Below are 121,896 nucleotides of genomic sequence, written 5' to 3' on the forward strand. Positions count from 1 at the left end.
AACATGGAATTAATTGAGGTAGAGCCAGAGGTCCAGGTGTTCCCATTTCCCCTAACAGTACAGCTTGAAAAACTTGTACCCTCTCTGGCCACCTAGTAACCTGCTGTGTTTTGGGGGATGGATAACAGAAGTAGGCTGAAGGGAATTCCCTGGTGACCTAGTGGTTAAATCTTGGCACTCACTGCCGTGGGCCCAGGTTTAATCTCTGGTCAGGGGACTGAGACCCCATAAGCCCCGTGTGTGACCAGAAAATAAAAATTCTCTTTAACAAGTAGGCTGAAGTTGAAGCATAAGGTAAAACTGGCTTAATCTTTAAATTTTACTCATCTGTAGTCATATAAATAGCAAGATGGTAGGCTTAAACCCACCTTCTTGTTCAGTCGCTAACTCTTGTCTGACTCTCTGACCCCATGGATGGTAGCCCGCCAGGATCCTCTGTCCATGGAATTATCCAGGCAAGAATACTGGAATGGGTTGCCATTCCCTCTCCAGGGGATCTTCCCCACGCAAGGATTGAACCCAGGGATCGAACCCAGGTCTCCTGAATTGGAGGCATATTCTTTACCATCTGAGCTACCTGAGAAGCCTAGCATGCACGTTAGCAATTAAAACAGACTGAACACTCTAAAAGATAAAGATTGTCAGATTGGATTGAAAAACAAGGCTCAACTATACGCTAGTTGCAATTACAGAAATGTCTATACTTACCTCACTGGATTTGCCCTCCCCTCACGTCAAATTCAGGTTCACTAGGTGTTAGAATTCACAGACCTCCTTTACTCAAATGTTAATCTTTCTGATTCAAGTAGCTGAGTGGTGAACTGAATAGTGAAAAGGGAATGACAAGATCACTGACCATTAATGTCCATTTTTTAATTACAAAAGTATAATTTTTTAAGGTTTGAATAGTACTGATATATATAAAATAGAAAATGTTTCTTTATCTTTACCCCAAGTCTCATTCTCTTGAGGTAGTGCTTAGTGCATTTTCTCCCAGACATTTTTTCAATGCACTTAAAATTATTTTTCTAACCTACAGTCAGAGATTTTTCTAGCAAAGAAACACCTGTGAACACATTTATTCCCTTTAAGATAAACCCTGACAGTGGGGCTTATTTCCTGAGAGAATCCACTCATGGTCCTCTTTGTGTAAGCTAAATTTTGTGAATTTTGGTCTTACCCTTTAGTATGCTACTTCTGGTACCCAGTTATCTGTAAGAACAGGCTATGTCTGGCCTGAATACAAAAATTCCTTGGAATTTTACTTGTACAATCAGATTCTTGTCACCTAAGACTCACAGATGTAAAAAGCAGAGAAAAAAGAGTGCTATATCGGGCCCTCCCAGGATGGATTGCTGCCTCAGCAGTGGCAGACACATGGTGTAGCTGAATCATTAGAGCCCAGACTTTGAACTTACACTGTTGGACTCAAGTCCCAGCTGCAAAGCTCTCTAGCTATGTGACTTAATCTGTGCGTTGGTTTCTTCTTTAAGTGAGTGTTACAGTGGCACTTAGCTGATAGGATTGCCGTGAGGATAATAGAGTATACAGGGCACTTGGGACAGAGTCCAGCACTTGATATGTGTCAGGTGAGTGTCTGCTGTCCTTAATGCTGATACAGGTTTTCACTGAGCCATGCAGTAAAAGGCAGCATCGTCTTGAGTTCCTTGTTTAGAATCCTGAATGGAAGAAAATTCCCTCAAAGAACAGTAAAGGTGCTTAGTTTTGTACTTTTACTCCACCCAAAACTGCCCCCCAAAACTAATTTTCATAGCTTATCTTTAATAGACTTATTAATAGTCACTTCTTAGTGGTGCCCTGCATTCTCCAAATTACATATATGAAATTGCTTATAACTAATTGCACACTTCAGTTGCAGTATTTATGAAATAAACTCTTTCCACTCTTGAGAACCTGAAGAGAACGTTTCTATATTCTTCCCTGGGATGTAAAATATAGATTAAAGGACAACTGTAACTTAAACTATAAATTAGAATCCAAAATTTGTTTGAAATGAATATTTCATTTCATGTCTTGTGTTTTATATTTAGGGAAGAAAGCTTTCCTTTTTTTTATTAGTGGGAATGGGAAAAGAAGCACATCTTATTATGTTTTAACTACTTGCTAAGATTCTTTCTTAAAGACAGAAGTTGAAATCTATGTAGAAAACAAACTTATGGTTACCAGGGGGTAAGCAGGGGGAGGGATTAATGGATGGTTGGGGTTGACATATACACACTACTATATATAAGATAGATAACTAATAACTAATAAGGACCTACTGTATAGCACAGGAAACTCTGCTCAATACTCCATAATGGCCTATATGGGAAAAGAATCTAAAAGAGTGGGTATATGTATAACTGATTCACGTTGCTATACACCTGAAACTAACACATTGTAAATCAACTATATTTCACTAAAAAAATATTTCGAAAAAGGAGGTCGGGGGCTTCCTTGATGGCTCAGTGGTAAAGAACTGGCCTGCCAATGCAGGAGACACGGGTTCAATCCCTGACGGGAAAGATCCTATATGCCACAGAACAACTAAGCGCCACGTGTCACAACTACTGGGCCAGCACTCTAGAGCCTGCGCTCCGCAACAAGAGAAGCCACCTCAAGGAGAAGCCCTCAAATCGCAACTAGAGAGTAGCCTCTGCCCTCCACAGCTAGACCGAGCACAGCCAAAACTAATAAGTAAATAGTTATTTTTTTTAAAAGAAGTTTGAATCAAAGAAAAAGATATGCTGAGTTAGCAAGAGAGCAACCCTGAAGCTTGATGAAGTACGTGAATGGGTTTCTCTTCAAAACAAGGTCACTAACAGGCTTCGGTGAACACATCCCCAGACCCAAAAGTGGTGACTTTGTTGTCTGGATGGTAGCATATCACAAGCATTGCTTAGGCAAGAAGGAATTTCCTGAAAAACCTGACGGCGATCCATTTTCTGGGTTACATGAATAGGTTGTTAACAATCTAGTAAATGAGTAAGTGCTTAAGCTCTAAAGCTGAGCTGCCTGTGTTCAAATCCCAGGCCACTGCTTACTAGCTAGGCCATTCAGTTCAATTCAGTTGCTCAGTCGTGTCCGACCCTTTGCGACCCCATGGACTGCAGCACACCAGGCTTCCCTGTCCATCACCAACTCCCAGAGCTTGCTCAGACTCATGTCCATTGAGTCGGTGATGCCATCCAACCATCTCATCCTCTGTTGTCCCCTTCTCCTCCTGCCTTCAATCTTTCCTAGCATCAGGATCTTTTCCAGTGAGTCAGCTCTTTGCATCAGGTGGCCAAAGTATTGGAGTTTCAGCTTCAGCGTCAGTCCTTCCAATGAATATTCAGGATGGATTTCCTTTAGGAAATCTCCTGGTTTGATCTCCTTGAAGTCCAAGGGACTCTCAAGTGTCTTCTCCAACACCACAGTTCAAAAGCATCAATTTTTCAGCACTCAGCCTTCACTGCTTATACCTCAGCATCCTCATTTGTAAAGTGGGCATAGTAAGAGTACTTACGGAGTGAAAGTTGAATAAGCTAATATAAGTTTGCAAGGCACAGATTAAGGACTCAATAATAGGTTCTTTGTACCGTTTATTATTACCTCTATCAGGCTGCAGTCCATGGGGTCGCTAAGAGTCAGACACGACTGAGCGACTTTACTTTCACTTTTCACTTTTCACTTTCATGCATTGGAGAAGGCAATGGCAACCCACTCCAGTGTTCTTGCCTAGAGAATCCCAGGGACGGGGGAGCCTGGTGGGCTGCCGTCTATGGGGTCACACAGAGTCGGACATGACTGAAGCGACTCAACAGCAACAGCAACCTTTATCAGACTTCAGCTCAAAGCTGATTGATATCAACATTGATAGGGAACTGAGGCAGAGAGTAAGAGGGAAAAAAATTAATGTTTATTTGATCTATTTACCAAACATTTGCCATGCTATATGTACATTCTTAATTAATCCTTAGGATTCACTCAGTTATTTTTTTTTACAGTTTTTTAATTAGAGGATTATTACTTGACAGTATTCTGATGATTTTTGCCACACATCAACACGAATCAGCATTAGGTGTACATATGTCCCGTCCCTCTTGAACCCCCACTTCCACCTCCCTCCCCAACCTGCCCCTCTAGGTTGTCACAGAGCACTGACTTTGGGTTCTCTGAGTCATATATCGAAATCATCAGCTATCAGTTTTACATATGGTAATAAATACATTTCAATGTATTCTCTCATATCTTACCACCCTCTTCTTCCACCACTGTGTCCAAAATGTCTGTGTCTCCTTCGCCACCCTGCAAGTAGGATCGTCAGTACTGTCTTTCTAGATTCCATGCATTAATATACGATAAGTCTTTCTCTTTCTGACTTATCTCACTCTGTATAATAGACTCTAGGTTCATCCACCTCATTAGTACTGACTCAAATGTGTTCCTCTTTATAGTTAAGGATTCACTCAATTATTTATCAAGCTCCTACTATGCATCAGCCTACAGCCCCCACTATATAAAGTCTCTGGTCGAGAAAAGATGATGGTTATAATAGACTGTGCCCTCATGGAACTTAATAAACAGGATTGATTGGAGAGGTGAAATAACTTGCCTAAAGACCCTGACTCCCACTTGAGAGTGGAGAGCTAAGATTCAGGCTCTGCTCCTCAAAGCAAATCTATGCATCTGCGAACTATTGACCTCTCTCCCTAATCGCCTTATTGTCTCCCCACCCTGCTGTCAGGCCACACACACTGTCAAGCACAGATGGCTTCATTTTCCTGAAGTGCAGTGACAGACTCAGATTCTTGGACCTGAAGCCCTAAGAGAGACCACTTAGGGTTCAACTCTGCTGTTGGTACCTAAGCATCCATTATGCACTAGGTCCTCAGAAGAATTCAAAGAGTTTTCACTGTCCTGTTTTCTCCTGAAATTTTACTTTAAAAAAATTAAATTTTTTGCAAATTTATACATGCTCATAATTTAAAAAATCAAAAGCACTAAAAGGTATATACCAAAACATCATGTCCATCAACTTCCCTCTTCACAGATTTCATCACTTTCAACTCCTTTAGCTTATATTATACCATTCTCAGTTTATCAATTTTGTTATTCACTACTATTATGGCAGTTAAGGATTTGGTGTTCTTACACCGTTGTTCCCATTTCTCCTTCTCCAGCTTCCCAATATAGTTATTTCACAGGTTTCTCTGGTAATCAACAGTCAGTTTTCACATTTTGATAATGTAAATATTGTTTGGTGCTTCATGTCAGGGTCCTGGTAGGAAATAAATGGCACCCTCAAACTGGGTAATTTGAAGAGATTAATAAAGGAATGGTTTCCCAATGTGCAGGCAGAGTACAGAGAAACCGTAAGTTATAGTGTGGTATCCTAGTTACCAGTCCTAGGCCTAGATGCGATCACCCCTAGGCCTAGGGGAGATAGAAAGAAGTAGTTACCAGGAAAGAGAGGAGTTCAGGGACACAGACAACTCAGTTCCACATGGAGGGTCCCATCTCACTCGCCCTCTCCCCTAGTCTCCAGGGAGGCAGAGGGATGGGGGCACCATTACTGTGTGTTTCCTTCAGGTCAGCCCCTCAGAGCCCAAAGCAGGATGGAGAAGAGGACAGTGAACCTGCAGACCAAATAGATGTCAAAAAAAAAAAAAAGATGCTCTGCACCACAGCCAAGCAGGGTACCTTAACTTCCTTCCAACTGTTTGTCCTTCACCACAGTTTTCAGTGGGCTTTCCAGGTGGCACTAGTGGTTAAAAAGAAAAAAAACCTGCCTGCCAATGAAGGCGGAGAAGGCAATGGCACCCCACTCCAGTACTCTTGCCTGGAAAATCCCATGGACGGAGGAGCCTGATAGGCTACAGTCCATAGGGTCGCTAAGAGTGAGACACGACTGAGCGACTTCACTTTCACTTTTCCCTTTCATGCGCTGGAGAAGGAAATGGCAACCCACTCCAGTATTCTTGCCTGGAGAATCCTAGGGATGGCGGAGCCTGGTGGGCTGCTGTCTATGGGATCGCACAGAGTCGGACACGACTGAAGCGACTTAGCAGCAGCAGCAGCAGCAGCCAATGAAGGAGACATAAGAGAAGCAGGTTTGATCCCTGGGTCAGGAAGATCCCCTGGAGGAGGGCATGGCAACCCACTCCAGTTCCAGTATTCTTGCCTGGAGAATCCCCATGGACAGCAGAGCCTGGCGGGCTACCGTCCATGGCATCACTGCGTCAGATACGACTGAAGTGATATAGCAAGCATGCAGTTTTCAGTTGGCTCCATCTTCTAACATTCCTATGGCTATTTTACTCCAAACTCTGGACGGACTGTAAAACCCCTCAGCTGGCACTTATATCTGAGCAAGTTGCTTTAAAGTGGGTTAGAAGCTCAATGTGCACAGGCAGGTCTGTCAAAGGGCTATAAAGGGCTTCCATGAGGGTAAAAAAGGGAGGCGGCTTTGCCACCCGAGTTTCTCAAAAGTCAGTATTTGGGGAACTTTTCTTTGAGGCCATTCATCTCTCCAGAGAAGGAGCTCCACGTCTCTACTGGGAGTATAAGCCTGATGCTAACTCTCTGGGAACTGCCTCAAGAAGGGGCTTCTCTGTTTGTATGCAGACATGCTCTTGTGCCCCTGTTCTTTAGCCAGTACCTCTCGCCACTGTACTTCATCCTGATTGCATTTCCCCAGAAAATAGACCCCCTATTTTCAGTGAGGGTGGAGGCAGGAGGCAGTCACTTTGTCGCACGTATAGGGATAGGAATCTGGGTGTCTAAGAGTTTCATATCCATTGTTTCAGCCCCACACTGCACTCCTTCCATTTCCCAAGCCCATCTAGTGTTTTGCAGGGCAGATCAGCTTCCATCTCTTCACCATGCCCCTCCACAGGCACTTGAATTTCATCTGGTGCTGGTCACACTAATTTCGACCTTCTAAAAGATTGTCAGCAGACGTCATCTGCAGTTGTCTCCTCTTCCAGTCTCTGGGTCTTTGTATGATTATACTTTTGTATGTTCTTTTCCCATTACTTTAGTGGGATCTAGGGAAGTAGCTAAGATAAACATGTGAGTTCAACCCAGCATGTTTAACCAGAGAGTCATTATTGAATTTTGGTGGTTTGGTTTTAGAATCAAGATGAATGCTCACATTTCATGACTAGAGGCCCCATAAAATGATTGCTTTAAACTGGAGGAAAAAAAAAAAGCACAACCAAAAAGCTTGAGAATTATGTTTTATTCAGCAGAGATACCGAGGACTTAAGCCCAAGAGATAGACTCTCAGCTCTGAAGGACTGTCCTGAAGAGGTCAGGGAGGAGGCAGGATATATAGGAGTGTTGCAAAAAACAAACCAGCTAGTTGAACACGAAAAGATTTCTGCTAATTAAAGAAAAAACAAATATCTGAAGTTAATGAATTTAGCACTTTGTATGGAAAGCTTCACTTTGTCCGGGCTTAATGAAATTATTCCTTTGACATGCACCTAGCTGTCTGGTGTCAGCACCCTATTCTTTTTCATCTGCTCAGGGTGCACCACTGGGAGTGGCTACAGTGGCTGATGACTTGACAGCCACAACATCCTTTGTTTACCAATTTGGCCAGTGGAATTCTTTGTCCACAACCCAAACCCCTAGTAGCTATCTTCAGGTCCTTGTGATAGAGCAGCAAAGTTCTAAGCTCGTGCTTTCACCCCTGATGTGTGTGTGAGCTTGTCACGCGATCCCAATGCTAGGTTGTTCACTAGCCCAGTGTTTTGTACACTGTGGTTAGCACCCCTCCAGGGGGTTGAGTAAGGATCAGATAACTGAGCGTTTCAAAATTCTGATGGTATAGTGATATACTTTTTTGTAAATTAAACGAAACTGGTTTATCAGGCACATATTTGTTAAGGATGAAACTGTGTAAAATACAGTGGGTTTAGAGAAGCACATTGAATAGAGTAGTATAAGTGCTATTTGCAAATGGCAAACATTGTGACAATGACTGATATTTGCTGAACACCAGCGCTGCTCAGTTGCAGTTGGCTAGTGCTACATGATTCAGAAAGAAGACTTAAGAAACACATTTCTTTCCCAAAAAAGCCTTAGGGCCTGTGCTCTTCCTTCAGCTGGAATGGAAACTAAGGATTGTCCAGTGTGGACATCTCACTGTTTTTTATTGTGGAATGGGTGCAGAAATCCTTCCAGCCTGACTGGAGTTAGCCAGTTGTGCATTGCGAGAGGGTGTCTGCAGAGTGTGGGAACTAGAAGAGCAAAGCAGGCCTGTGGAGACGGCCTTCCTCTTAGAGCTGGGTTTCTGTCCCCAGAGACCTCCCCTCCTCGGCACCTTTGCTCCCGTAGCTCTGAGATGCAGCCTTAGCACATGGAGGGGCTGGTACCTGACAGTTAGCTGGAGTGTCTGGTTCTCAGCCTCAGGGAGGCTGCTCACTTGTCTCAGAACGGCCCTGGCCCAGCTCCCGCTCAGAGGAGCCAGCGCAGGTGGGGAGGCAGGTGGTATCAGTGGTCTCCCCCAGTTCCTGGCGACCTTCCTGTTCTTAGCTCGTGGCTCTCGAGAGCTTCCTAGTGCTAGTCCCTCAGTGGTGTCTGACTCTTTGCCACCCCATGGACTGTAGCCCACCAGGCTCCTTTGTTCCTGGGATTTCCCAGGCAAGAAACCTGGAGTGAGTTGCCTTTTCCTTTCTCTGGGGGATCTTCCCAACCCAGGGATCAAACCTGGGTCTCCTGCATTGCAGGCAGATTCATTACCATCTGAGCCACCAGGGAAGCCCCTAGGAAGTGTCTTCAGTTCAACATTCCTGATTGCCCCACAGGAATTGAAAAGGGAGCTAATATTTATTTGGGGACCTACTGGATGCTGGGAGCTTTACATTTAAACCTCACAACCTATGAAAACAATATTATCCCCATTTTACAGAGGCTCCATGAGAGGAAGTAATTTGCTCAAGTTCTCACAGTGAGTGGCAGAGCCAGGAATCAAACCCAGGGCAATGTGAGGCCAAAGCAAAGAGCCTCCCTGAAGGAGAGACACCAACAGGACTGTCCCCTGGAGACAAGGGCCTTACCATGCTGCTCTCTCTGGACATTGCATGGCTGCGTGCCTTTCCAAACTGTGAGAAAAACACAAGTGAGGGAGGCCAGGGTCTCATGGGCAGGGGCTGCCTTTCTGGATCCATGCAAAGTGCAGAGACCAGCCAGTGTGTGGCAATGACCAGGCAGTATGGCCAGTGTAGAGTGGCCAGAAACAGCCATGTGCTTTACACCATAAGCTAAGGATTATGCATAGAAGAATTAGGAAAACTGTAGCCCCTCCCTGACCAGCCCAGACTTGTATATACAACCAACTGTAGTACTAAGTAATAAAGTATATTTAAAAAAAAAAAAAAGGTTGGATAAGGCAGGTGTGCACAGGTTCTGGAAGAGCTTCACCTAGGGAAAGGGTCGGGCTGTACCTGGGTGCAGGGCCAAGAAGAATGCTCAGAACCAATTAAGAGTCCAAAGTAGATAAAACACACTGTCAGACCAGTGACCACAAACTCCATTCTCTCTTCGGCTCATTTCCTGAGATAGGAATACGGCCTATTGAGCAATTTTCTTGTGCCAAGTCATTTTGTTTGTCTTAAACCTATTAGGTGGGTACTACTGTTTTTCCTATTTCACCAAGGTATGAGGTTTAGAAAGTGACTTGTCCAGTGGAGTCACCTCAGGGTGGTTTGAACCCACTGACTCCCAAACCTGAGGTTCCCACAGACACCCTCTTCCTGAGGGACAGTAAGTCTGGCAGCACAGAGGAAGACAGTACGGACAGAGGCTCTGCCATCTGCCCCTCCTTGTCCCGCAGGAGGTGTGACGAGCATCTCTCCAAGTGCTGGGAACTTGCAGGGGGATGTCTGCATTCTGAAAGGCCTGGACAGAAAGGTAGACAGGGCCCTTCTCAGAGGGGTTAATCTGGGCTGTGTGTTTCCCCACACGTCAGTCCCAGGACTCACAAGATGGCAGGAAAACAAACAGGCTGACAGGAGCTGTCCCAGATGATCACATTAGCTCCCAGCACATTCCTGACACTCAGAGCAGAGGAGGGGCAGCCTCCACGGAGCCATGCCTCATGTCAGCTTGTATTTTCTGCTTTGTTGGGTCAGTGAGAGGCGGCGGCTTCCACAGAGAGCCCTCTTCAGCGCGGCCTAGAAATTTCCTGAGAGGAGCTCCCCATCGTCCTTGCTGCACCTGGCCTCCCTGCAGAAACTTGCCTGGACACCACCCGGATTTCATGCCTTCGAGGCCAGGTGACAGCACATCTGGCTGTGTGACTTCAGGCAAGTGTCTTTACCTCCTGTGACTCAGTTCTGTTTCTGGAAAATAGGAATAATGATGTTCCCTTCTCCACAGGGCAGTTGGGAAGATTAAATCAAACAGTGCCTTCAAAAGTTTTAGTAGGAGTGCTGGGGGGCTTCCCTAAGTGGTTCAGATGGTAAATAATCCACCTGCCGATGCAGGAGACACAGGTTCGATCTCTGGGTCCGGAAGATCCCCTGGAGGAGGGCATGGCAACCCACTCCAGTATTCTTGCCTGGAGAATCCCATGGACAGAAGAGCCTGGAGGGCTACTGTCCATGGGGTCACAGAAGAGTCAGACACAAATGAGCGGCTGACCAACAACAACAAAAAGGACTTCTGGGTACATACATATTTAGTGTTCCATAAACATGAGAGTGATTATTATTACAATTCTCACAAAGTCTGGATCCACGAGGTTTGGTGTCCTAGCACTGACTAGGAAGCACCATTTAGCCATCGCAAGTAATTTCCAAATAGCTTAAACCTGAGACTTGCCCTTTGGCAAAGTGAGAGGGGAGATGATGGTGATGTCCATGGCAGCACTGACCATGAATTCTCTGTCCTGTCAAATCTCCTCTCATCAGTCAGCACAAGTTAGGGCAACTCTCTTCCAATCTCCCACCTCCACTGCCTCCAAAATTTCCTTGTAATATTTTCTATTTCTCTTTACTATATAGACTATATCCTGTAGACCCAAATCCTTCTTTCCATTGCCAGTCCAACCACAGAATGAATTCTCTGTCCTGTCAAATCTCCTCTCATCAGTCAGCACAAGTTAGGGCAACTCTCTTCCAATCTCCCACATCCACTGCCTCCAAAATTTCCTTGAGATATTTTCTATTTCTCTTTACTATATAGACTAATATCCTGTAGACCCAAATCCTTCTTTCCCTTGCCAGTTCAACCACAGAATCTTCCCCAACTGGGTATTGATTCTGCATTATAAAAGCCCAACGAACAAGATGAGCAAAAACCAAACTCCCCTCCCCCAAGAGTGGGAAAAGAAGTTGATGAGGAGAAGGAATCCCCCAGGGAGCAGAGAAAGCTGTGAACCGTGCCTGTACAGTATCCGCACAATTGAATTTCAGGTTCCCTCCCGGAGATTCACAGAGGGCAGAGAGGAGAAGCAGGTCGAACTAGGCACAGTTCCACTTTGCATTCTGATTTGGTTTTCTCCTGGAGATAGAATCTCTAGGAAGAGGCCTCCCCAGTTCTTGACATTGTGGTGGTGAGCTTCAGCTACATCTACGCTCCCGGGGTGCCCACCCCACCATCCCTTTCACTCTGGAGTCTTTGACTCCACATGGATAAACACCCACCTGGTTAAGATACCGCCAGGTCCTCAAATGCCTCAAAGGTCATTTATTGGGTGGGGGTAGCAAGGATCTGGGATTATTGGCTAATCCATTGCAAACTGTGTCCTGCTCCCCCACCACCACCCTGTCTGCCAGGGAGAGCAAAGTCTAAACCCAACCAGCACACTGTGAAATTGTCAACTTTCACCCATTACCCTAAAGAAGGTTTACAACCAGAAGCCCCACAGTCTGCCCTGAGCAATCAATTCCATGTGGGAGGGAGAGGGTGGACTCCAGTGAAGAGCCTCCCCAGCCTGCCCCGTTCCAGGACTTTTCTCAGAAAACTCCCAATGGGTCTGCAGTCTTCCAGGGAAACGCAGCTGGGCTTCCTCCCTAGGCTGTTCCTAAGTTCCAGGAATGTCAGCAGGGTGTGATGGGCCCGCAGCAACAGTCAGCCCCACTGGGGTCTCCCTTGCAGACCCCACCCTTGGAGGGTGTTGGCTTTGGATCATTGCCCAAGGCAGAAAATAGTGGCCTCTGGTTGCCATGGAGATCTTGGCACAGCCTGTACCCATCTGTAGCTGACAGGCAGCCTCCCTTAGGAAATGAGGAGGAGAAATTTGGTTGCTTGAGAACTAGCTCAGCTGAGGGGAAGGGTCTGTGACATCATGAGCCTGCAGCTGAGGGAGCTGTGGAGGAGGCTGAGGCTGGGAGCTCTGCGAGAACTGTGCTCCACTCAGATGGCCTCCTGCCAAACCTCAGACTTTAATGGCTGGGGTGTGGCCTCCTGCAGAGCGAGGTCTCTCTGCCAAGCTGCCAATCGCAAGCCAGGGCTATTGCAAGAGGCTCTGGTACAGTGGAAAAACCCCAGAAGTCGAGCTGGGAGTGGAGCCACACCCATTGCGCTAGGAAAGAGCCCAGGCTGGTGGAGAAGGCCGTGGTGTCTGGTGCAGAGGAGAGAGCGCTAGTTGGGAGTTTCCTGTTTCTTAGTCAACACCCTGAAACACTAGTGTCAAGAGCAAGTCACTGCCCTCCCCTTCTCCCAGCCCTACTTCCCCAACAGTAATGATGGCTTCCCTGTAGGCCGATCCTATTGAGAGTGTAAGCAAAGAGTGTGTGTGTGTGAGGGGCTGGTCTCCCTCTGATTCGGGGGTAAAGGAGGGCCGAGGCTGCGAGGGCCTCTCCTAAGCTTTCATCGCTTCTGTGGCTAAAACTGGTAGATGAGCTCAGTTAACATGTCCTTTAAGATGCCTGACGCTGCAAGTGTGTTTGTGCAAAGGGCACAGCTTAACCCTGCACACACGTGGGCTTTTCAAGGCTAATGGAGCCCCGGGAAGAGGGAGGCTTTATTAGAAAGGCCCTGAAGCAGTCCTGGGGGCAGGTGAGCTGTCTGGACCTTCCGGCAGCCCTGGATGGGGTGCCTTGCAAAGGATTTATCACAGTCACTCTTTGATATTCAGGGAGCAAAGGGTTAACTGCTCTCCAGTCCGTGAGCCACCCCAGGAAAGACTGAGGCGCAGAGTAGTGGAGGAGAAGGAAGACTAGGGCAGGATCCTAGAGATCCACCTGCCTATCTTCCATCTATGAGGCCTGAAGTGGTTACACTTTTGAGGTTGGGCAGTATCACCAGTGAAATAGAGGTAAAAATTCTTGTTCTGCTTTCCTCTCTTGGTTGAGCTGAAAACCTTGAGAGAATGGATACGAAAGCCTGCCCCCTTCCCACAAGCTACACATAAAAGAAGGACCCAACAAGCTTTATCCTCCTGCAGGGAGGCCTTCTCCACATCCGGACCCATTGTGGCCTCTGGTCCCTCCTGGATTTCAAAGGAGCGCTCTTCTGTTCTTCTTAACACAAGTATATGTGTTAGTCACTCAATCATGTCCGACTCTTTGCGACCCCATGGACGGTAGCCCGCCAGGCTCCTCTGTCCATGGGATTCTCCAGGCAAGAACACTGGGGTGGGTAGCCATTTCCTTCTTCAGGGGAATCTTCCTGACCCAGGGATCAAACCTGGGTCTCCTGCATTGCAGGTGGATTCTTTACCATCTGAGCCACCAGGGAAGCCTTCAACACAATCCCAGGCTCCCTTCTTGTACCCTAGAAAAATGAGGTGGGTCTACCTTTTAAGCTCAGGGTCCTCTGAGCAGGCTCAAACGACAGGGCAGAGACTCAGCTTTGTGAGGTGTAGCTAGATGAGTGCCTGTGTACCCCAGTTTAAACAAAATCCTAGGACCCAAATTTCAGTGAAGGTGCCCTGCAGTCAGCAGCTGCACAAACAAGAAGACCTCCATTCATTTCCCACACCTTGCCCCAGGAAATTACCAATAAACTTCCCTGGCTGTATTCCTATTTACAATTGGCTTGATCCTCTTGGAATTTTAGAGGAAATTGTTCTTCTTTTTTGAGATAGGCTTTGGAATGTAATTCTCCATTTGGTAAGATTTAAAGGTTTGAAACATCTACCCGGGAATCAAAGAAAGATGGGCTCCTGTTATCAGTGATTCACTTTCAAAGCCCTGTGAGACTGTTTTTATTAACAAATCCAATACCCACCAGAGCCTTAGGAATGTTGGATCCCATTTTGGAACTACTATGGGGACAAGAGAGTGCCAGGCATGGATTTCCTGTTGCCACAAGTGGAGCCAGGAGCCTTGAATGTCTGCCTCTAGTCCCAAAGCAGCCCCAATCACTTTCCAAAATAGGGGGTGGCCTTGTCGTTGAGTCTTGAGCAAAACTGTAAAAATGAAGGTGTGTGTGGAGCTCAACTCCCTAGCTCTGAGCCTCCCTGGATGCTTGAACTGAAACAGACAGACCCTGTTCTGTTTACAGTCAGGGATGCTGGGACTACAGAGGGAATCTGATTGCCACGATATCTTCATGAAAAGCTGGAGTGAGAATCCCAGGTCAGTGTTGCCTTTCTATCAGCACTCATCTTTGCTAAGCCATGATTGTCACTGTCCTTGCCACCCAACCTGTCAGAGGGAAAGGCTATCAAATGTTCCCACAATCTTCCCCTGCTGTGATTAGATAAGGGACACGTTCCATTACAATGAGAATTGTCTGGCTTGGAGAGGTCCTGGGGCTCCCTCTGCAGCACCGATTTCTGAAGGTCTCAGTTTGGAAGCCACTTACATTCTGGTGGCAGTCTTGACCTTGGAACCCATCAGTGGGATGGAAAGCTTGAGGCCTAACTCGCTGCCTCTTCATACTGTCCATGGGGTTCACCAGGCAAGAGGATGCAATGGTTAAATAGAACTATTGACTCAACTGGCAATGAATTGAGCATATTCTGGGAGATAGTGGAGGACAGAGGAACCTGGTGTGCTGCAGTCCGTGGGGTTGTACAACAACAACAACTCCCTGCCAGGGAAGTATGAAGATAAAAGGACACAGGTCTAATCTCTTTCCTGGGGTAGAAAGTGGCTAGAAGGGTAATGCTTTAGTCTGTTCAGGCTGCTATAACAAAAGACCATAGACTGAATGGCTTATAAACAACAAACGTTTCTCACAGTTCTGGAGGCTTGGAAGTTCAAGAGCAAGGTACTGGCAAGTTTCTAGTGAGGGTCTGCTTTCAAGTTCATAGATGGCAATCTTTTCGCTGTGTCTTCACGTGGCAGAAGGGATAAGGAATCTCTTTAGGGTCTCCTTTATAAGGGCACTAACTCCATTCATGACGTCTCTACTTTCATGACCTAATCACCTCCTAACAGCCCCACTTCTAAATACTAGCATCTTGGGAATTAGCTTTCAACATATGGCTTTTGGGGAAACACAGATGTTTGGTATACAGCAAAGGGAATCAGGAGTTTCTGAGAGGATTCTGTTAGGGGGTCAAGTGAGGAATGAACTCTGGAGGGAATGACAGTCTAATTCAAAAAGGGAAACAGAGGCAGCATCCAGCGCCTGAGGGTGAGCCCAGCCTGAAGGAGAGGAGAAGGAGTCAGGGGTAGGGAGCCATCAGGGTTCCAGAAGAGATGGTACCTAGGGAACTTGAGGAGTCAGGGCAGAGTCTTCAGCTTCCACTCCCATCGTGAGAGAAGTAGACAGGGTCGGGAGGATGACATGCAGGGGTCTCCCACATCATGAGCAGGGAGGCACCTGCTCTCTTCCCAGAGAGAGGAGCTTCCACTTTGGCACATACACAGCAGGCCCTGGCCTGTCAGAGAAGGAGACCAATAAGGCAGACTGCATCTTGGACCCTGCAGCTCTGGAAAGTCATCAGCTTTGTAGCCATGGAAAAGGTGAAAAAAAAAAAAAAAAAAAGTCAGGCTGTCAGTGAGTCTTCAGAGGGGCTGTGGGGGCATGCACAGTGTGTCAGAGAAGTCAATGTTTCGTCCAGAGTTGGTCGGAGGTGTGTATGTCCTAAACTTTCTGTTGTGTATATGCAACAATGTCCTTATTCAGGACCCTCAACCATCCCCTCTCAACCATCTTGCTTTCACCCCATCTCTCCCATTCCCCCAAAACTTCGGTGACCTCCAGTGACCACCAAAAACCAAAAGAGCAAACTGCCAAATCTCTTAGCCTGACATTTAAAGCTAAAGATTCACCAGATATACCTTGAATTTCCTGTCTCCAGGCATTTGTTTTCCACTTTCTCAGCACTTGATCTTCATCGGTTCAAGTCTCTCTCTCTTTCTCTCTCTTTTTTTAAGGCTGAGTTCAGATCCTACCTCTTCCAGGAAGCCCTCACAGGTATCCCTGGCCAAAGGACCTCTCTCATTTGAATGCTAGAGCAATATTTTCTACCTCTTTTGTGTCAGTGCTACATTTTATCTTGCATTTTATCTACTGAGTGGGATGTTGTTGGTTTTCTCCGTTAAACTTGTGGAGAAGCCTTATAAATTTGTCTTATTCATTTTTGTGTTCCCAGCACCTATACTGATACTCTTTACATAGCAGGCATGTAATTTGAAATATATTTATTAAACTAAATGTTGGTGATATGGAGATAGATAAATGAGAAAGTTTCTGCCCATTAGGAGCTTACAATCTAATGAGAGAAAGAGATGCACAGCAGTAAGAACTAATTTAATATAAAGCCAAAGGAACAGCACTTGACCTACGGAGGTATAGGGTTTGGGTGGGCAGGGATGGTGGCAAGGGGGATCATGCAGGTTGAAGGAACTGCCTAGGTGGAAGTGAATGGCATATTTGGGGAATGTGGTTAAGTACCCTTGGGAATGGCATGCGAGAAAATAGGAGATAAGGCCAGAGAGGGGACGTGGGCTTTGAATCATAGAAAGTCTACTGAGCCTTTTCAAGGAATTTGGATTTTATTCTGGAGGCCATTGACTGAGGGGCCACTGAATGCTCTTAAGGAGGAAGATAATATATACTTACTGGATGAAGGAATGACGTGTGTTTTGGGTAGACACCATTCTCTGACCAGGGTCACTTTAGGAAAATCTTAGGTTGGATGTGGAACAGCACCCATTCTCTGCTGAACAGCCAGCCTGTCCCCTGATGAAATCACCTCTTTGTGAGATTTTCCCTTTTAAAGAAACTGCCCCCGCCCCCCCAAAAAAAACCATTTCATCAGGGTGAAAAGTCTGTTCTGTCTTCTGAAACAGTTTCCTGCTCCACCCTCAGCTTTGACTTTAGTACAGAAATTCTTATGTTTGGATTGCATTAGTCAGGATTCTGTATTAGTCAGGGTTCTCCAGAGAAAGCGAATATTTATATATAAAATGAGATGTATTATAAAGAATTGGCTCATGCGATTATGGAGGCTGAGAAGTCCCACGATCTGCTGTCTGCAAGCTGGAGATCCAGGAAAGCAGGTGGTATGCATTCCAGTCGCAGCCAAAGGCCTGAGAAGCAGAAGTGTCGGCGGTGTAAGTCCCATGAGGATCAGAGACCCATGTCTGGGCTCAAGCAGATGGGCGTAGACATCCATTGACACCCACTGCCTCTCATTGGAAACTGAATTTTCTGAACCTGGGACTGGCTTGGGCCCCCTATATAATTTCTTGGCCTTTGTGGAATTGGTGGGGGGTAAGGGATAGGAGGGGGACAACATCCTATAGAGGAAAAACTCACAGTTTGGAGTCCTCAGCCTGGATTAAAGTACTAGCTGAAATCAATTATTAGCTGTAGAACTTTGGCAAAACCAGTAATCTCTTTGTGCCTCCGTTTTCTCATCTGAAAAATGGGGAAAATTATTCCTACTCCAAAGAATTAAAGTGAAGATGAGGATGGGGACTGTCTAGCTTGCTGCCTGACACACAGGAGGTGCTGAGTAAACAGTATTTGTTTGATTCATATTTGTAGAGTTAAATAGAAGCTCCAGTTCTACATAAACAGAAGGAAGCTGTGCTTGGAATGAGCTGTTGTTAGGTGCCTTAATTTAGAGGAATGCAAACTCTCTACCTAGATTATCTTCAGAGGTGGTCCCAAAGCCCAGCTGTTGAAGATTCCTAACTGTCTCCTCAGCCTAACCTCTGCTCTCAGGGCTCTGCCCTTCTCCTCCTGACAGCTGTGGTTGCATTCATAGGAAGGCAGGGGCCCAGCCCTGGCTGAATGAGGCCCTTGTTGCAAAGGTTGAGGAACCACAGACACTGTTGCAATTCACCCTGCCCTGAGGAACCCTGGAGAATCTGTGGCTGGCCCTCAGTCCCTCCAGCTGTGTGTTTGGGGAGACAGCCTAGATTTCTGAGCCTCCTGGAGTGATGGGAAAACTGTTTTTGTTGTTTAATTGTTAAGTCACCTCTGACTGTTACAACCCCATGGATTGTAGCTGGCCAGGCTCCTCTGTCCATGGGATTTCCCAGGCAAGACTACTGGAGTGGGTTGCCATTCCCTTCTCCAGGGAATCTTCCTGACCCAGGGATCAAACTTGCATCTCCTGCACTGGCAGGTGGATTCTTTACCACCAAGCCACCTAGGAAGCCCGGGAAAACTGTTAGGATGTTCTAAAAAGCTGCCCTGTTTTTTGGAGCTGAGGTTAGAGTTTTCCCTTCAAAACCAAGGAACTCACCAGTAGGGATATTTTTCACAGCTGGCGGCTATTAATCGGTGCCCCAGGTGCATGGAGGAAGTGGATTCACCTGTACCCTTAAAACATTCACAGGCAGGTAGGACAGCTGAGTCACACACACACTTCTACTGCAAAGCGGTCGGCAGGATGTACAGACTGGTGTGGTGCAAGCAGACAGGAGGGGGATACAAACTCTGTGGGTGTGTGGGGTTGGGGGGAGGGCGGAGGGCGAGAAGATGGGTATCGTTGAAAGAGACAGCAGAGGAAGGCCGGCCAGGAACCAGCATGAGCCAAGGCCTGGAGGTAAAATATCATGTTAAAAACATAAAACCTAGGCAGTTCTAGGGCGTGGCTGGGACACAGGTGCTTGACCGGTAGGGCAGCAGGGAGTGCAATCAAGAGGCTGAGGTTTTACTTTGAGTTGTGAGACTTGCAAGTTTTAGCCGTAGGGGGACAGGCAGGGTCACGTTTTGGAAATCACTCGACTTGGGTTAAGTAGACTGACGCTGTGCTGAGAATTTTCTTTTTTTTCAACAAATATTCTGTCGAGTGTTGGCTACGTGCTAGAAGTTGGGCGGTGGGCAACAATGGCAAAAATTCAGGTTGAGCCTTCCTTGAAAGTAACTTCCACATTTTATGGAAGAGGAAATGGAGGGTCGGCTTGATCCCGGCTTACGGCTCTGTGTTTTGTGCCAGAGGTAGCTTGTCTCTGCGCAGTCCTTCTGAAGTCTCGGCACACGTGGGGCGGCCCGCCTGCGGGTCCTCCGCCTGCGCGCGCCGCCGGGGCATCTTCACCGCCCCGCCCGGCTGGGAGCCCGCCCCCAGCCCAGCGCACACGTGGGTTCTCGCACGTCCGCCCGGCTCCCCCTTGACGTCAGCCTCGCCGTTCCATTTAAGGCCCCTCCCGCGCCCCACTCCGAGTACCGGAGCCGCTGCCCCCAAGTCCGGATCCCACGCCGCGCGCCTCCGACGCCCGCCCGCTCGACGGTCACTCCCGGTACGGTCCGGCCCGGCGCGCTCTGCGCCCGAGGGCAAGGGCGATCGCTTTAGGCTTCACTGGCCCAGGCGCTGCCCATGGCCGCGAGGGAGGGGGGGTTCCCCGCTCTTGGGAGCTGTAGGCGCTGCTTCCCAAGGGCAGAGTCCTGAGACCTGGGCGATGGCCCCACACGACCAAATGGTCTCGAGGGCCGCCCGAACCCTGTTGCTGCTCTAAGTGGGCACAGTGGCCTCTGGCCGGGCTGGGAAACCAAGGAGGTGGTCGCACCTAACCTGGGGTCGAAGGTCCGGGTGGATGCAGACGGAATAGGAGACGACTGGTTGGGGGTCGGGGGAGGAGTACACCTCCCGGCTTGAAATGAGCAAGCCGCACGGAGCTCGAAGTCAGGTTGCTGGAGTCCACGGAACTGAAAAAGCCTCAGCAGTCTTCCGGATTCCGGGAAGCCGGAAAGCTGCTGGGTGCGCTCGGATCGCATTTTAATCCTGGCACTCTCGGGAGGTGGGCTCCTTGGGGCAGCCGCTGCCTGCAGATGAGAGGAAGCTCTTGGCGCAAGTTACTTTTGTTAAGCAGCTGCCGCTGTATCGGTCGCTGAACTAGACGTGGTGCATTCAAATACGAAGGAGAAAGGGTACCAGCCCTCCCGCCTCTCAATAGAATCAGAGGAGGATCATCTGGTACCTTCATCTTCTTTTAACAAACGGGGAACCTAAGGCCGATTAGGGCATCTCTAAGGTCACAGTAAGTGCCTGGCAGAGTTGGGCGGAGGTAGACAGACCCTGTTTCTTCAGGGCTCCACTCCCATCCGTATCCCCACACTGAAGGGAGCGCTGGAGCCCAGAGCTTCGGTTTTGGTGAAACCAGGATATGTCTGCAGAAAGCACTCCCTTCCCCCTGCCAGGCTGCAGAAACCTTTCAGGGCTGTCTAGAAATAGCAGTGATTTGTCAGGAGAGACTCGATTCCAGCTTGGTGACTCTGGGCTGCCTGCCTGTAAGTCCTCTCAGATATTTTTGCCCTTTGGAGCAGCGTCAAGATTAGACGTAGTGCTTTCGGGATGCAATCTATGAAAATCTCTCCAGTGAACGCAGAACCACCCCTACCCCACCCCACCCCGACCCCCTACCCTCCACCCCCCACCTCCCTGGCTTTGGAAATCGAGGCTTCCACCAAGAGGAACTTTATTGATGAATTTTAGGGGTCCAGGCTTCAGGTCTCTGCAGCTACTGCTTCATTCCCTGTAGTAACAGATTTTCCTTACGAGGCCTCACGCCTTTGCAACAAGGATCACGGCAGAAGCCACGCGAGGTGCCTCCCTGTGGGTTGGCTAACAGTCCCAGGTGCTTGGTATCAAGATTTAAACTCTGGTTCTGGCACCACGCCAGGCCGGGGAGGCAGCCAGCCGCGCTTCACGAACAAGTGTGCTTCAGAGCACGAGTTCAGTCTGAAAAAGTCCGAGCTCATTCAGATCCACAGAGCAGTAGACTTCCTCATCAGGTCCGCTTACGGGCGGGGCTCTGCAAGCCAGCGCTGGGCTGTCGAGGCTAGTGCTCACCTCTCGGCAGCCAGCGGCGCCTAGGCACACGGCTCTTGCCTCCGCCTAGCGCTGTGAAGTGCGCTTGCGCACAAGATGAGCGGCGCCGGGCGGGGGCGGGGGCGGGGGCGGGGGCGGGGCGGCCGCTAATCTTCCGGGTCTGGGCGGGGCGTAGACTCCGCGGGCTCCTGCACACTGGCCACTGGATGGCCACTGCTGCTTCGGGGGCGGGGGTTGGGGACAGGGAGGTGAAAACTAGAGCTGCGCATGAGCAGAGCTCCCATGGGTTCTGGCTAGTGCTGTGTGGCCGTTAGAGGCGCTTTACGCACGTACCTGCGGTCCTTGCGGGGCTTGGCAAGAGTCCTGGGGATTGGAGTAGAGCTGTACCTGTGGTCCTTAAGGGCTTGGCAGGAGTCCTGGTGACTGCAGAAGTGTTGGGCCGGCGGCTCATAGTAATCTTGTTTGAAGAAAGGCTAGCTCCTCTTGGAGTTAGTAAGTCAAGATGAGTGAGCCTTCAGGAGGCTATACTTATACCCAAACTTCAGTATTATTTTTCCATGCCAAGGTGAGGATCTTTACACCAAGACCCTAGTGAGACCAGAGCCCGGCATTAGGCCTTTCAGTTCTTTGTCTGTCTGTAGGTTTCTAACCCCCTCCCCGCTTTTAGTCATTTCTTGTGATTTTTAGGGGCAGGTATCCCAAAAGCAAGCAAAAGAAGCTTTTTCAGAACAGTTTTCAGAAGGATGCAAGTGACAGGCATGTTTTTTCGCTTATAGATTCCTTTAGGTTCTAAGTCCAAGATGGCAACTCTCAAGGATCAACTGATTCATAATCTTCTTAAGGAAGAACATGTCCCCCAGAATAAGATTACAGTTGTTGGGGTTGGTGCTGTTGGCATGGCCTGTGCCATCAGTATCTTAATGAAGGTAAGTGAGAGCCTTTCACTTTGCAGGTGCCTTAAGGATACCTTGACTCCATCCATCTACCATTTGCTCTCCAAGAATTGCATTATCACATTGTATATACAAATATATAAGCTCATGCACTCACTGAAAGAACTTTATGTGAAACAAACTTTTAAAACCTGATGCTATACCAAAAGGGTATCTAAACTACAAAAATTAAAGGTTTCTAGGTTGGAGACACAGTTCCTTAAATTCGCTGTGCTTTATTAACCTCATTAGTTGCCTACAAATGAAAAAGTAGAGTCTATGCCTTTAAGCAAGCTAAAATTATTTAAAAGTAATTTTTGAATTGAAATTGACACATATACATAGTAAAATTAAACTGAATGTGGGAAGTCTTTTGCCCATGGTAATCCCCTCTGCCCCGCTCCTTAGATAGCAGTTTTGGTATCAATTATGGAACTAACATTTAATTAGAAAAAAGCATTCAAGCCTGGTTTATATTAAAAAGAAATTGAGAGAGCTTACAATATTAAAATATTATTAAGTTCAGATTTGGAGTTACTATAAGAGAGTGAAGTAATGAATTCTGGATTCTGAACAGAAAAGGACTGAAATGAGAAGGGACTGAAGGCGGAAATGAGCTCTGCAAAAGTCTTGTAACCACACAGGTTGCTCTGTGTGTTCTTAAAAGAGACCACATGTTATTCAAAGTCTTTATTCCTTTCCCACTGCATCAGACATTGATGCCATTTATTTGTCCCAAACCAGTGAACCACCTGTGGTCGTTTTCTGTGATGCTCCCTAACTCAGATGTGGCTAAGAGTAACTGGCAGACCACTTATTACACCGTAGATGATTAGGGGCAGATCTGCACCTCAGCTCTTATAATCTCTTTGGTTATGATAATCCACATTCCATTTGTATTAAAGCTATTATTGGTGCTCCTTGTCTGAGATGCACCTATGAACTTCTATAGGTTTACCTGAAAGGATATTTTTCACCAATATTTTGTAATGCACAAATCTGTCTATAAGTAAAACTTTATGTTGGTTAACATATGGAAAACATGTAACCAGAGAATGAGCTAGAATACCACTTTTTAGGCCTTAATACTAGTCAATATCATCTATTTAATGACTAACAACCTAAAATCAATGTGTAAAACTGAATTTGAGAGGCTAAATAGAGCAGTTTTACATAACTGGGTGGTACTCATTGCAAATTCAGTGTTCTGCTTCTGTGCAGTGGTGGTGGAGCTCCTGCCAGGGGTGCTCCAATGAGGAGAGAGGGGGTCAGTTCTTTTTCCTATGTATATGTCATCTATGAGTCAGCTCTTAAGTGGGGCCTGCCTCTACTTTGAGGTACTTACTAATAATAAAGTAGCAGAATTCTCTTATATGAGAAATATGGATATTTTGCATGCTTGTCTAAAAATTTGGAAGTGGCTCTTTTCCATTGAACTGAAATTTTATGTCTTTCAGGACTTGGCAGATGAAATTGCTCTTGTTGATGTCATGGAAGACAAACTGAAGGGAGAGATGATGGATCTCCAACATGGCAGCCTTTTCCTTAGAACACCAAAAATTGTCTCTGGCAAAGGTTGATTTCAGCAAACTTATATTACATGCTATGTTTGGCTTAATTCTTTATCAGGCTTGAAAATCCTATCAGTTCTTCAAAGATTATTTCTTTTTACAGGATAAGAGAGCCTTTTGAACAATTTTGCCTTGATATCTATAGATATCAATGTTTGAATTTCCAAAAGTGTTTTTAAATGAAAATCCAGTTTGTCCATGATGTGGAAAACATCTGAATTATAATATAACTAGCAAAGCTTCTTTAGGTTCATAGTTTACCACATTGCTTCAAGTATTTAAATACACTTACTTCCATTACTTCCTTTCATACACTAACACAAGGTTGAGACTAGGGTAAATGAGCCTGTTCAGCAGATATTCTTGGCTTGACCCTGTCACACTTTACAAACACCAGCCAGGAAACAGACATGGGCCGAAATAAGTCTGTTTTGACACTTGAAAAACCCATTTATCTGATAGATTACTCTTTTCATTGTCTTCAACCCAGGATTAACCATCCTGTGCCATAGAATATATAGAAGCAAGACATGCTTGATAAGTGTGAAGTTGCCTCTGCTAAAAAAAAAAAAATCTCTGAGCTGATATGACCACAATTAAGTAGAAACAGGAGTGTGGAAAAGTGTGAACATTAAGCTCAAGTGGCAAAAAATTGGGGTCTGTGTCTCATTTGTTATGAGTATGAAATAAATTTGATTCCTTTCAGCTCCCCCCAGTCATTCTATAAAGCCACAACATAATTACATAATACAAGGAAGGTGTTGATGTAGTCTTCCTCCATGTAAGTGGCCACAGTGATAAAACTCCAAAAAAGTAGAGGAGGAGTCTGGGCATACATATGCCACATACACAAAACACTGATAAAACTGTGTATTTAAAAAGTTAATGGAACAAATTTTTGCCAGAGTTTTCTTAAAAGCCTTAATCTAGTTATTGTTTCTCTTTTGTCTAGACTATAATGTGACAGCAAACTCCAAGCTGGTTATTATCACAGCTGGGGCACGTCAGCAAGAGGGAGAGAGCCGTCTTAATTTGGTCCAGCGCAATGTGAACATCTTTAAATTCATCATTCCTAATATTGTAAAATACAGCCCAAATTGCAAGTTGCTTGTTGTTTCCAATCCAGGTGAGACTTTTAATGGCATAAAAATAAATGAGCTAGAGTAAAACTGATAGTATGTATCATAATCTATATATATTTCTCATATTTTTCATTTTCCTCCTGAGAGTGAATTTGTGTTTTTGTAAAATAATTAAATTTAAAACATCAAGGGGCTACAATGGCTTTAACGTAGTTGGCACTTTAAAATGTGTAACTTGCCTAGGAAGATCTTGGATAAGGAATAATTATGAATAATGTGTTATTGATGTACAACTTATTTTCATTAAACTATACTTCTTGAATAATGTATTTGTTATACACAATATAGAGGCTTAAAAATATTAACAGAAATATTGATTGGTCATGATAAATACCAAGATCTATACAGAGCCATGAATCTTGAGTAGTCAGTCATTAGCTCATAATTCACATAGTGAAAATGTTAGTCGTTCAGTCTTGTCCAACTCTTTCTGCCCCATGGACTGGGGCCTACCAGGTTCCTCTGTCCATGGAATTCTGCAGGCAAAAATACTGGAGCGGGTAGCCATTCCATTTTCCAGGGGATCTTCCCGACCCAGGGATCGAACCTGGGTTTCCTGCATTGCGGGCAGATTTTTTACCTTCTGAGCCACCAGGGAAGCCCAATTCACATAATACTTCTGCCTAAATATTTTCTCCACAGTCGATATTTTGACCTATGTGGCTTGGAAGATAAGCGGCTTTCCCAAAAACCGTGTTATTGGAAGTGGTTGCAATCTGGATTCAGCTCGGTTCCGTTATCTCATGGCAGAGAGGCTGGGAGTTCACCCATTAAGCTGCCATGGGTGGATCCTTGGGGAGCATGGCGACTCTAGTGGTAAGTATTTCTTTTATTGTTTGCAAAAAGATTCTGTAAAAAAATTGACAGGAATATCATTACTGAATCAGAGTCTAAATCAGATATCCATTTATTAGAGTAGATGGTTTCCAGAAATCTTATCTCTTGGTATAATTATATGCTAGAATTGTTAAGATTTTAGCCATTTTGTGTGACATATTTTGGTATAAGGGATGAGGAATGAAATTTATTACAATGAACATATTAAATAAGATGATAGTTCTTAATATCACAGCTGTTTATAGGCAAACTGCTTGTCCCTGAAAAGGTCAGCTGATCCAAATGGAGTGTATGAGAAAAAATCTATTATCACAGTTGAAAGATGTTATAATTTGTGCCGAGTTCTCAGTTCCTTATGGCAAGAAAATTCCTCTTATGATCTCATAATATCCCGTCTCAATATTTCCATTAGGAAAAAGCAGATTAGCATACAGTGAAAATTTTTAGCTTTACATAATCTAATCAGTGAAAATCTAAGAGTATTGGTAGTCTTGACCACCTACCAAGAGGAGATAATCTTCCCCAGATAAGAAAACACAATTTTTGGAGAATGGGTCAGAATTACTAGTCACCTAGGTAGTGCTTGGGAGTAAATATATTCTGTACTGTCTTGTTCAGTGCCTGTATGGAGTGGAGTGAATGTTGCTGGTGTCTCCCTGAAGAATTTACACCCTGAATTAGGCACTGATGCAGATAAGGAACAGTGGAAAGCGGTTCACAAACAGGTGGTTGACAGGTAATAGATCTCATAGTTTGTAACACAGAAGGTTAAAATTTATTATTTTCATATAAGAAATTAAAAACGTTTTGGAAATTCCCTGGTTGTCCAGTGGTTAGGACTTGAGCTTTCACTGCCGAGCTTGTGAGTTCATCCCTGGTTGAGGAACTGAGATCTGGCAAGCCCCGCACGTGGCCAGAAAGAAAAAAGATTAGAAGTTTAATAACCTTTGCATTTGGTAACTCTGTCAGAAACTAAAGCTTGTTAAAACTCATACTATAAAACAGGTAAAGGTATTAGATATTGCAGGCATTTATTAATGTTACAGTCTACTTTTATTTGCCATAATTCTCAATTTATAGTATGATAACTCTTCCTGTATTTGTAAACTAAGATATAAAACAAGTTAGATTAAGTCGACCTGATTTGAGATTCGGTCTTTACTTCAAAAGCATGTATCATTGATTTAGTTAGGAATAAGAATTTTTTAATCTAAATTCTTATAATAATCTATGAATAGAAACACAACTAGCTGCTTGTTTACTCAGATGATTATAAAGTTTTAAGCAAGATACAGATTCATCATGGTACAAAAAATAATTAACTGTTAGAAATTATTCAAATAGGGAAACTTGCAACTTACTGGCATTATTTACTTCAAATAAGGTAGCCATGTGTAGACCTCAGGTCTATGGAATTGAAGAATGAATCATGATTGGTCTAAGCAAGGCCCTCTGATTTGTATTTGTTAAAACCTGTGAACCCATCATCCAACCCAGGAAATGTTGACAGTTGCTGTCAACTAACTGTAGTGTTTGTTGAGTTGGAATTATTAGTCTGCTGGTGCTTGGAAATGAGTGGATTCTGTGCTCTTCCCGCTTACCCCTCTACCCCTAACCCCTCACCCCCACATAAACACTCGTGAGATAATCCCAAGTCAAGCATGAAATATGCAGTCTCCTCAGATCTGCTTTTTTAAATTTAGTATTGCATTTATAAGAATCATCTATTTTGTTGCCTGAGCCATAGTTATTTGTTTTGACAGCTATGTATAATTTATCCATCCTCCTGTTGAAGAGCACTGGGGTTGTTGCCAGGTTCTTGCTGTTACCAACAGTACTATTGTGAACATCCCCATACATAATATCCTGGCATACATGTGCAAGGGTTACACTTAGGTATATAATGCAACTTTATTATTTATATAGTATTACTTATTATATCAGTGATTTCTTATAAAGCATGTGTTCAGTGAAAGCTTTTTCTTTGTTTCTCCTACCCTACTTTTTCCTGTCCTTCTCTATCCTACAGTGCTTATGAGGTGATCAAACTGAAAGGCTACACATCCTGGGCCATTGGACTGTCAGTGGCCGATTTGGCAGAAAGTATAATGAAGAATCTTAGGCGGGTGCATCCGATTTCCACCATGATTAAGGTAGGTCTGTGTAGTAAAATGTACTTGAATGCCATTATTTCCTGTTTTGTTTTGTTTTTTAAACTCATTTCAGAAAGCAATTCGATTAAGGTAAGTCCTCAATCATTGATTTAAGTGAAATAAATTAGTGCGCCTGCAGCTTTCTTTTTTGAAAGACATGGTTGAGCTTTAGGATTAATGTCTACTAGTCCTGTGGTTATTAGCACATAGATACTTGAAAATAACCTGTTGACTGAAAAACTTGATTCAATTTTGTTGAGATGAGTGGAAGACTATAAAAGATACAAATTTTTCTCCCTTGGGGAAAAAATAGAAATCACACTCAAAGTTACCAAAGTGTCAGACAATAAAAATTGGAAAGTATGAGGGATAAAAGCAATAATGTAGATTTTCTTTTAGAATGGAAGTCTTGCTGCTATTTTAATGACTTTCTTTTACACTGTTCATTACATCCTAACTGAAAATCTGGGAAGGAATTCTAATTGCCAAGTTGTATTAAGTAAGCTTCATGATTGTAGAGAATAGAAAGTCTTGGGAGATCCCAGAATGCATAGAAAAAACATAACATATTTTTCATTTCATCCTCAGGGTCTCTATGGAATAAAAGAAGATGTCTTCCTTAGTGTTCCTTGCATCTTGGGACAGAATGGAATCTCAGATGTTGTGAAAGTGACTCTGACTCATGAGGAAGAGGCCTGTTTGAAGAAGAGTGCAGATACACTTTGGGGGATCCAGAAAGAACTGCAGTTTTAAAGTCTCCTAATGTATCACTTCACTGTCTAGGCTACACAGGATTTTAGTTGGAGGTTGTAACTCATATTGTCCTTTATATCTGATCTGTGATTAAAGCTGTAATGTTAAGACAGCCTAGGAAAAAATCAGTTTCCTAATGTTACAAATAGGAATGGTTCATAAAACTCTGCTGGATGGCAAGGAATGGTTCTGTATCCTGATGCTGGATGGCACTTACCTTGTGTGGTCCTAAATTGGTTTGTCAAATAATTCTACTTCCTCAAGAGATACCACTGCCCATGTTGCAGATGCTGCAGTTGCCCTTCAAACCAGATGTGTATTTACTGTGTTATATAACCTGTGGTTCCTTTAGCCAAGGTGCCTAGTCCAACTTTTTTCCCTCCAGTTAATCACATCCTGGGATCCAATGTATAAATCCAGTATTGCATGCCATGTGCATAACTGTTCTAAAGAATCTTATGTACTGTATGTATCAGAATAGTGTACATTGCCATGTAATGTAAAAAGGAAAAATTACATAAATAATGCAGCCAACTAAGTGTTACACCAACTAAAACAATAAATAAAGCTTGAACAGTGACTACTCTGGTAATTAAGATACAAAGTCATAAAGCTGTTATTTGTTCATTATATAAATGGAAGCCATTGGGTTATTGGGCTACATTACAATGATTTTTTTAAGGAGTACTGTTTACTAATGACCAGACTTTATTAAGAATTAACATATTAAGGGTGTGATTAGATTGGCTAGACTGTTTTGTTACCATTTCCATTGTAATCATTTTAATATACTAAGCCCTCAAATATGAGATAATTTGATTAGTGCTAATCATAACTGGTGCTTTACAGTTCACATAGGTAACACCCTATACGTAGATGTAAAAAACATTATTTGCCAACTGAGCACAAACAGTGGTTCTGTGCCACTACAGAGAGATTTTTAAGAACCTTCACTCTCTGGAGGCCAGTAACATAATTGTTTTTCAGTCGCTAAGTTGTGTCTGACTGTGACGCCATGGTCTACAGCATACCAGGCTTCCCTGTCCTTCACTATCTCTTGGGAGTTTGCTCAAACTCATGTCCACTGAGTCAGTGATGCCATCCAACCATCTCGTGGTACTTAGTTTTAAACCAAATAGTCCTGGTGATTATCTATTCAAAAATTTTCTTTAGATCTCCCGCAAAATATTTCTATAACTATGACCTTCCAGAGGTTAACTAGAACAACTTTATGGTCATCAATTCCAGGATTTTTCCCCAAACTTTCCTACTTGAGAGACAGTTAAAGAACTACGTTTTTTAATGGGTCTCAAGCGTAGAAGGATAAAACAAGCCTACATAGGCCTGACAATTAGCTGTTAAAATAGGATTTGCTTTCCTATAGACTTTAATAGCCTTAAGATAGGTTGCTGCTGCTGCTGCTAAGTCGTGTCAGTCGTGTCCGACTCCGACCTCATAGACGGCAGCCCACCAGGCTCCTCCGTCCCTGGGATTCTCCAGGCAAGAATACTGGAGTCGGTTGCCATTGCCTTCTCCATAAGATATGTTACACAGCACAAAATTCACCCTTTTAAAGTGTGTAGTTCTATAGATTCACAGTTATGCAACTATCACCACTAAGAACTGTTAATTATGCCCCCAGAGAAATATGAGTTATTCCTATACCCTTTTGTAGACTCTGATGCAATCTTTTAAAAAACATATTCCGTGTTGACACAATAAATTAAGCTGATATCAACGTGACAAAATGCTTAACAGATTTAATTATTTCATGAATATTCAGGTTTAATCTCGTAAAGCTTCCTTTCTGGCACATATGTTCCATGTTCACCATGTATCTTCCTGCCCTAGGCAAGGGTAGGCCAACTCTGCAAGGAGCTCTGATTGTTTTTAATGGACTATGATCTCATTTTTAATAACCTTGGGAAGTGGACAAAGCAGGCCTTAGCCCCATCTTAAAACAAGTTGCCGGTTAGTGGGAGAAGCAAAAGGGATGTTGAGAATATGTGCCTTGGGCAGATATGAAGAGCCTCTTTCTTCACCTACAGGAGGAGTTTGATCACTATGAAAATGACCCTTCTTTTGGCATGCAGGTGTAGAGCTTGGATCTGGAGGTCATCCAAGTCAGCACTATCTCACAGTCTCTAGTAAATGAGGTACAAGGGCCAGAAGATGTTGTGGAAGGAAGTACACAAGCCAAGTGGTAGTATAGATTCAATAGCCACTGTCACACCTGAGAAGCCCTTGCCTGGGGCCAGTAATAGGTTGTGAAAAGTGCCATAAGAAAAACAGGAGAGATGCTGGGAGGGGATAGTAGTTGATACATTTCTCAAGGAAAGTTAGAGGAAGTGCCATTTTTGTTCAAAACTGAAAATGAGGAATCAACTTTTGACAAGGGCTGGGGACGAACTTAGCAGACCTATGGAACAGCAAAAAGTCCTGAAATGGGAAAAAGCTGTCCAAAAGCTGGAAGGAAGTGTGGTGTCTTGGGAAGAAGTTGGAGGGATGAAAGGAGGCCACGTATTGACCATTTCTTAGATTGTAGTAAAAATTAGTTAAGTGCATCGGAAAGCCATTGAAGGATTTTAAGCAGACTTATTGCATGATCTAAACTACATTAGAAAAGGCAGAGGAACCAGAGATCAAATTGCCAACATCCGCTGGATCATCGAAAAAGCAAGAGAGTTCCAGAAAAACATCTATTTCTGCTTTATTGACTCTGGCAAAGCCTTTGACTGTGTGGATCACAATAAACTGTGGAAAATTCTGAAAGAGATGGGAATACCAGACCATCTGACCTGTCTCTTGAGAAACCTGTATGCAAGTCAGGAAGCAACAGTTAGAACTGGACATGGAACAACAGACTGGTTCCAAATAGGAAACGGAGTACGTCAAGGCTGTATATTGTCACCCTGCTTATTTAACTTATATGCAGAGTACATCATGAGAAACACTGGGCTGGAAGAAACACAAGCTGGAATCAAGATTGCTGGGGGAAATATCAATAACCTCAGATATGCAGATCACACCACCCTTATGGCAGAAAGTGAAGAAGAACTAAAGAGCCACTTGATGAAAGTGAAAGACGAGAGTGAAAAAGTTGGCGTAAAGCTCAACATTCAGAAAACTAAGATCATGGCATCTGGTCCCATCACTTCATGGGAAATAGATGGGGAAACAGTGGAAACAGTGTCAGACTTTATTTTTTGGGGCTCCAAAATCACTGCTGATGGTGATTGCAGCCATGAAATTAAAAGACGCTTACTCCTTGGAAGGAAGGTTATGACCAACCTAGATAGCATATTAAAAAGCAGAGACATTACTTTGCCAACAAAGGTCCGTCTCGTCAAGGCTATGGTTTTTCCAGTGGTCATGTATGGATGTGAGAGTTGGACGGTGAAGAAAGCTGGGTGCCAAAGAATTGATGCTTTTGAACTGTGGTGTTGGAGAAGACTCTTGAGAGTCCCTTGGACTGCAAGGAGATCCAACCAGTCCATCCTAAAGGAGATCAGTCCTGGGTGTTCATTGGAAGGACTGATGTTGAAGCTGAAACTCCAATACTTTGGCTACCTCATGTGAAGAGTTGACTCATTGGAAAAGACCCTAATGCTGGGAAGGATTGGGGGCAGGAGGAGAAGGGGACGACAGAGGATGAGATGGTTGGATGGCATCACCGACTCGATGGATGTGGGTTTGGGTAAACTCCGGGAGTTGGTGATGGACAGGGAGGCCTGGCGTGCTGCGATTCATGGGGTCGCAAAGAGTCGGACATGACTGAGCGACTGAACTGAACGGAAACTACATTAAAAAACAACAACAAACTACTAGCTTTTATACAGAAAATGGATTATCCTTTATATTTTGAAAAGGATTCAGATGCAAGTGATGACAAAAGATGACAGGTGAGGTTGTGTCCCAACCTGTGAGTTATAAATTCCTGGGGTAAATTAAAAAATCACCTTAGAAAACTAACCATGCCCTTTCCTTTTCATTACTACCTTGTTCTCTCAGTTCAGCATTTCGAAGCATCGTCCTCAGGATGCTGGTTTTAGCTGGCCCACTGGTGAACAGGAGGTGCTCGCAGGAGAGTTCTTTCCCATGAAGGCTTCGAGCTTGCCCCCTTGCCCACCAGGTGGGTCTGGTCTCCAAAGAGTTTCGGCTTTTAAATCAGTCTGAGGCCTAGACCAGCCGAAAGAAATGAAACGACACACCAATATCCCTCTCTTGCACGCTCTTCGAGACCAACTAGAATTCCTTACACGGACATTACAAGAACACGACAGCAGATACCCACGAACCCACTCTCACCAGAGGACAAGCCCCTCCCAATGCGCCTGCGCCCGAGGCCACCGTGGGGGCGGAGCTTGCGTGCTGACGGAGGAGAGGTGTGCGTGCGTAGGAGCGTGCTTGACTAACGGTTCCGACAGTAACGGTCGCCTCTACTGACGTCGCTGTGTGTTTTTTGGTGGTGTAGCTTAAAGAGCGACTTAAAGGTCGTGCGTTGTGCATTCCTGCCGTCTGTACTGACTTGGGCCACACGATAAGTGTTTGTGAGTGACTGGGACTGGAGCGAAAGTGGTGGCTTGGGGCAGGGAGAAGTTTTAAAAACCCCTTGGTGCCCCAGTCCCTAACACTGATACACTCGTCGGTTTTCTCCCCCTCCACATCTCGCGAACAGGTATTTTTTCCTTTGGCTTCCCTCTTCTGACATTCTGCAAATTCAAGAGGTACTTCCATAGGTATGAGAGTGATTAGTTCAGGGAGATTGCTTCCTCTGAAATTACATTATCTCTGTCAGGTTCTCAAAATGTCATCTGTCAAGGAGCAGCTTATTGAGAATCTAACTGAGGAAGATCAAGTCTCCCAGAGTAAGATCACCATTGTTGGAACTGGTGCTGTAGGCATGGCGTGTGCGATTTGTATCTTGCTGAAGGTAAGTAATAAGCCTATACTGTGACTGAAAATAAGTGAGCACTGATAGGTCTTGTAGATGTTGAGCGCAGGGTTGCAGGGTTAACCCCTTGACAGCAAAGAAGTATCAGCTGATTTTTTTTACTTAATTTAAGAAACATTTATTTAGAGTTTACCATGTGTGAAACATTGCCAGGCTGTTTAAATTTATTCATAGGAGACACATTGATTACATTATTTTGTTAAGATTAAAATGTAACCTTAGCAAAATAACTTTGCTAATATTATGGGCTTCCCCGATGGCTCAGCTGGTAAAGAATCCACTTGTAATGCAGGAGACACAGGAGACTGGGGTTCAATGCATGGATCGAAAAGATCCCCTGGAGGAGGAAATGGCAACCCACTCCCCTATTCTTGCCTGAAAAAATCCATGAACAGAGGATCCTGGCAGGCTGCAGCCCAAAGGGTGGCAAAGAATTGGACATAACTGAGTGACTAAGCACACACACGTGTTTAGTCAGACTATTTAAATTTATTCATAGAAACATTGATTATATTATTTTGTTAACATTATATAACATTTTCTGTTAAAGTGATTCATCACTTTGCCTTTTTTGAAGAGTAATGTGTGAAAATCATATTTCCCAGTGGCTTATATTTAATTTTTTTTAATTATATAAGCATTACATGCTCATTATAAAACAAAAGCACCAAATTTGATAAAATAACAATGGAACTCCTTTAATTTTCCTTACTATTTCCAGAATATCTTTCCATGTGCCTGTTGGCTATTTGTATAGCTTTGAAGAAGTGTCTGTTTCAAATCTTTTGCCCATTTTTAAATTGAGTTTGTTGTTGAGTTGTAGGAATACTTTTTATATTCTAAATATTAACTGCTTATTAGGTAAATGGTTTTCAAATATTGGGTTTCCCTTGTGGCTCAGCTGGTAAAGAATCCACCTGCAATGCTGGTGACCTGGGTTTGATCCCTCGGTTGGGAAGATCCCCTGGAGAAGGCAAAGGCTCCCCACTCCAGTATTCTGGCCTAGAGAATTCCATGGACTGTATAGTCCATGGGATTGCAAAGAGTCAGACATGACTGAGTGATTTTCACTTCACTTTCAAAAGTTTTCACCCATTCCTTGGGTTTCCTTTTTGTTCTGTTGGTTGTGTTGTTTGATACACGTAAGTTTTAAATTAAAAAATTTATTGGAATATAGTTGCTTTACAATGTGTTGCTGAGTGAATCAGCTATATGTATACATTTTTGTTGTTCAGTTGCTCAGTTGTGTCTGACCCTTTGCCACCCCTGGATTGCAGTACACCAGGCTTCCCTGTCCTTCACCATCTCCCAGAGCTTGCTCAGGCTCATGTCCATTGAATCAGTGATGCCATCCAACCATCTCATCATATGTCATCCCCTTCTCCTCCTGCCTTCAATCTTTCACAGCATCAGGGTCTCTTCTAATGAGTCAGCTCTTCACATCAGGTGGCCGAAGTATTAGAGCTTCAGCTTCCAATGAATAGTCAGCGCTGATTTCCTTTAGGCTTGACTGGTTTGATCTCTTTGCAGTCAAAGGGACTCTCAAGAGTCTTCTCCAGCATCACAATTCTAAAGCATCAGTTCTTTGGTGATCAGCTCTTTTGGTCCAACTCTCACATCCATACATGACTGGATGTAAGAAAAACTATCCAGACCTTTGACTACTTTGTGGGCAAAGTAATGTCTTTTGTTTTTTAATATGCTGTCTGGGTTCGTCATACCTTTTCTTCCAAGGAGCAAGTGTCTTTTAATTTCATGCCTGCAGTCACCATCTGCAGTGATTTTGGAGCCCAAGAAAATAGTCTGTCGCTGTCTCCATTGTTTCCCCAACTATTTGCCATGAAGTGATGGGACCGGATGCCATGATCTTAGTTTTCTGAATATTGAGGTTTAAGCCAGCTTTTTCACTCTCTTCTTTCACCTTCATCAAGAGGCTCTTTAGTTCCTCTTTGCTTTCCACCATAAGGATGGTGTTATGTGCATATATGGGTTATTGATATTTCTCCTGGCAGTCTTAATTCCAGCTTGAGCTTCATCTAGCCCAGCATTTCCTGTGATGTATTCTGCATATAAGTTAAGCAAGGTGACAACACACAGCCTTGACGTACTCCTTTCCCAATTTTGAATCAGTTCATATTGTTCCATGTCCCATTCCAACTCTTGCTTCTTGACCTGCATACAGATTTCTCAGGAGGCAGGTAAGGTGGTCTGATATTCCCATCTCTTTAAGAATTTTCCACAGTTTGTTGTGATTCACACAAAGGCTTTAGCATAGTCAATGAAGCAGGTGTTTTTCTGGAATTCTCTTGCTCTTTTCTATGATCCAATGGATGTTGGCAATTTGGTCTCTGATTCCTCTGCCTTTTCTAAATCCAGCTTGAACATCTGGAAGTTCTCAGTTCACTGTACTGTTGAAGCCTAGCCTGGAGAATTTTGAGCATTACTTTGCTAGCTTGTGAAATGAGTGCAATTGTGTGGTGGTTTGAACAGTCTTTGGCATTGCCTTTCTTTGGGATTGGAATGAAAGGTGACCTTTTCCAGTCCTGTGGCCACTGCTGAGTTTTCCAAATTTGCTGGCATATTGAATGCAGCACTTTTAACAGCGTCATCTTTTAGGATTTAAAATAGCTCAACTGGAATTCCATCACCTCCACTAGCTTTGTTTGCAGTGCTTCTTCCTAAGGCCAACTTGACTTCTTAGGCAGAACCCATTTGAAGAAAGGCAGATTCCAAAGCAAATACATAGTTTCACTAACAGCTTAAGAAAAACATTTCCATAAGAAAAACGCATTGGTTTGCAGAGCCATTAGCAGCTCAAAGTTAAATTCAGGTGTAACCAAGTGTCCTGACAACACAGGATTAGAAGAGAGAGAAAAAGACATCTGCCACTTGCGATTGATTTCCTCCTGCCCCTTAGGGCGGAGAAGGCAATGGCAACCCACTCCAGTACTCTTGCCTGGAAAATCCCATGGACAGAGGAGCCTGATAGGCTGCCGTTCATGGGGTCACGAAGAGTCGGACACGACTGAGCGACTTCACTTTCACTTTTCCCTTTCATGCACTGGAGAAGGAAATGGCAACCCACTCCAGTGTTCTTGCCTGGAGAACCCCAGGGACGGCAGAGCCTGGTGGGCTGCCTTCTATGGGGTTGCACAGAGTCGGACACGACTGAAGCGACTTCGCAGCAGCAGCCCCTTAGGGATCTCTAGCCTTCCTACATGACTGTCATTCCTAGCCCCTCTTTTTTGGACTTCCTTCCATTTAGGTCACCACAGAGCACTGAGTATAGAGTTCCCTGTGCTATACAGTAGGTTCTCATCAGTTATCTATTTTATGCATAGTATCAATAGTGTATATATATCAATCTCAGTTTCCCAATTCATGCCACCTCCTTCTCCCCCTTGGTGTCCATATGTTCTTTACATCTGTGTCTCTTATTTCTGCTTTGCAAATAAGAGTTCATATGTACCATATATACCATTTTTCTAGATTCCATATATATGCATTAACATGCAATATTTGTTTTTCTTTTCTGACTTACTTTGTAGTTCAATTTATCTTTTTACTTTTGTTATTGTGCTTTTGGTGTTATATCCAAAAATCACTGCCAAACCCAATGTCATGAAGTTTCCCCTCTATCTTTTCTTCTAAGGGTTTTATAGTTTTGGGTCTTACATTTAGCTCTTTGATCCATTTTTGGTTAATTTTATCTATGGTATAATATAAACAGTCCAACCTTATTCTTTTGCATGTAAATGTCCAGTAATCCCAATACCATTTGTTGAAAATGCTGTCCTTTCCCTATTGAATGATCCTGGCACTCTTGTCAAAAAATACCTGACCACATATGTGGGAGTTTTCCCCCCTTGACTCTCTTCTGTTCCATTGGTCTATATGTCTCTTTGTGTCAGTACCACACTGTTTTGATTACTGTAGCTTTGTCATAAATATTGAAATCAGGAAGCTTGAGATCACCACCTTTATTCCTTTTGAAGATTGTTTTGATTATACAGAGTCTCTTAAGAGTCCATAAGAATTTTAGAATGGAATTTTCTAATTCTTGAAACAAAAGCCATTGGGATTTTAGTAGTGGTTGCATTAAATCTGAAGATTGCTTGGAGTAGTATTGACATCTTACTAATACTTTATCTTCCAGTCCATGAACATAGGATGTCAGTTTATTTGTTTCTTCTTTAATTTGTTTCAGCAGTTTGTAGTTTTCATTGCTAAGTTTTTCACCTCTCTAAATGTTTTAAAGGTATTTTTTAACCTTTATAACAACCTTAAGAGGCAGGTACTGTTATCTCTATTTATAGATGAAAATACTGAAGCATATGTGTTAAAGAGCTTGCTCATGGTCAGATGCCTAGAAGGTGAAAGGGCCAGAATTCACTTCCATTTTCTAAGCTCACAGACACTGTGCTCATTTGTTATGCCTGAGCCATAAGCCCATTTGTGAAGTACCTTCTGAATCCAGGAGGAAGGATGAAACAATTGGTTGGGTCTGAGTATATGCTTTCTTACCTACCCCTAAGTTGGAGGGCCAGAGTTAATTGTTATATACCAAGCCACATGATGTCGTTTCCCAGAGGTGCCTACCTTTCATTTTTGGCCATAAGGATTCATACTAAAAACAGCTTCAACCAATTCAGAAATTAGGCATAAGGGTTAAATATAATAAAATCATTTGAAAGGATTTCATAGGTTTTCATTTGTTTTAAAGCTATCATCTGAAGTGGAAAAAAAAAAACAGTTCTAAAAAACTTAACAATTACATGAAGGCAAAACAATTAATACTTTTTGCTGCATTCTGTGGTTTACCTTAACTTCTGGTGTTTTTAGGTACATTCAGTTCAGTTCAGTTGCTCAAGTCGACCCCATGGACTGCAGCACGCCAGGCCTCCTTGTCCATCACCAACTCCTGGAGTTTACTCAAACTCATGTCCATTGATCGGTGGTGCCATCCAACTGTCTCATCCTTTGTCGTCCCCTTCTCCTCCCACCTTCAATCTTTCCCAGCATCAGGGTCTTTTCAAATGAGTCAGCTCTTCGCATCAGGTGGCCAAAGTATAGACACATTAAAAAACTTTTTTTCTTTTTGGCCAAGCCTTGCAGCTTGCAGGATCTCAGTTCTGACCAGGGATTGAGAGATTGAACCCAAGCCATGGCAGTGAAAGTCCAAAATCCTAACCACTAGGCCAGCAAAGAACTCCTGTAAAGAATTATTATTTTTATACCACTTTTTCTACTAAAAATGTAGCACTTCTTTGCAGATTCTTTACCACCTGAGCTATAGGGAAGTCCGATTATAAAATAATCACATAAAATTTTTTCTTTTTCTCTCAAAATTGAAATGGGAACATTTTATTCAGATCTTTCATGTATTTTAGGATTTGGCTGATGAGCTTGCCCTTGTTGATGTTGTAGCAGACAAACTGAAGGGGGAAACAATGGATCTTCAGCATGGCAGTCTTTTCTTTAATACTTCAAAGATTGTCTCTGGAAAAGGTTAGTTTTATAAAATTATTTTCAAAACTTAAAAAAAAAATAGTGAAGTCTATCAAACTTGTCAATAAGTATAAAATTTTAAATGGCCCCTTTGTAATTAGGACATATAATTTAGAAGGTTGATATTTTTAAAAAGGAACATTCCATTCTGATTGGAGAATATTTGATAAATACAAAAACAGTTTTAAATTTTTTGAATCTCTCTTGTTAATGGTTTTGTGTATTTCTTTACTTTTTTCTATTCATTTGTTTTTTATACAACTGACACTATATTATATAAATGCTTTTTAAACTTGTCATTCAGTTGTATATATTTTCCCAAAGATATGCAGTCTCGAATAGTTTTTGTAATATTATTGATACATTTATCTATATTCTTGTTTTTTTTTGATGTGTGTATCTATATTTTTTAACCTGTTTTTTAGACAACCAGGTTTCAGGATATAGTTTGAAGCTACAGAAGAGGAAATGGAGAGCTTGGCCCCATTAGCATTAGCATTATGTTTTGGCCAACTAAGAATGCTTAGAGAATTAGGAAAAATAATTATTTTATCATAAAGTGTTATATATAGTGTGCTTTTTGGTAATGTGATTCAACAGATGTACTTTCTACTAGAAGCCCTCTTGTCTAACATGATTGGAACTGAAAGTGATTACTTACTTTTAAAGTGCCTGTTAGAACCATCATAAAATTTTATATTGACCTGAAACATGTAAATGTACAAGAACTTCATTTTGCTGATTTTCTGATTGGAGGGTAAGACCTTTGAGCATGGCTCAGCTGATTGGAGTTTTTGCAGTATTTTTTTTTAAATAGCATACCAGTAATAATCATTTCTATTTCTTTAAAGTACTATAATTAGTTTAAAGATACTCATGAAGCAGTCTAATCACAAAACACTAATAAATTTTTATGGTTTTTCTTCATTTTTATTTCTCTTATAACTAAAAGGAAGATTTTTAAACAGCTTTATTTTAACATGTCTTTCTAAAGCATTTAACTTAATTTTCATAGTAACAGTCATTAAAAAATTAACTATGAAATACTTGAGATGTAAAAAAGAGCTAGAGCTTAAGTATAACAAACATCAATGCAGCCAGCACGTACCAAAAGAAGTAAAACATTACCAATTCACTTGACACATTCTGTGTGTTCAATCTATTCACATCTCAATCCTGAATGTGTTTACTCTGTATTTCTTTCACCCTCATATTTTAGTGATTTATGTCATATTATGTAATTAATATATCTGGCATAAATATGTTTGGGTAGAAACATGACAAATTCTTGATATGCAGCAACTCACAAGCACAGAAGTATACAGACATATTAGAAGTCTGCTATTAATAGTTGAGAGTGTTCAGTGTACCTTGGGTATCAGTATGTTTTATATCAGTTAATCTATTGAATTTGTTGAGCAGAGTCAAGTTAAAAAGCTACTCCTATATTAAAATACTTTTAAAAATCATTCAGCTTTTAATTTCTAATAATGTGCCAGGATAAGTACCTGAATCAATCCTTTTGCTATGAATAACAAAACTTCTGCAAAAAATATGAAAGAATAAAAATCAGTACTTAAAAAAAATTGATATGCTCTTAACAAAGTTAAGACATTTTCAGAAAAGGCACTGAATGAAGGCAGGAAATTATAGAGTGAAACAACAGTTGCTAGTTTTCACTAGCTAGTGTTAGCCAAACCTAGTGAACTTGAATTTTGATTTTCCCTGCCTCACAGAACTTAGCAGACTGGAGACAGCCTAATTTGAGGAGGTGCATAGGAAATGACCCCATAAAGCAAGATCCCAATGGACTACACCAGGGATCAGTAAACTTTTTTCTGTAAAGGGCCACATAGTAAGTATTTCAGGCTTTGTGAGCAACATGCTGCTGCTGCTAAGTCTCTTCAGTCGTGTCCAACTCTGTGCGACCCCACAGACGGCAGCCCACCAGGCTCCGCCGTCCCTGGGATTCTCCAGGCAAGAATACTGGAGTGGGTTGCCATTTCCTTCTCCAGTGCATGAAAGGGAAAAGTGAAAGTGAAGTTGCTCAGTCGTGTCCAACTCTTAACGACCCCATGGACTGTAGCCCACCAGGCTCCTCCATCCATGGGATTCTCCAGGCAAGAGCGCCGGAGTGGGTGCCATTGCCTTCTCCTGTGAGCAACATAGTCTCTAGTCTCTGTCAAAACTTGCAGCCCTCCTGTTGTATTAAAGCATCCATTGACAATACATAAGCATGTGGGTGTGGCTATGTTCCAATGAGACTTTATTTACAAAAACAGGTAGTAGAACAGATTTGGCTTGCTGGCCTTAATTTGCCAATTTCTTAATGTGAGAATAACCTGGAAATAATTCCCTTCTCCCTATCTCTGGGAACTGCAAGTAAAATTGACTCTCAGAAATGCTTTAGTAAAAGAGGGAAATGGCTGCTAAGGATTTGGAGCTACAAGTTGGCCCTTAATTAAACTCCAGTAAAAGCTTAGCAATCTTAAGATAGTCTCTGGAAGAAATACATTTTATTTAAGGCCTCAAAGAACTTCCCCAAATAAAGTTTCATGGAAGGTAAACATCTCACAGTATGAATAATTAAATCTACAAGAAAAAATGAGCAAGAACCAACAGAGGCCACAGTAGATTTCTGATAAATTATAAAACAAATTATAATTTAACTGTGATTATTTAAAGAATAAAGTCAAGCTTGAAAATGTCAGTATAAGATAGGAAACTATAAGAAAAGGAACAGATTTTTAGAAATAACCAAATATTAATAAACTTCTGAATATGAAATGGAATGAAATAAAAAATTAATAGATTTAATAATAGAGCAGACATATTTGAAGAAACAAGTGGTGAATCTAAGGCAGTTACCCAGAAGATGGCAAGAAGTAGAAAATATGACAGGTTAAGAATCATGGAGGATAGAGTGAGACAGTGTAAAATACTTCTACTTAGAAGGCAGTGTAAAATAATGCCTTAGAATGAGGCAAAGGAAATACTTGAAAAGATTTTGATTCAGCAATTTGGAGAACTGATGAAAAACAACCCATGGATTCAAGCCAAATAATCTCAAGATGGATAAATAAAAATCCCCATCTAGACACAGTCTTGTGAAATTAGAGAATGTTAAAAACAAAGAGAATTTTAAAATAATCAGAAAACAAATTACCTACAAAAAAGGGAGGAGGAGGCAGACTGACTTGTAAATAGTAGCAGTGAAAGCTGAAAACAGTGGAATGATACCTTTAATATGTGCCTGAACTTAGTTGCCCCAGGCATATGGGATTTTAGTTCCCACACCAGGGATGGAACCTGACTCTTCTGCATTGGACCTCGGATTCTTTTTTTGTTTAAACCCTTATGTGGAGGTCTGATTTTCAGTAGATCGCAGTGAGGGAGCTGCTCTGCTACCTATGAAACCCAGACCCAGAAGCAAGTCCTCTAGGATCGGTTTAGCATCAGGTTCCCAGGAAACATGCTGTGCGTGTCAGGGGAGGGGGCAACCTCCTTTCTGGGCTGTACGCTGCATTCTGGGATGAAGCACTCTCTGCACCGGACTCCAGTCCCTATGTTGTAGGTGCACAGCCCCAGGGGACGTGGGTAGCCCAAGGAATGCAGATGCTTAACCACTGGACCACCAAGGAAGCCCTATAATACTTTTTTTAAAAGTCCAGTATGGGATACTGAACATCATGTTGTTGGGTTTAATAAGTGAAATATTTTACAATCGGTCACCAAATTTAGAAGGTTAATTTTCTTATGTGAATGAAGAACTTTTTTTATGATCTTAAGCATAGCCCTCATAATAATTGTAATACATTCTCACTCTTCAATCCTCAAACACACATAAATTCTCAGAATTTTAAGCTTCTGATTCATATGGTATTTCTAAGAATCCAGAGAGTTGACTTGCATTGCCTCGGGCTTTAATAAGAAATGGGAATGTGGGCTAAAAGGGATGGTAGGTTCTATTATTTTACTTTTTTAAATTGATGTGAACATTGGTAAATCATAGTGACAAGATTTCCTTCAGGTTATACTAGATAACACTGTTATTCAGTCGCTCAGTTGTGTCCCACTCTTTGCAACCTCATGGACACCATGAGCAGGCTCAAGCACGCCAGGCTTCCCTGTTCTTCACCATTTCCCTGAGTTTTCTCAAACCCATGTCCATTGAGTCAGTGATGCCATCCAACCGTCTCATCCTCTGTCACCCTCTTCTCCTTCTGCCCTCAATTTTTCTGAGTGTCAGGGCCTTTTCCAGTGAGTCAGCTCTTACTATCAGGTGACCAGTGTATTGGAGCTTCAGCTTCAGCATCAGTCCTTCCAATGAATATTCAGGGTTGATTTCCTTTAAGATTGACTGGTTTGATTTCCTTGCTTTCAAAAGGGCTCTCAAGAATCTTCTTCAACACCATAGTTCTAAAGCATCAATTCGTCAGTGCTCAGCCTTCATGGTCCAACTCTCACATCAGAACATGACTACTGAAAAAACCCTATCTTTGACTATACAGACCTTTGTCGGCAAAGTGATGTGTGTGCTTTTTAATACACTGTCTAGGTTTGTCATAACTATTCTTCCAAGGAGCAAATATCTTTTAATTTCATGGCTTCCCTGGTGGCTCAGACAGTAAAGAATCTGCCTACAATTCAAGATATCAGATTTGATCCCTGGGTCAGAAAGATCTCCTGGAGAAGGGAATGGCTACCATCTCTAGTATTCTTGCCTGGAGGATTCCATGAACAAAGGAACCTGGCAGGCTATAGTCCATAGGGTCCCAAAGAGTCAGACATGACTAAGATAACATTACTATGTGGAAAATCTCTTCATTTGCAAGTGTGAGCCATGACAGTAGTGGAGTACTTTAATACCATCACCATACAACAGACTTTTAAAGAATTAAGGCACAGAGGTCATAGCAATCTTGACCCAAATATTTTCTTTTGTTTCCTTCTTTAGATTACAGTGTATCTGCAAATTCCAGATTAGTTATTATTACAGCAGGTGCACGGCAGCAAGAGGGAGAAAGTCGCCTTAACCTGGTCCAACGTAATGTGGATATCATGAAGTCAATCATTCCTGCCATAGTCCAAAATAGTCCTGACTGTAAGATGCTTATTGTTTCAAATCCTGGTGAGTCTTTTCTATTCCCTTTAACTGTATAAGGATGATATTTCCATTCAGTTCAGTTCAGTCACTCAGTCATGTCTGACTCTTTGCGACCCCACGGACTGTAGCACGCCAGGCCTCCCTGTTCGTCACCAACTCCCAGAGCTTACTCAAACTCATGTCCATCACGTCAGTGATGGTATCCAACCATCTCATCTTCTGTCGTCCCCTTCTCCTCCTGCCTTCAATCTTTCCCAGCATCAAGGGTCTTTTCCAGTGAGTCGGTTCTTCGCATCAGGTGGCCAAAGTATTGGAGGTTCAGCTTCAGCATCAGTCCTTCCAGTGAATATTCAGGACTGATTTCCTTTAGGATGGACTGGTTGGATCTCCTTGCAGACTAAGGGAATCTCAAGAATCTTCTCCAACACCACAGTTCAAAAGCATCAATTCTTTAGTGCTCAACTTTCTTTATAGTCCAACTCTCACATCCATACATGACTACTGGAAAAACCATAGCTTTGACTAGACAGACCTTTGTTGGCAAAGTAATGTCTCTGCTTTTTAATATGCTGTCTAGGTTGGTCATAACTTTTCTTCTAAGGAGCAAGCGTCTTTTAATTTCATGGCTGCAGTCACCATCTGCAGTGATTCTGGAGCTCCAAAAAATAAGGTCTCTTGCTGTTTCCATTGTTTCCCCATCTATTTGCCATGAAGTGATGGGACCAGATGCCATGATCTTAGTTTTCTGAAAGTTGAGTTGTAAGCCAACTTTTTCACTCTCCTCTTTCATTTTCATCAAGAAGCTCTTTAGTTCTTCTTCACTTTCTGCCATAAGGGTGGTGTCATCTGTATACCTGAGGTTATTGATATTTCTCCCAGCAATCTTGATTCCAGCTTGTGCTTCATCTAACCTGGCATTTCGCATGATATACTCTGCATGTAAGTTAAATAAGCAGGGTGACAATATACAGCCTTGACGTACTCCTTTCCCGATTTGGAACCTGTCTGTTGTTCCATGTCCAGTTCTAACTGTTGCTTCTTGACCTGCATACAGATTTCTCAGGAGGCAGGTCAGGTGGTCTGATATTCTCATCTCTATAAGAATTTTCCACAGTTTGTTGTGATCCACACAGCCAAAGGCTTTGGCATAGTCAATAAATCAAAAGTAGGTGTTTTTCTGGAACTCTCTATTTTTCAGTGATCCAGCAGATGTTGGCAATTTGATCCCTGGTTCCTGTGCCTTTTCTAAATCCAACTTGAACATCTGGAAGTTCACGGTTCATGTACTGTTGAAGCCTGGCTTGGAGAATTTTGAGTATTATTTTGCTAGCGTGTGAAATGAATGCAGTTGTGCGGTAGTTTGAACATTCTTTGGCATTGCCTTTCTTTGAGATTGGAACGAAAACTGACCTTTCTGTATCATTTCTTTTTTTTTCTTTTTAAAACAATGTCATTTAGGCAAATTTATGATGATAAACCACACCCATCCAAAGTACATGATACTTTTTTTTCCCAGCATTATTGATATGTAAGTTTTATGCATTGTTGTTTAGTCACTAAGTTGTGTCCAACGCTTGTGTGACCTCTTGACTATAGCCTGCCAGGTTTCTCTGTCCATGGTATTTCCCAGGTAAGAATAAAGGAGTGGGTTGCTATTTCCTTCTCTAGGGGATCTTCCCAACCTAGAGATCAAACCCGTGTCTCCTGCATTGGCAGCTGGATTCTTTACCACTGAGCCACCATCATATGCTATTTATCATATTTATGTGTGAAATCTAAAAAAAAGAAGGTACAGATGAACTTATTTACAAAACAAGTAGAGTCACGGATGTAGAAAATAAACTTATGGTTTACCAGGGTAAGGGGAGGGAGGGATAAATTGGGAGATTGGAATTTACGTATACACACTACTACACATAAAATAGACAACTAATAAGCACTAATGTATAACATAGGGAGCTCTAATCAATACTCCATAATGGCCTATGTAGGAAAAGAATCTAAAAAAGAGTGGATATATGTACGTATATATATTGTTTTGTGACTTTTTTGAGTCAATTTTGTCAAGTCTGTATTCTTTATTATACATGGATGCGGAAGTCTTTGTTTCATCTGTTTAGTGATCCACCAAGAGTGGATATATGTATAACTGATTCACTTTGCCATATACCTGAAACTGACACAACATTGTAAATCAGCTATACTCCAAAAAGGGGCTTCCCAGATGGTGGAGTGGTAAAGAATCTGCCTGCCAATGTAGGAGACACAAGAGACACCAATTCAGTCCCTGGGTCAGGAAGATCCCCTAGAGAAGGAAATCACAACCCACTCCAGTGTTATTGCCTAGAAAATTCTGTGGACAGAAGGAGCCTGGTGTAGGCTACAGTCCATGGGGTTGCAAAGAGTTGGACAGGATTAAGCACACACACAGAATACTCTAATAAAAATTGAAAAAAAATATTTTAATTTAAAGGAGAATAAAAAGACACAGTAAAGTGAAAATAAAAGGATAGAAAAAGATATTGCATTCAAACAGGAGCTAAAAGAGATCTGGAGTTACTATACTGATATCACAGAAGTTAGACTTTAACACAAAAATTATTGTTGCAGACAAGAATATTATATAATGATAAAAGGTAATAGATGCAGATAAGGCAGTAAACAAAATTCCACACTGAATTATAATTTTAAAAAATAATTTACTAACCCATAAATGAAAGGAATTTTCTTCAACCTCATAAAAAAATATTTATGAAAAAACCCCAGCTAGCCTTATACGTGATGGTACTAGACTGAATGATTTTACTTCTAAGACCAGGAATGAGGCAGTGAGACTTTCTTTTGCCACTTCTGTTTAGCAGCATGCTAGAAATTCTAGCCAGAGTAACTGAATAGAGATTTATCAAATATTTTAAATGAACTATTTTAACTATGTTTAAAGAACTAAAACACAGCATGTCTAAAGAACTAAAGGAAATAATGAGGCTGATCTCTCACCAAATGGTGAATATTACTAAATAGATAAATATTATTTTTTAAAAAAGAATAGAAATTCTGAAGTTAAAAAGTTAAATGAACATTAACTGCTGCTAAGTCGCTTCAGTCGTGTCTGACTCTGTGCGACCCCATAGATGGCAGCCCACCAGGCTCCGCTGTCCCTAGGATTCTCCAGGCAAGAATACTGGAGTGGGTTGCCATTTCCTTCTCCAGTGCATGAGAACATTAACTAGAGGGACTCAATAGCAGAGTGAGAAGGCAGAAGGAAGAATCAGTGGACTTGAAGACAGGGTAGTTGTTTAATGCCTGGACTTTCTCAGGGACAGTTTCTGTTGGTGTTTTTTTCTCTTTGTATGATCTGTATTTCCTTATATTGTTTCGTGTCTCATAGTTTGTTGAAACTTGAACATTAAAAAAGTACGATAGGAAAACTCTGTAAATGAAATTCTTTCTTCTCAGCGTTTGCTCTGCATCAGCTTGTTGTAGTTTGTTTTGTAACTTTTATGAGTTAGTTCTGTCAAGTCTGTATTTTTTATTAAATGTGGACACAGAAGTCTATGTTTCATCTGTTTAGTGATCCGCCATTGATTGGACAAAACTTTCCTTAAATGCTTGGAACCAAAAGATACTTCCCAGTCTTTGCTGCAGGGCCGTGTGTACAAGTTGGGGCATGCCTTCAACACTTAGCCAGGCAGTTTGTAACTGTGCCTTAGCCTTTACTTCCTGCTTTCATAGAACCTCATGGTTAGACAGAGCTAAAGTTTACAATCTTCTCATGTTTGTCCTGAGCATGCACACAGCTGCATACAGTTCTAAGCATGCATGTGGCTTTATTCTAGGTAGGAGACTCTGGTAGTTTACATGAGGCCGTGGTGATGGAGAGGAAAAATATAGGTAATCTTAAAGAGGTATAATTCACTGATCATTAAATATACAGATAGGCACATATGTTATTTCAAAAAAGAATCTTTCATTTTAAAATTCTGATGGTGAATCATTTAATCTTTTAAAACCCATCTGAGAGATTATCTTTTTTTCTTTGTTGACTTGCTTCATTTTGAACTCTAATGAATCTATATTTGACTCTAAGACAATTGATCTGTCTGTTCAGAAAATCAAATTGTAAGAAGTTACTATGAATCTTTCTCTAACAAGAAATTTTTCTTCCTAGTGGATATTTTGACATATGTTGTCTGGAAGTTAAGTGGCTTACCTGCAACTCGTGTAATTGGAAGTGGTTGTAATCTAGACTCTGCCCGTTTCCGTTACCTAATTGGACAGAAGTTGGGTGTACATCCCTCAAGCTGCCATGGTTGGATTATTGGTGAACATGGTGATTCTAGTGGTAAGTGTAAACTCATTACCATTATATAATCGCACTTCTTATCTTTAATAATGCTATTTTCCTTAAAGTGTTGGCATTGTACTGTTTGTTTTCCTTAACTTTCAGTCTTTTGTGTCATTGATTTAGCTACCTCACACAAAATAGTGCATAGAACATATAGCTATTTTAAAAGTCAATGAGTGTGGGTTTTTTTTTTGTTTGGGGCACTTTCATTGTGGTTTTAAGGACAGAATTATTAAGATATAATACACATCCCATAAATTTTACCCATTTAAAGTGTGTAATTCACTGGATTTTTATTCACAAAGTTGTGCAGCCATCACCAAGGTCTAATAGTAGGAAATTTGCATTACCCCCAAGAACTCCCATTCCTACACTCGCCCCCTGCCCTAGCCACAGGAAACCATTAATCTACTTTGTGACTCTTGAGATTTGTTTTTCCCTGACTTTTCACAGAAATAAAATTTTTTAATATGTGATTTAAACTACTACTTAGGTCATAGGTCTTGGCTCTTTTCCTAACTTAAACATTTAATCTCTGCTACACAATTAGAACTTCATGCTTATAATGCTCTCTAATTCTGTGATGTGTATCAATCTTCTTTCCATAATGCCCATAGATCCATTGAGAATAGGCATCATTTATTCCTTTATTCAATCATCCATTTGTTCAAAACATTTAATAAGTACTACTCTTTTCTTCATACTTCAGTGGTCATAGTATAATAAGTATTTTTTATTTGATTTAAACAAAAATTTTTTTGACCAGTGCCTTAATTTGACCCTGTTGGTTTATGTTACTGTCTTAGCTTAAAAGATAATAATCATTAAAAATAGTTTTCCCAGATACATTTTAATTTCTCCCATTTAATATTCCATGATTTTATTTTTTAAAAAACTCTGTATGGTTTAATAGTATGATATTAATTTATTGCTCTTTGCCCTCTTATAATATTTTTGTTATTTCTTATAGATTATTTTCTTTGTGGATTCTATATTTGTATCTTGCTTTAACATGCCTCCTTACCACAAATTACAAATAAATTCTACTGAATATTTTATGATACTTTATAATTTTATTTTTTACATTTCTCTCTTTTGTCTATTTGAAACTTATTTTTATATATGGTGTAAGGTAGTAACCTAACTTTATTCTTAAAAAACCCCACTGAACTTACTATATATGTATAAATTAATAAAATACGATAAAGCCAACACCTGGGTAAAAAAAATCCACTGCACTTAAACAACTGAAGTACTGGGAAGAAGAGTTCATTCTGAGATTTATTTCTTTTAGTGCCTTTATGGAGTGGAGTAAATGTTGCTGGTGTTGCTCTGAAGAGTCTAGACCCTAAGTTAGGAACTGATTCAGACAAGGACCACTGGAAAAATATCCATAAGGAGGTTGTTGGAAGGTAACATTAGTTATTCACTTTCTTAGTACCTTAATAATCAGTTGTAACAGCATATTTTACAGACAAAAGTATAAAAGTTGATTTTTGCTTTTTGTGAGGTAAATAACATTCTGAAAATTCCCAAAGTTGGACTCACATAATGCATAGCTTTCTTTTGGGAGACATTTTTCAAACAGAAAAGAAGACAGTAAGTACTTTCTGTTTCTATGATTTTGACTAAGTATATCATATAGGTAGAATCATTCAGTATTTGTCTCTTTATGACTAGTGTATTTTGCTTAGCATAATGTCCTTAAGGTTCATCCATATTATAGTATTTGTCAGAGTTTCCTTACATTTTAAGACTGAATAATATTCTGTTGTATGTAAGTATACCACATATTGCTTATTCATTCATCTCTTGATGGATTCTTGGGTTGGGTTGCTCCCATGCTTTAGCTATTGTGAATAATGCTTCTATGAATATGCATGTACAGATCTCTTTGAGACTCTGTTTTCAGTTCTTTTGGGTATATACCCATAAATGAAATTGCTGCTGCTGTTGTTCAGTCGCCCAGTCATATCCGACTCTTTGCAACCCCATGGACTGCAGCACACCAGGCCTCCCTGTCCCTCACCATCTCCTGGAGTTTGCCAAAGTTCGTGTCCATTGCATCGGTGATACCATCCAGCCATCTCATCCTCTGATGCCCTCTTCTCCCTCTGCCCCTTGTTTTGAGGAACCACCATACTGTTTTCCACAGGGGCTATCCCATTTTACATTCCTACCAATACTGTAGAGAAATTCCAGTCTCTCCACATCCTCACCAACACTTGTTATTTTCTCTTTGACAGTGGCCATCCTAATGGATGTGAGGTGGTATCTCATTGTAGTTTTGATTTGCATTTCCTTGATTAGTGATGCTGAGCATTTTGTCCTGTGCTAATAGGCCATCTGTATATCTTATTTAGAGAAATGTCTATTCAAGTCTTTTGCCCAGAGTTGAATTGGATTTTTTGTTGGTTGTTGAGTTTCAAGAGTCCTTACTATATTCTGGGTATTAATCTCTCATCAGATAATTTACAAATATTTTCTTCCATGCCATAGGTTCTTTTTTTAAACCCTTTTCATAGTGTCTTTTGATGTACAAAACTTAGAAATTTTCATAAAGTCCATTTGTCTGTTTTTTCTTTTCTTGCCTTTTGTGTTCTATTGCAAGAAATTATTGCCAGGTGCAATGTTATGAAATTTTGCCCTGTGTTTTCATGTAAGAGTATCATAGTTTTAGGTCTTATATTCAGATCTTTGATTCATTTTGAATTCGTTTTTGTAAATGGTTTTAGGAAAGGGTCCAATTTTAATCTTTTGCATGTAGATATCCAGTTTCCCCAGAATCGTTTGTTGAAATGACTGCCCTTTTCCCATTCAGTGATGTTGGCACAATTTTTGAAAATCAGTTGAACAGATTTTCAGATACGGAGGTTTACTTCTGAGCTTTCTATTCAATCGCACTGGTCTATATGTTTATCTTGATGCCAGTACAACAAAATTTTGATTACTGTAGCTTTATAGTTAGTAAGTTTTGAGGTCAGAAAGTGTGAGTCCTTCAGCTTTCAAGATTGTTTTAGCTATTCCAAATCTCTTGAGATTCTATATGAATTTTAGGGTGAGTTTTTCAACTTCTGCAAAATCTACCCTTGGGAATTTTATGGGAATTTCACTAAATCTGTAGATGGTTTAGGGTAATATTAGCAACTTAATAATATTAAGTCTCCAATTCATAAACATAGGTTGTGTTTCCTTTATGTCTTCTTTAATTTCTCTTATCAGTGTCTTGTGGTTTTCATTGTACAAGTCTTTCACCTCCTTGGTTAATTCCGAAGTACTTTTTTTTTTGGTACTATTGTAAATGGGATTGTTTTACTAATTTCCTTTTCAGATTGTTCATTGTCATTAAATAGGAATGCAGTATTTTAATGTTGACTTTCTACCTGCTACTTTGCTGAATTCATTTATTAAACGTTTTTTGTTGTTGTTATGTGTATGGAATCTTCATGGTTTTCTGCATGTAAGATCATGTCATCTATAAGCAGAGATACTTTTATTGCTTCTCTTCCAATTTGAATGCCTTTTATTTGTCTTTCTTATCTAATTGCTCTGGTTAGAACTTTCAATGTTGTGATGAATGGAACTGGCAAAAGTGAGCATCTTTGCCTTATTCTTGATCTTAAAGGAAAAGCTTTTAGTTTTTCACCATTGGGTATGACCTTCACTATGGGCTTTTCCTATATGGCTTTTATTATGTTGAGGTAACTTCTTTATATTCCTAGTTTCTAAGGTGTTTTTATCATGAAAAAGTGTTCAGTTTTATCAAATAATTTCTCTGTGTTAATTGTAATGAAAATGTGATTTTCCTCTTTTATTCTCTTGCTGTGATATATTACATTGGTGGATTTTGGCATGTTGAACCATCTTTGCTTCCTAGGACTGAATCATGGTGTATAACCCATTAAATACTGTTGAATTCAGTTTGCTAATATTTTGTTCAGGATTTTTGCCTCAGTGTTTGTTAGGGATAATGGTCTGTAGTTTTTTCTTTTCTCTCTTCCTTTTCCCCCGCCTTTTTAAATTATTTTAATTTAAAAAAAATAGTGACTTTGTCTTTCTTTGATATCTGCGTAATGCTTAGAATCGATAATAATGTCTTCACTTTAATTTCTGATTTTAGTAATTTGGGTCTTCTCTCTTTCTTGTTAATTCATCTAGCTAACAGTTGTCAATTTTGGTGATCTTTTCAAAAAACTGTTGATTTTTTTTCTATTGTTTTTCCATTGTCTATTTTGTTATTTCCACTCTAATCTGTATTATCTACTTCCATCTGCTAGATTTGGGTTTAATTTGTTCTTCCTTTCCTAGTTCCTTAAGTTGTAATGTTAGATTGTTGATTTGACATCTTTCTTGCTTTTTAATGTAAGCATATATGGCTGGCTATAAGTTTCTCTTTAACACTGCTTTCTCTGTCTAATAAGTTTTATTTTATTTATCTTATGTTTTCATTTCTATTCATCTCTTAAGTATTTCCTAATTTCCATTGTGATTTCTTTTTGATCCATTGGGTTGTTATAGAATGTGCTTTTTAATTTCTGCAAATTTGTGAATTTTTCAGTTTTCCTTGTATTATTGATTTCTAAATTCCCCTTATTGTGTCAGAGAATATAGTATGATGCCTGTCTTATTAAATCTGTTGAGACTAGGGATTTCCCTAGTAGTCCAGTGTCTAAGACTCCATGCTCCCAATGCAGGGCACTCAGGTTTGATCCCTGGTCAGGGAACTAGATCCCACATGCTGCAACTGAGAGTTCACATGCTGTAACTAAAGGGTCCTGCATGCCACAGTGAAGATTGAAGATCCACGTGCCACAACTAAGACCCGGTGCAGCCAAATAAATATTCTTTAAAAATGAAAAAAACTAAATCTATTGAGACTTAATTTGTGGCATAACATTTGGTCTACTCTAGAAAATATCCCATGTATACTTGAGGAGAACATAGATGCTGTTGTTGAGTAAAGTGTTCTGCTAGATCTAGTTGGTCTATTGTGTTGAATTCTCAGTTTCTTTCCTTACTTTCTGATTGAGAGTGGGCTATTGAAGTCTTAATTTATTATTGTAGAACTGTCTGTTTTTTCCTTCAATATTTTCAGTATTTGCTTCATATATTTTGATGGTCTGCTATTAGATGCATACATGTTTATATAATTATTGTTTTATTTTCTTGAACCTCTGGTTAGTATATAATGTCATTTGTCTATTGTAAGCTCTTTGATTTAAAGCCTGTTTTGTCTGACATTAGTGTAGCCACCCCTGCTCTCTTTTGGTTACTATTTGTATAAAATATCTTTTAATCTATTTGCGTCTTTGGCATTACTTACTTTTTAAGTAAGTTTCATGTGGTAGGTTGTACTTGGTTCACGTTGTTTTTATCCATTCTGTCAATCTCTTTTGCTTGGAGAGTTTAATTCATTTACATTTAAAGTAGTTACTGATAAGGAGTGGCTTCTGTCATTGTGCTCTTTGTTTTCTATATGCCATAGAGCTTTTTGGTCCTCATTTCCTATATTACTGTTTTTTGTTTATTTTTCATAGTGGAATATTTAAATTTCTTTCTCATTTTCTTTTGTATATATCCTACAGCTATTTATGATAGCTGTTTTTATTCTGATTGCCATGGGGGGTTACCTTTAGCACCCTAAAGTTATAATGCTTTTAATTGAATTTCTACCAGCTTAACTTCAGTAATGTACAAAACCTCTGCTTCTTCATAGTTCCATCCTCACCCCTTTTGATCATTAATGTCATAAAATTGCATCTTTATATACTGTTTGCCCAAAAATATAAATTAATAATTCTTTTAAGTGCACATATTTCTTAAATTTGAAAATGAGAGTTACATACCAAAGTCACAGTGATACTACCTTTTTGACCAATTATTCTTTTAAATGTATTAGTCTCTAAAATTATGCAGAAAACAAAAAGTGAAAGTAGAAACTATTGTTACCCTATTACTAGCTTTTATAAATATCCATGCACTTACCTTTATTGAGATCTTTATTTTTTCACATGACTTAAAATTACTGTTTATTTCACCCTGCAGGACTGCCTTGAGTAATTCTTGCAGGGCAGGTTTAGTGGCGATGAACTCCCTTAGCTTTCGTTTCTTTCGCAATGTCTTAATTTTTCCCTCACTTTTAAAAAATAGTTTTGCCAGATATAAGATTCTCAGTTGACATTTGTTTTCTTGTTTATCAGTTTAAATATATCTGCCCACTACTTTCTGGCTTCCAAAGTTTCTGATGAGAAGTCAGCTGATGATCTTATTTTTCACTTTTCTTCAATCTTTTTTCTTTCTGTTTCTCAGGCTCAGTTATTTTCACTGTCCTATCTTTAAGTTTGCTGATTCTGTCTTCTGCCTGCTCAAATCTGTTTTTTCATCCATCTAGTGATTTTTTTTTTTTTCATTTCACTTATTGTACTTTTCAGCTCTAGCATTTGGGGCATGGGGTTTATTTTTAGGTTTTATGTTTCTTTATTGGTATTTCCGTGTTGTTTACTCATCATTTTCTTGACTTTCACTATAGCTTCCTTTAGTTTCTTGAGCATCTTTAAGACAGTTGTTTTAAAGTCTTTGTCCAGTATATCTGCCATCAGTTCCGCTCCCCCCCGCCCCCCCAGGACAGTTTCTGTTGATTCATTTTTTTCCTTTGAATGGGCTGTACTTTCAAGTATCTTTGTATACCTTGTGATTTTTTGTTGTTGTTGAAAACCAGATGTTTGAATCTAATAATGTGGCAACTTTAGAAATCAGAATCTATCCAGTCCCCAGGGTTTGCTGAGTTTTTGTTCTTGTTGTTATTGCTTTTGTTTTTTGATTGTTGAAAGCTGTTTCTGTGCCAAGGACAAGCCTGAGTTGTAATCTTATGGTCTTTGATGTTGTTTCTAAGCCTGTGCACATAGGTGGTTACTTTCTAATTTCCTCCAAATATGCAATTGCTTTTGTATATTCTGGTTTTCAGTGTCTGGCTCCCAAGAGGAAAAAAGAAATATTAAGGGAAGAGGAATATTAATACTTAATATTAATATTAAGTATTACTTACTTGCCCTTTACATTCCCTAGAGGCCACCTTAGTCAAAAGGGGAGAAGCTTGCAACAGTTGTGGGGAGATGAAACAATAATAGTTTTGCCCTCTTTGTCTCCACCTCTGTTATCAGAAGCAGTAATCATTCATTAGAAAACAGATCTCTGATATTTGAAGAAAAGAGTCCTTTTCACAGGCTATGCACAAGCTACTTTGGGTACATGTGAATAGCTGCTACTGTGCTAAGAGCTGAAATTAACTACAATTTAATATACAAGCCTTCCCTTGGAAGTTTAGAGCTTTCAGAAGACTCCAGAGTTTCCCCAAAAGTTATATCAGACAGAGTCTGGCATTGCATTTATTGTCTAGGTGGAGAGAGAGATTCCTGGTGCTTCCTACTCTCTATCTTCCTAGAGCCCTCCAGTACTTGAAGGTGAAAGTTGCTCAGTCGTGTCCATCTCTTTGTGACCCCATGGACTGTAGCCCTCCAGGCTCCTCTGTGCATGGAATTCTCCAGGCAAGAATACTGCAGTGGGTGGCCATTCCCTTCTCCAGGGGATCTTCCCAACCCAGGGATCAAACCCAGATCTCCCACACTGCAGGCAGACTCTTTACCGTCTGAGCCACCTAGGCTTTTAAACCTAGACCACTGTTTTGTGAAAAAGCATACTCAAAGTCATCTTTCCAGATACTTCTACCTTTTTGGAAAAGATTCATACCTACAGTTAACCCTTTACCTTGATATCTCATCATGATCTGGGTGGTTATCTTTGTGTTATACGTTGCTCATAATTCTTATGACAAACATGTCCTAATATTTTATACATAGAAAAAAACAGGCTTTGTATACCTATAATCACCAGAATGTATAAGATCAAATAGGTAATCAAAATCCCTCACCAGAGGTTTTGATAATTCTTAATTAATTGGACTATCTTATTTTTCCCTTTTATTTACCAGTATTATTACCTTATTAAAGTTATTTGATAGCTGCATTTAATTGTATGTTCAGTTTCTCTGAACCAAACTTATTTCCTCTTCTGGTCAAACTATTCCCACATCAATTGGAAATTTCAGGTTAATATCCCCAAATATCTTTTCTTTGATGGTTGTTACTGGTATGTTTCATTTTCTTAAATTTTCTTAAGAGGACCTACAAATGTTTGTTATGCCATATAGCTTTGGATAAGAGATTAAATTAATGCCTACCAAATGAAACCTATGTTAATATTACAGAATTATTTCATATCATTCTCAACAAAAATGTCCCTTTCCTCCTTCTACTATATACTTCCCATTATAGGGGCTATTAGGAGCTGTTTCCCAGTAAATGCAGGAATATATCTGATCTGGCAGGACAACTATAACCCAGACACTAAGGAACGTGTTTTAGCCAAGACTGGTTTCCAGACATCATGGAGTAGCCCCCCCTTTATAGGGATGTCACATTGTTGAACTTTTGTCTGCCCAGTCCCTGATAATTGTACTACAGGGACTGTTAGTTTCTTTTTCATTTGAAACACTGTTGCTATAAGGGAATAGTGATTAAGATCATGTTTTCCACCGAAGTCCTGTGTGATTTGAATACCAAATACTGCAGCACATTACAGATCAGTACTCATTCCAGTTAGTCCTCAACAATGCAGTGTCCAAAATTAAATTATTTACCCCTTTTTCATTTAGCAGAGGATCTATAGTTATAAAGACTCCTCAGGATACTGCTAGTACTTTCCTTAAAAACATCTCAACTCTTATAGCCTCTAATTTTCCAGTGCCTAACTAACAATTGCAGGGGAGTGACAACATGATTCAATAGGATGTCCTTCCGGTTTCTGAACGGAGCATTTACTTTACAGTATGGGTCAGTTTTTGTCTTAAAATACCTGCCTTAAAACTGCTTTTTCTCGATTCTCCCTTTTATATCAACAGTTTGAATTTCATTAGGATAGTTAACCACAACTAAAGGATTATGTTCTTAGCCATTTTCTTCTCAACCCTCTTCTCCAGATTCCACTATTAAGATTTGTTCTCAGTTACCTAACACATAGCTTTCTTCAACTCTAAACACCACCAATCAGTCAGTCACTAGGCTAAACTTCCTTTCCTTTTTTTTTACTTACCCCACAGAGTCTTGGTTATATTGAGAGTCTGAAAGTTAATCTTAATTTTGATACCAATCTTCATGGCCTCTGATAATGCCCTGGTTTTGTATTGATAGTCAAATCATAGGACACCACAATAAGTATAGTCCATGTTGAGCTGATCCATTTACACATCAGTCTTATCTTTTGCTACTGAGTGTGTTGTGTGCAGTCCTGGAGCCTTGAAACTGTGCCTAGTTGGTTGCAAGAACCCCTGATACAAATAATGATGCTGTACATTCTGTGTTTCTTGTCCTGGATCCTTTTCTCAAAAATATATAAAATCTGAGCTAAGTTAAAACCTCTTTGTCCTTTAAGTTTTACTGTCAATCCAAACTCAAGATTGCTATTGGTGGCAATGCAAAAATAAAATACATGTTTATTACAGAAAATAAGAAAATTCGTAAGCATAAAGAAGAGGTCACCTGTGAGCCTGTTACTCGAAAATAATCACGTAATAATTTGGTAGATTGATATAATTCTAAAGTTCCTATAAAAGTACATTATGTTTTTTACAAGCCTGAGATAAGAAATTATATAATATTTAGGATTATGCTATTTTCCTTTGAAAAAATATCAAAACATTTCCCCATGCTTTAATATATTGTTGATTTAATAATATATCCTTAGGAAAAATATGTAACTTATGTTATAATTATGTAAAGTTTAAAGTTACATTGACAGCTTAACAGTTTTATGTGGTCAGCAAGATATATATGCTAATTTTCAAGGTGATCAGATTCTGTGTTTGGATATTTAAGCAAAAATACAAAAATTTGAAACTAAGTTTCATTTCAAGTGGCACAAATGACCTAGTACTCTGCCTTTATGGTAAACAAAGGGTAAATTACTACTTAAAGTGAATAATGAAGTTTGTGAGAATAATACAGAAATTTTTATTGCCTATTCAGAGATAATTTCAAGAAGAGATCTCTAAGAAAATTTGAAGAGTGTTATTGACATTGTAGGTTGCTTTAGAATGGATGCTTGAAAAATATGTTCTCTCTGAATCAGTTCTCATGAATTTGATTTTCTTACTTTCCACAACTGTAGTGCCTATGAGATTATCAAGCTGAAGGGGTATACCTCTTGGGCTATTGGACTGTCTGTGACAGATCTGGTAAAATCAATTTTGAAAAATCTTAGGAGAGTGCATCCAGTTTCCACTATGGTGAAGGTAGGCTTAAATAGAGTCTTATCATTCTTTTAATAATGCTGAGTCCTTACTATGTGCCAGGCATTACACAAAATGTTGAGAATATATTGGTGAACAAAATAGAGACCCTGACCTCACAGTTTAATGAAAGATAGCAATTTAATAAAACAGTTACAAAAGCAAATAATAACACATTTTGTTAAGTGCCATGATGACAAACTACAGAGTTCTTAGAATATACAGGAAAAGAATTTAACTGCTCTGGGGAGGGGGCATTTTTGGTACAGGTAGGCAAGATTTTCTAAGGAAGTAAAATGTGACCTAATCTGAATAATGAGTAGGAGTTAATTTGGAAGGCTGGACTAATATTCCAAGCAGAGGGAGGAACACATGTGAAGGGGACCTGAGGTAGATATAAAAAGAGGGCACTTGAGAATCTGGAAGGAAAAAAAGGTCAGTTATTGAAATGCACAGAGCAAAGGGAATAAAGGGAGGTGTATGATAAGGCTGGGGGAAGTAGGCAGGGTGGGGCCACTGAAAGTCTTATAAATCTTATAGAGGGGTTTGGGTCCTTCCATAAGAGCTATGGAAATCCACCAAAGAACTTAAGAAAGGGACTGGTTTTACAGTCTTTGTTTTTGTTGTTAAAAAGATTCCTGGGGTTGTGATAGACTGAACAAATTTGAAGGGGACAAGAGTACAGGTGGATAAACTTGGGAAGAAGCTGTGTATTACAGAAAAGAGAGGACAGTAGTAGAGATGAAGAGATGGGGACAAATTTGAGATACACTGTATTTAAGAAGTAAAATTCATAGGTCTTGGTAATGGAGTGAGGTGGAAAATGAGGGAGACAAAGGTCATTCTTAGGTTTCTGTTTTGCACAGTTAAATGGTAGTATAATCCACTGAGGGAGGGTATATTCAAAGAGAATCAGATTTGAAGATCATGTTTGCAAGTAGAGAGAAATTGAATTTGAGGTGCTTTTGTAATGTCTGAGAGAAAATAGGCAGTTGGGTACAAGCTTCTGGAATTCATAAAAGAGTTCTGGGTTGCAGTTATAAATGTGAGCATCATCAGCATGAAAACAGTAAGCCACAGAAGCCAGCTCAAACTAGCTTAGGCAAAAGAAGATATGTTGACTCATGTAACTTAAATGCCAAGGAGGCCTGAACCACATGCTCAAATTGTATCATTAGAGCTATTTTTTCTTTCCACAGTCTTTGCTCATCTTTTCACTCTTATTGGAGTTAATATCCTGTGGACATTTTTCATGGAGCAACAAAGATGGTTCCCATCAGCTGCATGCTTAGAGCCAACAGTATCAGTACCCTGCCTCTCCATTACCCATATTAATTTCTTGATAATTGGCCTTTTTGGGATCACTTGTCCATTCCCATGATGCTTGTCAGTTGGGGAGAGGAAGTTACCAAAAGGAAAAGAGAGGTTCTGTCAAAAAAGAGAAAGAGATACTTGACAGGCAAAGATAATAGATATCCCTTACACATGGTAACTGCAATCATGAATTTCAATGAGCTTGCCTAAGGAGCGAGTATAGAGTGACAAGACAGATTGAGTCTTGAGGAATCTCAGTATTGAAAGCTGAGTTTATAGTATGAGTCCACCAAGGTGACTAAGTGGTGGCCAGAGTTAAAAGAGAAACCAAGAGAACACAAAATCATGGCAACCAAGTGAAAGGAGGATGCCTTAAAGATGAAAGGATTGGTTTTCTGTTGTTGATTGATGTGAAGTCATGTAAAATGAGGGTTTTAAAATGCCAGGAGGATAAAGTGACATATGTCATTGAAAGCCTTAGCAGGAGATGTTTAATAAAGTAATAGGAATGAAAAAGTCTGATTGGAGAATACCAGGGTCGTCTTAAGTTCAGCAGTATTGACTTTCAGACCAGGTAATTCTTCATTGTTGGGGATGACCTTTGTGTTGTGGGATTTTAGCAGCATCCCTGGCCTCTACTCATTAGATGCCAGCACATGCCAATTTTGACAATCAAAAATGTCTGCAGACATTACCAAATGTCCCTTGTGAGGCAAAATCATTTCCACCTGACAGAACCTCTTAAGTAGCTGGGGAAATTAAAGCCAGTGTGGAAGTCGCTCAGTCATGTCCAACTCTTTGCGACCCCATGGACTGTAGCCTGCCAGGCTCCCCTCTCCATGAAATTCTCCAGGCAATAATACTGGAGTGGGTTGCCATTCCTTTCTTCAGGGGATCTTCCTGACCCAGGGATTGAACCCAGATCTCCTGCATTGCAGGCAGATTCTTTACCATCTGAGCTACTAGGGAAGCCCAAAAGCCAGTGTAAGCAGCTCTTTTGAGGTAAGTGACTGTGAAAATACAGCAGTAATTGGTGAGGAAAATCAGGACAAGGCAAGTTTTTTTCTTTTAAAAGATAAGATGTAAAGAAGATATTGGAGATAGAAATAATAAGCAGAGAGGGTTGGTTAATAAACAGAGCATTGGTGAAGATATTAGCACCAGGAAGGAGGAGGGACAGATACCTGTTTTAATAGGGGGTAACAAAGAAAACAGATAGTGAATCATAGATTTGTAAGTTTGGCATTGGAAGCATCTGATGATGTCTATCTTTTTAGTGAAAGGAGACAAAATCATCTGCTGAAAGTCAAGGGAGATAGAGAAAAGTCCGATGTTTGAGAAGATTTGAAATCACCGTTGTAGATAGTAAGAAATAGAAGTTAACAGAATCAAGGCAGAATTACTGTCAAGTGGACTCATTTGAAATTGATAAGCATTAATTTTAACATGTTAACAACTTTGTTGTGTCATTTTCTCTAGGGATCTGAGTGCAGGAATGGAGAAATAGATAGCTGAATTCATTGGGGTTTGGGTTTTATTTAGGGAGTGTTAAAAGAGGGAGAGAGAGGAAGACAGAGATAGATATAGGTAGTTTTGGTTTCTACGTATGTTAAAAATGAGTCTGACCTTCTAGTAAAGGGTCATAGTCAAATTCAAGACCTTTGCCCTTAAATGTTATATACATACAAATGAATAAATTACAAAAAACATGATTAATAAAGATTTAAGAAATATTTATAAAAGCTAAAAATTAAAATAGGCAAAGGGTCTTAGAGTATGTCAAAAGGGTTACAGAATAGACCCAAGAAATGAATCTTAAGTTGGAGGAATCTCATAACAAAGTTCAGAGTGGGATACTTGGGGTGGGAAAAGAAGGTCTCATGAACTAAAGAAAGAAGACAAGAAACTGGAAAGAAAGGGAATTGGTTGATTTATCCACATGGACAATGAGATCACCAAGGATAAGGGCAGAAACTGAGAGGGAAGATTATTAGGTGTTAGAGTCTTTTATGAATAACATGGAATACTCACTAGGTTTGGAGATGGTGATTAGAAAGAGAAGAGCTAAATAAGATGAGCCTCAAAAAATAGGGGGAATTTTTTTAAGAGGGCAAGGGATTAATAATTTGGAAGAGACAGTGAGGAGTATACAGCGGATTCCACACACTGTTCCTCTTTTGAGGATACAAGGGGCTCTGGGAGAATAAGCAATTACCTTCAGAGGGCTCCTGAAGAAGAGTTAGGTATCAAATGAAGGCTCCTCAAAAGAAATTGATTGAGTAATCTGGGAATTTCTTAGTCATTACTGAACAAATCAATAGATGAGTTATATTTTATAGGAAATACTTAAACATTTGACATTAAGAGCAGAATCATTTGTATGCTGTTATTCTTTTTTCCCGGTTCATTTTTATTACTTTACATTTTCAGCAAATAAAGTTGGCAATAGAGTTTATTTAATATTACTATATTAACTTAATTTTTTCATCAAATAAATAGAGAATTCTCTTTAAATAACCATTTCCTCACTTCATGGCCAGTCTAGGAGAAAAGGAAGCAAATTTCAGCACATCCAGGGGTCATATTGCCAGCCAGGCATGATGCTTAAAGGGAAAGAGGGTAGGCCAAGGGGCTGGCAGCAGGTCATGGTCAGCACACAAGGATAAGTCAGCGTAGGGCCCTTATTTCCAGTCCATCCAGCAGCCCCTAAGTGGGATGGACATGCATTTCCAGTTCTAAGAAGCCCCTTCTAGTAGGAAGAGATACAGTGAAAGTAGAGGGAACAGATTCCTGAATCGCTAGCAGGGAAGGAGAATGGCTTCTGCTCCAGCCACACTAGCCTTGTTCCTGATGCCACCCAACCAACCCCTGCAGCTCATGTTCAAGCTCCAAAAGGCATTGTGCTACATAGAGGTAGCACCAGAAGGACCAAGGACAGGAAAGGGAAGTGGGAGGAGGTAAGTGTAACTGGAGCTGGAATGTGACTGGGAAGGGAATGTGCACTGACAGTCTGGCCACAGTCATGGAAGCCAGTGGCCTTCCATGGCTAGCCATAGACCAGAGTGAAGTGAATGTGAGTAGAGCCTGGTAGGGAACCCTGCCAGGAGAAGACATGTAACTAGTCTGAGGAAATCATGAGGTTGAGTATAAAGTGGCTACCAAAATGAGGGAGTTGGACTGCAGTGGAGGAGATGGATAGGGAGTCCTTCTGTGGGCCACTAGAATAAAACAGGAACACTGAGCTCCTGAGGAGAGCCCCAGAGATGGTGAGAAGGAGACTTGGTTGAGTAGTGCCAGTGGACTCTGGACTATCATGGGAAGCTGGGAGGCACCACTCCAGCATCAAGGAGCCTCTCCCTTGCTCTGTGCTAGTTCATGGCAACTTTACAGTCAGATCTGGAGGAAGAACAAGACCATTGCCTCCTCCAACCCCACGTTCAACCCCAAGGGGTGGGGTAGGAAAATGCAATGGGTAGTGGGAGGCAGAGAGGTGTGAGAGATATACTGAGTCTTCTTATCTTCCAGGGAGGAGGTGGAGGCTGGTGTGTAGTCATGTAGGCATTGTGTGAGTAACCCAGGTTGTAATAGGCTCTGGCAGCTGCCTCTACGGCCTTGGCTTTAGCTCCAGGGTTGGAGGGAACATCAGGGTTGCTGATGGAAGGTTCCATGGCCCCATGATAGGGTGGTGGCCACGGCTGCACGTATTCCATGGCCCTGTCCGTCATGGAAGGACCTGGATAGAAGTCAGGTGCCAGCCAAGAGGGCAGGGGTGCATTCCATTAGTGACTGGCAGGGAAATTACATAAACCCTGCTGGGCATGTGAGAGGACCTTGTAACCTTAGGCTCTACCTCTGGAAACTTGAGAAGCCACCTGTTAGCACCTGTTGTCCAAACTTAATGGCATCCCCTGGTGTAGAGATTATGCAGAGCAGAGCCTTTCTAGCTACTTCCTACTTCCCTTCACTGTTCTCTTATTTTACACCAAAAAACAAACACAGGCTGCTTGATCTCACAGGCTGCACAGTCCTTCATCAGACTGCATGACATCCTTTCCCTTAGACAGAAATATGACAAAGGTTAGGGATAAAGTAGACAATGCCTTTCTTGTTCCTTTGAAGTCCTCTGGAATGTTCTTCATGTCATTAAACACAAGTTCTTACATGGTCATAAGACATTAGGATGCTTTTGATGGTGTTCTCTCCACTGCCCTCAGTGATTCTTCTTAAGTTCCATATTCTCTCTATATGTTCTAATTCTGAAGCTGTCTTGCATAGCAGCTTTTCCATATCACATTACTGAATAATAACTTAATTTTGCCTTTTAGGGCTCATATGGAATAAAAGAAGAAATCTTTCTCAGTATCCCTTGTGTCTTGGGGCGAAATGGTGTCTCAGATGTTGTGAAAGTTAACTTGAATTCTGAGGAGGAGGCTCTTTTAAAGAAGAGTGCACGCACACTTTGGGATGTCCAAAAAGACCTGAAATTTTAGAACTTTTTAATGTTCTGTGTTTTAGAGAACAGAAGATAGTAGAATGTATATTTTATATTTTGAAAGTATTCTCACCTGATCTGTAAAAAATAAAAAGAACATCGGACCTGTGACATAACTCCAGTCTCTTTAAGACTAGAAAAAGGAAATGGTAAAGGAATTTCTCCCCTTTAGGAATCTCTTATAGCTCTATTCTAATGGGCTCAACCTGTACAAATGTAACTTATACTTCCAACGTATGTCATATATGTAAAAGTTGGCTTCAGGTTTATTAGAATATTTATAATAATCCATTTAATACAGAACTTAATGATTCTTCTCATAAAACAATGGGATTTCTAGTATTGAAATTTCATCTTGTGCTTTCTTCCATTAGGGCACCAGCATATTCACTTTATATTGCTTCAGTAACTTCATGCATTTACATATAGTCATTACAATTAATATCAATGTATATCAGAAGGAAAATAGAAATAAAACTTTATGGCATAAAAAAATTAAATGAAGTATCTTCACCCTGCAAGTATTATACCAATTAATATAAACTCAGATAGTTGATTTGGTCCCACTGTTGAAATACCACACAGGGAGTTTAGACCAGGTTATTAATTTAGCAAACTACTACTCTGCTTGGTGTATATGGTTATGAGGTCAGTATGACATTTCTGCCTTCAAGTATCTCACAGTGAGTATTTAGGATACCTCATCTAACTGGTTATTGATGGATGCTTGAAACAGTCAATTGGTAGCTCCCTCTTGGTGTCCAACGTTAGGAGTACATGTGCTTCATACAAAAATATATATTTCCTTGATTCCACAAAGAATTTAAGGCAGCTATAGGAAATAGACAATGAAACAAAAACTGAAAAATCAGGACCAAGGTAATTTATAAATTAAACTAGGACAGGACCAGTGGGAAAATTAGAAGGCATATATATAAGCCCTGAGGACCCACATGGCTCTAGTGCAGGCAAACCCATTTGGTCAGAGAGTTATGGTTCACTCTCTTGTTATTCTTGCTGTTTAATAGCTTTCAGTCATCTACTACTGAATATGGTTAGTTTCCCGTTATTTTGTTCTCTTTCCTTTTTTTTCACCTCTTCCCTTGAATGTACAAAATACGATCATGAGTGAGAGTTTCATTAGGATGGGGAGGAGGGGAGTCTAATGTGGGCTTTGTCTTTTTTTTTTTAAAGTTCCTCTTATATACCAAATTAAATCTTCATTTTGGGAAAACCTTGCAGAGATCAAAAAGGCTGCAAAATATACTTTCTACGGGGAATATTCTAGGGAATAAAATTGATCTACATTGTGTGTTCTCAACTGGACCATTATTGTCCCAAGGGGTGAAAATTAGTTCTTGGGTGGGAGGTTGGTGAAAAAAAATCTTTGATATTACAAAGGTTTGACTCGCCAAAGCTCAATCCTACCAGACAAAAATCTCATTCTATAATATTTAATTACACGATGTGGGGACAGGTGAGGGAGCTGAACAATTAGGGATAATGTCTGAAAAAGCTTTTGAGGAAAAGATAATGAAAAAAAAAGGTCGAGAAACACTGCTCTACATTTTGTAAAAGAATTTGTCATATGTGTATTATGTATTATGATTCACAAGTGAGTTAGGAAACAGTCGAGTAGAATGTGGTGGGAGAAGTAAGGAATGAGGGGGGATTTTATTAGATTCTACATGTAACAGACTTCATAAATAATGAGTTGTAGAAATGGTTATCGGTTGTGTCTATGGTTATCAATTAGCACTGCCCTGATAAAAGTCTTAGTTTTGCATCTCATTTAAAAAATCTCTTGCATAGAGGGTTTAAGATTTTTTTCTACTTCACTTCAGCTCATATTTGTGGGTGGTAAAAAGTAGCCCTGAGATTCCTTTCTCCCACAGCCCTGGTGAAAAATTCCCAGTGAAAAAGTGAAAGTGACAGTGTTAGTCTCTCAGTCAAGACTCTTTGTGACCCCAAGGACTATAGCCTGCCAGGCTCCTCTGTCCATGGGATTCTCCAGGCAAGAATACTGGAGTGAGTAGCCATTCCGTTCTCCAGGGGAACTTCCTGAATCAAGAATCAAAAAGCCCTTATCCTATACATTTAGACAAGGTTTGTTAAAAATAAATTTACTTGGGCTCCCCTGTAGGTGGATTCTGGGCAATGAATATTCTGATGGCTGAGGCCTTTTAGTTCAGTGTGCCTGCTTCACCCCGTGTGCTTGGAGCCCAGTGAGCCTCTGAAGCCCGCCAGCCAGAAACATCAGCCTGCAGCGGGCGTGCAGGTTGCAGGTAGCAGGTGCACTGCCTCAGAGCTGAGTGTCTCAGCGCCTGCACCAGGTGTCCTTGGCCTCGTGAGGTGCGCACGGGCTGGGCGCTGCCTCACGCGGCCTCAGTAGCCAGCGGCTTTCCTCCTTTGAGCTTCAGCCAGCTTTCTCCATCTTCCTCTTCCTCTTGCGTGGGCAGCCTGAGTTGGGCTGCGGGAGTCGTGCGCACCCGTGGGAGAATGGGGGGGCTGTGGGAGTGAATTTCTGTTTCCTAGCATTGACTCTGTGTTCCCTGCGGGCTGGTGGTGTGCCTGTCGCTCAGGGGAGGCTGGCCCTGCATCCATCTGAAGGTGGGCCGAGGTACTGCATACCTAGTCCTTCTGGCCTGGGGCCTGTGGACTCCCCGTGGATGCTGGGCTCCAGCCTGGAGCTAAGAGCTGGGGAGGGCAAATGCAAGGAAGAGCTTTCCCAGTGGTAAGTCTCATTTTTGGTGGAGCGGCCCCTTTTCCTTCCTTCACTCCCTCTTAATTCCTCTTTACTGCACCTTTTTCCTCCCCTTCCACTTGATTTGTCTTCTGGATTATTCCCTAAGTGTCTGCAGCACCTCCTTCCCCACTGGTGCCCAGGAGTTCTGTATATGCCCCCTCTCACTACAGACCAATTCCAAATCAGAACAGGCTTTGCAGTTTTTCCTCAGGATGGCCACCATCAAGTGTGAACTTCAGAAGAGGAAGAGCTTCGCTATAGGAAGTGGATTGGTTGCCACAGCCTGTGCAGTCAGCATCTTAATAAAAGTAAGTTGTACACTGTTCACAAGTCAGTGCAGTCAGCCTCTTAAGAAAAAAATTAAGCTTAGGGGATCATATATAAGCTAATATGTGATAGTAGAAATTAGCTATGCCAGAGAGCCATTTGAGTATGTTGCCTTTAAAGAGAAAGTTTTCTCATCTGCCTGTGCTGCCTTGCTCCACGGCTGCTTCCTAGCACAATCAGCTGTAGCTCCAGGAAAGCAGCTGTTGTTCAAGAGGAGTCAGTTGCTTGCTGCTTCAGCTCTGAACAAGTCTGTCAGGTGCCTGGACACATTTAAGAAGCAGGTAGGTATATGGCATTTTCAGAAGTGGCGAGGTCCTCAAGTGAGTTATTACATCAGCAAAATAGCTCAATTTTTGACAGATTATGAACAAACCAGAAAACTTCTCTTCATGTACTTTATTCTTCTAGAATAAAATAAATACATGCTGCTTTAATAAAATTTCCTTTAATCACTTAACAAGCCTAACCTTGACTCAAGCAGTGAAGCGTGTAAACATAATAAATGAAAAATAAAAAAGTGTCATTTATAGGCCTGTCATCTCTTATTGTCTTCCAGCAAAAATAAACAGCCTGGTGGAGAATTGTTATCTTCATACCTGCAAATGATGGAGGCTGTTTTTGTTAAGGCTGTCAGAACACAATTATGACATAGAGTCCAAAGAATGAAGTCACCTCCTTATCATGTTAATTAATTGTTCTCTTTTGAAGATCTATTGTGTTGACTAATTGAACAATTCAAGTAGAGTGTCCCGGAAAAACCACTTGAGCTCCCTCTTTGGAATCTGGCTGGTGGCTCTGAGACTACCAAAGGCCCTGACTTGCCCTGATTTGTGTCTTCTTTTAGAGGCCTCATGTTCTGTGCATGGCTTCTTTCCCAGTGGGCTGGAAACATCCTGAAGTTGTATTTTTTTGGCCAGGGCCTTTAGAACAGTAGTGTCCCAATGAAGTACTAGATACTTATTTATGTAAGAATGAGGTGTGTTGGTTTTTTTTTTTTAAACAGTAATATCCTTTCAGAAATTTCTGACTACTTTGTAACTACGTGATTTAACCTGGTGATAAAAGCAGTTATTAAGTCTGCCTCCTCTCCCCCTTCTCCAGATAAGTTATGTGCTCTGAGCCCTGGCAGGTCAGACGGTAAAGAATCTGCCCGCAGTGCAGGAGACCTGGGTTTGATCCCTGGGTTGGGAAGATCCCCTTGAGAAGGGAAAGGCTACCCACTCCAGTAATCTGACCTGGAGAATTCCATGGACAGAGGATCCTGCCAGGCTACAGTCCATGGGGTTGCAGAGTTGGACACTACTGAGCAACTTTCATTGATTCATTCATTCTGTGCCATTGGGTTAAGCAAACTTTCCTCAGGTGGAGGCAAGTCCACTGCATATGGTTGTGCAGCTTGTGTCTAGTTCAAGAGGTGAGTGGGGGGCCTATCCAGCCCCTGCTGGCTTACGCCAGAGGAACAGGTGCTGTTTTCTAATTGTTCCATCCAGAGGGGGGCTGCTTTTTATAGTTCTTATGATGGTATCCTCTGTGTTAGAAACATCTCTGTGTGAAAGCATGTTGATATTTCACTTTCACTCACGTAGTAATAGTATGAGGTACCCCTTTGCTTGACTAGGAAACTCAGCTCACTAGAACAACTGGAGAAGTAGGTTGCAGAAAAAGAGTGTGCACCCTGTCAGTTGACCACTGGGTCCTTTTGACATACCTCCAATCAACATAGAATTTTTGTTTTGAGCACTTCCTTAGTTTCTGGCATGTAAGATGTCTCAGCTTCTTCATCTCATATATTTCCTGCCTCAATCATAAATCAGCCTTTTTTTCAGGGAGCCTGATTCCTTTTCTTAAGAGTATGATATTACAATCTGAGTGCTAGGTGTGCTCATTTCTACACAGAGCATTTTAAAAACTATGTTTCAGAGGTAGTTTTGTCAGTTCTGCTCCATGCTACTAAATCTCTTTACTAATTCAGAGTATCTAGAAAGCATTGGCATCTCATTAAGCAACAACCTTTTCCTTGTGATACAGTTTCGACTTCTAGGCTAGTAAGTTATAGTCTAGCTTAAAGTGCTTGACCTTGAAGTTCCACTAATTAGAATACAGGAAAAAGATCCAACAGTGTAAGTTGGACATGTACTTTAATTATGGATACTTGATCATTTATTTCTAAGTACTAGCTCCAATCATTAGTTTTTTTTAAGTGCAAATTTTAATGATTATACTAAAGATAATATGTAGTTATCTACAACATTTTTCAAAAGGTGATACTTTCACAAGGTTAAAAAATAAAAGTAATATAAAAAGATATGCATATGTCATAGTTCCATTCTGTTTCCATCTAACCTTTCCCCTAAATTCCACTTTAGGAAACCATTTGTCAATTTCCTGTATATCTTCTAGAGTTTCTTTTGCAAATACAAATATATAATTTCCCACCTTTATTACAAACAGTGTAGCATGCTAGAAATATATAGTACTGATTCCTTTTTGCAAGTAACATTGCCTGATTGAAGAACTATAAAATTTTAAAGTTGGAAGGGGCCCTGTATTTTAATATATTTATTCAAAAAACTTACTGAGCTTCTGTGTGCCAGGTTAATGCTAAGCACCAGATGAGTGAAAATGAATGACTTCCTCTTCTCTAGGAAGATGTCATTAATTTGCTCTATTGACTTTTAAGCTGCACCCCGTAAATTTTGGTATGTTTTGTTTTTGTTTTCATTTGTTTTGGATATTTCTAAATTTCTCTTACAATTTTTTTCTTTTTTGAGGAACAGGATTGTTTTTTATTTGTCATTTCTTAAATTTGAAATACTCCTTGATGAGATCCTTGGCCTGAGATTCTTTGCCACAGTTCTTAACTATCACAACTTCAACGAAGCTCTTTATAGACTTTTTTCTTCTCTATTAATTTTACAGAGGCTATCCATTACCCTAGTTTCTTGTTTTCATCAAATTAGGTTGCTTTGGTGTTAAACACAGAGGTCTCCACCAATTTGACATATATAGACTCATAACTGGATGCAAACAAGCAAAGATGGGTTTAGTGCTTTTCGAAGGCTTTGGAAAATAGTACCCAAAGAAAGTGTCTCTTCTAGAAAGCAATATAGATCTCATTTTATGCAGTGTGAAAATCTCTGCATTTTGAATGGCTTGTTTATTCACATTTAATGTTATTGTAATGTTTGGATTTATGCCTGCCATTTTGCTATTTTTCATTGTCTTCTGTCTTTTGTGTCTTGGTTTGTCCTTTACTTTTTTTTTTTGCCTTAAGGGGATAGTTTCTAAAGTACCATTTTAATTATTTGTTGTTGTTTAGATGCTAAGTTGTGTCTGACTCTTTGCAACTCCATGGACTGCAGTGCGTCAGGCTTCCCTGCTCTTCCCTATCTCCCAGAGCTTGCTCAAACTCATGTCCACTGAGTTGGTGATGCCATCCAACCATCTCATCCTCTGTTGCCCCTTTCTCCTCTTGCCCTGTCTTTCCTAGCATCAGGATCTTTTCCAGTGAGTCGTCTCTTCTTATCAGATGGCCAAAGTATTAGAGTTTTAGCTTCAGCCTCAGTCCTTCCAATGAATATTCAGGACTGATTTCTTTTAGGATTGACTGGTTTGATCTCCTTGCAGTCCAAGGGACTCGCAAGAATCTTCTCCAACAGCACAGTTCAAAAGTGTCAATTCTTCGGTGCTCAGACTCTCACATCCATACATGAGTACTGGAAAAACACAGCTTTGACTAGACGGACCTTTGTTGGCAAAATAATGTCTCTCCTTTTTATTTTATTTATTTATTTTTTTTACAGTCCAGGTCTTTATTTTTACACCCATCAGGCCATGAATTCATAGGGAATGGGCTCCAACAGTTTGGGTTCCTTTCCATTGGTGCTCACGAAGTGTGTTTCTCTGGGTGGAGCAGGCTGGCGCTTCAGCTGAACCCAAGTCCCTTTCTCTTTGGCTTCCTTCTTTTTCTGATCATTTTCCTTCACACGTTTCAGGAAACTATCTCGGCTCTTAGAGTGCTTAATATGCTCGATACGTACATTAATTCTCTTGGCAAGAATCTTGCCCTTTACTTGTTTATTTACAATGATGCCAACAGCATGCTGGGTAACATTGTAGACTCTCCCAGTTTTGCCATGGTAACATTTGTGGGGCATTCCTTTTTGAACAGTACCCATTCCCTTGATATCTACAATATCACCCTTCTTGTAGATTCTCATGTATGTGGCCAAAGGAACAACTCCATGTTTTCTAAAAGGCCTAGAGAACATGTAGCGGGTGCCCCTCCTCTTTCCCTTTGTGTTGGTCATTTTGGTGAATTACTGGAAGATGGCGGTTCCTGTCTCTCCTTTTTAATATGCTGTCTAGGCTTGTCATAGCTTTCCTTCCAAGGAGCAAGCGTCTTTTAATTTCATGGCTGCAGTCATCATCTGCAGTGATTTTGGAGCCCAAGAAAAGAAAATCTGTTACTGTTTCTACTTTTCCCCTTCTATTTGCCATGAAGTGATGGGACTGGATGCCATGATGTTAATTTTTTGAATGTTGAGTTTTAAGCCAGCTTTTTCACTCTCCTCTTTCACCTTCATAAAAAAGCTTTTTAGTTCCTTTTTGCTTTCTGCTATTAGAGTGGTATCATCTGCATATTTGAGAAGGTTATTTCTCCTCGCAATCTCGATTCCAGCTTGTGATTCATCCAGCCCAGCATTTCACATGATGTATTCTGCATATATGCAAAGTTAAATAAGCAGAGTGACAATATATTTAATACATATTAAATTATGTTTTTTGAGGGTCTTTTTTTTTTCTTTAGGGTATTCTTTTGCAGTTACAATATCAGCTTAAAGTTCCAGGACATACTTCATAATTTTGCACACTTAGTTCTAATAAAATACAGAAACTTTGCTCCATTATAGCTTCAGTCTCTCACCACTTTTGTGTTACTGGTTTATATGTCTATATGTATTAAAAATGTAATAATAAAGTGTTATAATTGCTTTATATAATCTTGAGTCTTTTGTAGAAGCTAATAGAAAAAAATATAAAGTTTTATATTAACCTTATTTTTCATTTTTTGGTATTCATTTCTTTGTCTAGATATGAGTCACTGTCTGGTGTCACTTCCATGCTCTACTAGTGTCTTTCCCTTCCTCCTTTGGATTGCTGTTGTCAAATACCTTCTATATCTTGTAGGCCCCAAAATAAATTTTATAGTTTTATGCAGCTGTGTTTTAAATAAAAGAGGTGTGTGTATACATTTTCTGCTAGACACATCTACCACCTCCAAATAAGGCCTTTTTTCTATATTTTGTTAAGACCTTTTTATCTTTTTCCTGTACTATTGCACTGGCTGTAGGAACTCCAGTAAAATGTTAAATAGAAACAGTGATAGTGGGTATCTTTGTCTTGTTCTTGGCTGCAATGGAAATCCTTCTAATTTTTCTTCATTATTTGTGATGTTTGTTTTGGATTTTTGGTACCTTTTCAGGTTGGTTCCTTTTCTTCCTAGATTGTTGAATTTTACTTTTATTAAACTCTTAATTCATTTGGAATTTCATCAGGTTTTTCTACAACTCAAATGATCTTTTTCTTTAAATCTCACATGGTCTGATACATTAGTAGACTTTCTGATATTGAACCATCTTTTGCATTTCTGGGTAAAACTTTCTTGGTCATGAACTAGTTTTCAAAAACCCCAAATATCTGTAATATTTTATTTAGTATGTGTGTATCTGTGTAAATAAGATTTACTATTTTTCATGTGCTCTTTGCTCAGTTTTGGTATCAAGGTTTTAGTATGTCCCCACCAAAATTTTTTTCCTATTATCTAATCAAATAGGTTGCCTGAGATAAGAATGAACTGTTCTTGAAATTTTGATAAAACAATTCAAAGGGTGAGGGGCTAGATTTTTGATAAAACTTCATCAATGTAATTTGTTCAGATTTTCCATTCTTAAGTCATTTGAGGTTATTTTTTGAGTTGTCCCTTTCATCCAAGGTTTAAAATATATTGGCATGTGTTTTATATTTTATGAGTTTTTAAACCTCTACTGTATCTGTGCTTACATCTTCTGTTTCCTATTTGTTGGCGATGTTGTGCCCTAGTTTTGCCAGTTATTTTTCTAATTTATTAGTCCTCCTTTCCCTGAGAATTAGCTATTTTATTGATGCTGGTGTTTTTAATCTTAGCACTTTCTGCTCATTTTTAAAAACGTCCTTTTACTTTATGATTAATACTCTTATCCTTGATCTTTCTTGTTTAAAAAATGCATTTAAGAATAGAAACTTTAACAGTACCACATTTTGTTTTGTGGTACTTTTATTGTCAGTTATAAATATTTTGTAAGTTCCTAGTTTTATTTTCTCTTTAATTCAGTGAGTCATTTACGAGTATGCTTTTAGCCTTGAAACATTTTTAAATGTGTTATAGTGTGGTTGATTCTAACTTAGCTGAATTGAGATCATAGAAATGTGGGTTAACATTCACTCTGAAATCTGTTAAGGCTTACATTGTGACCCAGGTAATAGACAATCTTTATAAATGTTCCGTATGTATTTGGGGGAGGGGGATGGACTTAATTGGATGATCTTTCTGTATCCATTCACACTTACTGACTTTACTATTTAGTTTTACTAAATTACTAATTTTTAATGATCTATCAACCTCTAATAAAAGTAGTTAATCAAATCCACTTAGCATTTCCTAGTTTTTTTTTTCCAGTATATTTTGAGGGCATTTCATGAGTTGTGTCTTCATTCATTATTATTATGTACTGTTGGATTGTTTCATATATTGTTACATAGTACCCATCCTTATTAATACTTTTTTATTGTTGAAAATTCTCTTTTGTTTTCCATTACTATTATCTCCACTAACCTTTTGGCTAATAATTACCACTTTTTAAACTCAAGAAGAAAAAAAATCTGATAAAATAATGTTTAAAACATCAGACTATGTCAAATTTTTTTCCCTTGTCTAGTGGGACTAAGGCCTGATTTATGTTTTGCCTGACAGTTATATTCCATGTTTTCTTGTTTCTGTTTCCCTGTTAGCTAAGCTTTTGATCTAAATGGATTATTCTCTGAGAAAAATTATTTCTAAGACTTGATAAAGGAATATTATTTCCTAAATGTTTTATGGAATGAATGAATATGTTTTTTGCACAATAGTCTAGGCGAAGTAGCAACAAAAGTTTTTCATAATTTATTCTTATTGGGTAAATATTGTTGAAACTATGGTACACAGCTGGAGCTGGATAGAGAACTATGTTTTTTTCCTCCACGAAACATCAGACTTACCAGTTTTAATTTAGATAAGTGTAAAAAAGTTTATCATTTAAGATGAGAACTTTTTCTGACTTGAATTTTTTTCTGTCAGTGGCTATCTTAACTTTGTAGCATGGAAGTTAAGAGCATTTCCCCCAAAACTATTGTTATTGGGAGCAGCTTATTACTGACCAGTAATCTGGCCACTGCTCCTTTGTGTTTCTTGACTGGGCAGAGGCTTGGTGTCCAGTCTGAAAGCTATTGTGGTTTTTGACCTTTTAGAGCACAGAGACTGGAGTGGTAAGCCTAAAAATGCCACTGAGCCATGCACACACTGAAATATATTTAGTATATTGATCATATATTTAATCACAACATACCTCTTGAGTGGGGAAAAAGGACTTTTATTCTACCTTAGGCCCTTTTAGTAGTGTTTAAAATTTTAGCAAATTATTTTTATAATAAAATAACTTACCAGAAATACAGGTGTGAAAAAAATGTTACTATAATCCTGCGTATGTATGATTAAGAGTATAGGCTTTCTTATTAACACAGCATTAAGTAACAAAATGTAGTTTATATTTAACTTGGGATACTCTAGTTCAGAAAGGTCAGAATTATAATTCAGTTAACATGAATTCTATTTACTGGAGAAAATTAAAGGGAAAAGGAGGAAGGGGTGCTAATATGATAGCAGTCCTTATTACTATCTTAATTTCTTCTGGCTAAGAACCCTTGAAATCTAATACAAACCCTGGGCTTTGGAAAAGGACTTGATAAAAGTTAAAACTTATAGTTGGCAATTTCAAACTGTCCCTTTCTTGTCTGGCGTATCTCTGCCAAGAGGATCAAATTGTGGGCTCCATCCCTGAAGATTTACATTTAGCTGATTTGGGATAGGGCTTAGACATCTGAATTTGTTGAGTTTTGCTAAAAATTCCTAGTTGTAAACCTCTCAGGGCAATTATAACAGTTTTGCTAAGATTTTTTAAAAAAAGCAAAACACTTGTTATGTAACACTATGTAATAAATGGATTTGGGGGTATCTTTTCCTTAGTTTCTCTGTGGATTGGAGTGAACATTGCTGGGGCCTCTCTGAAGGATCTCAGCTCAGATAAAGGAACTGATAAAAGATCTGAGTAGTAGGGAAATGTCCACAAAGAAGTGGTTGCCAGGGCAATGTTAGTTTTGCATCTTCAGTACCTTGGAAGTTAGCGACAAGGCTGAATTGTGCCAGAGGGATGAGATTTGGGTCCCTTAAAAGTACGTGTTGTTTTGTCTCCAACATTTTTCTTTCATTAGCACTTTTTATTTTTGTGTGATCATAGTCACCAGATGATAAATTCTTAGGCAGTCAGGGACTATGTCCTTCTTGCTCCTTGCTGAGCCTAACTCAGTATCTACCATATTGTAGGCAGTAATTTGTTAAATTCTTGTTTAAAATAATATATTTTTAAATTATTGCTATAAATTCTTTACTGTTAATAGTGAAATCAATTTCACATTAATTTCTGGGTCTCATAACTCTCACTTATCCTCATAACTCTTTTCTGCCTTAAATAACCAACTCCTGTAAGAAATTCCTAGGAAAAATTACTGATGGAAACAATTCAGATTTGTGGCATTGTCAGGCTGCCACATATGGATGTTCAAAGACACTTATAGTATACAGAAAGAGGAGCCCTCTCTTGGGTCCCAGCTAATCATGTAACTTATGTTCATCATTTCTTCCAAATCCTCAGTGGCTGTCAGATGATTAAAAAGAAATGGGGTGCTGCCCTATCTGTGCTGATGTAACAGCAAGTATTTTAAACAATCTTAGGAGTGCATCCAGTTTCCAACATGACTAAGGTAGGATGTTTATGTTTGAAAAAATATTTATCATCAACATAAAATGAGATAAAACAGCATTTATGGGGGATAACTTTTGAAGTTGATTCTGTGGAAGCACCTCTTCCTAAAATATATTCTTTATTGCTGTTGAAGAGAGACAAAGGGATCAGTGATAGAGAAGAGACCTACCTTTGTAGACCTTTCTCCTGGCCTAGTGTGATATGTCTTACTATATTTGATTAGATGAAAGTAAAAGTCTTATTGCATCTTTGTTATTTAACTAAGTGAACTAGCTCTATAAATATCTAGTAACATTGGGAACCACTGTGTGGGTAGGTCTTGTAACATTTTGAGTTGTTCTCTAACCGTTTTCAGTTGGTCCAAGAAGAGACCTAAGAAATCAGCACTGGTCACAAAGATATTAGCAGTTAAGTCTCCTGGGGCGGGGGAAGTTGGGGCCCACGTATGAAGCCTCTGCTAGTTTGAATGGGAGAGGGTAAAGTAAAATAGAATTAAATCACTGGGAATAAAGTAATAGGAAGTTTTAAAGTAGTTCCTTATAAGGAAGTGGATTGTGGGCAAGGAGATAGGAAAAGAAGGGTAGGTCCCAGCAAACATGGCAAGAGGTTGGGGCCTGTGTGGAAAGATGGCAGATGAATTTGAACAATAAATGTCTAATCATCTGTCTTAAACTGTTCTTTCCTGGTCGTCTTTTTTTCTGCCACAATTCATACTACAAATCTGTTAAATACTCATTCACCCAGCAACTGTTGTTTCTCATACCTTCCTCCTCAATTGTGGCCAGGTCATCCTGCCGAGTTAACATAAACTCTCAGATGTGTAGCTTGGCACTGGCTACTCTGCTACTTTCATGATGAAAAAGATCATTGACTGCCCCATCCTTATGGTTATGGTTATGTCAGGTCTGGAAAGGAAAAAATCTACACAGAATTGGCAGGAGGATATACGGACCTTTCACAGAAAAAGTCATTCAAATCCAAACATCTGAACATTTAGATTTCTATGTATTATATCCCATATTGAGTAGAATCCACTTTATATGCTAGAGAATAATGTTAAATTTCAACTCATGATGGATATTATACTTTGCTAACGTAGAAGCTGAGCTTACTAAGGTGTCACATATTTTGTTTCATATATTCTGTTCAGTAAAGAAGAGAAAAATTATGCAACAAATTTTATTTAGCATAGTCAGTCCCAACATTCAGCACAAAAAGAGTTTACAGAGGATAGAAAGTGCATTAATAAAAGCCAGTCTTTACCAAAAGAAAACAGAAAATATATTATTGATTCAAAATATTTTACACTTGAATGATAAACTGCAATAACTTATTTTGGGCACCTACTGATATAAGAGAAAGGAAGAGAAGAAAAGAATACTTGAGAAGAGTTCAGTCTCCATCTGGTATCAGAGAAGTCAGTAGAGGTCACTGAGACCCGCAGTCTTTCTTGCTTTCTGCATTAGTGCCCTCAGCTGGAACTGTTTACGGGACAGAAGACGTACATGCTGTGAGGGGGAAGAAGTTTAAACAGTTTAGACTAGCCCATATCCAGGTCCAGGCATAAACTAGCAGACAGTTTGTACCCTAGAGGGGAATTAGGAACCCTAAACTCATCAATGTTCCCTTGGAGCCCAATACTACATTTTATCTGGCTGATGAAACTCACTGGATTGATGCTGGCAGGCTGTGTTAAGGAACCTGTGGAGGCTTTCCTAGTGACTCAGATAGTAAAGAATCTGCCTGCAATGCAGGAGAAACGGGTTCAATCTCTGGGTCAGGAAGATCTCCTGGAGAAGAGAATGGCTACCCACTCCAATACCCTTGGCCTAGAGAATTCCATGGACAGAAGAGCCTGACGGGCTACAGCCCACGAGGTCACAAAGAGTTGGACACAACTGAGCAACTAACACACCTGTGTTCAGGAAAGTAGTCTTCTGAGACCCTACAACGTGTCACAGGGAAAGCACCCCATGCAGGATTGGCTCAGGAGTTCAAGCTACATCTTGAGACAACCAAGATGCCAGGGAAACTTGTACTGTGATCCTAACAAAAGTTAACAAAAAACTTTTAGAACTGACTGTTTGTCCCTGCTGCTGCTGCTAAGTCGCTTCAGTCGTGTCCGACTCTGTGCGACCCCATAGACGGCAGCCCACCAGGCTCCCCCGTCCCTGGGATTCTCCATGCAAGAACACTGGAGTGGGTTGCCATTTCCTTCTCCAATGCATGAAAGTGAAAAGTGAAAGTGAAGTCGCTCAGTCGTGTCCAACTCTTAGCGACCCCATGGACTGCAGCCTATCAGGCTCCTCCATTCATGGGATTTTCCAGGCAAGAGTACTGGAGCGGGGTGCCATTGCCTTCTCCGCTGTTTCTCCCTACTTAGCTAAAAAAGGGGAAGGGCAGGGTTGAGTAGCACAAGGTCATCTTTGGTCCAATGCCTAGCAAACAGCATCCTTTCCTCACCTCTCCATGTTCACCTTGCCTAAGTTATGCCACCCAAGCAGAGGAGAGCCTACAAAAAGGGAGCCCTCTCTTGGGTCCCAGCTATTCATATGCTTATACCAGGTCCGAGAGTGGTTTGGCCACACACTCAGTGAGACAGGCAGGATTAGCAAGCAGCCTGACCAGCCTCGCAGGTACACTGAAGCATCAGAAGCAGCCGTACTGAATATCCAAAGGGTGGCTATTATCCCTAAAGCCACGCTCTTCATGACCCAACAGAGAACAGCAGCCAAACTTGGCTTACAGATCTTCCATGTCTATACAGTAGCATTAAGCCTGGAATAATCATTTAGAAGGGCTCTACTGCTAGCAGGGCAAGCCCAATACTCTACAAGGGGAAACAGGTATAAAAGTATGCAAGTCTAAGCAAATTAACAGAGGGGAAAAAAAAAAGCAACAAGGATGGGGCAGTCAATGATCTTAATTTAGATGGTGTGACCTGAAAGAATGAAATCTGACTGTGCCTGCTGATCCACCCGGGTGCAGTAGTAAGAAGAATTACATTCAGCTCGATGCCGCTTTGGGGTAGGAACTGCAGCCACTAAGCCCAATTTTCTTCCCATACTCAGATTATCCTCAGTCCTCTGTGTAGGTGGGAAGACATTGCTCACAGCCATTTACCCCACCTGCTCACTTTTGGAAAGAAAAAGAATTTTAACTCATCCCCTACAGACAAACCCTCTTGATTTGTGGTTTTCAGCAACAGTGGTTCTAAAACAAGTTCCAAAACTCTGGAAAGCAGAGTGAAGAAGACATACCTTTAGGAAGACGTCTAGGTCTATTACTCCCCGCCTCAAGGCTTCTCCCAGGTAAAAAATAGTGTCTTCAATAGCATTCTCCTCTGCATACAGATTTAGGATCTGTTTGTACAGTGGGGCTGTGGGAATGATAACTTCATCAATATCATTGTTTTCAGATTGATTTTCCATTTTCTCCAGAGCAGAACTGAGTTCTTCATCCTTCTTTCTCAAAAGTTCTATGTTTTTATCAACCTCAGCCTGAAAATAGAATAGTCCAAGCATGATGATTTTACACTAATTGTAATTATCTGTTTGTCAGACATCTACAGCTCAACTTCATAGCAGCAGACTTGCTAATAAAACAATGCTTAAACAACTCATGGATGAGATTCACGTTTCAAATATAACACATTTCAAAGTTAGAGGAAAAGGTGTGCTCTAACATGCTAAGTGCAAACAGGAGATGCTAAGCCGAGCACTTTTGGTGGCAGTGATAAGCCTGTCACTTACCAGTGATAAATATTGCAAAGTAAGCCATCAGACAAGACACTTTCCAGCAGGAGGTTTCTTACATTAAAATCGTAAAGAGGCCCTTCTTTCAAAACAAGTGGACATCTGTCTCAGAGGAACAACTTTCCCCAGTCTATACAGATGATTCAACACACAGAACTCCAAAAACACTTGAATTTTAGTCCCAAGATATAGCGGGTGGTGGTTGCGGGCTCGGAATTGTACTGGTGCCACTTTCCTGAATGTTTGAAAATAGCTGACTATTGAGAAGCTCATTTTACACACTAGAACCATTTATTAGACTAATGTGTACATACAAATCACTTTCTCCAAAGCCCTCAAACACTCAATAACTATCTTTTCATCGAAAATGCACACTACTGGAACAGATTCTCCCTCACAAGAATGAAAGTGAAACAAAGAGTCCTCCTATGGGTCAAAACATTATCCCCAGCATGAAGGTGCAAGCAAAAAATCCTCTAAATACATCCACTTCCCAGTCAAAGACTATATTTCAACCATAGGCTCTGTTTTTTATGTAGAGGAGCTATGTTCAAGTGCTTAAAGGTGTGTACAATCATTTGAGCTCTTAACTTATACCCACAGTACTCAAGGTAGCCATAGAACATACAGAAAACTTTGCCATAGCTACAATTAAAATAGTGCAGTTATGCAATGAGTTACTTACTACTTCTTGATCTAAACGGGTAACCATCTCTTCGAGTTTCTGGTGACCTTTTTTCAGGTCTTCCTCTGTTCGTTTCAAGGCGTTGAGTTCTGCCTGGGCACGATCCATCTCCTCCTTCATCCGCCATCTCAGTTTGTCACTGACCGCTGAGATGAGAGAGGCTCGGATAGTGTCCTCGCTGATTGTGCCATCCCTGCTGGGACCTGCAGGAGGAAAAGGCAAAACACTTGCTTATTTCCCAATCTCTCTCTATTCCTCTCACGGGAATCATCACAAAACAGGACAAAATACAAGTCAACACTTTCAAAGTGTGAGGAAAGAAAATGTATGCCATAACTTCATCAAACATAACATTAAAACAGGAGTTGATTCAGAAATACTCTCCCCATGAGAGTTTACTTCTTGTTGCTCAGTCACTAAGTCGTGTCCGACTCTTTGCAATCCCACAGACTGCAGCATGCAGGCTCCTCTCTCCTCCACTACCTCCCAGAGTTTGCTCAAATTCATGTCCATTGAGATGGTGATGCTAACCATCTTATCCACTGCTGCCCACTTCTCCTTTTGCCTCAATCTTTCCCAGCATCAGGGTCTTTTCCAATGAGCTGGTGCTTCACAAAAGGTGGCTAAAGTATTGGAGATTCAGCATCAGTCCTTCCAATGAATATTCAGGGTTGATTTCCTTTAGGATTGACTTGTTTGATCTCCCTGCAGTCCAAGGAACTCTCAAGAGTCTTCTCAGTACTACAATTTGAGATTACTGTTTATCCATATTTACCCATTTTCTTGGCTTACAGCTGAAACAATTAGCTATTTTCTCAATGAGGCAGAGGCTCATTGAGAGCCTCTACAGACATCCCTACCGATTACAAAGATCCCTAAATCTCCAACAAATGGAACAACAAATTTATACCAAGGAAAAAACATCTGATTCAGGTCAAGTCCATTCTCAGGCTTTACTGCTAAGCTGAAGGAAAAAGGTACCACCCACTCTAGAGGCCATTAAGATTGAGAATGGGCAGTTTCCTTAAACTAATGTACAGGTTAGTACAGCTTCCCTTCTGTAAGATGCTTATTCCTTTACCAAAAGAACAGGAAAGAACAGATGTGCAAAAGAGAATGCCATCCAAAAAATTCAGCTGATAAAACTTCTGTTCTCAGATTCTTTACTCTTTACCTACCTTCCTAATCAGTGTCTTATGTAACACTTACCCCTCACATATTTTCTTCAAAAAGGTCCTCCCTTTAATGTAGTATAGATCCTTTTAATGACTGTCGGTGTTCTTCAGTTAGGGTCATAAATCAGCAAACGATAAACGGTATTTTGACTTTCAGTTATGTTTGATAACAGAATACCATGTGGGGAATTATACTTACCTTTACTGCTTACAATGAATAAAGAATGATTACAGACTAACAGTATCACTTCCACTCTGAGCTGAAAATTTTTATCACCTTGATGCTGAGTTCTACTTACCGGTGGGGGGGAATCTTTAAGTCAGTTTGTAAAAATGTACCCAGAATCTCACCACTCATGTTCTCATCCATTATAGGCCCATTCCTGGTCCCATGCAAAGTGCGCTGTTTCTAAAAGGAAACTGCACTGTTCAAACTACATCGCAACCAGCGCCACCTGTGCTCTCCACTGTTCCATCTGATCACAACTCTTGCTATTCCATACACTGATCTGGTCACTCCACTTTTTAGTTTTTGATTAGTAAAGTTGTTTTCTCCCAGAAGCTGGTCCATACCCAGGATACCCTGAATGCTTTTCTGGGCTTTTGTAAATGACACTGGGAGACCTTGGCGTCCTCAGATATTACTGGTTTCAAAAATAGAGTCTAAGTCTACAGTTCTGTTTTCCCCCCTTTTTTGTTTCTACCACAGAAGAACTTTTTTTGTGACCTGGGTTCTATTCTTGCCAGTGAAAAGGAGCAAAAACAGTTATCTCCCATGGCCAGGTTTCCCTGAGGAGTGTCCTTCGTCCATCTGTGCTAAGGACACTGCATTTATACAGTAAAAAGAAAAGCCCACCATCAGACTCTCCTGCTAAGTCTCCGTCTCTCCTGTTAGGAACCTCCTGGTAAGAACCGCCCAAACAGCACCCATACTCCAGCATTTACAAAGAGGCAATTAATACTTTTGATTGATTACTACCATATAAATCCATATATGCTTTTCAGAATTTACTTCTGATTTTACAAAAATATGTCAGCTTATTATTTCACATTTCTGAGAAGCAAAACTATTAACTTTCAGATGTGTGCTTTGGAATTCAGAGTTGTAAAGCCAGAGGGTAACTTGAGGTCTTATTTTTCACATCCCTGACCTCTTCATACCTGACTTTTCCAAAGTGTTCTCATCAATTTACCAGTTACTGTATCATCTCTGGGCCCATTCCCCTCAAGTTTTCCCATAATCTTCCTCAGTGACCACCTCTCTATTCACATCCTCTTGTTATAGACACTGGGATGACTCTTAGCAACCTCCCCGAATTCACCAATTCATATCTCCACTCATTCCTTCTCGCACCTTTGACCTCTTCTTCCACTCCTGTTTCCCGTGAGTATCTCCCCTCAGTCCTAACTCCTTGCTCATCTCTTAGTCCTGAACATAGGCTGCCTGCCGCGACAGCCTCTCTCTCATTGTGTCAGATCACCAGGCATCTTCCAAAGGCCTTGTCTGCCATAACCTAAACCAAAACCTTGATCCTTTGGATTCTTTCCTAGAGCCCTAAGCCCTCTTTTACCATCTTCTCATTAAAGAAAAAACAAAAACAAAAGTCCTCAGAACATGTTCAAAGACTGAAACTAGGAGATGGGAGTCTTCCACTCTCTTCTCCCATTCTGCTTTGGAACAAGAATCTTAATCCTTTAATTATGTGCCTGACTCCTCACTATTCAAAAGCACTCACTTCCCTTTCTCAGGAAGACAGCTTGCTTTCCTCTCAGTATGACTTAAAGACAGCTGTTTTAGACAAAACATTTTTGACATAAATTGTACCAATGTTCTCTTAGGTCAATCTCCCAAGACAATAGAGATTAAAAATGAAAAGCAAATGGGACCTAATCAAACTTACAAGCTTTTGCACAGCAAAGGAAATCATAAACCAAATGAAAAGACAACCCACAGAATGCGAGAAATTATTTGCAAATGATGCGAACGACGAGGGCTTAAATTTCCAAAATACACAAACAGTTCATCCACCTTGACAACAAAAAAAACAATCCAATTGAAAAATGGGCAGAAGACCTAAGTAGACATTTTTCCAAAGAAGAATACAGATGGTCAACAGGCACATGAAAAGCTGCTCAACATCGCTAATTATTATAGAGAAATGAAAAAACTACAATGAGGTAACACCCCACACCAGTCACATTAAAAAGTCTACAAATTAACAATGCTAGAGAGGGTATGCAGAAAATGGAACCCTCCTACATGGTTGGTGGGAATGTAAGTTGGTGTAGCCACTGTGGAAAACAGCTTGGAGGTTCCTCAGAAAACTAAAAGTAGAATTACCGTATGATTCAGCAATTCCACTCCTGGGCATATACCTGGAAAAAATTATAGTTAAAAAAAAAAGACATGTACCCCGATGCTCACAGCAGCACTACTCACAACAGTCAAGCCATGGAAACAACCTAAATGTCCATCAGTGTGAGTGGATAAAGAAGATCTGGTGTATATATACAACAGAATACTACTCAGCCATAAAAGAACTAAATAATGCCATTTGCAGCAACATGGATGCAATGAGACATTCATACGAAGTGAAGTCAGAAAGAGAAAGACAAATACCACATGGCAGTACTTGTATCTAAAATATGACACAAAGGAACCTATCTATGAAACGCCATCAGTGACACAGAGAGTAGACTGGTGGCTGCCAAGGAGGCGGGTGGGAGAGAGACGGACTGAGAGTTTGGGGTTAGCAGACACAAACTGGGGAGGTCCTACTGTACAGTAGCACAGGGAATTATATTCAATATCCTGTGATAAAGCATAAAAGAATATGAAAAACAGTATGTGTACATACATGTATAACAGAGTCATTTTGCTGTACAGTAGTAATTAACATTATAAATCAACTATACTTCAATTTTTAAAAGACTTAAAAAAAAAAAAGACTTTATTTAGACAGAATTTATACCAAATCAAAATCTCTAGTTTTTTATTTTGCACTAATTTATTTAAGTCCTAAGTGACAGCAAAAAAGGGTACAACAGTTTAGAATTTTGTGCTCAAAAGGTGATTTACAAAATAATGACTAGTAGAGATGGTATTTCACTAAGCCCTCACTTTATGATAGATGTATTAACAATAGGAATTGTAAAACTTTTTTTCTGGAAGAACTTTATTACGCCCATCTGAAATGTTACTATGATTCCTGTGAGATACAACAAAACTATTCCCAGAGATTAGGAACCCAAATGATATGAATATGGTTAGGCATTCAAACGTGTGGTCAGTCACATGCCATCAAAGTGTCCCATTCATCTGTGCAGAAATTATCTGAACTAATACAAACTTAAGGGTCTTTTTATAACTAGTTTGGATGTTTTACACACAAACGCATCAACAAACTTTGTTAAAATTATTACATTAAAATGGATCAAGTTACACTGATGCTAAATTTTCAAATCACAATTAAAAAAATTTAAGTCCTGGAATTTATATTGTTTCTCTTATAAAATACATTAGGGCAAATGAAATGCTACCATACAGGACCAAATAAGTCCTTCCAAATAAGTCTCCAGCTAAAGCCACTAACATTCAAAATGGGAAGGAAGCTGAGGCAGCAGTCACTTGGCTTTCAAGAAAGGTCACAGTTCACCCAAGGAGCCTGGAAATGCCAAGGCTAGACCTAGTCCTCTTCCTTATCACACACAGACATGTTCAGTACATCTGAACATGTTAACATCCATCTACTTTCTAAACAGAAGAAATGAATTGTAATTAAGTTGTGAAATGTGAATGCCAAGAGAAAAGTACAGATTAAAGTTCAAACTTAAATGAACCATGACACTTAAAGAGACTGTTTATGGGGGGGTGGGAGGAAGTTCTACAGGGAGGGGATATATATATATACAGTGATGACTGATACACAATGTATAGCAGAAACCAGCACAATGTAAAGCAATTATCCTATTAAAAATAATAAAATACATTAAAAAAGAGATTGTTTATATAAACAAGTAAGAAAAAAGTTTGGTAGAAAATTCTTTTCTTCTTCCTGATCACTTTTCAAAAAATCTTTTTTTCTTCTCAAATGTCTTAAGAGAAATTTTAATTTCTGTTATAATGAGCCTTGGATAAATAAGAGTTTGTGGCAAACTGGCAAACCTCAAGTCCCTACACATTGACCTTTACTCATGCAGAATCAGATTTCAGAAGTGCCCTTCAACTCCAGATTAGCAGCAGTTGAAAAGGTAACACAGATTTTGAGAAGCAATCCTAAAAAAAACTTCATTTAAATGTCAGACAAGAGTCAATCACTAACCTTAATCCTTAAGAAGTAAGATAATTTTTCTACTATTAGGAAACCAATACTCTACTCTGTGAATCTGATAATTCAATGAATAATTTGGGCCAGTAAAGTGCACTTCCTGATTTAGAACCATTTTTTAAACACTTAAAGATAATCAGTTTTATTTATCTCCAAACAATACTTACCGATGATCACTACTTCCTACAACTCAAAAAGAAGCTCATTTATATTAGACAAAGAATCCATGGTAACCCCAAAGAAAAATACAAAATAACTAGTAACTTTTCTGACCTCACATCTAACCAGCAAAAGTGAGTCATTTGCCCCCCAGCATTTTTACTTCTGATGTTACCTGCCCAAGACTCACATAATGATCTTCAGTAATAATGGCATTTGTGCTACAGAGCAAATTACGGAGCCTAAGCAATCTGAAACAGAAGCTTATTGACCATCTACTCAGAAACTAGGTCAAGCCCCTGGGGATCACCGGATGGAGCCCATATTAGTTCCTTTTATAATAAAAACAAAAAAACAGGTCACTCTGAAACAGAAACATTTCAAACAACTATATGAGCAAAGTCGTTCTGATTTATGCTATTAAACACAAATCAGGCAAATTCATTAAGCTGCTTACAAAGGGCTTTTTATTTATAGTCTATGAACAAGTAAGCTTCTAATACTACTGGCCAGGCTCTGGGCAGGTCATGGAACTTTCTTCCAAAGAAATCAGGGGACCTTAATTTTTTTTTTAAATCTTTTAAATACTATTAGAACAATACTCTAAAGTTCCTATAACCACAACCAATGAGAAAAAAGGAAAACATGAGCAGGTTAACACTTCTTGAAAATAAACACACAGCAGAAAAAAAGATTTAATTTACATAATAGTTCAAGTATTCAAAAGTGAAGGTTAAGTATAGACCTTATTAAAATAGGATGCCGAAGTAGTAACTATTTAAAAAAAAAAAAGGTGCTACTGTCATAATAATGAAAGATGCTACTAGCAAGGTTTAAGCACAAAGGTCAATTAATTTGAGGGACAGATTCCATCCTTAAAAAAATGGGTCAGAATCAGTCATTCCTCAAGATTATTTTGTGAAAGAGCACAATTAAAAAACCTATAATACTAAAGAACAAAACCAGAGGTATCCTCCTCCACTACAAAGCCTTTCAGTAATCCAAACACTATGGTGCTGGCATGAAAACAGACACATAGATTAATGGGACACAACAGACAGCCCAGAAATAAACCCACACTCACACAGTCAATTGATCTCTGACAAAGGAGGCAAGAATACAGAATGGGAAAAAGCCTCTTCAGTAAGTGGTTTTGGAAAGACTGGACAGCTTCACGTAAAAGAATCGAACTGAACTACTTTCTCACACTATATATAAAAATAAACTCAAAATGAATTAAACTTAAATGTTAAGACCTGAAACGTAAGACTCCTAGAAGAAAACACAGGCAATACTAGGGATGAAACATACAACATGATTAATGTAATTAAATTGCTATATAGGAAAGTTGTTAAGAGTAAATCCTAAAGAGTTCTTATCACAAGGAAAAGTATTTTTTTCCTTTTGTATCTATAGGAGATGACAGATGTTCATTAAACTTACTGTGGTAATCATTTCATGATGTATGTAAGTCAAACCATTACACTGTACATTTTAAACTTATACAGTACTATATGTCAATTATATCTAAATACAACTGTAAGAAAGAAACTTAAAAAAAAAAAACATAGGCAGTACTCTCTTTGACACTGGTCTTAACATTTTTTTGGATACGCCTCCTCAGGTAAGGGAACCTAAAGAAAAAAAAAAGCACCCCTCCCCCCAAAAAAACCAAATGGGTCTACATCGAACTAAAAAAGCTTTTGATTAGCAAAGGAAACTATCAACAAAACGAAAAGGCACTGTACTGAATGGAAGAAGATACCTGCAAATGATATGTCTGAGAAGGGGTTAAGATCCAAAATATACAAGAACTCATACAACTCATGATCAAAAAAGACAACCTGATACAAAATGGGCAGAGGACATACAGATGGCCATGAAAAGAGTTCAACATCACTAATCATCAGGGCACTGCAATCAAAACCACAGAGTCAGAATGGCTATCATCAAAAGGAGAACAAGTGCTGGTGAGGATGTGGAGAAAAGGGAACCCCCAAATACTGCAAACTGGTACATCCACTACAGAAAACAGTATGGTGGTTCCTCAAAAAAATTAAAAATAAAACTACCACGTGATACAGCAATTCCACTTCTGGGTATTTTTCTGGAGAAAACAAAAATAATGATTCAAAAAGATATATGCACCCCTATGTACTGTGGCATTATTTACAATAGTCAAGATATGAAAGCAACCTCAGCATCCATCAACAGATGAATGGATACCCCTCTTCAGCACATGTGACCACCTCTGTCCTCACACAGGCCCAAGCCACCATCTCAGACCTGGATTCTTTTAATGGCCTCTTCAAGGAGGCCACCATTCCCTCCCAGGGTCTTGCACAGAGGTATCTGTTAGAACAGCAAATCAGATCAGATCACTCCTCTGCTCAAAGCCTGCCCATGGCTCCCCAGATCACACAGAGGAAAAGCCACAGGCCTCACCCAGACCCACAAGGACTTACCTGAGCCAGCTCTGCTTCCTCTCCGACCCCATCTCCCCACGCACCCCTAACTCACACCACTGGCCTCGCTGCTGTTCTTTGAACCAGAAACATATTCCCACCTCAAAGTATAAGGCATAGAAGCCTTTTTCCAGGCTTGGAGAGAACTCTTCAAGCAGAGGTAACAGCAGTGAATAGATCTCCAGATCACCATACAAGCAAGCAGAGCACAGATGAGGCTGAAAACAGCAAACCAGTGTGTTTGCTGCTCAGGGGGCTGCAGGAGGCCAGTGGTGTAAGCAAGGTGGATGTAAAGGAGGTGAGAACAGAAGGCAGTCCTCATCCTCCAGGTCTTCCTGTGCCCCTCTTCAATTTGAATGTTTCTAGATAGCATGTATCTCCACCTGGAGCACTGTGTATTTTCTGTAAGTTTGTTTCCTGTCTTCCCTCACTGGAATGCAAACTCCATGAAGGCAGTAAGTTACTTTGTGTTGCTCCCAGTGGGGTTCTTACTGCTGGTATGTAGCAAGCACTCAGTAATGATATACTAAATGACCAAATTAATAAACAAATAACTGAAAAAACAAGGGCTTCCCTTGTGGCTCAGTTGGTAAAGAATCCGCTTGCAATGCAATGCTCAGCTGGTAAAGAATCTGCCTGCAATGCAGGAGGCCTGGGTTCAATCCCTGGGTTGGGAAGACCCCCTGGAGACGGGAAAGGCTACCCACTCCAGTATCCTGGTCTGGAGAATTCCATGGACTGTATAGTCCATGGGGTTGCAAAGAATTGGACACGACTGAGCAACTTTCATTTCACTTCAACTGAAAAAACAGATGAATAGATAAAGAAAAGGTGGTATGTGTATGAATGCGTGTGTCTGATGTACTGACAGTACATCCTCTAATGAACTTCATAAAGGAGCTGGTATGTTGACTTTCTTCACATGTATATTCAAAACATGCGGAGGTTTCATTGAGTGGCACCACACTTTTCTGGGTACCATATGGGACCACACTTCAGTAACATTCTTGAACATTTGCTTGAAAATCTTAAATCTTTCTTAATTTGGACAGTAATATCCAACAATTCATCACTCCTAGACGACTGCCACCTGGGTGCATCACCAGCACACTGGAGTCTGACAGAGAGTGCTACGCGTGAATCAAGGTGGAAGTGACTGGTCCCACATCACGCCATTCCTTATTACCCAACAGAGTTTAGCATTCTCCATGGGCATGCCCTGCTGGGGACCAAAGCTTTTCACGGTGCCTGTTTTTCAGCCCTGAAAACATACAAATGACCATATATTCATACCTGCTTCTGCTTTTTTCTGGGATCTGCTATTGCTGCTACTGCTAAGTCACCTCTGTGTCCGACTCTGTGCGACCCCATAGATGGCAGCCCACCAGGCTCTGCCATCCCTGGGATTCTCCAGGCAAGAACACTGGAGTGGGTTGCCATTTCCTTTTCCAATGCATGAAAGTGAAAAGTGAAAGTGAAGTCGCTCAGTCGTGTCCGACTCTTAGCGACCCCATGGACTGCAGCCTACCAGGCTCCTCCATCCATGGGATTTTCCAGGCAAGAGTACTGGACTGGGGTGCCATTGCCTTCTCCCAGGATCTGCTATTAGAACAAACAAATACTAATGCTGTCTCCTAAACTTACTCTTTATAATTTGGTGATGGTCAAGTAATTTTCAGCCTTTAAAATCTGAGTTCAAGTTCTCTTATAGTTTTGGCAATGCCAACCTGGTAAAAGTTATATGCCCAGTCCTAATAAAAATGTTTCAGTCTTAAGAACTATATACTTGAATCTGAAGAAACAGAAATGAAAAATTTTAAGCTTTTTTAGATATCAAGGAAAGTTTAGCTTCCTTCTGATGCTTTGTTGATAAATAATGGGCAGAAAATCTCAAGAAAACCATCCAAATTCCTCATCTTTTCCCACTGATCTTCCAGTAGAAAATGTTTTTGATAGTCAAGTGCAAAGATGACATCCAAAAAATAAACCTGATCTTACAAGAACTTTAAGGAAGAATTTAAGTTACAGATCATAATTTTCCCCTCATTAAATAATATAAATGTATTAAAATATCACTACAGTTGCCCAGATCTGATAGAAAAGCACCATCAAAAGGTTTTTCATTATTCAACAGCTGCTGTCACTGCTTAGTCAATGTCCTTAGTGAGCACCAATCTCGAATGTAGTTTTAAAGGTCAGGTTAGGCCAGAAGCTGTCTGAGAGGTAACAAAAAAGGTATAAAATGAGATGACAAAGCAAATTCTCTTATTTTCTTTTAAATGGTGTTCAAAGTCTACATGGAATGGAGTCAGAAAGAGCTGTTTTAAGCCCCAAGAGCTGCATCAATCCTCAGTCTTCTGAATTATTTCAGAAGAGATTGCTATAAAGAATGTAATCTCGCTCTTCCAGTAAGCAGCCTAAGGTGACCTCTAAAAATGATCTGCTATGCACTTGACCCAGAAAACCCCACAAAATCAAGCAAACCAAGAAGTTCAAATCTTCATGTTCACTTTAAGAACACTCGTGAAACTGACCAGGCCATTAAAGGTATGCATATCCAAAAAGCCACCAAATATCTGAAGGATGTCATTCTACAGAAGTGATGTGTGCCATTCTGTCATCACAACGGTGGAGCTGGTAGGTGTGCACAGGCCAAACAGTGGGGCTAGATGCAGGACTGACGGCCCAGAAAGAGTGCTGCATTTTTACTGCACATGCTCAAACACACAGAGAGTAAAGCTGAACTGAAGGGCTTACATGTAGATTCTCTGCTCACTGAGCCCATCCAGGTGAACAAAGCCCCCAAAATGCGGGGCAGGACTTACAGAGCTCACAGTGGGATCAAGCGGTACCTGAGCTCTCCCTGCCACACTGAGACAATCCTAACTGAAAAAGAACAGACTGTTCCAAAACCAGAAGAGGAGGTTGCACGGAAGAAAAAGATATCCCAGAAGAAACAAAAACTTACAGTCCGGGAATAAATGTCGCAAAAAATAAATGCAAATAAAAGTGTTGGTTGCCTTAAAAAAAAAGTAATCTCTATCATTTTAAGTGGTTCTTTTACTTCAATATTGTTCAATATTGCACAAGCATCCACACTTATAATAAGATATGAGTTAATTAATGATGCCTTGAAACAAGTCTTTGTTTTACACCGTAAGATCAAAATCTTTAAACTATCAAGTTCCACAAAGGATAAACACATGCCTTAATAGCACAAAAATAATAGCACAAATCCTGATGACCACTGACAGACTGAGAAAATGTTGACTACTTGTGAACTCTAATAGTCAAATGATACTTTTATGTTTCTGCTTTCCTTTATGACAATTTTGAAGTTCAAGAGTGTTTTTCACAATGTACTACTAAAATATGATGAAAAAAAATCAAGTAGATAAGCAACAAAGGGTAGAAAAGCAACAAACATTAAAGGATATTCTAGATTATCATAAAATGATAATTTGTTTCTAGACTAAGAAAGTACTCTTAGAAATACAATAAAATATTGCTTTGATAACTTGTTCTAAAAACAAACATTAGATTTGATTCAAAATATATCATTCTCCCCATATTCCTATTTCTTGTTATATGGATGTCATTTATTCTAAGCTATAAAATGCTTCATACCTATTGCATTGAAATAGGTTAACATAAAAGATCTTTGGAAACTGAGGTTCTCTACAAATCAAATACCATCATCTCAACCAGAAATATAGGGTTAACAAACAGCACTATTAATTTATTGATGATGCCTGAGCCAAAATGGAGAACTTAACAAGAATTAGTACGTTTTGCTTATTGGATTAAAGATCTCCCATCATCAGGTTTCTAACTCAAGCATTTAAATTACATTGTAGGACTTCCCTGGTGCTAAAGGGTAAGAATCTGCCTGCCAATGTAGAGGATACAGGCTCGATCCCTGGTCCAGGAAGATTCCACATGCTGCAGAGCAACTAAGCCAGTGCGTCACAACTACTGCACCTGTGCTCTAGAGCCTGCGAGCTGCAACTTCGGAGCCCACTTGCCACAACTACTGAAGCCCGTGCGCTCAAGCCCATACTCCACAAGAAGCCACCGCAATGAGAAGCCCGTGCGCCACAACGAAGAGCAGCCCCCGCTCACCACAACTAGACAAAGCCTGCACACAGTAATGAAGACCCAGCACAGTCAAAAATAGATAAATAAAATTACACTGTAAAAAAAAAAAAGACCTGTATTACAGAAGGATGAGACATGCGGATGAGAATATTTTTAAAAAACAAAACCAATGCCACTAGAATCTCAATAATTAGAATGTATCAATGACAAAAACAACTGAAGAAAACACTTTTGCTGGGAGGGAGGGATTTTATAACGGATATCAGGATGGTTACAATCTATCAGAAAATGTAATAGAAAAGTCAACTTCACAAGAATCTACTGGGTTGGCCAAAAAGGTCATTCGGATTTTCCCATTTTACAGAAAAACTTGTATGAACTTTCTAGATGTTCCACATTTGTATATGTGTGCAGGGTGGTGGTGAGAATAGATTGGTCAGGGTAGGCCTGGCTACTCCTTGCAAAGGAAACAGGCAGTGGACAAATCCTAAAACACAAGAGTAGTAGGAGATGAGGAGATGAGTAGGAGATGAGGTCAGAAGTAATGGGGAGGAAAGCAGGATCATAAAGGGCCTTCTAAGCCTCAGAAATGTGGAATGAATTCTGAGGGAAACTGGAAAACCTTGGAAGGTTTTGAGTAGAGAAGTAATATAATTTATTTATCTTTTAATAGGATCATTCTAGCTGTTATGCTAAAAACAGATGTAGGGGCTAAGGACAGAAGAAGGCTTTTGAAGTAAATCAGATGAGAGAACAGTGACTTGGATCAGCACTGGATATGATCCGATTCTAGATGTATTTTGAAAATAACAGGTTCCTGATGAAAAATCAAGGATGATGCCAAAATCAGAGTATTAAGTAGGCATTATGGAGACGATACCTTCAAGGATCACAGCCCTGTCATGGCGAAGGGGCCTGCATAACTCATTGAAGCTATGAGCTGTGCTGTGCAGGGCCACCTAAAACAGATGGGTCACAGTAAAGAGTTCTGACAAATCGTGGTCCACTGGAGACATGGCAACCCATTTAAGCATTCTCAACACAGGAACCCTATGAGCAGTATGAAAAGACAAAAAAGATATGACACCAGAACATGAGCCCCTCAGGTTGGAAGGTGTCCAATATGCTTCTGGGGTAGAGAGGAGGGCAATTACTAACAGCTCCATGAAAGAATGAAGCAGATGGGCCAAAGCGGAAACAACGCTCAGTTGTGGATGTGTCTGGTGGTGAAAGTAAAGTCCACAGCTGTAAAGAACAATACTGCATAGGAACCTGCAATGTTAGGTCCACGATTCAAGGTAAATGGGAGGTGGTCAAGCAGGAGATGGCAAGAGTTAACATCAACATCTTAGGAATCAGTGAACTAAAATGGATGAGAATTGGCAAATTTAATTCAGATGACCATTATATCTACTACTGTACGAAAGAATCCCTTAGAAGAAATGGAGTAGTTCTCATAATCAACAAAAGAGTCGAAAATGCAGTACTTAGGTGCAATCTCAAAAACAACAAAATGATCTTGGTTTGTTTCCAAGGCAAACAATTCAACATTAATGGTTTAATGTTGGACATTAATCCAAGGCTATGCCCCAACCACTGATGCCAAAGAGAGCTGGTAGAGAGTGCCTGAAGAACTGTGGACGGAGATTCATAACATTGATGTACAGGAGACAGTGACCAAAATCATCCCAAAGAAAAAGAAAAGCAAGAAGGCAAAGTGATTGTCTGAGGAGGCTTTACAAATAGCTGAGGAAAGAAGAGAAGTGAAATGCAAGGGAGAAAGGGAAAATATTTACAACTGAATGCAAAGTTCTCAAGAATAGCAAGGAGAGATGAAAAGACCTTCTTAAATGAACAGTGTAAAGAGAGGAAAACAAAAGAATGGGGAAGACCCATTCTCTTTTAAGAACAGGGAAAAGGCAAATACAGTGGTACAGGTGGTGGCAGATAGTCAGGAAGGGTGGTGGGAATCTGCAGAAGTTCCTGTATTGCTTTCATTTTCTCAGTTGAAGAAAATTACACTTCAGGTAACTACTAATAAGCAACATAAAAAAGCAAGAACTACTGGTCAGAAATAATAGGTCTTACCTGACCCACTCATATTTCCCAATGGTGCTTTCTTCTCCTAAAAATGCACATCTATCTTTACATATAACCAGGCTGGAAAACCTAAGAATCTGTTAATAGTTCAACACAGACAAGGTTCACAAATAAAAACACAGGAAAAAGTAATTAGGAATCAATCAAATTTATTTCTATGCTCTGGTAGAAGGCTCATTTATATGATGATAAATCACTTCAAGATTCAGAGTATAGGGCACTAACCATTAAGAGTTTTAGCTCTAAAAAGAGTACTCTAACAATTCACATGTAAAAGTGAAATGGGAGGAGGGTGATAAAACTGATGGTATTTAAGGGTACAAGTCTGCAACAAGTAATAAACCATAGGGGTTTCCCTGGTGGCTCAGTGGTGAAGAATCCGCCTGACAATGCAGGAGATGCGGATTCAATCCCTGGGTTGGGAGGATCCCCTAGGGAAATGGCAGCCCACTCCAGTCTTCTTGTCTGGGAAAGCCCGGAGGCAGAGGAGCCTGGTGGGCTTCAGTCCACGGGGTCACAAGAGCCAGACATGACTTAGTGACTAACCAGCAAAAGCAGCAGCAGTAAACCACAGTGATCTAGTGCACTATATAATGGATATAGAATATAACAGTGTACAATAATTATGTAATTAATACTGCTATAATGCAATCACATTATAATATATAAATCTATCAAAACAACACACTGCACTCCTTAAACTTACACAACGTTACATGTCAAACTTACTCAATAAAAAAGAAAAGTGAGATGCACCTTTAACAACAGGAGCCTGAATTTCCTTCTGAGCAGAAATACAGTTTTGAAGGGTGCTTACCAACAGTGGTCACAGGAGGCTGGGAAGGGTACTGGGAACTTGTTGTGGCAGGATACTGACCGCCAGGTGGGTAAGGACAGCCTGTGTACCCACTAAAAAACAGAACAGAAAACATTAAATACTGTGATGGCCCAAACTCTACAGTATCTTTAAGAACCCCAGGAAGCTAAGCTGGATACTCCATTGTTTTACCAGTTAATGACTTTCCAGTTTTAGAGCTACAGTCGTCTATTTAAACGAAGTTCTACAGAAATTCCATTAATGATACTGTATTTAATGAAATACTCTTGCTTGGCCATGGTTTTTGTTTGCTTTTTCTTGGCCCACAGCATGCAGGATCTTAGTCCCCCAATCAACTATGCCCCTTACAGTGGAAGCACAGAGTCTTAACCACTGAACTGCCAGGGAAGTCCCTTGGCCTTGGTTATTTGAGGGCCACTTTCACAGTAGCAGAAAGCAACTTGAGTTTTTCTAAAGGCAATGCAACAACATCAGAACTGAAAGTAACAGATATTTTGTGAGAACTTTTCCATTCTGATTTCCTAGCATGTAGTACTCATATTCCATTAAAGTTGTGAGCGATTTCAATTTCACTTTTCACTTTCATGCATTGGAGAAGGAAATGGCAACCCACTCCAGTGTTCTTGCCTGGAGAATCCTAGGGACGGGGGGGCCTGGTGGGCTGCCGTCTATGGGGTCGCACAGAGTCGGACACGACTAAAGCGACTTAGCAGCAGCAGCACCTTTATTCTTTTCAATTCTTCTACTCATAATCCTGTATTTTCCTGCCATATTAGGGTGTTCCCTTATTCTTTGCTGGGATTTTTTTTTTTTGGTTTTCATATCATACCTGTGACTGCATAAAATGAGTTGCTGAACTTGATGACTAATAAGTTTCCTCTCAGCTGTAAAAGGTTATTACTGTTTGCTGCTCCCTCCACCTGTAAATGTTTTTTTTTCTTCTTAAGGTCATCCTCATAAATCAGTTCCTTCATTTATGAAGCCACCTCTGAGCTCCCACCTCCAAATCAGATGTGACCGCTCCTTTAAAACTCAGTTTATCACAGCATTTACCATTTTCTGTCTTTTATGATATCAGAAACTCTTTCTAATAATACTTGCTTGCTAGTATATATACCAAAACTGAAACAACTATTCTTGACATACTTTTTAATATCCTTGTATACATGCTGCAGGTGCTAAATAAAACTTTCAAAAGATCTTAAAATTTGAAAGAGACATTAGAGGTTATCTAGTCCAACTTTCTATAACAAGAATAAATACTCTCATATTCACTGTTTTACAAATACAGACTCTTGAGTCACTGACTTATTAACTCTCCTTTAGGATAAAGGGAGAAGGGAAAGAGGTTCTCAAGCTCTTCTGCCAAGACTTTCACATGCCGAAAGATATACATAACAATTTGAATACAGTTACTCTTAACAACTCATCAGCATGTCATGAGATTAAAAGTTACATCACACACACACACACACACACACACAACCCCATTAAATCTTTGAAAAACAGCTGCCTCAAAAAGCAACTTCTTACAAATAACCTTACAAAAGACACTTTGAAGGTTATGTAAGATTGAGTGAATATGATTCACATTTCTGTCAATATTTTCAGCCTTCATTTTTATCTATGAGTCTTTTCTGAAGTGGCTTTATTGTTCAGAAGTCCATTTCCTTATTGTGCTTCTAATAATCATTCCCTATATACCCAAAGTTGATTCTTACTAGCAACTGTTGATTATAAAGGCTTATAATTTCAAGGTTTCAGACAGAATTCCATTTCTGTAACTTAATCAGAAAATTAACAGCCTTAAGAAATCTAAAATTGATAACCTGTTACTGTATATAACAACCATAGGAATCTGTCTCTCTTGTCTCTGATGGATGTTCATCTAGTCTCTGCTTACTCATCTAAATGTAAAAGAATATTTACTACCTTATTAAGCTAGTCCCTGAAACTAAGAAAGGCCCCCAAATAAATATGCTTGCTAAATTTAACTTATAAGAGCTGGCATATTATATATGTACATACATACGTTTATTTATGGCAAGTGTTGAGAAAATTCAGTTGCATTTATTTGTGAGGGTTTTTTGAAGCTGAAAGAATTGAGGGTTAAAATTTTCTTGTTAATTCTTATTAATTTCTAGTAGCTGTAAATTTCATCCAGGCACCAAGTATAGGCCTGTCTTGCATTCTAAGTTAGTCCCAAGACCACACTGGATTCTAAGTTAACCCCAAAGAGTGGAAACTACTCCTAGATCACCAATGAAACAGGCACACATTTAAAACATGGGTTAATAATTATTTCTTACTGATTTTTCTCACATGTATTATTCACAGACTGATTTCACTATTAATTTACTTCTATAATTATCGTATGGATAATGAAGGTTGGCAATAAACTGAATAAACAGTAGTGTATGAACTGAATAAATATCATGGGGCCAAGAGTGACCCCATCATATGACCTATTAATTCATTCCCTCTAGTTTACAGAAAAGGTTAGTTTCTTAAAAAGGATATTAAAATATTTTTCTCCGTGGCTGAAGTCATCATAATTAGTATTCCATTAATCTTTCAGCTATTTACAACAGATATACAGAGTTCTCAAAAGGAAACAAGCAAGGATTTCAAGGTCCAAAACTAATCAAGATCATCGTCATTTCCCAACCCCTTTTCTCTCTGTAAATAGAATAGAGCTGCATTTCCTTAGAATGGAAAAAACTCCTGTTCAACTATGTACATACCATAAAATTTCAACAATAAACTGAGTTTCACCTTCCATTAAATTGCAACCAAATTTACTTTAATGCCCTAGTTAGCACCCATTATTTTATTCTAGATCTAACAATTTCTAAAACAATTATTCAAAAGATATTTTTTCATTACCTGGGATTGGGAGGGTACCCGGATGGGTATGCAGAAATCCCACTTGGCATGCCTGGTATGTAGGAAGCTAAAAATAATTTTTAATATTTTAAAATAATATGCACAGTCCTAGATATACAGGTTATTAAATAAAACTGTTACATCACCATCAAACCACAGCAAAATTTCACACAGTTAAAGAATTCAAATCTTGCCAACAAAACAAACACTCCATCCGTATTAGTTCTTTACTACAGCTAATAAATATCTTCAAATCACATAATTCTAAAAGCATTAAACATGAGTTATGACAACACACATGACAATCCCAACAAGGAATAACTGGCCAACAGGTCAACTTGGTTAGCTGTTCAAGCCTAAAGCTGATCTACAGTCTGAGACAAGAGTCAATTCAGTTTGGAATTTGGAGGAAGGGGTCCAAGGTCAGCCTCTTACAAAGTGACCTCTTTATTATATCTAAGGTATCTTTTTATATTTCTTACAAGATTATGTTGACCAATTAGCACATCTGGTTTTGTTGGCTTGAGTGAAGATTTTAAAGGATTTCAGATTACTATTAAGAAATCCTACACAAAACTTATATTCACCTAGATTAGTTAAAACAAAACAAACAAAAGCTTGGAAATACCAAGGGGGAAGGGTTCAAAGGTAGTATGCTTAAAGAATGTTTTATATATATTTTAAAGAGAACACTAATGATACAGAAGCTAGTCAGTGGTGCCAAGAAGTTAACCAACAGTGAGGAAGAAAAAGAGAATTTCAGCCTTAACTGGAACTGACATGTTTGAGAATCAAATTATCCTCAGTGAAATTTTTCTCACTGAATATAATGATGAATTAGCTATTAATTCAATCAATAAATATTTTAGTGCCTTCCTGTGAAAGGTACCAGATTGGAAAAAAAAAAAGTCTTCCTGGCCTCAAGCTGCTTATAGTCTTATGAGGAGATAAACAAAGGAATATCAATACAGAGGGACATGTGTTATGACAGGGTGAGTACAGAGTGTTATATTCGGGATCATACAAGAGGTAGCTAATTTCAACATAGGATGTGGTGGTAAACACCAGTGATCGAGTAGATGAATAGTATACAAAGGCTTGAAGAGAGGCGGAACCTTCGAGAAATAAATTTTTGGAGTACATAATGCAAGCAGATGGGAGAAGCTTGCTGGGCTCTGACTATAGGCCTTAAAAGTCTTTATCAGAGTTGCTGAGCTTACATCCCCAAATATCAGTGTTCATAGTCTTCTTGTTAAGATGAATCTATAGGTGTCATAAGTAAATATTTTCCTAAGAAAAATGAAGCTAAGGATGATGTTTAATGCTATTTCAGAAAGGGAAAACACCTTCCAAATGTCACAACTGCTAAATCTCATAAAACACTGCTTCTTCCTGGGTCAAAACACAGTTGATCTTTATGAACATCAAAAGATGAGGCTGGCCACTATAAGGTATCAGCAACATGTACAGTCACTTACCAGTTTCTCTCCCCATGCTAGTTTCTCTCACACACATATAAACGACATTTCACCATTATAAGCAATTTTCTCATAATTATAAGTAATTTTCCTTTTCTAAGGTTCTGCAAAGCTAGTAATTTGACCAAACTCTTCAAATTTTTATTTTGGGAAACAACAAAAGTTATCTGAGTCCAAGACTGATAAGGAAGCAGATAATGAGGTGAAATAATTTCAGAGCTAGAATAAAATGGAATACAAATAAGCATAACATATATAAGGATTAAATAAGAACTAATACGAAGTGTTTAGCTGTGTCTCACAGTTACCACTGAGTGTTGACTATTACTGACAAAAAATGAAGTTTGGCCATAGCACACTTTACTTTTTTGGTGTGACTTCTACCTAACTCAAAAGTCATCCTAAAACCAAAGATCAAAAATGTTTAAAGATAATGATGATAATAATAATAGAAGTACATAATTTTTCAACTAGAAGATCGTATTTGTTTAAGTATGGATCCAAATTTGTGGGCTATTCCTTGATGTGTATGTGTAGGACAGAATTCAGACCTTTATTTCTTTGCAGTCATACCTAATAATAAAGAATACTGTTTAAATGTATAAAAAGTATTGAAACTGTAATGGGTAGACAGTAAGTTGGTCTCTTTTAGTAATTTACATATATTAGCTCTAGACTGTTTAGTGATTTACAGCGAGTGAGTACAAAATGGAACTGTAACAGTAATCTGTTTAGTGAGATCTCTTTCTAGAATGCTGCACTTCCAATGTTAATATAAAACTAGAAGAAATTTAGGAAAAACATGTTGCTTAGGAGACTAACTTTCTTATCTTTATCATAGGTGGTCACTGGCTGTGTTATTTGAGCAAATAAATATGAATGATGAGCTAGGAAACACTTGGCATTTCAAACTTAGATGGGCAAGATTAATCTTGGGTATTAAAGTCAACAGAATTTATTAAGATGAAAACAAATTTCTGGACCAAAAGAATCCCTAGAATCTACTTGACTAAAAGAGCTACAAAATGCTACAACCAAACTTTTTCTGGGAAAGTGGGGAAGGAAGAGGATTCAGGAAATTCTGTTAGATTCCCATTCAGCTTTTGAGTCAAGATGTTCCTCAAGATAGAATGAATTAAAGAGGAAGAGGATAATTTTCAGCAGAAGGAAAATGAAAGTCCATGTAATCTAACTTATAAGATAAATAAGTTTATATTAAATAAAATCTGTTTAAAAAAAACAAACCACAGCTCAAAACACAATCAACAGGTTTAGTAAAGTCAAAACAGTACAACCAACTCTCAATTATCTATGGTGATTTTAAAGGATCAGTAAGAATTATTTAAAAAAAAAAACCCAGAAATAATAGAGATAATGTATACCAATTAGGGGAGAATTGATACTGACTCCATGCCCCACTCCCTGGACTCAAAGTAAAATGAATTGGCTGTACTCAAGAGAAGAAAGCTGAGAGCTAGAAGGTCATTGTGTATACCCAGAATAGCTGAACATGAACGATATAGTTGATTTTATAATTGATTATTATCTACAACACTGATCCTGGAGCTGCAAAGAAATGGAGAGGTCAGATTGCCTTTCAGGTTTTATCTGCCTCCAAATTGATCAAATAAAGCTATTCCATGGCATGCATAATTAAAAAAAATTCCAGCTCTATTCCAGCATTCTTTCTCTTCCATTTTGGAATCCAGCACACCCATAGTTAAGATTTCTACCCACAAACGAAAGCCCAAATGCCAGTCTTTGTTGGGAATCTGTACATGCAGATGTGGGGCCTCAGAATACCTCCAAAAAATCCACTAACTTGATAAGCTAAAAAAGCAAAGGGAAGTCATTAAAAAAAAATTCTTTTACAAGATTTTCTGTTTTCTTTTATGTGATTTTATAAAAATCAAATCTCAATTCTACTTACTATTTGGTGGCCCTGTTGCCGGGTATGGTGGATAGGATGCTGAAACAGTAGGACGAGAGAAGACTGGAGGTTCATCTCCAAACACCACAATCATGACTTGAATAAGCCCCAACAAGTCTGACTGTGGCTAAAAATGGAAAACAAATCCAAGGCAGTTACAGATTTAATTTTTGGTAACCAGGAAATGTCTGGCCAGTTCTTATCTGTTTTCAACTGAGCTCCACAATTTTCTTTGTAGGACTCCAAACATGAAAATTACATTTAATTAACAGAGCTATGTGATTTCTTATTATTTATGTGTAGCAAGGCTGCTATTTCATGTACAGAAAACCAGCACTAGCGAAAGCACTATACTACAAAATTCAGATAGTATTGTTCTTCATGTGACTCCACACAGCTAACCAAAATTTATTATATTTCCAGAGAACAAATTAAGAATTCTGGTACAAATTTAGGGACAGATGTAAGCACTAATCACAAATATTATTTAAGCCCTTTAAAAAGATAACCAAGTTTTCTTTGAAAAGATAACTAGTTACCTTGAAAACACATGTTCCTCAACTAATTCTTATTACAGTATTGTAATTTCTTAAATTATAGGTAGAATCCATTTTAGAAATTACTAGATTGTTGTACAAAAGATACAAATTGTTAAAGGACCTTTCCTTCTAATACCACAGTTATAAAGAGAGTGCTGTATCCCATAAAGGCTGCTAAACTTTTTTCTCAAATATCTACTGATTCCTAATTTAAGACAAACTATGTCAGGCAAAGTTGTTCAAACTGACTTATCTGATGATCCCATTTCCACCCCTTACTATACTTTGTGTGTAGCTCATCTTATATATTTCATTCATGAGTTCATCAAGTTCTGAAGGATTACTCAATGATCTTGATCAGCTAACCGTCTTCATAACTTCCCTTCTTCTGACAGAAGAATTTACCAGCTGTTTTCAACTTTCCGAAGCACCAATTTTGTTTACTTCTGTCCCAAAGTATGGTCAATGACAACAGATAACATTTCAGAAAGTTTCTTAGGAAAACTTACAGATTCTCACTATTCCAATATCTTTCTTATGTATGTCTGTGAACTTACACGCTGAGGCTGGGAGCGAGCATGTAAAGTATCTGTGTGGCACTGAAGAGAGTGCGCTAGAGATCATGGCTGGTGTGTGGGGAGGGTTGCTATTGAGAACCACAAAATTTAATCTCTTATTTTTAGTTCAAGAAAACTCCCAAACTAACTCATAAAATGATTTAAAATCATGCAACTTAAAAACTGAGATATAGCATAAAATTTACCATCTAAAAGTATACAGTTCAGTGGGGTTTTTTTCCCCCATCATCACTATCTAATTCAGAACACTGCCATCATCCTCAAAAGAAATCTGTACCTATTAGTGATCCCTTCCAATTTCCCCCTCCCTCCAGCCCCTGGTAACCACTAATCTATTTTGTAAATGGATTGCCTACTCTGAACATTTCATGTAAATGCAATAATATAATACGGGTCTGGCTTTTTTCACTTAGCATATTATTTTCAAAGGCTCACTCATGTTGTAGTATGAGTAAGTACTTCATTTATACAGTCTCATAACCATCATTTTGTCAAGACAAGTTTTATTTTAATTCTTTATCATACCATTCCTTTCATGTTAGTTTTTAAAGGAAGGAAAATGAATTGTTTATATCTACTTCCAGGCCTATTAAAAGCAACAGGTCATTAATATTTCAGAATGACAAATGACTAATTCAGAATAATACAGGAAAGATACCAAAAAAAAATAGCAAGAATGTTAGTTTATTTTAGCTCAAATGCCTAAAGGTCAACTGAAACATATCTTTATAAAACTGCTTTCCTATTGAAAACCCTGCAAAAAGCAAAACTGCTTCCTTCCCTATCCTTTTGTTTGCTTTTCCAGAAAGCAATAAAAAGGTTAATTTTACATTCCAAGCAGTACATATGTTCAGAATTAAGATTAATAAGCAATTTAATTGGTAAGATCAAGATAAATGACAGCAGCCCTCATTCATCTTCTGCATCATGCTAGATTACTGCAATAGCCTTCTGTGTGGCTTCTAGTTTTACTTATTTGCTATGATTGAGAGCATTTTCTATAGAAGAAGTTCATGCTCCCCGCCCCTAATACAGAGTTGTTGCTAAGAATCAGTTGCTTATGCAGTAACTACATTTTCCAGTCTCTCTTGCAACTAGATTTTACTAATGGACCATAAGCAGAAGAGATTTAACTTCTAAGCCAAGATGCATAAGGAAGGCAGTCCTTCACTATTCCCTCTTTGCTTGTCTTCCTTGATGTAGAGGAAGCCCTGGCAGATGGTGGCACCACAAACTGGAAAGAGCCTGGAGCTTCAGGAAAGCTGCCTGCCAGCAAGGAAGACTCCCAGTAGACTATTATGTGGGCACGAAATTTCTAGTGTTAAGTCTCTAGAATGTTGTAGAGCAGCTAGTGATTTTTCAGTGAGAAAGCTAATTAATGTATTTATCTAGTATACTTCAGATATTATACCTGATAATCACTGTATTTAATACCCTGCTGCTGCTGCTGCTAAGTCGCTTCAGTTGCGTCCGACTCTGTGTGACCCCATAGACGGCAGCCCACCAGGCTCCCCCGTCCCTGGGATCCTCCAGGCAAGAACACTGGAGTGGGTTGCCATTTCCTTCTCCAATGCATGAAGGTGGAAAGTGAAAGTGAAGTTGCTCAGTCGTGTCCAACTCTTCGCAACCCCATGGACTGTAGCCTACCAGGCTCCTCCATCCATATGGGATTTTCCAGGCAAGAGTACTGGAGTGGGGTGCCATTGCCTTCTCCGATTTAATACCCTACTCTTGTTCAAACATCTAAAATGACTCCCAACTGCTTATTAAAGGACAAAATCTATAGCTAAAAATCAGGATCTTCCATGATATAACCTTGAATACCATGCCAAAGTTAGCTACCGTTATGTCTCGTTAGATCTGCGGAATATATCATAGATAAATGTATAAAACAAATGTAACTTTAAAGAGTAACCATAAAGGAAATATTTTTGTAGCCATCATCCAAGTTAAGAGGCACAAGATTGCCAGTAACTTATAAGTTCCGGACTGCATCCCCATCTATCTATAGTTACCCACTTCTCTGACTTAGTGGATGATCATTCTTTTCTTTAAACATATTACATCTTATAAACAATTCTCTAAACAGTATGTTTAATTTTTCCTATTTCTGAACTTCATATGAATTAAATCAAATCTAGTGTATTCTATTCAGACTTATTTCAGCAATGTTTGTAAGGTACATTCTTGTTCAAGAGTATAATTATAAATTCATTTTCATCGCTGTATGGTATTCTACTGAGTGAATATACAACTTCTTTATTCATGCTTCTATACTGCTAACAGTCATATGGATTGATTATTTATGTTGTCATGAACATTCTTGCTATGCTTCCTTATATGTGCAAGGTTTACTCTTGTGCAGTGGTTTTCAACTGGGGGTGCTATTTAGCCTCCTAATGAATATTTAGAAACGTCTAGAGACATTTATATTTGTCACAAGTGTGTCATGCTACTGGCATCTTGTGGATAACGGGCAGGGATTCTATATCCTGTAATGAACAGGACAGCCTTTCTATAGTAAAGAATTATCCAACCCCCAAACCACAATGTCAGTAGCACTGAGGTTGAGAAACGCTGCTCTAATGTATAAAGTAGAACCAAGGAGTAGAACTGCTAGGACATAGGGCATGGGCACTTAACAACTAACTTTACTAGGTAAAGCCAAACTAATTTTGAGTAGCTGTGTAAATCTCCATCAGCCGTGTCTAAGAGTTCTCTTTGTTCCACATCCTCTTTAACTCTTGGTATGGTCAACTGGGAGTGAAAATTTAATAGATATGTAATGGTATCACATGATTTTAAATTATTATTTATTTCCCTCTCCACTAGCAGGATTAAAATCTTTCCATATATTTATTGGCCATTAGGATTTTTTGTGAAATACTTATCCAATAGTTTTCATCTATTTTTCTATTGGGCTTCTTTCTTTTTATGATTCCCAAAAGTTATTTTTATGTTCTAGATATTATACTGTAGGTGATGAGTATATTCTTTCAGTTTATGGTTAGTCTTTTCACACCTTTTACTGTGTGTTTAATAAACAGAAGTTCTTAATTTGCATAAACTCAAGGTAAAATTTAGTCTTTTCCTTTTAGTAAAAGTTTTGCATCTTCTTAAAAAAAAACCTCACCTATTACAAGATCATGAAGACAGTCTCCTATATTGTTTTATTTTTTTGCTTTTCACAATCTATCTGAAATTAATTTTTGTATACGATATAAACAGGAATCTGTCCCAACTCCACTACTGAAGTTCTTAATCTTATTCCCGCTGATATTCTATACCATCACTGTTATACATTAAGTGCATTAAGTGTTTATACTTAGGCATAACTTTTTTTTTTTTACTGTGCTTAGCTTTACTGTGTTTTGCAAATATTGCAATTTTTACAAATTGAAGGTTTGTGGCAACCCTGTGTTGTCAGATAATAGTTAACATTTTTTAACAATAAAATATATATTTTTTAATTTTCTTAAAGTATACTTGATTTACATTGTTCTGTTAATTTCTGCTGTACAGCAATGTGATTCAATTATACATATTCTTTTTCATATTCTATTATGGTTTTTACAATATACAATAAAGTTTTTTTTTTAATTAAGGTATAAACATTGTTTTTTTAGACCTAACACTATTGAACATTTAACAGACTACAGTACAGTGTAAACATAACCTTTATATGCGTTGGGAAACCATGCAATTCATGTGACTCATTTTATTGCACTATTTTGCTTTATTGCTATGGTCTGGAATCAAGTCTGCAATATCTCCAACATATGCCTGCATAGTGGATCTTTTTTCTGGTTTATTTATTATGTTCCATCTATCCATTTGAATACTTCTCTGACAATTCCAAGCCATCTTAATTACTTGTTTTTTAAAAAACATTTTGATACCTATAGGGCAAGTTCTTTCCATCTTATTCTCCTTGGCTATTCTTAATCTTTTGAATTTCCATATAAATTTTAGATTCAGCTTATCAAGTTCAAAAAATTAAGAAACAAATACACAAAGAAACAAAAGCTTCTCTTAGGAAATAGTTCAGTTTGTAGATATACTACAAACTGAAGAGTCTATATAATACTGAGTCTTTCAATCCATGAATAAGGTTCTCTTTCTTTTGACGTAAGTCGTCGGACACGACTGCAGCGACTTAGCAGCAGCAGTAGCAGCTTCTTTAGTATCTTTCAACAAAATTTAAAATTTTCTCTGTAATGCATGTGTACATCTTTTGTAAGGTTTATTTCTAGGTCACTAGCATTAAAAATATAAAGTATTCATATGCCAGTTCATTGATTCTCTATTCTGCTGAGTCCAATCTGCTACTAACCCACCTACTGAGTTTTAAAATTTCTATTATTCTATTTTTCAGTTCTAAGATTTCTATTTGGTTCATTTTTAATAAAATTATATTATACCTACTATAATTCTCCACCTTGAACACATTAATCATAATCATTTTCAAGTCTCTGTCCGATAACTGGGTTACCCGAGGGTGGTGCCTGCCTGTTTCTAGTGTCTTTTCCCCCCACTCTGTGCCCTATCTCTTGATGCACTTAATAATTTTAAATTGTATGCTTGACACTGTTCATGAATAAGTACACAGGTTCTATATACTATCTTCCTCCAGCCAAAGTTCACTCTATCTTATCACTGGCAGATAAGTGTGGAAAATCACCTTAACATAATCAGGGGCTGAGCTGATTCAAGGTTGGAGTCTTACAGGGCTCATTCTGCCTGAGTTCTCATTCACAAGGTGTGTTCCTCCAGCATGCCAACTAAGAATCTAGGGTATTTACTTCTACCCATCCTCCTTGATAAGGTTTCGAACTCCTACTGCTTCCACAAGCTAAGACTGCTGAGAGCTTGCTTGGCTGTGTTTTTCAGAGGCTTTCTGCTTAGTTTTTTTTAACATCGTGTCTTTGAAATTTAGGAATTCAGCATATGTCTTTGAGGGGGAAACTCAGATTATCTGGCTCACTTCTTTGTAGCTTCCTTTTCTCCTAAATTCTTGGCTCCTAAAATACTGGGTACCTAGCAGACAGAACAACAACTGTTTTCTTTTGAGCTCTAGGAGACTGTTAGAAACTTTGCAATCTACTTTGCCTCTAGCTAAGGCCTTCTGCCAAGATTCTCAGCCTCTTACCTTGCACCAACAATCAGTAAATACTCCTAGGGAAAACTGGCAGAAGGTTGATTCATCTTTTTGTAGTTTCCTTCTTCATAGGATCTTGGCCCTTCAAGTCCTAACTGCCTCACAGTTCTGCAAAGCATTCCACAGATGTTGGTTCTACTTTGTTTGGCTTTTCTAGCAATATTTTGGATAGAAACTCAGAGCTAAACCATCAAAAGTTTCTTCCTATAACTTCTTGATTGGAACACTTTGAGTAATGAGATTTGAACAGTTTCACAATTATATGCCAAAGAATACTACTTTTTAAAATGTATTCCCCATGTGTAAATTCTATCTATTCTTAAAGGATCAACTCAAGCAAACAAAATAGTGGCTACATGTATTCTGTAAACTACCAACCTCTATAAAAATATAAGACATGTTTCTTTCAAAGAGCCTTTTTCAATTACCCAGCTCAGTGATTAGTGATCTTACATGAATTTATCCTCCTTTAATCCTCCTTGAGTGTTAACATAAAGTAGATGCTAGTGAACAAAATATATAATACAGCAAATTCACAGAACACCATTAATACTTACGTGCTTCCATTCATGTAGATAAGGAAGATATATCTTCCCATTAGCATCCACATGCTTTCCTGTTTTAATAGTCATTGAGCTAGTAGGCTTAACGAAACAGATAGGGGGATTATACGGATATGTGTCCAGCAGCCACAGGCAGATTGGAATATTGTATGTATTACCTGAGAGAAAGAGAAACTTCAGTTACTTTAATTTTTATTGTTTTTCAATAATGGTTTAGCAGGGAAGCAAAAAAGAGCTACAACTAAGCAACACTTTAAAAAAAAAATCACACACAAAAAAATCACAAGAAATATTTTATGTTTCAGAGTCTGTTTAAGATCAGTTTCTCAAATTTTCAGTTTGTAAAATACAAGAGCAGGATTAAGGAGTTAACTGATCTCTACTCTACCAGTGTGAGCTTACTGCTGTAAACATATTATTCACAAATTATCTTTTGGTTCAAGCCATTCTTTATTATTTGACTTCTGTCACTTCAGTTACTAAAATTTCCTGGAAGACTGGAGGCAACGGTGTTCTACCAGAAAGGGATATACGATGGACTTGAAACTCCCGTGCCAAAAGTCAGACTGTGTAAGACCTAACCCAAATGTCAAACAGATGCTGACTGTTGGTCACAGCCTCACCAATGGCTTTTCAGAGGTAGTTTCAGAATCAATGATGTCATCTCCTTCTCTTTGCTTTATGTAATAGAATCTCTCTCAGTTGAGAAATTTGCCTACAAATACTCAAAATGAACAGTGTTTCAAAGGATCCAATAGAGTTAATATACTGAACATAAATCAAAGACTTTCTTTCTTACTAAGCTCAAAGCCCAATGTCCCAAGCAATCATCTGAATCACCTAACAATTCAGATACATCTCCCCTTCTTAGAAACACTGTTACTTCATACAAGTATAACACATACATTTCACTTGAAAAAATCAGTGATGGGACTTTGCATTTATTTTTTTTACTCAAAAGTACTTCTACAATGAACCGCCCCCCCCAAAGGATACATCTTAATACATAAAACATAACTTTATTTCCACCACCTAGAATTCTTTGCTTTGTGAAAATGATGCTTTCTCCAGAATTGCTCAGGCTTAAGAGCTGTGCCATATAAAAAAATGGTGAGGGAACAAAAGTTTAGCTTAGATAAAATGTACATTAAAAAGGGAACCCTTGTGCACAGCTGTTGGGAATATAAACTGGTGCGGCCACTGTGGAAAACAATATGGAGATTCCTTAAAAATGAAAAACAGGAAAACAGAACAAAATATGATTCAGCAATTCTACTTCTGAGTATTTATCTGAAGAAAAGTAAAATACTAATTTGAAAAGCTGCAACAATAGTTACAATAGCCAAGATTTGGAAGCGCCCTAAGCACCTACTGATAGATGAATGGATAAAGATGTGGTATACAGATACACAATGAAGTAGTACTGAGCTATAAAAAAGAATGAAATCTTGCCACTTGTGACAACATGGATGGACCCAGAGGGTATTATGTTAACTGAAATAAGTCAAACAGAGAAAGACAAAGTATGACTTCACTTATAAGTGGAATTGAAAAAACAAAACAAATGAACAAACAAAACTAAACAGAAATGGATTCATAGATCCAAAGAACAAATAGGCAGTTGCCAGAAGGGAGAAAGGTGGGAGGAGAGAAATAAGTGAGGGAGATCAAGAGGTACAAACTTCCAGCTGAAGAATAAATGAAATGTACAGTGAGGGGAAACTCAATAATTACGTAATGATTTGTATGGTGACAGATGGTAACTAGACTTCTCATGAGGATCACTCTGAAATGTATAGAAATATCAAATCACTATGTTGTGTTAACAAAAACTGACATAGTGTTATAGGTGAATTATCCTTCAAACACGCACAAATAAGCAAACATAGAAAAAGAGATCAGATTTGTAGTTATCAGAGGTGAGGGCTGGGGGGAGGGGTGAATTATAGTAAGGTATCAAAAGGTACAAACTTCCAGATATAAAATAAGTACTAGGAAAGTAATGTATCATATGATAAATGCCATGAACACTGCTTTATGTTATATATGAAAGTTAAGAGAGTACACATCACAAGGGAAAAATATTTTTTTCTATTTCTCTAATTGTATCTATAAGAGATGATGGATGTTCACTAAACTTATGGTAATCACTTCTTGATGTATGAAATCAAATCATTACACTGTATACCTTAAACTTACCAATGCTATTATCAATTACATCTCAACAAAACTGGAAGAAAAAATAATGCTTTTAATTATGTCTACAAGAGTTTTCTGCCTCCCACTTTCACTCACACACCTATTTCCTCACCAGAGCTTACTTCCTGGGGTCAAGGCAAAGTCAGTTATCCTGCATTTTGCTCATACTTGCTCTATGAAATGCTGATGCTCAAGTGTTTTTTCCCTCTGAATGGTTGACTCATCCCTTAATATTAAGTTTGAACATCATTTCTTGGATGACCTTCCTATATGTTCCTGTTCTCCTCTATAATCTCACAGCACATATTTTATTCTTCTATAGCAGGTATAGGATACTATAAATATCTATTTATTCCCCATTTCCTCTATTTGTGTATGTTCTTCCAGAGACAGTACATCCTTTATTCACCTTTGTATCCTAGCCCTCAACCTCTACGCATGGCAGGTACTATATAAGATCAGTGGGTAGGTTATAGAGACACAGGCCTTAGCTAGTTACAAGCAACAATTAACCAACAAAGCCGTCCAAAAACAGAACAGCTGCTTATGAAGCTGAATGCTCCATTATCGCTTTAAGTATTCCAGCAGAGGGTGGCTGATTGGCTAAGAGATGTAATTATTCATCATCAGCATTACAACCATAGATAATAGCTAATTTTGGTATCTCTTTATTATATACCAGCCTCTGAGCTAAGTCCTTTACAGCATGTATTATTACAAATTAATTATCCTTTGAGTTAGGACCATTATCCAAATGCTATAGATGCCCACTACCACAAAGCTAATCGATTACAAAGCGAGAACTAAAATCTTAACTCTGTCCTGACTGTAAAGCCTCTGTCTTAGTCACTACATTACACAGCTTCCCATTGTCAGATAAGTTTGAATAGGATGGGAGGCTGAACTAGGAGGCAGCCAAGATCCCTTTCTAGTTCTAAGATTCTCTGAAACAAAACTCTCCCAGTGCTCCTAGGCACTTACTTGTTGATATATCTTTGTAAGGAAGGTGGTGCGAGGAAGCTTTGTAAGGAAGCTGAAAATATTAGGTGCTGCTGCCAAATGAACTTCAATTAGAAGTTAAAGTCACAAGTTATTGTCACAAGTCATGAGAAAGCAAGCTTAATCTACTTACAATTCTTTGGCAACTAAATATGAATTAAAATGCATCTATGCTAGAAACATAAATCACACAAGACATTTACCTCTATAAGGCACAGGAATTGTTCCAGTAAGGTTCATTAGTTCCCTGGAACTGCCATCATTAAAAACTGAAAGGTGAGAATATTGAGTTAATCAATAAGCATTTTGACAGATACTCTTACATAAGTTATTCCTTCAGAAACAATGGCTACAACGCCTTACTACTCTTGAAAGGGACAAACCTGCTAATGTTCAAACATTTTGTCCAATAAAAAATTATCCTTTGTTGACTTAATGGGATCAGCTTTTGAATGAGTAAAGATACTATGAATTACTTGGGAAAATATATGTGAATGCTATAGTATCAATAAATAAGAGCTCTGGGTCTCCAACCAACATGATCATAAGATTACTTAAAAATCATTATTAATTGCTGCCCTGGTGGCTCAGATGATGAAGAATCCACCTGCAGTGCAGGAAACCTGGGTTCGATCCCTGGGTCAGGAAGATCGCCTGGAAAAGGGAATGGCTACCTATTTCAGTATTCTTGCCTGGAGAATTCCATGGACAGAGGAGCCTGGTGGGCTGCAGTCCACGGGGTTGCAGAGTGGGACATGACTGAGAGACTAACGCTTTCACTTCCACAAATATTAACCTAATAGCATTAAATTTAAGATTTCTCAGATGTTCACTCCCACTCACTGTCATTCTCAATCCCAATGCAGTATCCCACAGTTATAAAAAGGAAAAAAGATTTCACAAATACAGACATCTTTTAATACAAGTATTTCTCACATCACACAAGTTTTCTTATCTACAATTGATTAAATAACTAGGGCACATAATCTGTAATCCATGGACAGCTATTATTTGCAACAATTTGGAATTAACACTGTACTATATGGGGAAAGGGGTATAATGTACTGTACAAGAACACAGAACTATACTGTTGACCTCAGATCTTTTATCTACTATTGACACTTATACACTGTGATGTAATTTACTCTCATTTTGTGTTTTAAAAAGACTTCATTAAATTTTAGGACTATAATTTACTCTAAGAGCATGTTGATGACAATGGTTTAGACTTGGTCCAGTCACAGAAAGCTATATAAGATTTGTTCAATGAGGCTGCAGTCTTTGTCAATTTTGATCATTTATTCTTTCAGTATTCAATAAAAACTACACACTTATCATAACTTTCTAGCCTTAGTCACTTTATTCTCCCAGAGAAGGCATTTTAAAAGTAGCTCTAACTTTGGAAAGCTGGGTATTTTTTGCAGATCTAAATACCACAGTGCAGTATGTGGACAGGAGGGAGAACTGTGCGCTAGTGTGGGAGAGGACTTCTGGTTCATGACTGTTGTTCAGGAAATTCAGGATTGATTCCCTCTCTGCTGCTTCCCACCTCTCCACCAGGCTCCCGTTTACAAAGCCCTTGGGGTGAGTGGAGTTTACAGTGAGAGTCTCAGCTACAAATTTCAGCTCTTTGCACTTACTGCCAGGGGCCTCACAACAGGCACAAGGTAGCATGGTTCCCCTTGGCCCTGGCACGTTGTCTACAAGGAGACAGGGCTGGAGAGATTACGCTAGGGTTGGTGGGCCAAAAAGACTATTAAAAACATCTCTAAATATTGTCATTTCTTACTTAAATCACAACTTCATTTCATCTCAATAGAGAGTGGACAGAAACCATCACCTACATACTCCAGAATTAAGGACAACAGTTTTTAAGTGTTTTCTTCATCTATAAAATGAAAAGAACAGTCCAGAATATAATTTTACAAAATGTGCTCCTAAGAATACAAAGAGATGCTCTAGAGAGAAAAAACTGTTCACTAACTCTAGAATATACTGAACAATGTATTATCTTCTCTCCCCTCTTGGTGAGACAAAATACATAAACATATTAAAGGTTCTGAGAAATATTGCTCCAAAGAAATCCATTTAATTTTGTTTAACCTGTAAGTATTCAAACTTAACCACAGAATCCCCTCCATCTCCCCACCCCGCAAAGCAACATTCTTCACAACTATGGATACTATGTCTGGAAATGGTGGACTAAACTATCTGTAACATTTGGTCTAAATTTACACTGTTTTTGTTAGAGTAGTATTTTAAAACTTAAAATAACTAAACAAAGATAAGATGTTATTATGAGATCTTGTAATTTTCTATCCCCTCAACACCATTTTTAGGTGAAGGCTCAGTCCTAAAATGAAAAAAACCAAGAGACTTAAAAGGAAAATGGAAAACCTACAATATTAACAAAAGAGTAAGCTCTGACTTGATATTTTTATGCATAAACTCACCATATGAATCCAATACAGGTTTGAGATCTTTGTATAAAGTAATAACGTTAACAGTTTCACGTACAGTTAGGTCTCTGTATTTGTACTGAAAAGGAAAATTAAAAATGTATTTAGTGTAAAACCAATGCACAAATCATACTGCTAGTTTAATTTTTTAAAAACTATTTTCTTAATAGCACTTAATTCTTTAAAGTATAATGGTTCTGACTAATCAATAACAATTAAATAAAGACTGAAAGAACCTCAGTAGCTTTCTCTGTCACCTCTTCACACCTTTACCTTCATTTTAGCTCTTTTTTCAACTTAAAATATGCTCTCCACCAATCAAATCTCATTCTCAAAGACCTACCTCACCTCTCTTTCCCTATCAATGTATTCTTTTCCAGACTTCCCTTTAGCCCATACCAATCCTTCCCCGCTCCAGCATTTACTGTCAATATCGACTCTTTCACAATTTATCAGGTGCTATATTGTATTCTCATACCCCTGCCTTGTACCACTCAAGTCCAGGAAACCTAGGAACCTTGCTTACAGCTCTGAGCAGATTAGGAAACCAGGAAATGGGAATCTCCCTGTGTTCACAACACCCTGAAGCTCCAGTTGACAAGCTCCACTCATGCACACAAAGCTTTCAATCAGCTTTTAGTGCTCCTCTCTTAAAAAGGAACCGTCAGCTATTCCAAAAAGAAAGTCTCCAAGAAGCATGTCACAGACCTAAACAAACAGAAAAGAAAGAACTAAAAATAAAAATGGGTGTTGCCTGATAGCTCAGTTGGTAAAGAATCCGCCGGCAATGCAGGAGACCCCGGTTTGATTCCTGGGTTGGGAAGATCCGCTGGAGAAGGAATAGACTACCCACTGCAGTATTCTTGGCCTTCCCATGTGGCTCAGCTGGTAAAGAATCCCCCTGCAATGCAGGAGACCTGAGTTTGATCTCTGGGTTGGGAAGATCCCCTCAAGAAGAGAAAAGCTACCCACTCCAGTATCCTGGCCTGGAGAATTCCATGGAATGTATAGTCCATGGGGTTGCAAAGAGTCGGACAGGACTGAGCGACTTTCACTTTTAAGAATAAAAATAATGCAAGGAACAGAAGAAAACTTCAAAAACAATCAGCATTAAAAATTTCAAAGAAAGAAGAAATGATATTGTAGAGATGAAATAAGAACTCAGAAAAGACTCTTGGACATTTAAAAAAAAAGTAACAAAACATTCTTTTTCCTCTTCTCTGTCTGCCCCTTCTCAGTGTTTTTGCTGGTTCTTTCTCTTCTCCTAATCTTTGATCTTAACATCATTGAGCCCCAGGGCTCAGTCCCTGGTCATCGTCTTTGTCTACACTTACTCAGGTGTTGACCTCCATGCACGGCTTAAAATACCATTTATACACTGATAACTTCCAAATTTAAAAAGTCCACTTTCCTGAACTCCAGACATGTATATCCAATTTGATACCTCCACTTAGAAATCTAACCAAAGTCAAATATAACATGATCAAATTGAACCCTTTGTCTTCCCCCCAATTCTACACCTCTTACATTCTTCCATATCCCTATCCTTCTAGATGCTCAGCACAAAAACTCACACATTATCCTGGATGCCTCGGTTTCCTACACATCCACAGTGAGTCTGTCAGAAAATCCTGTTAGTTCTACCTTCAAAAATCTCCAGCATCTGAACACTTCTCACTACCTTCATAGCCACACTTAGGTTATTATTATACAACAGCCTTTTTACAGGTGGCTATCCCTCCACTCTACTGAACCCCCTACGGTCTAGCCTCAGTACAGCAGCTTGAGCTATACTGTCAAAACATCCCCACCACACTGCAAGGACATGCCAAAATGCTGACAGTGGCCTGCAAGACCCTCCAAAATCTACCACCCCTTTATTTAGCAGCACTGTTTCCCTTTTCTCACTCCAGTCCAGCCCCTTTAGCTCTCTTCGCTGTTTCTCTATCATGTATGACAAGAGGGTCCTTGAGCTTGTTTTTCCTTCTTCCTGGAATGTTCTTACTCTAGACTGTTCCAGTTTGCTTCCTTACCTCTTTCACGGTCTCTGATCAAACAGACCTCAGGAAGGCATTCCTTTACTACTCTATAAAACTGCAACCTATCCTACCCTCACATTTGAGAACTCTATCACCCTTTCTTGCTTTACTTTTCTCCAAAGCACTTAACATCCTCCAACATGCTACTTAATGAACTTACTGAGTTGTTTATTCCTTCTATGAGAATTTAAACTCCACAGGTATAGAGTTTTCTGTTTACTATTGTATCCCTAGAATCTAATAAAACAGTGTGAAGTGCGTTACAATCACTCATGTATCAGCTCTTTCCTAACTAGCTGGTAGTGACTCCACTGTTAGGAATGCTGTTACATACAGCATGAAAGAATACAGACAGTTGTCTGTATGAAAAATCTAAGTCATTTGTATAAAACAAGATGGAGTATAGATACACCTCTCTTAATTACAAAGATGATGACAGAAAAGGATGTTAAACTAAAAGCTATATTTAAATTGGAAGCTAAAAAAGTTGCTTTAAGGAAAAAAATAACTGTAGTAATATATAAAAAGATAATATAATGTTGTATGTCAATTATACTTCAAAAAATATATAAGTCAAAGCAGGTGGCCCAAGTAATATGATGGGTGATGGAAGTCCCACAAACAGATAAGAGTAAAGGACCATCACCCTAGCAATGTGTCCCAGGTCCTGGCTACCAATTCCTTCATTGGGCCATATCTAACCGAAAGGATAACAACTGAAGCTAGTCCTCCACCAGAAGGAAAAAACTCCACAAATACCTCTATTTCTACATATCTACATATTAACAAGCTGGACAGAAAAGATGTCAGTACTCAGAAGTGACATCACCACTTGTAAGAGACTCAGTTTTTCAGGTATTGCGTCAAGAACTAGATGAAAGACAAATGTTCCCTTCCACCTCTGCTCTATGTCCTTTTTTATAAAAAAAAATTATTTATTTTTAATTGAAGGATAATTGCTTTACAGTATTGTGCTGGTTTCTAACAAACTATGTCCTTTTTTGCGCTTCGGATATAAAGAGGATGGAGGGAGGAGTTGGCAGGTGTAGGTATAAAATATTTTTTAAAGATGTCCTGCCTCTGTCTTCGAAGGCAGGTTCCTCAACAGAAAGTTTATGAAACTTAATTATGGTTTCTAAAATTCCAAACCAATATTTGAATATTCTTGTCCTTATATATAGATACTTTCATACACATACATGAAGGAATAAACTTTAAGGACAATGTAATGAATTAAAAGACTTTTTAAAATGGTATGGAACAGATATCCTTCAGTTACATAGCATATAAAATAATGTACTTTAAAAAATTAAATGCTACAACATAGATCCAGGCCAGTTTCCTAAGGCTCCCTAAAACTTTCTCTGCAATTAAAGGTAAGTTTACTCTAGCAAAAGAAAATCAACTATATTTTAATTAGAAAAAAAAAAATCAGAAGCCTAGAAGATATGATTAGAAAAATCAAAGAGAAGCTTTATTTCAAAAAGCATCAATTTCTCCTTAGAGATTATTTGCTCTTCAATCAAAGACTATAGGGATGATTTTACTGGGCGAAAAAGTATATTTTTCAAAGAAATAAGTTTACACATAATAATGTGTTTTAATAATACTGAAAACTGTTTAAACTACTTCACTTTCTACCACTCTTATTTTGACAATAGTATCTAAAGCTAAACCTGTTTAACTGGAGAATATTCAACTCTCAACCACTTCACATACATCTTATTCCCATTAATTAGCTTTGATAAATTGAAAAAAAAACATAAAGCAACAAACAAACCAAAAAGCAACCAATTCACTCTGGTATCAGGTGCCATATTTTAAGTAGTTGTTAAAATAATTCACGGCTTTAAATACAAAATGCCTACAGGTTTTTTTAAAAAAGGAAAAAAAATAAAAAACAAACCCACACCGGTCTTGAATTGTTTAGATTAAAAAATTCAAAGTAAATAAATTGGCTTTATAAGCAGCATCCAGTTAAAAGGGAGTCACTCTGAGCAAATCAAAGTCCCTTGAACGGTAACAGAATTCTATTTCACCAGAGGTAATGGGTTTCTCAGGACGTTTCTATTTATAATTGAGCCAATTCAACCAACAGTTAACGATTTTCCGCGGGGTGGGCTATTGAGCTGCGTGAAGAATACAAACTGAAAAGGACACAACCTCAGGAAGCCGGGAGGGAAGGGCGAAGAAGAATGAAGAGCCCTGCATTGGGACATGCGGGGAGGGGTGCCCACGACCGAGTTTTAAGTACAACCCCCTCCTTGTGTTGATGAAAACTATGCTGCCCCACAGACTGCTCCAAACTCTCTCTCCCCGCAAAGAGGAGGGCGGGCGGCAGGTGGCAGGCGGCCTCGGCTCCGCTCTATTGTTGACCGTCGCCGCCCCCCGCCGGCCCCGGGCGACCGGCATCCTGGAGCCGGCGACAGCAGAGGCGGCCGGGGGAGGCCCGGGGCTTCGGGCCCGCCTTGGGGGGCTCGTTGGGCTAGTCGAGCAGGCCCTGGCGGAGCGGGGGGGAGTGGTGGGTGTGCGCCGAGAGGAGAGCGCGCCGCAGCCTCACCTTGGACACCATTTTCTTGAGCTGGCTCTCCGACCCCGCCATGGCGGCCGCCTCGCGACTCCGGTCCCTGCAAGCAGAGGGTCAGCCGCTCCGGGGCCGCCCCAGGCTGCCCCACACAACCGCACACGGACAAGCTAGCCCCCCACCCCCCCGCCTCTAGCAACAGGAAGTCGGCCTCCACGCCAGAACTTCCGCTTCCGCTTCCCTTACCTCACTTCCGAGGTCGGCAGTGGGTAGGGGTCAATGGGCTAGGTCAGGTCCGGGGAAACCCGTTCCGAGGGTGGAGTTGCTGAGCCGGGATAATAAGATCGGCAGCTCTTTCACAGTTGCCCTCACACTAAAGGAGCAGGTGCAGGGAGGGTAAGAGGTAGGAAGACCTTTTGGTGAGCTTTAATGACTGATGCGTCAAGTGAGAAGACTGGACTGAAGTCAGAAAACTGTTCTGCCACTGACTTGCCCTTCTGATAATTGCGCGCAAGTGCACGGCTTGCTCGGGTTTGTTTTTTCCAACTCCAAGAGGAAAGGCTTGCACTAGGCGATGCCCAGGATCTCTCTGGTTATCAGGTTGTTTTTCATTTTTAAGCTTCATATTACATTCACAAGGGCAAAGTGCAGAGCTCTCATTTCACAGGAAGCCAGGCAGTAATTTCTTTACAAGAGACCATTCACTTAGGTCAGAACTCCACTGTGCCCGACATGGATGATAATATAGGCTAACTTCTTCCTTGAACTTGGTGTGTGTACCAGCCTCTCCACTATCAAAATCCAAGTCTTTTAAATCAGGCTCAGCTTCAGATCCTCATGGTCTTCTACAGTGCAAGAGTAGGTACTCTTTTTTTTTTTTTGAAATTTGACAGAATTTTTATTTCACAGTACCCTAATATTGATGCAAGTGAACAGGCAGTTGAAAATGGTGCTCTTAAGTTCTGACATGGTACTTAACAGCTGTAAGTTGCTAGTTTACAAGCGAGGTGTACACAGATGGAAATGAACAAGTAATATAAAAAGTTTGGGGAGATAGGAGAGTCATATTTTATTTCTCCACTGACATATTTACAGTTGAATATAAATTAAAGGCCTGCTTACACACCAAACCCAGGTCCTTTTGGTGGTTCAGTCAAAGAGGTAAGACCTCCAGCTGGCTCACCAGAGAAGCGTCACTCCTTGGCCTAGTTTTTGGGATTTTGCCAGCCTTGAGTTGATCAATAATTTCTTCAATACCCTTAGGTGTCCGATCCTCATAGTAGTTGTCATTTATTTGAACTATTGGTGCATTTACACAGGCCCCTAAACATTCCACTTCTATAAGAGTGAAAAGTTTGTCAAGTGTAGTCTCTCCAACCTTTATTCCAAGTTTTTTCTGAATGGCCTCCAGAATGCTGTTGGAGTTTCGGAGCAAGACCTGGTAGTGCAGACTTGAATGTGATACAACTGGCTTCTGATTATACATTGTATAAAAAGTTGCTATTTCATACACTCTCATTGGAGGTACTTGTAAAATTTCTGCAACCTTGTTCATAGTGGAGATGGGCAGCCATCCATTCTGTCTCTGGGTTAAATCCAGAATTGGAAGCACAGCTGCTGCCTTATGCCCTTCTGGGTAGTTTTTCACAATGGCCTCTAACCTATTCCAGTTTTCTGGTGTGAAATCAAATGGAGTTTCTGGGTTATTCTCAGGAGTATCTCTGTGCACAAATAAGCCTCCTCCAGCTCCATTCTGAACAGCTGTCTTATGCAAATTTCTTATATGTCTTCCCCAGTGGGCGCCGTGGAGAGGAACATGGCTGGCCAAACTGCAGGCCTTCGGGCCTCACTGGGCACGGTCCTGAGCGGTTGGCACACACAGCGTGCACGCCCAAGAGTAGGTACTCTTAACTGAATTTCTACTACCCATTAAACTTCCTCATGGTCATTTATATTAGTCATTATTGCACCTCACTACCGGTTTTGTAAGTACAATGCCATTCAGGGCACTTGGGTTTGAGGGGGTGTGAAGTATGATTATTTGGATAATTTTAGCATCGTGGTACTGAGGAACAGGCTGTAGTATTAATTCTCTTCTAAACTGGCATCTAAATAAAGGTCACATAAACAAAGAGGGCCTAATTGAAGATACATGGAAGCATCATTATATATTGTTGCCAA

General features: G+C 39.6%; 3 protein-coding genes, 1 long non-coding RNA gene and 3 pseudogenes across 20 annotated transcripts; 2 read left to right on the forward strand and 5 right to left on the reverse strand.

The window, feature by feature from the left end:
* Positions 1 to 19,513: 19,513 nt before the first annotated feature.
* On the forward strand, positions 19,514 to 29,089 carry LDHA (lactate dehydrogenase A). 3 transcript variants are annotated; one of them, XM_081533695.1, is made up of 8 exons: positions 19,514 to 19,592; positions 21,898 to 22,047; positions 23,511 to 23,628; positions 24,577 to 24,750; positions 25,409 to 25,582; positions 26,222 to 26,339; positions 27,633 to 27,756; positions 28,345 to 29,089. In XM_081533695.1, exons 2-8 carry the CDS (start codon positions 21,922 to 21,924, stop codon positions 28,507 to 28,509), a joined length of 999 nt encoding a protein of 332 aa, XP_081389821.1. In that variant the 5' UTR covers positions 19,514 to 19,592; positions 21,898 to 21,921; the 3' UTR covers positions 28,510 to 29,089. The 3 variants fall into 3 exon arrangements, with proteins under 3 accessions (XP_081389821.1, XP_081389822.1, XP_081389820.1); XM_081533696.1 differs by having other exon boundaries at positions 24,619 to 24,750; XM_081533694.1 differs by lacking the exon at positions 19,514 to 19,592 and adding an exon at positions 21,395 to 21,686.
* A 3,845-nt stretch (positions 29,090 to 32,934) lies between these two features.
* On the forward strand, positions 32,935 to 64,684 carry LOC145523417 (L-lactate dehydrogenase C chain). Of its 12 annotated transcripts, none has more exons than XM_081533700.1 (8): positions 32,935 to 33,236; positions 33,308 to 33,442; positions 38,854 to 38,971; positions 43,929 to 44,102; positions 48,247 to 48,420; positions 49,718 to 49,835; positions 58,645 to 58,768; positions 64,405 to 64,684. In XM_081533700.1, the coding sequence occupies exons 2-8, from the start codon at positions 33,317 to 33,319 to the stop codon at positions 64,567 to 64,569; spliced, it is 999 nt and encodes a 332-aa protein (XP_081389826.1). In that variant the 5' UTR covers positions 32,935 to 33,236; positions 33,308 to 33,316; the 3' UTR covers positions 64,570 to 64,684. The 12 variants fall into 12 exon arrangements, with proteins under 12 accessions (XP_081389826.1, XP_081389825.1, XP_081389830.1 ...); XM_081533699.1 differs by having other exon boundaries at positions 32,935 to 33,187; XM_081533704.1 differs by having other exon boundaries at positions 32,935 to 33,187; positions 48,325 to 48,420.
* LOC145523857 (WW domain-binding protein 2 pseudogene) lies at positions 61,958 to 64,366 on the reverse strand (annotated as a pseudogene).
* A 2,357-nt stretch (positions 64,685 to 67,041) lies between the features above and the next one.
* Positions 67,042 to 71,980, reverse strand: LOC145523418 (large ribosomal subunit protein eL21 pseudogene; annotated as a pseudogene). The gene has a single exon (XR_014066543.1). The product of XR_014066543.1 is annotated as a large ribosomal subunit protein eL21 pseudogene (transcript).
* A 5,945-nt stretch (positions 71,981 to 77,925) lies between these two features.
* TSG101 (tumor susceptibility 101) lies at positions 77,926 to 119,903 on the reverse strand. Of its 3 annotated transcripts, none has more exons than XM_081533692.1 (11): positions 119,752 to 119,903; positions 115,147 to 115,231; positions 112,897 to 112,962; positions 109,490 to 109,653; positions 102,658 to 102,784; positions 102,531 to 102,557; positions 99,250 to 99,316; positions 96,343 to 96,434; positions 81,201 to 81,403; positions 80,021 to 80,260; positions 77,926 to 78,268 (listed from the first exon to the last, which is right to left on the reverse strand). In XM_081533692.1, the coding sequence occupies exons 1-11, from the start codon at positions 119,791 to 119,793 to the stop codon at positions 78,179 to 78,181; spliced, it is 1,203 nt and encodes a 400-aa protein (XP_081389818.1). In that variant the 5' UTR covers positions 119,794 to 119,903; the 3' UTR covers positions 77,926 to 78,178. The 3 variants fall into 3 exon arrangements, with proteins under 3 accessions (XP_081389818.1, XP_081389817.1, XP_081389819.1); XM_081533691.1 differs by having other exon boundaries at positions 102,465 to 102,557; XM_081533693.1 differs by lacking the exon at positions 102,531 to 102,557.
* LOC145523421 (uncharacterized) lies at positions 86,289 to 90,518 on the reverse strand. Its single transcript, XR_014066546.1, has 2 exons — positions 89,720 to 90,518; positions 86,289 to 89,386 (listed from the first exon to the last, which is right to left on the reverse strand). It is a non-coding gene; the product is annotated as an uncharacterized LOC145523421 (long non-coding RNA).
* Positions 119,904 to 120,821: 918 nt separating the features above from the next.
* Positions 120,822 to 121,658, reverse strand: LOC145522422 (NADH dehydrogenase [ubiquinone] flavoprotein 2, mitochondrial pseudogene; annotated as a pseudogene).
* Between the last annotated feature and the right edge of the window lie 238 nt (positions 121,659 to 121,896).

Source organism: Giraffa tippelskirchi, chromosome 10, assembly GCF_054371585.1.
Source record: "Giraffa tippelskirchi isolate mGirTip1 chromosome 10, T2T-mGirTip1v1.2.pri, whole genome shotgun sequence".
NCBI classification, from domain to species: domain Eukaryota; kingdom Metazoa; phylum Chordata; class Mammalia; order Artiodactyla; family Giraffidae; genus Giraffa; species Giraffa tippelskirchi.

Bases quoted from the DNA above. Each gene is read 5' to 3' on its own strand.
- LDHA (XM_081533694.1), top strand. From the start codon at position 21,624: ATGAGTGAGCCTTCAGGAGGCTATACTTATACCCAAACTTCAGTATTA. The intron at 22,048-23,510 runs GTAAGTGAGAGC...TATGTCTTTCAG, and splicing joins CCATCAGTATCTTAATGAAG to GACTTGGCAGATGAAATTGC. The intron at 23,629-24,576 runs GTTGATTTCAGC...TCTTTTGTCTAG, and splicing joins AAAAATTGTCTCTGGCAAAG to ACTATAATGTGACAGCAAAC.
- LOC145523417 (XM_081533700.1), top strand. From the start codon at position 33,317: ATGTCATCTGTCAAGGAGCAGCTTATTGAGAATCTAACTGAGGAAGAT. The intron at 48,421-49,717 runs GTAAGTGTAAAC...TATTTCTTTTAG, and splicing joins TGAACATGGTGATTCTAGTG to TGCCTTTATGGAGTGGAGTA. The intron at 58,769-64,404 runs GTAGGCTTAAAT...TTTGCCTTTTAG, and splicing joins CAGTTTCCACTATGGTGAAG to GGCTCATATGGAATAAAAGA.
- TSG101 (XM_081533691.1), bottom strand. From the start codon at position 119,793: ATGGCGGGGTCGGAGAGCCAGCTCAAGAAAATGGTGTCCAAG. The intron at 115,232-119,751 runs GTGAGGCTGCGG...TTTCCTTTTCAG, and splicing joins TCAAGAAAATGGTGTCCAAG to TACAAATACAGAGACCTAAC. The intron at 96,435-99,249 runs GTAATGAAAAAA...TCTGTTTTTTAG, and splicing joins GGGTACCCTCCCAATCCCAG to TGGGTACACAGGCTGTCCTT.